The sequence below is a fragment of the Aethalodelphis obliquidens genome, unplaced genomic scaffold (genome assembly GCF_003676395.1).
Source record: "Aethalodelphis obliquidens isolate GAN/ISIS:26980383/991018 unplaced genomic scaffold, ASM367639v1 scaffold11, whole genome shotgun sequence".
NCBI lineage: Eukaryota > Metazoa > Chordata > Mammalia > Artiodactyla > Delphinidae > Aethalodelphis > Aethalodelphis obliquidens.
This window is the reverse complement of record NW_020837955.1, coordinates 36,902,722-37,046,779: the sequence shown is the minus strand read 5'-3', so window position 1 is coordinate 37,046,779 and position 144,058 is coordinate 36,902,722. Positions and strand designations below refer to the sequence as shown.

The following is a 144,058-nucleotide window of genomic DNA, read 5'->3' as shown; positions in this document are numbered from 1 at the left end:
GGCAGGCGGACTCTCAACCACTGCGCCACCAGGGAAGGGAAGGGAAGCCCCTCGTTTGTTATTCTTAACAAACCCCTTTCAAACCCACCTGAGCTTACGTTAATGAGGTGATTTTCTGAAAGCCCCTAGATAACCACCAGATAGTGGCTTGTCGCCAGAGGAACTATCCATGTGACTAGAGCACTGGAACTTTCAGCTTCACCCCAACCTCTGGACATTGAATTGGACCCAATGGCCAATCATGCCTACAAAATGAAGCCTCCATTAAAAATCTCTAAAAGTACTGGGTTTGGTGAGCTTTTTGGTTGGTGAACACATGGAGGTGCTAGGGGTGGGGGGGCCGGTGGCATGCCTGTGTGAAGAGGACATGGAGGACTTCCCTGGTGGCGCAGTGGGTAAGGCTCCGCACTCCCAATGCAGGGGGCCCGGGTTCGATCCCTGGTCAGGGAACTAGATCCCTCATGCATGCTGCAACTAAGAGTTCGCATGCCGCGACGAAGATCCCGTGTGCCGCTACTAAAAGCCAGTGCAGCCTAAATGAATAAATATTTTTAAAAAGAGGACATGGAATCTCCACACCCCTTCCCCCATATCTTGCCCTATGCATCTCGTTCATTTGGGTATGCCTGAATTGCATCCTTTACAATAAACAGATAAACATAAATGTTTCCCTGAGTTCTATGAACCATTCTAGTAAATACTGAACATGAGGAGGGGTGATGGGAACCTCCAACTTATAGTCAATCAGAAGCACAGGTGACAACCTGGACTCGCAATTGCTGTCTGAAGTGGGAGAAGAGAGGGTCTTGTGGGATTGAGCCCCTGGGAGATCTGATGCTATCTCCAGGTAGATAGTGTCAGAATTGAATTAAATTGTAGGACACTCCAATGGTGTCCACAGAGAATTGGAGAATTGCTCGATGTGGGAAAAACTCACACATTTGCCGTCCAGAAGTGAAGTATTGAGAGCAGAGTGGTGAGCACAACAGAGAAAAGGAGATTTTTCCCTTCAGGTAGGAAATATACAAGATGAGTCTGGGACACTTTGTTGTGCCAGAAATAAAAGAAGTGACAAAAGACTACCGAAGCTGCGTCAAAGAACAGAAGAACTAACTCAAGGAGCTATAAAAAAAAAAAAGACTGCTACAAAACCCAAAACCTCATTGGTCACCTTTGTGGGATACTGGTACATCAAACCACTATTCTGAAAATTGGTATGTAAAAAGAAAATATTAGAAAATCACCATTGTGTGACCTAAAATGAAATACAGGCACACCTCAGAGATATTGCAAGTTTAGTTCCAGACCACCACAATAAAGCAAATATTCCAATAAAGTGAGTCACATGAATTTTTTGGTTTCCCAGTACATGTAAAAGTTATGTTTACTGTTGCCTATTAAGTGTGCAACAGTATTATATCTAAAAAACAATGTACATACTTTAATTAAATTACAAAACAACAAAAAATTACAAGAGTAACATCAAAGATCACTGATCACAGATCACCATAACAAATGTGATAACAATGAAAGAGTTGCAAATATCGTGAAAATTACCAAAATGTGACACAGAGACTCAAAGTGAGCAAATGCTGTTTGAAAAATGGCACCAGTAGACTTGTTCAATGCAGGGTTGCCCAAAACTTCAATTTGTAAATATGCAATATCTGCAAAGCATAATAAAGCCAAGCACAGGAAAACGAGCTATGCCTATGATGGATCTAGACAAATATCATCGGTGAATAATAAAAGCATTAAGTGAGTGCACCCATGTTCATAGCAGCAGTATTCACAATAGCCAAAATCAACCCAAGTGTCCATAAACAGGTGAACGGATAGACAAAACGTGGCCATCTATACAATGGAATAGTGTTCAGCCATACAAAGGAATGAAATTCTGACACATGCTACAACACAGATGAACCTTGGGGACATTATGGTAAGGGAAATAAGCCAGCCACAAAAGGACAAATCCTGTATGATTCCACTTATATGAGGTACCTAGAAGAGGGAAATTCACAGAGACAGAAAGGAGAATGGTAGTTGCCAGGAGCCGGAGAGGAGGAGAAATGGGGAGTTAGTGTTTAATGAGTAAAGAGTTTCAGTTTCAGATGATGAAAAAGTTCTGGAAATGGATAGTGGCGATCGTTATATAACATTGTGGATCTGCTTAATGCCGCAGAACGATGCACTTTAAAATAGTTAAAATGACAGGTTTTATGTTATATATATTTAACAATTTTTTAAAAAAGCATTACGGGGACTTCCCTGGTGGCACAGTGGTTAAGAATCCTCCTGCCAATGCAGAGGACAGGGGTTCGAACCCTGGTCTAGGAAGATCCCACATGCCACGGAGCAACTAAGCCCATGTGCCACAACTACTGATCCCACGTGCTGCAACTACTGAGCCCGCATGCTGCAACTACTGAAGCCTGCTCACCTAGAGCCCGTGCTCTGCAACAAGAGAAGCCACCACAATGAGAAGAACCCGCACCACAACGAACAGCAGCCTTCACTCACCGCCACTAGAGAAAGCCCGTGCACAGCAGTGAAGACGAAATGCAGCCAAAAATTTAAATTTAAATTTAAAAATTTAAAAAAACTTTAAAAAGTTAGAAATAATTAAAAGCATTATGTGCAAAGTTTTATGGAGAACTTCATAATGAGAGACTTAGCTGCTACCACCTGAACCCTGATCAATCTTAGTATCAATAAAACCATGGGACATCAGATATTTCTGTGCCTCTTGATGTGATGCAATCAGTACACAGAAACATCTCTGAAGTGTTACTACACAAAAAGTCCTGAATTTCAAATAGTCACTGAATTTAAACACAAGTTTATAATACCTCAGGGAATAAAAGAACAAATTATAGGACACCAAGTAAAAGCAACATGCAAAATCCAGGCCATAGGGCATTTTATGTTTTCTTCAAAATGTAACTGTGATATGCAAACCACATTTGGCCACTTATTCAAACAAACCATCTGTAAAAAGATTTTGGGGACAACTGGGGAAATTTAAGTATGGAAGGGATATGTGATCATATTAAGAAATTATTGCTCATTTTGTTTGCTGCTAATGGCATAGTGGTTATATTAAGGGGAAAATTTTCTTGTCAGCTAAGTATTTCTAAGTGGTGAGACATGACATCTGGGATTTTCTATAAAATATTCCATAATAATAATAACAATAGTAATAATAGTAATAATGAGAGGGTTAGATGAAATAACATTGCCAAAATGTTATTGTTACTGCTGGCTATGTGTAATGTTTTAATGATCTCATAGTTTAAAAGAAGGATAAAATACTGAGAAACTTTGTTATTTGTTAATAGAAGTATGCATGTTAAAATGTTAAAGGTAGCCACTAAACAAACAGAAATAACCCATATCACTTCCAAATCTTGATTAATCCAATGAGGGGTAGTTAGGGGAAGTATTCAGAAGTAAACCCAGGTAAACCAAAATCTCAGGGAACTGGGAAGGGATGGTTCTATGTACAAAGTGCGATAAAATTATCATTCCACAAGTCAAGAAATAATTCACAAAGAACTGAGCAGGCCCTTTCTCTGATGGTGACTCTCTAGCCGTGGGTCATGAGGGGCCCCTGAAATCGTGGATTAGAAGTTTGTGCTTACACTAAAATCAGCATGTCCCAATCAGTCACTAATGGACCCCTGCCTGCCAGAGACAGCCCAGAGCTCCCAGCTGGACTTGGCCAAATCATGGTCAGGCATGTTCTGACACCCAAAGTACTTCTCCCTTATGGGTTGTACATATGGTGACCCATATGGCAACTCTACAGCTTCAGTCTTACTATCTTAACTTCACAGAGGAGAAAACTGAGGCATAATGTGGGACAGCGTTTGTCCACGGTGACACAGCTAGGAGGTGGTGAAGTTAGAATTCATCTGATGGAACAGTCAAAAGAGTACGAATGGATGTTGAGAAGCCCAGGTCTGTCCAATAAACCCAACCCTGAAAGTGAGAGCTTAATAATGAGAAAGAAAACGGAGTGACGAGACTGTAAGGGCTTCTATATTTGGGCCGCACGAGCCTGTGTGGAATAGGAATGGTGCTTTGCTGGTGCAAATTACAAAATAAGAACTGGGCGATAGGAACTGGTCCTGCCGCGGTTTTTCAGCACATCTGGGTCTGGCCCAGAGGCGCTAAGATATACAGAAAAATGGAGTATATGACAGAACCCGTGAAGCACACACCTGGACACATCTTGTGCTGCGACCGTGGTGCCCCGATTAGTCCAAATCCTGCCAGTATTTGTGTGGCTTGCCTGCGAAGCAAAGTAGATATCAGCCAAGGCATTCCGAAACAAGTCTCTCTATCTTTCAGCAAACAATGTCAAAGATATTTCCAGCCACCAGGAACTTGGGCACAACGTGCCTTAGAATCCAAGGAACTTCTTGCTTTGTGTTTGAAAATATTCAAAGCCCCTCTGAGTAACGTACGTCTTGTAGATGCAAGCTTTGTTTGGACTGAGCCCCGTTCTAAGAGACTTAAAGTTAAACTAACTCTTCAGAAAGAGGTGATGAATGGTGCTATCCTTCAGCAAGTGTTTGTGGCGGATTATGTTGTTCAGGCCCAGATGTGTGGAGACTGCCATAGAGTGGAAGCTAAGGATTTCTGGAAGGCTGTGGTTCAAGTCAGGCAAAAGACTTTGCACAAAAGAACTTTCTACTATCTAGAACAGCTGATTTTGAAATGTGGCATGCACCGGAATATACTTCGTATCAAAGAGATTCATGATGGGCTGGATTTCTATTATTCCTCAAAACAACATGCTCAGAAGATGGTAGAATTTCTTCAGTGTACTGTTCCCACTAGATACAAAGCCTCACAGAGACTGATCTCTCAGGATATCCATAGTAACACATACAATTACAAAAGCACCTTTTCTGTGGAAATTGTTCCAATATGCAAGGATAATGTTGTTTGTCTGTCTGCAAGACTGGCACAAATCCTGGGAAACATGAACCAGATTTGTGTGTGTATTCGAGTAACCAGCGTCATCCATCTCATAGATCCAAATACCCTACAAGTTGCAGATATTGATGGGAACGCTTTCTGGAGTCACCCTTTCAATAGTTTATGCCACATCCCAAACAGCTAGAGGAGTTTATTGTTATGGAATGCAGCATAGTCCGAGATCTAAAACGCAGTGCAGGTGCTGGAATGGTATCATAAAAGCATATCCTCGGGGAAGTCTGGGTACAGAAAACATCTGAAATGAGTACAGATAAACAGTATTTTTGTCGTACTCATTTGGGACATCTTCTGAATCCTGGAGACCTGGTGTTGGGGTTTGATCTGGCCAACTGTAACTTAAATGATGAGCATATCAACAAAATGAAATCAGATAGAGTCCTAGATGTGGTGCTAGTCAAGAAGAGCTATGACCGTACCAAACGTCAGTGTCTTAGAAACCGGAAACTGAAAGAGCTTGCAAGAGATAGAGAAAACATGGATACAGATGATGAAAGGCAATACCCAGATTTCCTTGAAGATCTGGAAGAAGATGAGGCAATTAGAAAAAGTGTGAATATTTATAGAGATTCAACGATTCCTGTGGAAAGTGACACAGATGATGAAGGAGCACCTCGAATTAGTCTGGCTGAGATGCTTGAAGACCTTCACATTTCCCCAAGATGCTACTGGTGAAGAAGGTGAATCGATGATGACCTAATGAGATCATGTTGTAGATGGTTTCCACATCCATAGGCTCAGAATGTTGGACAAAATAATTTTACTGTCTATTCTGTCTAGGCCTTCATATTGAGAGAAGAGAAATGTAGTTTTAAACCTGAATAAATACGACTATTTTGATTGCTCACTCGAAGCACTGAAAAAGGTTGATGGTTTGGAAGTTTTAGATTAAAAAATATTATGCAGAATGTAATTATTACTGATATTTATTTACATATGGAATTTTATCAGCTTGCTTTTTTATGAGGCACTAGTATTTTCACATCCTATAGCTCTGGGTTTAAAAGCTCACAAGTTGTGATTCCTGGGAGGTTACCTAACTCTTCAAGCAGAAAACAAGCCTTTAGATTCTTTTTATATTGATAGCTTTAGCAGAAGAGCATACGAAGAATCATTTTTCATATGAACTTGCCGTGCACTTAGTCCAATTTAGATCATTTTTATGTCCTTGGGATAAAAACCTTAGGGTTCAGTTTATCATTGGATATTCACTAGGAAAGTTATCTTTTTTATTCGTAATATTTGCATCTTCAAAAGCTGTTAAGCTGGGGATTGTCTTAATTTTCACTGCAGAAGAAAGTATATTTAAAATATCTGTAGATTTGTAGCAAACAGTATTTAAAGGTTAAATAACAATTTGTACCTTTGTCGTTTAGGCTTTTGCCAGCAGCTTAGTGAAGTAGCTGTTTATGTCATAAAAATGTCTTCCTATCACTTCAGGGATTTTGCTTTTAAATTTTTGGTTTACAAATTGAGAAGGAATTCTCTCTTTATAAGTTTCTATCACTGAACACATCACCATCAAAAAGAATATTAGAATCCAGCATATAGATGATGAAGTAATAAAAGTGATCTTCATGCTTTATAAAACCATGAATCAGATTTGAATGAGGAATGCCTTCCGCATCCTTGAAGGAAAAGCATTGGCTTGGGTTTTAAACTGTTCTGAAAATGAAGTATTAAGAACCTATTTCTGTAAGCAAGATCAGACTTACTAAGCATGCCAGAACTAAGAGCTAATTCATAAATCCTATATATACCACTAAATAAGGAAATTAAGTAAGTACTGAATGGAACATTTTCCTTTTTTTAAGATCAGACTCCCTAATTCTGAAGTTTCGAATAAAGGCCTGTGCTTTCTAAAGTGAAGAAAATGAACCAAGAGGCATGGTGTAGGCATGGTGTAGGTGGTGCAATTTGAGTTTATAATATCAAACTGTAGAGTATTTTGTTGTTTCACAAGTTCTCACTGACCACGTAGAGATGGGGAAACTTCAATACCCAGACATGTGCTGGATGCCTACATAGTTGCTTCAATTCATTCTCAGAAGAAGATGGGATAAAAGTTATGAACTATATATATATATATATATATATATATATATATATATATATATACTTTATATATATATAAAACACTATTCTGGATAATCATCTGATTAAGAAGCTGTAGGCAAAATTCTTACATTGGAAGGGAGAGTAATTTTTAGGCACTGATGCCAGGAAATATCTGGGAGTTGGGACTTTTTAATGGGACCAACCATCCCAATTTGCCTGAGAGTCAGTGGGTTCCAGGCAATTGAGGACGAACTGGTTGCCCTACTGGTGGCCTTGACTTCAAACGCATAATACAACTGACTCTGTCAGACAATATTTGATGTGAATACAACCCAAACTTAGGAATGAAACTAAAACCCGTTTCCACCAAACACACGTGCCCACCTCTGCAGAGAGAATTCTGGGATGAATGATATTTTAAAAGTATAACGAATGAGTCACTCTTGAAATTGAGGTCTTCCCCAAACACTGTGGGTTGGAGCCTCCCAGCGTCCCCAAGGACTATTTTCAATGGAAGAAAACTTCCGGAATTTAAAGTCAGGCTTAACGTACCACTTTCACTTTGCTTCCCTGATCATGCTTATAATTGAGAAAAACTTTACAGAAGGATTGGCAATTTAAATCCCTATACTCACTGGTCCTTCCCATGAATTAAGACCAAGCCTTAGCAAATGTGCTGAGTGAGGAGGAACAATTACCAAGTTCATGGCTCCAGGTTCTGCTCGCTCTGATATTGTCCAGGATAATCATTTATTTCCTGCTGCCTCTAAGTTTTATGAAGCTGTTCAGAAAAGTTTCAGCCATGCTTTATGGCTGTGTGAACTGCCGGTGTATCCATTTCACAACTTGATTCATTCTGATTAAATTGTTCGACTGTTAATGAGTTTTAGATTGCAGGATGGAGAGGCAAACAATTCAGAACATTAAGGCAGTAAAATATCTTAATATTTCACAAGTTCGCTCTGAAAACATAAAACAGAAGGCTCATTTCTGGAAGGAGAGACTGTAATAATTACCCTCTGTAAAAATAAATGTGCTGGCTCCCTATACATTATCCAGGCATCTGTGTAGGCACACTCACATGTAGGGAGCCAGATGGTACATGGAAATCTCACAAATATTCATAGAAATTCTGATATTTTCAAGCCAATTGCAACAGACGAGATAACCATTTGGACATATTATTCCAAAGAATTTCTGGGGCTAGACAAAAAATTGATTCCTACTCAGCTCACTTCACAGTCCGATGAGTTTTGCGATCTGAAGGCAATGATGCGGGGTGAGGTGCTGAAGGGTCTCAGGTACCAAGGGCTTCGGAGACGGATGGGAATTATGAATCTGGTGACCAAATATTGCTCTTCAAGCAGTTCAATACCCCTCCCTCTCCCTCCTCGCACCTCCTGTGGGTTCCTGGCCCACCATCTGCTTCTCCTGTGATGCGGTATTGGTTTTGACGGTAACTGAGTAAAGATGCATGCACTGGCCTCCCCCTTTGAACATTTTTCCTTGGAACTGCCCCCTTCTGGTGACGGTCCCCTTCTGGTGACTGCCTCCGACACCCCACCGGGAGAATAAACGTATAGCCAGTAGAGGCTACCAAAATGCTGAGGGTAGTGAGGCCTTGCCTTGGTTGCTTAAGCTCCGGAAAATTCAATTGTTTCATTTGTGAAATGGAAATTAAAACATATTATCAGCCTAAAGGCAAAAGCTCAAATGGATTTCTTCACTCCTTCCAGCCCAGAAGCCACACCTGTAATATACACAAGACATCATTTCAAACCAACTTTTGAGTGGAGCAGCTCTTCAAACTCAGGAAGAGAAGAGGAATTTGCATTTGGCCATGAAGACTCAAAAGGTCTTTGCACACATTTCTTAAGGGAAGGACATTTAGGAATCTGGAAAAGCTTATGCCATATAATCGCAGAATGTGAGGAGGAGGGCATCTCTGAGGCTGGCAAGGCCAAGGATACCATTTTGCAGATGAGAAAACTGAGGCCAGAGACATCAAATGAGTCACCTGAATCTGGGACTAGCCAAGACAGATGCACCATTAAAGAACAGCTGTTGAGAGATGCAGCTTATAGCCAGATGCTCAGCCAGAGTGTTCCAGCTTCATGCAGTCCCCGCTGATCAGGTGGGCATTATTAAGAGCATTTGACATGTGAGGAATATTAATGGCTTACTTCCTTTAAGCCACAATCCTAGGAAAGGGCAGAAGTGAGACTAGAACTCAGGTTTTCTGGCCTCAGAGACAATGCTTACTCTGCTCTGCGTCATCTTATGGAGAGAAAACTGTGAATGAATTTGTGCAAAGGAGGGTGTGAAGTGAAGAATATGCAGACGAAGACACCTCGGTGCATTCAGGTTTTGTTTCCATCACCACAGTCATTTGGGGCTGGTGGGACTCTACCCCTGTATTTCCCCTTCTTAAGACTCCCCCTATTCCATCCCCCAAAGAAAAAAACCCTAATTGACATGAGTTTTTAAATTAAATTAATATAAATCAATGTTGTGTTAAGAATTTGAAAGGTCTGTAAACTTAAAGTTAAATAAATTATAGTTAAAACAAAGCTTAAAAAAGAAAAAGAATTTGAAAGGTCTGGAAGCACCCTGAGTTTGCCCAAACCAGCTTTGGAAGTGGTGATATACAGCAGTGAAAGGCAGAGCAACTATTGGGTGAACTGCCATGGAGTCAGCAGCCAGGCCCCCAAATCCGAATTGGGACCCGAGTTACTGGGGTCTGCCCGCCAGCCTCCCGCATGCCGCAAAATGGCAACTGTGCACCTTGCTATGTTCTCTACCGCCTCTCCATCAGCTGCAGCCTTAGATGTGCACCAACTGCATTTCATCCGTCACAAGTCCTCTTTGAGATATTTTCCTTGTCTCTAGAAGGGACCTCAAATGCTTTTTAAAATCATGCTAACTGCCCAGCACTCCGTAATGCATAATATTGCACTACCTTGCGTTACATCAAATCTATAACATCACAACCTTTGTCGGCATCTGTCCTGCCCTGAATTCTCAAGCATTCTTGGCCTTTGGGTTCAAAGTCATCTGACCCATGGTGGCCTACAGCTCCCGGCATGCCATGCCCAACCACAGAATTCTCCCCCTGGCGGCATCCAAGATGGCAGACCGGGCAGCTTCAGAGATGTCTCAGGGACTGGGCTTTCAAAGGGACATCTCAGTTAAGAAAATACGAATAACAACAAACCAAGCCAAGGGCTGTATGTAATTGTAGGTGCCCATCTCACCATAAATAAACAGTAAAATAAAGAAGTAAAATGGTTATGAGATACGTTCCCTTCATGCAGCGCCTGTGTGCTCCTGGAAATCTTTTTTTTTTTTCTTATTCCAGTAAAGTACAAGATATCTCAATAGCAACATAAACACCGTATTATCTACTAGTTACTATAGCAACTGCTATTCATGTAACTTGCTCATGCCTAAATTAAAGCTGCCTAGGGTAGCTTTAACTTGCATCTCTCACATATGACTTTTTTGTCAGTGTTTTTCTTTAATGAGAATTGTGTCTCGCAAATTGTAGGCAGCATGCTGTACCACTCTACCTTACTTGGAGCTGACTTTTGCCATTACCTGACTTTGTTTCTCCTATTACTTTTAGGTATTCATCAAAGAGAGAACATGCTCTCTTAATGGTATATATATTCCGTGAGAGTGGAGGAGGGGGTATGTAGGAGAAACAAGTTTTTCATCCGAAAAGAACATAAGCATCTGCCCCGCAATGAACTTCACTGCTCTTGAACTCGTCAATTCTTTTCTACCTCTTCATTCAACACGATGCTAAAGGCATAACCTGAAAAAGGTGTGATGAGAAGAGGTACTGAGATCCACTAAAGGAAAAAGCACAATAGTTAATCATCTCTTCTCTGGCATCCTGCCTACAAAATAAACAAGTTGAGAAGTTCTTCAATTTTTGTGACTGTAAGCAATGTGGTGGATTAATGTTCCTAAATGCTAGCACTGAATAAATGAATTCATTGTTAAGAAAGTTCTGGATGAGCCAGTAGCCAAGTACCATTAATTTCATTATTTAGCCTTGTTTGTGTCTGCTCTGGGATACAGTTGGGAGAGGAGCATTGCCATGAAGAAACCCATTAAATACACCTACCTTTGTAAAATAATGCATTTCAAACTAAAGATTGACTATGCTTTTCTTAAAGAACCCAAAATTCTCAGTGGCCCTACCGAGATATACAATAACTTTCTCAGAAATCACATTGGCACATAGCTGCTAAAAACTCTTCAGTGAATGTTTAAAGAAGATACATCCACCTGGATGGATTCCTTAGAAGAGCCATTGGGATCACTGTCCGCCATGGTCACCCTCAGGACAGACAGACAGTGAAAGTCTCTAAATGTCCCTTTGCAGGGCTTCAAAGAGCTCTGGATTCAGGTGCAGGAAACCTGTCTTTAATATTTTCATTACTGCTCCCGATGCATTTCCAGTGTGGTTAATTCACACGCAGCATTTCACTCAACGGTATCCTCTTTGCAAATACTGTTTCCTATTCTTTCTTTCTTTCTTCCTGTCAATCTTCATCTAAATCTGAGCGCATTTTGTGCTGGTTATTCGCAGCAGTGTGGAAGCTTGGAAACATGGTCACAAAAGTACCACGTGCCTCTGGTCTGCAGCAAGCCTTTCTATTTGCTGGTTTAATCCTCCAGACTTCAGCCATTTCCCATTTGGTCCTTCACATCATCTCGGGCTAATCCGTCAAGCATTTTAGACAGCCAAGCCAATCTCCAGTTGCTGAGGACTTTCCCACAAGCACCGTGTCTGTTAATAAGATTTTCATTTGGAAAGATGCCAGGGCGTCCATGTTTTTTATTGTAAATAAATACTATGATTTAATAGCTTCAGGTTTTGTTTAATGTTAACGCCAACTATTTAAGAAAAAAAAAAAAAGATCCTCAAATGCCTGGCCCGACAGTGAAATGCCCCACTGACAGCTATTTGCAAGGGTAATGTTGTGGAAAACAACATCCATCTTGGAAACAGGTTCATTAGCCCCATCTAGCTGACCTCTCCACATAATGTTGTCAAATGTGACGGGCTTCAGATTATTGGGAATATGGAGATCAATAAATATGCAACACCGGCGCTTAGAATGCTTCTGGCATTGGAGCCATACAAATGCCATCTAACATAGCTCAGAGTCGCTGTCATCTGTCACACCAGCTAGTAAATAGACAAGCTTAAGGGGAAGGCTGTCCGTAATGGTAAAATATATGGGTGAAGATGAATTAGACAGGCAGTGTGTAGTCAGAGTTCTGATGCATGAAGGTTCCAAGTGAAAAACCCTAGGCAAACACTCTGGAGCAGGCTGCCTTCTTAGGGGAATCGATGCAAATGCTTGCCGCATGGTCAAAAGCTGCTCCATGGTCCTGCTTCTGTGTTTTTTATGTCAGCCGCCAAGGGAGTTTTCTCTGCATCTGGGATGCTTGCTAGAAACGTGGAGTATCCTGAGTGCATTTCTGTACCCCATGAGGGAGCCAGATCACCCATTCCCCCCAAATACCTGTGCGTGTGAACCACACGATGTCCTTCTGTGTGATAGCAGCCCAAGGCCAAAGAAAGGGCCTGCATTGTCCAATTACTTCAGCCACAAATGCCTACAACTTTGGGTCTACAAGAAACAACCTGGTTGAACTGCTAAAGGAAACTTCCACCCCAGCTGGTGGACATCAAATTGCCCAGATAATCAGACCTTTGGGAACCACTTCTGTTGACGACGTCTCCATCAAGCCACCCCCTTCTAAGATCCCTACCTGCCGCCTGCCCAGTCGGCCGGAAGCCGACTGACACTGCCCAACATTTGTACCTATCACTACCTGAAGATCCCTTGCTCTGTCCTCAGTAGTGTTTTCCAGATTCCCCAGAACAGGCATCCCTGTTCATAAACCCTCTTCCCACTCCAAAAAGTGCTTGAGTCCAGCCACGTCCATCATTAAATTAAAGCAACTTAAAGAAAAGCAAATTCTTGAAACAGCAAGCACAGAGGATGTAAGGCACACGTATGCATATATCCAGACACCCAGCGCCGGAACAAACACGTTCCTCAAACCCGAGTAATGTCGATGACCAATGATGACCAGCATGCTTCCACCCCTCTATGTTTTAAGAAATGTCACTCTTCTCTATGGAAAGGAGAACAAACAAGAAGCATAAAGGTATTTTTGAAGTACACTGTTAGGAGGTACTTGGCGAGTAATTTGCAGCCTAGGTACACACCATACCTTTTAGCACGGCTATTTATCTCTCAGGGAGAATGCTGCCATACTTACGATAAAGGCTCTGTTGGACCTCTTCATCAATAGCAAACCTTTAAGCACAGCACATCTCATAAATAGGAGTTCCACTAACACAGACTTCAAAAGGATAGAACTTGATAATTCAAAAAGAGCTATATTAAGTGTTCCAGCAGTCCCTCCATAAAAGCTGTTGTATATTCCAAACGCCAGAGTCCTTCAAGCAACATGACAGGTCTATTAGAATAATGGCAGGGGAAAGCATAATTAGAAGTAATCATTGGCTGGAAAGGAGCTAGTTGTTTTTGTAGAGCAAAATGCCGCTCTGAGCCCCGTGGAAAATGCAGCCAGAGCAGCGGCAGCGAGAGCAGATAACCATCGAAAATAACCATGGCGCAAACCCTGCACTATTTATTTCTATTTATTAAGAACTCTTTGTATACCTTAATGTTTTCCTGGTGAAATCATCTTAATTTGAGCCCACATTTTCTTTGGATAAGATTATCATGTAATTGCTACTTACTGGCCACTGTTTTCTATACATTTGTTGGTCAAACAGTTAGGGTGTCTGTCTTTTCCAGCCTGACAGAGATCGTTCCGTCAAGCAGGGGCTCCTGGTTGGCTCCATGGAGCCATATTGAATATACACCATATCCCAAAAGATGAAGAACGTTTGGCTAAGCGTTAACTTTTTAATCCATAGATTAGTGACTCCAACTGTCAAAGGACTGGGCCATTTCCCCCTTAGAGGTGGCAAAGGAGGAGGCATCTGGGGGCTATTTCCCTACGGAAGGGACTGCATCCCACACCAGGAACCCCATTCACCTGGTGCCTTTTTTTAATCCTCCTCCTTAACTTTAAAATTTAGAATTTCCAAAATGCAGGGAGAATACCACACCCCAGCTGAGCCTTGTCAACAAGCCCAGGAGGGAGTCAGGGCAGGAGTCATTAGCTCTACTTTGCAGACATGCAAATTGAGGCTCAGGAAGGGAAGGGGCTCCCCGGAGGTCCCACAGTGGACTTTCTCCGCATGCCATCGTCCTGCCCTGACAGAATGCTTGCTTTGCCCCTGGTTCTCCATCTCACTTACCCTGTGGGACGCGCCCATGAAGATAAAAGCCACATACCTGGTGCTGTTGTCCAGGCGCCAGCCGAGTCTCAGGACGGAAACAGGCCACCCGCTCAGCCTTCAGACCGCAGGGAGGACGGGGCAGAGGTTCACACCCAACGTGGAAGGCAGCCTCGCTCTCTGCATAAAGAGAAGTACAATCAAGTCAGATTCACCCGGGTCTTGGCATCATTCACTTACCTAACATTTATTGATCTATAGGCAGGGTACCAGGAGTGAAGGGAGGTGGCAGAGGAAGGGAGTAGAGAATGGGAGAAATAGAATGAAATCTAATATTTAGCCCAGATATGAGAAAAATGCACCTCTGACAACTCAACCTCAAAATAGTAGGTAGAGTCGACTTGGAGCACCCAGGACAGACAGGCAGCCAGTGAACCAGTGTTTCCAGGAAACACTGGAACTCCAGCACCTGCACCGACTTTCTAGCCTCCTGAATCTGAGCCACTGACTTAACCTCACTGAGCCTCAGTGTCTTCATCTGGAAAATGGGAGTAACAATACTGCCTGCCTCCAAGCGCTGTTGTAAAAGTAGATGATACGCGTGACACCCCCAGTACAGTGCATGGCACACAGGAAACGCTGATACTCCATAGGAAGCCAGAGGAGGGAGGGACCCATGGACTCTGACTCTTAGGAAAGACCCCCTGGAGGTGGTAGGCGGCCAGCTGGCCCTCAAAGGGTAGAGGGCAGTTCTCCACAAAGCAGCACCCCAGGCCTTGTCATGGTGGTCCAAAAACTCAACGGGCCTCCTGCCAGGGGCTCATTTCTAACAAAAGCCTGATAGAGACCCTCAGGTTTGCTGATATGTTTGCTTCTCATTTAGACTCCTAGCAACACTGTGTGAGTCGGGACTTTAACATCGTTTGGATTTCAACAGCATATCCCTGTCGGTTACAAAGTTGTAATTCACAACCCGGTTCCTCACCCACACTCAAAATATTCAAGCTTAAAATTAATTTGGTTTTGAGATACGACACCAGGATATCATCAAAACAAGGTTAGAAATCCCAGTCCAGTGACTATATTTAGAATTTAGGCTATAAAGGGATTTCAGCTGGACGAGAGCTGGATCTTCCCATCTTGTGCAATAAATTTCCAAAAATGCTTAGCAAGACTGTATCATACATCCAATGCACACGCCGCAGAGATAAGGCACGAAGAAAGAGGATGGTGATGATGGTGGTGGTGGTGGTGATACGATGGTGACCATGGTGACCACGCAAGAGGAGGAAAGGGCAGGCTCAGGGTTGGTTTTGAGAAAGGGATCCAGGTAGGCAAAGAACGCTGATCCATCAGCTCACATCAGGGTGAGTCATGAACGTGGGCCTGAGACCTGAGACAATGCGCTTTCCCAGCTTGTTCAGATTGAGGGGTTCAGGCTAGGCAAGCTGTGGATCTCCAAACCCAGAGATCTGTCAAAAGGATTTACCCTGGAGAAGATCATCGACCCCACCATAACAATTTTAGGCATATCTTGAGCTTGGAAAAGGTTCAAACAGTAGTTAATCCAAATAAGCAAGAATCTGTAACAACATTATAAATCCACACACCTCCTGTTTGACCGAACGCCACACGTGTCCCTGCCACTCGCTCCCTAGAAACTGGCACGGCACGTGTCCTGGCCCTCCCTTCCTTGGCCTCACAGTCAGGTTCGCAGGATGATTTCCGAAATCACCTCTTGAAGAAAAGTCTCATTACCCAGTGACATGTTGTAATCCCAACCAATGCTTCCAGAAAAGTTTCAATATCCATTACATTAGCTAACCTTAAAATTGAATACAAATCCATTTTAATCAATATGTTGTAATAAATAGATATTAAGGCACATGGCACTAATGTACAGGTAGACTAATTAAAGCGCCAGCATTTGCAGCACTCACATACCTCAATTTTCTCTACAAAATCCTTATTGAACCACTACCTTAAAAAAAAATAATTGCATTTGCAATTAGAAACACTGAAGTTACATTATCGATTTTCTGCTAAAAACCTTTTTAGTAAACAAGCACAAACTACATTCATTAAATGTAAGTGCTTGGAGCTATGGTGTGAAATTCAATTCAGCCATTATCATGAATTACACTGATTATTGCTGTAATTATTTTCTCTTGGATACAACCGCATTTCTGTCCCTTGCTAGTTCTGTTGGACATATAACCATGTTCATTTTATAGCTAATAATACTCATCTGTAGTCCCAGCAATTACTATCACTTATACAAATCATCAAGTTAAGCTCCGGGTACCTAGTAAGATTCAAAGAAATTAAGTAAAACATCCTTTTTTTTTACCCTTTAAATAACTAATAGCATTAGAGAACAAGGGAAATTACAGATGTTAACTGATTTACATTGCAAGCTTTAATCTCCTGTACTTGACTCGTCAGAAATTTCTGCTGTCCTAAGCACACATTTTGAGAAGAAATCCACCAACAGACTTTTTTTTTTTTAGAAATGAACAGTCGATGGATTGGATTACGGGTCTGAAGCATTCTCAGGAAGGAAAAAAGCCATGATCATTTGGTGTGTTCAAGAAAATAGATTCTGTATTTTAATCAGAGCAAAAAAAATGGCCTTGCATTGTATGTGTTTGTTTGTTTAGGTGTCTTATTAACTAATCAGATTTTTAAGAGAGAACACTCCACTTTAATTTTTCCTCCAGAGGCAGCTGTAGCTTTCCACAGTTTTTAAAGTGAATCCTCTAGGCGAAATAGATGTTTTCAAAGACCTCCTTTTCTCCCCTGGGGTGAGGGCACTGCACAGACAGGGCCAGGGTAAATGCATCTGGGCATATTCCCTCAAAGTGAATATGATCTCTGGGGCTTCTGGTGGGGAACCACCTGCATGGGAAAACTGGTGGGGAAGAAAGAGGGAAGTCAGAGAGTGTAATTTTTAAAAATGTGTACGTGCATCTGTATATAGCGATGGAAACGGCATATTTCATCGCAAGAGGATTTGCAGACTATGATCTCCGGGCTGGGGACAGAACCCTCACCCACCAACCCAAAAAGCTCCTGTCCCACGTGCCAAGACCACGCTCCAGGGCCCTGACTTGAAGACCTCATTCACAAACAGCAGAATCGCTTCTTCCCGTTAAGTTTAAGAGCGCTTTGGGAAGTGGGCTTCCTGGGCCTCCTTGCTAAGCACTCCTTAGCCAACCTGTCATCCTGGATTTATCTTTGTACTGCCCTCCCCACTGGGCACTGGAGGGCCCAGCTCTGGGTGAGACCCTGGGGTGAGATGTAAATGAAGCAGAGACACCCAGGTGGGAAACCTCAACCCCAGCAGAAAAAAGGGAGACACCTTCATTAGGGGCCTCACCATTTTCTCAATAAGCAATGTTTTTGATTCATATTTTATATACCTCACTTTATTTTTTTAGAGGTGGAGGAGGGAGCTTATAGAAATTCACAAACAAAATTTTATCAATTAAGAGAGAAAAAGTTAAGTGGGGCTAGGTTCCTACACCCCTCCAAATTGCTAGAAGCTGGCCGCAACTTTGGCTCAGAGCTTCCTGGTGGCCAAAGCAAGATGGAAAACACAATCTTATGGATATAAGATTCACTGTTAGCAAAAGAAGAAATGTAAATTTAAAAATAAGTAAAAATCTTTTAGTGTGAAAAGAAAAATATAAGCAAAATCTGATGTTAAGATTCAGAAACCAAGAATTAAAGGCACCTTTTTAAAAAATCAGATATTACTTCTTTCCTAGATTTTTTGGGTTTTTATGTAATATAAAACTCTGAAGAGCATCCGTTGAAATTCTGATGCTAATCTTCACTGTATGGAGAATAAAAAAGCAAGAAAACAGGACAAAATCATATTGTCAACACATCTTAAAAGCTGAACAGGACTTCCCTGGTGGCGCAGTGGTTAAGAATCCGCCTCCTGGGCTTCCCTGGCGGCGCAGTGGTTGACAGTCCGCCTGCCGATGCAGGTGACACGGGTTCGTGCCCCGGTCCGGGAAGATCCCACATGCGGTGGAGCGGCTAGGCCCGTGAGCCATGGCCGCTGAGCCTGCGCGTCCGGAGCCTGTGCTCCGCAACGGCAGAGGCCACAACAGTGAGAGGCCGGTGTACCGCAAAAAAAAAAAAAAAAAAAGAACCCGCCTCCTGATGCAGGGCACACGGGTTCGACCCCTGGTCTGGGAAGATCCCACATGCCGTGGAACAACTAAGGCCGTGGGTCACAAGTGCTGAGCCTGCACTCTAGAGCCTGCGTGCCACAACTACTGAGCCCACGTGCCACAACTACTGAAGCCCGCGTGCCCTAGAGCCCATGCTCCGCAAAAAGAGGAGCCATAGCAATGAGAAGCCCGCGCACCGCAATGAAGAGTAGCCTCCGCTCGCCACAACTAGAGAAAGCCCGCCTGCAGCAATGAAGACCCAATGCAGCAAAAATAAACAAATAAATAAATTTATTTTTAAAAAAAAAAAGTTGAACAGCTGTAAGACAGTATGTTTAACCACATTTAAAAACTCTAGGGCTTCCCTGGTGGCGCAGCGGTTGAAAGTCCGCCTGCCGATGCAGGGGACACGGGTTCGTGCCCCGGTCCAGGAAGATCCCACATGCCGTGGAGCGGCTAGGCCTGTGAGCCGTGGCCGCTGAGCCTGCGCGTCCGGAGCCTGTGCTCCACAACGGGAGAGGCCACAACGGTGAGAGGCCCACGTACCGCAAAAAAAAAAAAACCCTCTAAATTAGCTGATTTACGTCATCATTTTGAGATCATCAGAATTTTCCCAAAGGTGCTAAATGAATTTTCTGACCATCGTTGGCCATTTAAAGTATTAAATGATATCATGCATTCAGTGTAAAGAAGTCACTTTGCTGTTCTAAAAGAAATATTTAAGGATCTTTTTTTAAGGAATAACTTTTGCTTCTTCTACTATCTGCGAAATTACCAGCAATAATTGAATATAGTTTTGAAATGTTCAGAACTTAGAATTCTCAGCACCCTCCTTGTATCTATTTTAAATAAATAGGCTTTGCTTTTTTTTTTTTTAACCAATGTGATTGGGAGTTATGATATACAAATATCAAAGGAACCAGTAAAAAGAAGAGACAAGTGCCACTCTAAAAACAAGCAGAAGCATGTACTCTTGACTTGCACCCCCAGGGAAGAAAAGATTTTTAAAATGTTAACAATTTGGCTATATCTGGCTGTCTGTCTGGCTTGGGTGCTTCCTGCGGAATCACATTAAAGAATTCAATAGGCAGGCTTGAAAATTCAGAAAAGGGAAAATTAAATTCCTAGAGATAGTCAAGAATATCGTATTCATAAAGAGCCTTTTCCGCAGGAGCTTGGAAACATGTAATATAACCTTCAAAGTAAAAACGGTTTGTTGCATTAGTTCTGCTTAGCTGACCATGAATACTAATTGCAGGAAGAATTAACTGTGCCCAGTACCTGGGGGCAGGAACACACAAAAGTGACCGGGGAAGGCAAACAATGGAAAAGGTAAAAATGAACATCCACACCCCCATGCAACTCAACATGATCTGCAGCAAAACCCTAAATTACAATGAAGCCAGTATCTGCCTCTTGCCCCTCAGAGATTAGAAGAAAAAAGAGAGGCGGCTGCAGAGAGATTGGGTTTTGGGGGTAAAAATAATCCATGCTTTTGCTCTCATTTCTCTTATTCAACCTTTCTTTGCCCAGTTGTGGCAATTCCTCCACAGGGTCAGGAACTTTATTCTCTGGGTCAAGTGTCCCATTTTGCAGGGTATCACCACGTGAGAAACAACTGGTTGGTGGAAAGAAGGCTTTGGGGTAAGGATGGGCTTGAATATGAATTTCAGCTCTGTAATTTACTAGGTGTGTGAACTTAAGCAAGTCACTAAACCTCTCTGGGCCTCAGTTTCCTCATCTGTAAAATGGGAACAATAGTGCCCAGATCACAGAATTCTGAAGATAAAATGAGAAAATATTTGTCAAGTGTCTGGTACATGAGAAATCCTGAATGCTACCCTCTGAATATTTCCCACAGACACAGAAGCTGCTAGAAATTCTTGCAACACACTCAGTATCCCTGCCCCTTCCTGGAAAGAAGAGCCTCTACCCCACCCCCAACCAGAGCTGATTGGCCAAATAAGAGCACCTGACATAGGCTCAACCAACCAGATCCTCTCTCCCTGGAATGTGAAATTGGGCCTGAGGTTGTTAGGGGCGGGAGCTGTGTGGTGGGCACTGGTGCTTTATGTCATGCACTAAAGTGAGAAAAAGTCAGTGTGTCCTCATATATATCAGATCCAAGAGCTGATTATTAAATCATAGGGAGTTTTTCAAGCCAAAATTGTTAATACAACCATTATTAAAAATTAAATTATATAAACTTATGTGTAAATAAATTATGTTAACTACAAAGGTAATGAATATTCATACTTCCTAATTATTTCCTATTATTTTATATTATTATGATGAATTTACATTTTATTTTATCTATGCTCTTGAGATTACTTACATCCATGTATCTTTACAGTGGAAACATTATACAATGGTGTGCTCCTGGGCACCTCTGCCCAGCTCCACCTTCATGTCAGCAGATTTGAATCAGCCACAATGGGACTATTTACACCATGGAGGTTGGAAAACACTCCAAATCAAGGCGTTTTTCCCTCCAGAAAAGCTAGTTGTTAGACATTTACCAGAACAGCTATGGAGACAACTTCTAAGTAGACGGCCAAAAAGTGAGGCAGTGGCTACAGGGAGCAGAGACAGAAGATGTGGAGAGAGTACAGCAAGTTTTCCGATTCCCAAGCCCACTCCTTTCCAGAGGTCGAGCTGCACTGATCTCAGGTTCCAACAAAACACCCCCCCACACACACACACAGACCCATAGCCTTATGGTAAATTCCTTTGTTAGGCTGAAACTAGCCCATGTTGGTTTCTGCATTCCAGTCTTAACCAATGAACGGGACATAAAATCATTGAGAACATTGCACTCTCTCTTTTGGGGTCATTTTAATCTATTCTTAGCTAAGCATAATAATAAAGCCCCTATCACTGGTCAGCCATTGTTGAGATTTTTTTTCAAATCTCTGTATAACATGCCATGTATCCTGGAGATATTCCTGCTACTTCTTGCTCATCACCAAGAGCAATGGTGCATGAGTCTCAACTGGATCCCACAGGCCCTCTCGGACTCCCCAGCAGTGCTTGGTGCTGCTCAGACTGACTTTTATGTAACTCCTCCAAGCTGTGCGTTAACTACTGTGACACCGCACCAATGATCCAATTAGGCCTTAAATGTTTACTTAAGAAAAGGCTCTGTTCATCAAAAAGACAGGGTGGCTGGTGGGCAACTAGAACATTTGGTGTACTAAGTGATCCGCGAGCTGGCTTTTCACATAGCAGACAGGCCAATTAGATTTTCCAGGAAGATAAAATTGCTTTTAATCTTGAAATTTCCTTCAAAGAAGCAGAAACTCCAACTGCTTGCTTGTTTTCCCCTTTTCTGCCTCCCTCCCAGTTCCTCCACACCTCTCTTTGATAAATTTTCTTTCTTTTTAATAATGGTTTCCTGTCCAGTGAAGTCTGCATCCTCTTCAAATCTGTTGGTGTTCGAGGTATTGAAATGGCAGATGCTCCCTAAACGGAAAAGAAAGGGTAATGACAGAAACGCATTCAGAGTGGTTCTCTGCACTGCGTTTAGCAGGTGAGATATCCTGGTGTCTGCACAGAAAAGTAAACTTGAACACAAACAGCCCATGAAGTACATGTGGTGATTTAAAAATTTATTGCCAGCTCTCACACATCTCCCACCATTAACTAACGCCTTCTGAGGATCAAGGTGATGGCTAAAATGTTCATCTCAGCAGCTGTCTAACAGATTCAAGTTCAGCTTCCTATCTCACCAAAATCCTAAACATATTCAAATTGCCATTTGCATATATGCCTGAATCAGGGCTTGGAAAACAAGTTATTTAACCTGCCATCTAATCTATCCAATAATCTGAAAACAGGTTGGTCCACATGGAAATTGTACATAAATATTTGAATTCATAGATGACAGTCCATTTCTCAAGAGTCATGAGGAGGACCACAGTTAAAAGCATCTATTCAAAAGCTCACTTCTTCCCTTCAAGGCTTATCATTACTCACATATGTTTTCTATCCCGCTGTAATTTAGGTTTTCCTTTATGACAAGGGTCAGCAAACCAGCCATAGCGTGAATCTGGCCTGTCACCTATTTTTGTCTGTCCTGAGAGCTCAGAATGGTTTTCAGTTTTACATTTTTTAAAGCTTTTTAAAAATCAAAAGAGAGTTTATCACATATGAAAATGTTATGAAATTCGAATGGGACGCCAGGGGACCCATTAACATTTGGTGAACAAACGCATGGATTATCAGGAAATGTGTGTTGACGGCAATTGAGCTGGAGTAGATTTGTCTCCACCAGTAAGCCACCGGGTAATACGTATGACCTTCCTGTGCCCAAGCAGAAAAGCAAGAGAGCCTGGCCCCACCCTCAAGGTGCAGAGATCAACACACTCGAAAAAAATCAGTAAAGAGTAAAAGTAAATGACGTAAAGAATTCCTTACCACTCCCTACGTATGACCCCTCTGTTCCTTGTATGTCCACCCATCACAGCTCCTGTTGCTGTGGGGAGGCATTTATCTGTCTCCTGGGCTGGAAATAGTCATTCCTTTAGAGACCACTAGCTAGGAAACAGTGCCAAACACTTCACACACAACACTTCTTCTAATCCTCACAGAGAACCTGTGAGGTAAGAGCTTTCATTATCCCTGTTTTGAGGATAAGGAAACTGAAGCACAGAGAGGTTCAGTAACTTGCCTAAGGTCACAAAGTAAGAAGCAGAGGCAGGATTCAGACTTTCTGAAAGAGTCAGGCTTCAGAGCCTGAGACCTGGAATGTTACATTATAATGTAGCCATTTATATGGCGAGTGCTTTTGAAGCTGGTTCATGTCTTGGTCACCTTTGTATCATCAGAGCCTGGAAAATACCAGCATTCCTCATAGACGTTGCAGGTTTGGTTCCCGACCACCGCAATAAAGCAAATATCACAATAAAGTGAGTCACACAACTTTTTTGGTTTCCCGGTGCACAAAAGTTATGTTTACATATTAAATGTGCAACAGCATTATGTCTAAAAAAGCAATGTACGTATCTTCATTAAAAAAATACTTTATTGCTGAATAATGCAAACCATCATCTGAGCCTTCAGTGAGTCGTAAACTTTCTGCTGGTAGAGGGTCTTACCTCGATGCTGACGGCTGCTGACTGACCAGCGTGGTGGCCACTGAAGGCTGGGGGGGGGGCTGTGACAGTTTCTTAAACTAAGACAACAGTGAGGTTTGCTGCATCTCTTGACGCGTCCTTTCACGAACGATTTCTCCGTAGCCTGCAAAGCCGTTTGATAGCATTTTACCCATGGTAGAATTTCTTTCAAAATTGGAGTCAGTCCTCTCAAAACCTTCCACAGCTTTATGATCTAAATTTACGTAATATTCTAAATCCTTTGTTGTCATTGCAACAATCTTCACAGCATCTTCACCAGGAGTAGATTCCACCTCAAGAAACCACTTCCTTTGCTCATACATGAGAAGCAACCCTCATCCGTTAAAGTTTAATCATGAGGTTGCAGCATTCAGTCACATCTTCAGGCTCCACTTCTAACTCTGGTTCTCTAGCTGTTTCCACCACGTCTGCAGTTCCTTCCTCCACTGAAGTCCTGAACCCCTCAGAGTCAGCCATGAGGGTTGGAATCAACTTCTTCCAAACTCCTGTTAATGTTGCTGTTTGACCTCTTCCCATGAATCATGAATGTTCTTAATGGCATCTAGAATGGTGAATCCTTTCCAGAAGGCTTTCAATTTACTTTACTCAGGTCCATCAGAAGAATCACTATCTACGGCAGCTGTAGCTTTATGAAATGTATTTCTTAAATAATAAGCCTTGAAAGTCAAAATTACTCCTTGATCCTTGGGCTGCAGAATGGATGTTGTGTTAGCACGCACGAAAACACCATGAATCTCTTCGTATATCTCCATCAGAGCTCTTGAGGTGCATGCACCAGGTGCATTGTCAATGAGCAGTAACATTTTGAAAGGAACCTTTTTTTCTGAGCAGTAGGTCTCAACAGTGGACTTAAGCTATTCAGTTGTAAACAGATGTGCAATCATCCAGGCTTTGTTGTTCCATTTGTGAACACAGGCAGAGTAGATTTAGCATAGGTCTGAAGGGCCCTAGGATTTTCAGAATGGTAAATGAGCATTGGCTTCAACCTCAAGTTACCAGCTGTATTAGCCCTTAACAAGAGAGTCAGCCTGTCCTTTGAAGCTTTGAAGCCAGGCATTGACTTCTCCTCTCTAGCTATGAGAGTCCCAGATGGCATCCTCTTCCAATAGAAGGTTATTTCTTCTACATTGAAAATATGCTGCTTAGTGCAGCCACCTTCATTAATTATCTCAGCTGGATCTTCTGGATAACTTGCTGCAGCTTCTACATCAGCACTTGCTGCTTCACCTTGCACTTTGATGTTATGGAGACGGCTTCTTTCCTTAAACCTCATGAATCAACCTCTGCTAGCTTGAAATTTCTCTTCTGCAGCTTCCTCACCTCTCTCAGCCTTCACAGAATTGAAGTATATACACTATTACGTATAAAATAGATAACTAATGAGAACCTACTGTATAGCACAGGGAACTCTACGCAATACTCTGTGGTGACCTAAATGGGAAAGAAATCCAAAAACTAGGGGATATATGTACATGTATAGCTGATTCACTTTGCTGTACAGCAGAAACTAACACAACAGAGAAAAGCAACTATACACCAATTTAAAAAAAGAAAGAAACAAAGGGAGGAAGAAAGAAAGAAAGAAGAGAGTTAGGGCCTTGCTCTGGATTAGGCTTTGACTTAAGGGAATGTTGTGGCTGCTTAGTCTTCTATCCAGACCACTCAGACTTTCTCCATAGCAGCAATAAGGCTGTTTTGCTTTCCTCTCATTCGTGTGCTCACTGGAGTCACACTTTTAATTTCCTTCAAGAACCTTTCCTTTGCATCCACAACTTGGCTACTATTCGGCACAAGAAGCCTCACTTTGGGCCTGTCTTGGCTTTCAATTTGCTTCCTCAGCAAGCTTAGTCATTTGTAGTTTGTTTGTTTGTTTGTTTGTTTGTTTTTTTGTGGTACGCGGGCCTCTCACTGTTGTGGCCTCTCCCGTTGAGGAGCACAGGCTCCGGACGCGCAGGCTCAGCGGTCATGGCTCACGGGCCCAGCTGCTCCGCGGTATGTGGGATCCTCCCGGACCGGGGCACGAACCCATGTCCCCTGCATCGGCACCACTGCGCCACCAGGGAAGCCCAGCCCTGTAGCTTTTGATTTAAAGTGAGAGAAGTGCTTCCTTTCACTTGAACACTTAGAGGCCACTGTAGGGTATTAATGGGCCTACTTTCAATATTGTTGTGTCTCAGGGAACAGGGAGGCCCGAGGAGAGGGAGAGATGGGGGAATGGCAGGTCAGTGGAGCAGTCAGAACACACACATCTATTGATTAAGTCTCATGGGCAAAGTTGGTGGTATCCCAAAACAACTACAATAGTAGCATCAAAGATCACTGCTCGGGACTTCCCTGGTGGAGCAGTGGTTAAGAATCCGCCTGTCAGTGCAGGGGACACGGGTTCGAGCCCTGGTCCAGAAAGATCCCACATGCCACGGAGCAACTAAGCTCGTGCGCCACAACTACTGAGACTGCGCTCTAGAAATGAGAAGCCCGCGCACCACAACGAAGAGTAGCCCCCGCTCACCGCAACTAGAGAAAGCCTGCGCGCAGCAACGAAGACCCAGCACAGCCCAAAAAAATTATTATTTTTTTTTAAAAAGATCACAGATCACCATAGCAAATACAATAATAATGAAAAAGTTTGGGATATTTAGAGAATTACCAAAATGTGACACACAGACACGAAGTGAGCACATGCTGTTAGAAGAATGGCACCGATAGACTTGCCTCACAAAGGGTTGCCACAAACCTTCAATTTGTAAAAAACGCAATTATCTTCGAAGCACAATAAAGCGAGGTTTCCCTGTAGTAGGTTCTCAACAAATATTGGTTGAGGAAGCAGGATCAGACTACACTCACCTTCAGCTGAAAACGGTGTCCATGTTCCACCTCCGTGCCCAGCTGCTGCCCGCCACACCAGCCCCAGGTTCATATGAGCAAGTCATCCCCCGCTCCCCTCTGGTTCCAACACTAACCATGTGTTTTCTGATACCTCAGCAAGTTTCTCTGTAAACAATTCGGCACAATAACGTGGCCATCCTGCGCGGATGGGAGGTTGCAGGCATATCTGTCACCAATGAAAAGGCTGTATTTATATCTTGGCAAAATCCATTCATCCATTTAAGTGCCCAGAATCCTCCACGGAACATCACAAAACCACCTAATGTGCCTGGTTCTCAGCTTTGTATCTGAGTCTCTGCTTTAGCTGACAGATGTTTAAACTCCCAGGAGGTCCACACAGCCAGACAAATCCCAAGTAGTCCATCCAGAGGCCCAAGGGTGTAAGTTCCATCAGCTGAGGGCAATGGAACTCAGACTCACAAGTTGCCTCTGGAGATCCTGTCTCTGGCCTTGGAAGGTAATCATGGAGACAAAGGTGCAGAAATGTGAGGGTTCACAGCTTCACCTCCCGGGCATCTCGCGGAAGAGAGCACCTTTCTTAGATATCTGTTCATATCGTAGATTGATAGTCACCTCCTATGAGAAGTCCTCCTTGATTCCCAGAAACCTCGATGGAATTACTTCCTCAGAGCATTGAGTGTAAACCTCTGTTACAGCAAATGTCAGTTCGCTTTGTAATTACTTATTTACCTGCCCCTTCTCTCGGTACCTAACCCCTGGAGCCCACTCTGAGCCTGGCACATGGGAGACATTCAACAAATACGTGCTGAGTGAGTTAAAATCCACAGCCTCCCTGAATTTCAGTTACGTGTGGCTCCTTTATAAGCACTGCTACCCTCTTAAATAGCAGATGCTCATGTGTGCTGCCCATTGGGCTGGACCACAAGTTCCTCCGAGAAAGGATTATGTCTTATTCAATTGTATCCACTGCCCCTATTACAATGTCTGGCACAGAGTATATGCCCAATAAATATGCAGCTCTATGCCAATTCTAGAGTCTTTAAACCAAGATTTTAAGTTGTTGAAGCAAATAAACTGAACTTATTTTTCTATTTTTACCAAGCTAGTAAGTTTGCTCCTTAAATTGTCCTTAGATTTGCCGAGGATGGAAGCTGGTCCCCGGAAGCAAGAATGCACAAAGCACTCACCCTCGTCACTCAAGAAGTCAATGATGAAACATAACCAAAAATTAGAAACAGAACAATTTTCCAAGGTTATTTTTTACCCACTCAATTAACGCTGCCTTTTGAGAAAGCATTGGTCCTGGATTGCCTGTTTAATTAATACCCTTTGTGTTAACTCCCTTTGTTTCTACTCAAACTGCTGACCCCTGAGGGATGGAAAAATGTTCACTCTAAATTGTCTCCTTTGGGGAAAAAAAGGACACATTTCTTTGGAAATGTGTCTCCTTTGGAGTACTGGACCATGATAATGGCAACTGGCATGCAGCACTCTAACAGATAAAGTTAGGAAGGACGCCAGAATATGATACTTTGTCAGAAATTCCTTCCAGGTCTTTAGAATCAGGAGGAGGAAAAGCGTCGCCTTTCAACTTTGGTCAAGTAGCAAGGAGAGAGCCCCCTAAGCACCCGCATCGTGCTGTGTGTGAGCCCTGGGCGGAGGCTGAGTTGAGGGCAGGTGGACGGCAGGGGCTGCCCCAAGGCTCTGCCAAGTTAGAGAGGGAAGGGGGTGAGTAAGCAGGCAGCTGTGCCCAGTGATGTGCTGGGAAACTGGCTCTCTGGGAACAAACAAACAAACAAAAATGCCGTGATTTGTAGCATTTACAGTAAATATTTCCACTGTGCCGATTTCAAGCTGTCCGTATGAGAGCACTGGACTTGGAGCTGGGGAGAGATGCCTGGTGTTGGTTCTCAGAAGCCAGCATGAGTCAGGATGAGCTGGTACCAGCCGGGGCGAGCAGATGTGAGTTCGCATCAGCACACACTGAACGTACACTGCGGCCTGCGGGGGGCTTTGAGCACGACAGAGGGCCCTTGGGGAAAGCACCAAAGCCAGACCTGGAGCAGGGACCTGCAAGAGGCCTCTCAGAGGAAACTGAGACTTGAAGGTCAAACGAGAGGTAACCAAGGAAGAAAAAGGAAAGGAGGTGAGGACGGGCGTTCCAGGCAAAGGGAAGAGCCTAGGCAAAGGCCAGTGTACTGAGGCCATGGAGAGCAGGGCTTGCTTATGGCACGTGTCTGGTGGCTCCAGCAGGGTGGGAGGAAGAAGCGGGAAGGGACCCCAGAGCTGCGTCTCCGTCAATCATGAGGGGCCCTGTGGATTCTCTGGGTGGTAAGGATTTTAAGCCGTGGAGGGACGTCATGCCTTACTTTGGAAGAGCCCCTCTGGCTCGTGGATGGATGGGGTGAGAATAACCTGGAAAGCCCAGGGCTATTGAGAAGGTCCAGTGGTGGCGGTGCTCTGACCAGAGTCAGCAGTGAAGTTCAGTGACGTCAGAGGTGGACGCTCTTGAGAGATAACGGGGGGTGGGGAGGAGATCGGCCAAACATGGTGAATGATGTCATGGGCAAGGTGAAGAGTGAGCGAGAGGTGGGGGCAAGGACTTGCCAGGTCCCACCTAGAGCAACTAGGTGGACGGCAATGCCAATCAGCGTGGTGTGCACAGGAAGATGAGAGGAGAAGGAGCTGCCAGTGAAGATGAGGCCCCTTCACCTGGGGACATGTTGGGGCAGTGGTGCTACCCACACAGTGGACATGTGCAGAAAGCATCTGGGTCTACAGGTGGTGAACTCAGGAGGTGGAGGCGGACTTCCCTGGTGGCGCAGTGGTTAAGAATCTGCCTGCCAAGGCAGGGGACACGGGTTCGAGCTCTGGGCCGGGAAGCTCCCACATGCCGCGGAGCAGCTAAGCCCGTGCGCCACAACTACTGAAGCCTTCGTGCTCTAGAGCCCGCGAGCCGCAACTACTGAAGCCCGCGTGCCACAACTACTGAAGCCTCCACACCTAGAGCCGGTGCTCCACAACAAGAGAAGCCACTGCAGTGAGAAGTCCGCACACCGCAACGAAGAGTAGTCCCCGCTCACTGCAACTAGAGAAAGCCCGCGCGCAGCAACGAAGACCCAACACAGCCAAAAAATAAATAAATAAAATGAAAATAAATACAGTTTTTAAAAAATAGATGGGTGCGAGTTTAACTTAAGTCATAGTATAATTTAAGTGTAACCTTAGTATAACTTAAGTCATGGAGGAGAACCAAGGTGCCCAGGGCAGGTATGGAAGTGAGAAGCAAAGAACCGAAGACAATACCCTGCAGAGCACCAGCCTCCAAGGGATGGAAGAGGAACACGCTTTTGGTTACAAGTGACAGAATGGTCAACTCAAACAATAAAATAAATTCACGAAATTGGAAAGTCCGGAGGGAATCTCTGGCCTGGGCCAAGGCCTGATCCAAGGACACAGCCGGGTCTGCAGGGACCCATTTTCCTTCCATCTCTCTGCTCAGCTTCTGCCAGTGTTGTCTTCATCCTAAGGCTGGTGCCCAGAGCTATACCTTCCCTCAAAAAAGAGAGAGCGTCTCCACCCCAGCACAAGTCCTGAGCTTCCTTCCAGGTGGACTGGCCCAGATGGATGCCTGCTTATGAATCAGTCTCCCTGGCCAGGGGCATGGAATGTGCTGATTGGCTTAACCCAGGTCACGGGCTCTACCCTTAGAACCTAGGGTGGCATCAGCTTTCCCAAACCACAAGAATCAATGAAGTTAGAACTGGGAGAGAGAGAAAGGGCCTACCAACAAATGTCCATTGTCAGTGAACTCTCAGAAAGGAGGCTGAGGTGGACCACCCTAGGGCTAGGAAGAAAACCAGCAGACAATGATGGTTCAGAAACCAGGGAGGAATGAGTTTCATAAAAGAAGTTGTTACAAGTGCTCAGTGCCATGGAGTGGTCAAATAAAGATGGGGATTAGAGGGTACCGTGGGTCTTATGACGAGGAAGGTAAGAACCTGCTTATCAATCAGTAAATACTTATCAAGACCCCAAGCCATGTCAGGCCAGGTATTGGATCCTGGCATAGAGTGGCAACCAGGCTGGGCTAGAGGCTCGAGTCTAGTGGGACAGGCGACAGCTAAGTAGGCACATATGTAAGTATGATAATAAAGGAGACGTGGGAACGAGCAGCAGGGACACTAACACAGACTTGAGGACTCAGAGGACGTTCCCCAGAGAAAGTAGCACGTAACCTGACGTTGGAAGGAGGGGCGGGAGTTGGGCAGGCAGCTAGAGGGGTGGAAGGAGGGTCGCGTTCCAGGCAGAGGAAGAGCACGTGCAAAGCTCAGAGATGCGAGGAGCTGCATGAAGCTAGGTGTGGCTGGGGCACAGAGGCCGGCTCCACTGTGCCCTCATCCAGTGCCCTGAACAAAACAGGTCAGAGCCCTTGGCACACCTCCAGAGGCCTTGCCCCGCCCCCCAGGCCATGAATCGCTGCTCTTCAAGCAGGGTTATAAGTCAACCCGTGGTGTCTCCATCTTGCCTTAAGGATCCCAAGGGAGGCCTGATCTAACATCTTCCTGAAGGAAGGATATGAAACACATTTGACTGGAAGCTCTGGGAGGACAGCGGTTGTCACTGCCATTTCCCAGGTCTGAGACATGGTAGGCTCTCAATGAATAACTGTGGAATGAATAAAGGAAGCAAGCAAGGAGGAAGGATACCACTGACCTCCCTGCCTGAGTCACCTTTCTGGTCACCCCATCAAAAATAACAAATAACACAGGTTAGTAAACACACCTGGTACTTACATTATTCCTAAAAGGTCACAAGGTACCTTTAAAACCACCTGTCTGAGAATCAATGTCAAAGCTTTGGGGAGTCTTTCCCTTTGTTGTAAGCGTGCCTCCATTCATAATTCAGCCTCAGAGGAGGCAGGTGATGGGGATGGGAGAGGACAAAGGTCTCATCTCTAAGTGTCATCTGATGCCTACTATTTCCACGTGCTTTTTTCTACCTAATAGGTATATTGTATCTTGAAATGGAGCTGGTCAGGATCTCTCCACCTTCCATTTCAATGAGGCTGTAGTTTAATTGGAAGTAGAATAACATTTACATATATAATCATCACACCTCAACAAGAGGTAACTAAAAGCTTCTTACGAATGCATATCCTGCCACCTTGGTGTGGGTTTCATGAGACATCCTTAACGCTGGCTAATTTTCTGTATGGGTGACATCGATAGGCATCAATGAAAATCTTTGTTAAATTAGAATATGTGTCCGGGGCTTAAAAGAGATCCTGTTATAAAGTGTCAGTTTCTCGTATTTAGAATGAAGCTGCTCGTGATCCTATGCATAATAATAATTTGTGTACAAACATTTAGTGCTTTTCAGGCTCCTTCAAATAGTACTCTCTTGTTTGAACCCTGGAACACTCTGCCAGGTACATAGGGGGAGACATCACCCCTCATTTATCAGAGAGGAAAACAGAGGCCCTGTAAGGTGAGGTGACCTATCCAAGGTTAACGGAGTGACCAATGCCAGTTCTTAATCCCATACTCTTTCTACCATTTCATGTGATGAGGCAATACATCCTATGGTTTTCTAGAATTATTGTTTGCCAAAAGTTTGTATCACTTAGATGCAGAGTGACATTCTTAGCAAAGAAACCATAAGAGATGCGTAGAAGATATTCGTTGCAAGACTTCATGAGAGAGAGAATGCTAGAAGGACCATGGCTCAGAGAAGGGCCTCTTAAGATTGGCTGCCTGGGTTCAGATTCAGGATCTGTCACTAACACCTGAATGAACCATGGACCAGTTCCTTCATGGCCCCGTCCCTGATGGACATGTGGGGTCATCTCCATTCTCCCAGGCTTCCATTTAGGGGTCCTCATGGGTATAAGAACTCCGACTCTAATGACAGCTCCCAGGGGAACAAAAGTGATCTAAGCTAAGCCAATCAATTCATTCCATCCTTCAGGCCATGTCATTGATTCAGCCATGCCCATGTCACCCCAGCTAGTCCAATCAGAGGGAGCCCCAGGACTCTTGCAGGGAATGCTGGGACAAAAACCTCCCACTGGTGTGAACCAGGAAGCACAGAGTCCTGGCAGCTGCAGCAGCCACCTTGGATCCACAAAGGGGATCAGCCTTAGGAAGAAGGTGACAATCTGGAAGGCCGAGCAGACACGTGGAAAGAAACTGGGTCCCCGATAACGCTGCTGAAACTCCGACTCAAACCTGCCCTTAACTCCGGATCTTTCAGTTTCTTGAAATAATATATTTTAAGCCAATTTGAGTGGGTTTCCCAGTGCAACCAAAAACATCCTAACTGATTTGCCCAGTCTCCTCAACTGCAGAATAGCAATAAATAATAACAATCACCTTCCTAAGTCTGTTGTGAGGCTCAGAGGAGGTACCACACAAGAACTCTTGGCACCATCCCGTTCCTGACAAGCCCGCTACTCCACCTACGGACAGGTGGGAACATCTCATCTTTTTCTCACTGTAACGTCTGGGTCTTTGTGCCAAAAAAGCCAAGTCTTTCAAAGATAAATATCACATTTAGCCTGAGGGCCCCAGACAAACCACACTTACCCACCGTTTTATGCACGGGCTCAGTTAGAATGTGCTACTTTGAAATTGTGCTGTATTAGAAACTGCTGCAGCAGGAGGGCAGAGCGATTTTGTCATCATCATATTGCTCGTCACTTCCAGGCGTTTGGTGATTTTACTACCTTTTTCCCAGTATCCCCTGGGTGGGTGTCCTTAACCTATTATGTAATGATATTTCAGGGTCTGGGAGATAAATTGCTCTCTGTGTAAAATATGGCAGTGGATCTATACTCCTAAGCTCCGATAATTAGTTTTTAATGTAACTACAATTCTTTCGAGGAGATGTTTTTGCGCTCTAAAATCTTCTTAAAAGCATCCCCTAGGCTGAAATTAAGTTGGAAGGAGTGTCATGGAGGGCTGTGGTGAGGGGCCAGTTGGGCTCAGGTTACCAGGCAGCCCTCCGTGATTCATGGGCCTCGGGCAGGGGGAGGCAGGCCCTCCTCTCACCTCTGTGGCCAGGCCTGCTCTGGCTCGCAGCTGCCAAAGCATCACCCAGCATGACTGCCAAGTACTGGTTACAAATGAGGAGGGCGGGGACTCAGAGAGGGGGAAGAGAATGGGGGGTGGGGCACCTCCCAGGGCCTCCCTTTTCACCATATCAAGGAGTTTTCTCTATCCCAACAATTGTGGATTTCTTTTCTGTTAGGTCCAAAGCACCTATTTCGGTTAAGGCATTTAAGATTCATAAGGGACCACAGCCAGCCAATCTGCTCCATCAGATTTCTTCTGGAAATGCTTCCCAGCTATGGATTCCCAGCATCCTCCATGTCCTTCCCCACCCTGCACGCATGAGCACCCTCCCCCTTCATTCTGGTATTCTCAGAATTAGCGCTGTGTGTGCTCTGCAAAGACACACCAGCTACCCTCTCCCGAGTAGCTGGGCCATCTGGAGTGATAGTGCTACCAGCCTCTAGGCATTTAACCCTTCGTATGCTTAACTGGTTACATAAGGAACAGCAAATGGGAACCAGCATAAACATGAAGACCCAGAGAGCACAGGATACCATAAAATGCGAACGTCTCTGCCAATTCCAAAGAAATTCCAAGTCCCCAGATGTCTAGCAGATCTATAAAAACATTTCCTTTCCCTTGGCCTCGAGGTAACCTTAGAAAACATTTTAAGTGGTTTAAAAATAATACAAGTGGGTGATTTACTTTGATCACTGGATACACACGGAGGCCCTTTCCCTCCATGTGTCAGGGGATGGGCAGTCCTGACAGCTCCCGTCAAGGTGTGCTCTGGCTGTCAGGTCAGGGAGCCCACCTGGCGTGTGAGCCAAGGCTCAAGCACTGAAGGCTTGGTCCCTCCTCGTGGTGGGAGGTCTCATGGTCTTGGAAAGATTTCTGGAGGAACTGGAATTCCTTGTCTCCCCATTTCCTTGTCATTTTCTTCAGTGCCTTGGGCTGAAGGCCATCGCTGGGGGTGAGCACTGAGGCTCAGGGGCCGCTCCTCGGCTCCCCTCCACCTCAGCTGGGCCGGGCTTGCAACTCTGCCCCTTCTCCCCTGGGCTGCTCAGCGCAGCCAGGCTCCCCTCCGCCAGGAGAAGCCAGACAGGAGCTCCATCTCTGGTCCACAGTCAAGTCCCTCTCACCTCCCCCAAAGGAAGTAAAGCAGCCGCGAAGACCATTGGAGGAAAACATTTCAAAAATGGTAACATCCGGGCTTCCCTGGTGGCACAGTGGTGCCGATGCAGGGGACACGGGTTCATGCCCCGGTCCGGGAAGATCCCACATGGCGCGGAGCGGCTGGGCCCGTGAGCCATGGCCGCTGCGCCTGCGCGTCCGGAGCCTGTGCTCCGCAACGGGAGAGGCCACAACAGTGACAGGCCCGCGTACTGCAAAAAAAAAAAAAAAGGGAACATCCAGTATCATCAAAGAAGGAAGGTGGGGATGAGCCCTCTCACATGCACGGATGTGGGGGGCGGGCGGCACGGCAGGCGGAATTTTTTGGAACTGGAGGCTGACAGAACGGCGCAGACCCTGGCTCCACCACTTACTAGCTGTGTGACCTCATGCGAATGACTTGACCCTCCCAACCTCAGTTTCCTTCTCAATGGAATGGGAAGTGGTGACAGAGTCACTCCGTCTACTGTTGGGAGACTCGGAAGAGGGCCTGACCGAGTAGCTGAATCTCTTCTTACTTCTGGAGAGCAGTTAGTGATGTTCACCACTCTGACCCAGTCATTCCACTTCTAGGACTGTTTCCCAAGGAAATGACCAGAAATGTCACATAAAGACTCATGCACAAGTATACTCACCTAAGCATTATTTAAAGCAGGAATAACTGGAAATGGACTGAACAGCCAGGAATCACGACTGGCTAAATAATTATAGTACATCCATGTGTCAGGACACTGTGCAGCATGGTGTCCCCAGAACACCAAGTGTAACCAACAAAGGAAAGAGTCAACTTGCACTCAAAGTATTATGGGATATCTCTGCACATACAACCAAGGCAATATTTCAAAAGGTAAAACGTCTGTTCATCATAATTATTAATAATAAGTCAGTATTAATAACAATAAAATTTATTAGTAACAATAAACTTGGATAAAAAACAAATTTATTTTCTCACAGTTCAGGAGGCTAGAAGTCCAAGACCAAGGTGCCGGTGGGCTTTGCTTCTTCTGAGGCCTCCTTGGCTTGCTGTGTCCTCACGCGGCCGTCCCTCTATACACATGTGCCCCTGTGCACCTTGATCTGCTGACTACCTACCTCTGTGTTTGAGATAAGAAAGCTCTACACTCGACCTCATTTTACCCTCACAAGAGGTGGGCACCATTATTCCTTCTCACATTTTCCACAAGGAAACTGAGACTCAGTGAAACTGAGCAACTTGCCCAGCATCATACAGCCAGCCAGCGGCAGAGCCAGGATTAGAGCCCAGGTCTGAACGATCCCCAGGTCACTCTGCAATTCAGTTCCCTAATTGGATTGCTTGGCCAGCTCACCAGCTGAGAGGCTTCCCAAATCAGAACTTCAGAGAAGAATAGGGCCTCCAGGCGACAGGATCCTATCGTCTCCAGGGAAAGAAGAGTCTAGAAGAGCTATTTTCTCATCTAATTCCACCCAGTAGCCCTTACGTAGTTTTGCCAATGTGATGATGGAATTGCTTTAGTCAATTCTGAAAGTAAAGTAGAAAATCTCTCACTGTGAATTATGCCACAGATGACACCGACACGTGAGAAGGCCAGTATAGATTCTGTACAGAGAAGACAGGAGTGCTAGACAGCATCAGAAAACGTCCTGAAGACCAGTGTCCCCATCTGTCTCACAGCACCCACACTGACACGCACAACGTTCCCATGGGCGTTCTCCATTTGCAACAAGGGAGAAGACAGAGTCCAGAGTGTAGCCAAATCCCAGAGGACCAGCCGTCCCACCATCTTTTCTCAGAGCTGATGGCTGTCCACCAGTCACATGACACTCAGTTCAGAATCATGACCCTGGAGTCCTAGACCAGTGGTTCATAAGCCTGGGTACACCTTAGAATCACCTGAGGAACCTTTAAAATACAGCGCCCAGGCCACACCCCAAACCTCTGTGGATAGAGCCAAGGCACTGAGAATTACTTCATTATGATCCAACTGATAGCCCAAATTGAGAACCACTAAAACTTATTAAAGTAGAATTCAAAAAGTTCTCAGAAAAGATGAGTTTGACAATCAGTTCAGGAAATATGAGAGGCCCCGAAGAAGTCAGTCCTATTTATGCAATCAAATTGTTCCCAAAGGGGAATTCCCTGGCGGCCCAGTGGTTAGGACTCAGCACTTTCACTGCCGAGGACCCAGCGTCAATCAGCGTCAATCCCTGGTTGGCGAACAAAGATCCTGCAAGCTGTGCGACGTGATCAAAAAAAAAAGAAAAAAAAATTGTTCCCAAAGAGAAAGGGAGAAAAAATGTAACCAAAACCAAACCAAAACAATGTATTGTAGTCCCACAGGAGGCTGTGAAACTAAAACTTAGAAAAAGCCCTGCAACAAAAAGAGGTACAGAGCAAAGGAGAAAAACATGCACATAAAGTATGTCCTAAACTTATAAGAAAGGCTCACTGTTGGTCACGAAACATAAAATGGGTGATGCTTATAAAGCTGTGAGGACAGAGGCTTGGACCTTTTGTTGACTCCTAGAGTTGGACAGCAACATGGAATTCATCCAGCCTCTGTCAATGAGGCCCATTCTCATATTCCCCCATCCATGGAAAGAATTCCCCTCAAAAGAAAAAGATAACCTTGTGTGTTTTTAGCTCTACTTGGAACCTAAGGGAGGAAACGAACATAGTCACATCACTTGGGTAAGATGGATAATAGGACTCTTTTCCATCTTAGAAGAAAAAACTGACCTTCAAAAAAGAAAACAGTAAATTATTCATGGTTAACAAGTAACTGAGGCCCAACATAGGTGAGAAGATTGTATGAAAGCTCAGGATCATTCAAATTGGCTCAAGACTCTAGGCCCAAATAAATACATTCAGAGATAAAAGAAGAATTTGTGGATTTAATCTAAGGACAAGTGTCAGCATTCACTGGAAAACAGGCTAAAACTGGAAACCTAGAGAGGGACAAATACCACTGCCATTTTCAAATAAAGTTGTATCCTAGAAATTTGGGGTTGATGAACTTTAATTTACACCTTCACAAAATTCTTACATGAATTAATAAACAGATGGCTGGTCCGAATTGAGGAAAGGAAGGAAGGAATGAATGAAGGAAGGAAGGAAGGAAGGAAGAGAGAGAAGGAAGGAGGGAGGGAGGGAGGGAGGGAGGGAGGAAGCATTCATTACCAGCAATCAACATGAACTTACTCAAGAATTTACTCCAAACAAACACAGGGTAGCTAGACAGGTAGATCAGGAAGAAACACAGAAATGGTACTATGATATCACTATTCTTCCTTGGTAGCCTTATGATGAGGACACACATCTTGAGCCTTGATGATAGTAGATGGTGAGGTGAACACCCAAAGCCAGAATCCTGGTCTCTCTGTCATTCCCAGCCTTGAAAGTTCCTGGTGGTGAATGCGGGAAGGTTCAACCACCTGGGCCCACCCTCGTCACAATGACATCATCTTTTTTTCTTTTTTTTGCCATGCTTCGTGGCTTGCAGGATCTTAGCTCCCTGACCAGGGATCGAACCCATGCCCACTGCAGTGGAAGCACTGAGTCCTAACCACTGGACTGCCAGGGAACTCCCACAGTGGCATCATCTTTTTTAAATTTGACATCTGTCTGTCTGTCTACCTATTTATCTGAGGCAACTTTAGAAGGTATGCAGAATAGGTTATTAAAAATAGAATCAGGTCTAAAAATCTTATATGTTCTGGTATAAGTCATAATTTTAGTTATTACTTTAAAATGTATATCTCAGAAATTAAAAAAAAAAAATAGAATCAGGGATTTCCCTGGAAGTCCAGTGGTTAAGAGTTTGAGCTTCCACTGCAAGGGGCTCAGGTTCGATCCCTGGTTGGGGAAATAAGATCCTGCATACCAGGCAGCACGGCCAAATAAAAAAAAAAATAGAATCAGAAAACCAAAACCATGAAAAGGAAGAAGAGATGTACATTCTAACCAGAAATGTTTCCAAGAGTGAGCATTACATTTGACTCTGAGCTTCTCAGCAGCTGAAGCAAGAAGGGAAGCATGACTGGTCTCATTTCTATTCATAGAAAGACAATGCAGTTTTATCTTGGTACCAGATCAAGAGAGGAATCTATCAGCTGGGACCTCACACAGGGTACACACAGCAAGCACATCACAGCAACGTCTTCAGTGAGGGTACCAGCAGGAAACATTCGGCACACTCAGTTTGGGATAATTTGCAGAGAGTTTAATAAAGGGACTCCTTCCAAATGTATAAGCTGGGTGCAGGAAGCCACAGGAGCAGTGCAATATACCCTGGGGGGCGGCTGCTAGCGCTGGGGCTATTACACCCCAGGCTGGCAGAGACTACAGAGGGATGCAGTCAACCCAAGGCAACCTTGCAAAAATGGAGCTCTCCTCCCACCTTCCAATCTCCTGCCAAGTCTCCTCACCGAGCTCAACAAGAAGTCAGAAGGAGCCCCTTGGATGCAGTCCACACAGGGCGGCCTCCTGGGGCACAAGGCAGCGGGGAGAAAGTCAAGGAGTGGATCTGGAGGGGTAAAGAGCAGAGAACTGGCATAAGTGGTTTCACAGAAAGTATAAACAATATTTGATAATATTGCTTTTCATATAAAAGAGAGAGAAATGAATATTCAGCATAATTCAGAAAGGACATTCTACAAAGCATATGCTGATATGATTTGGCATGTCACTTTATGACGATGTGACTTGATACGAAAAGTAGAATTTAGAACTCCCAGAAGATTAGATGGACTGTGTGTCCTTTATGTTTTATTCTAAAATTGATACTTCCCTTTTTGTGGGGGCGTCATTAAAGAGCACCTAGTATGCTGATGTGTTCTTTTGGTGGCTGAAGAAAGATCTGTAAGCTTTAAATCCCAAAGGGACAAGTGGGAGGATGGGGAGAACAGTCTGTCCTGACCAGTGTTTTGCCCAGATCAAAGACCAAGGATCTCAGAACCATTCATCTGAGGAGTCGTGAAGGGAAACAGGAGTTGTATCTAGAGAAGACAATTCATGGGAACATAATAACTGCCTTCAATATATGAAAGACTGTCTTTCAGATAAGAGAATGTCCAGATCTCTGTGTCATTCCAGAGGGCAGAGCCAGGACCAATGGTAGAAAGAGATCAATTGCAGCTCCATAAAGGAAGAACTTTCAAAGACTTCAGGCTACCAAACTAAGGAATAAGCTTCTACAAAATAGGAGATGGCCTCATATTCCTGCAGCAGAGGCTGCAGGTAGATGACAAACGGATGAAGACAGGGGCCTGTGCTTGTGCTTTACTTTCTTCCAAGCTCTTTGCTGTGTGCTTGACAGGCATAGATGCATTCACTCTACTAAGGATGTACTGGTATCATCTCCAATTTCAAAAGAGAAGACCAGGGGCTTCCCTGGTGGCTCAGTGGTTAAGAATCTGCCTGCCAATGCAGGGGACACAGGTTCAAGCCCTGGTCCGGGAAGATCCCACATGCCGCGGAGTAACTAAGCCCGTGTGCCACAACTGCTAAGCCTGCGCTCTAGAGCCCGCAAGCCACAACTGCTGCGCCCACATGACACATCTACTGAAGCCCACACGCCTAGAGCCCGTGCTCCACAACAAAGAGAGGCCACAGCAATGAGAAGCCCACGCACCACAACGAAGAGTAGCCCCTACTCGCCGCAACTAGAGAATGCCCGCGCACAGCAATGAAGACCCAACGCAGCCAAAAGTAAATAACAATTAATTAATTAATTTTTAAAAAGAGAGAGAGAAAAACAAGGATATGCTTGGTAACTAACAAAGCCCAGATTCAGTACTGCCCATCCAACTCCAGAGCACATGTGTTTAAGTAGGCTGCCCATCCCCTTCTGCCCTAGAAGGGATTCCTACTTTCAGTGGAGGGTTAAACTCAGTATGCAGCCTCTAAATTTCTCCTTACTCCCCAACTGAATATAATTATGCTAAAATCCAGGGACCCTCTTGAAGGAATTATAAAAGGTGAGATCCTTGTGGCCTGGGGTGGCAGGAAAGACCTTCAGTCTTGTGGGAGGGGCTGATGTGAATGCAGGTAAGAGGGGGAGGACATTCCAGGTGAGGGCATTGGGGAGAGGAAAGAGGCAGAACCAGAACAAGAACTGGAGAGGAATCTGCAGTGGCTAGAAGACCAATCTTGAGTTGGAGCCATACATTTAGAGCAGTTGGCTGGGCCAGACTACAGAAAGCATTGAATGCCAGGACAGGATTTTACATCTTATTGGTAGATAAACGGAAATCATTGAAAGTGTTAGGGCAGGAGAGTGACACAATAAAATCACCATTTTAGAAAGATTAGCCTGGCAGTGAGGTAGAGGATAGATTACAGCAAAGACACACTGGAAGTGGGAGGCCATTTAGGAAGTAATGGAACAAAGTTCAAAGGGCTAGGCAAGACAAAGGAGGAGTCAACCTAAGTAACTCAGTGTCATTTCAAGGGTGCGTTTCAAGGTGGGGATTTGCCTTCTGAGCTAAGAACAAGACTGCAGATCAGTGCTGGTCTCCACGGTCAACGAGGTTGGCTAAATGTGATGTGTTTAGTATACGTACACCTTCTTGCAACAGCTAATTAAATATGTAAAGTTGATCTGATCGTTTTCTCTGATAGAACTCTTGGGTCTTCCTGGAAATCTCCCGTGAACCACACCTCCGGGGAGCCATGCCTTTGTGGACTCGCCTCCCCTCATATCTGGGCTGAGCTTGCCACTGCTCTAACCTATAGAATGCAGTGGAAGTGACATCGTGCCTGTTCTGAGCCTAAGCCTGAAAGTTTGGAAGCTTCTTCTTTTAATCTCTTAGGAGTCATGTAAGAAGTCCAGCTACCCTGCTGGAGACACCACATGGCGAGACCACACGGAGGGCATTACAGGGAGAGAAAAGCCCTGAGACCCCCTGGGGGAGGAATGAACCCAGCCGCCGGTGAGCCCCAGACACGTGACCCCAGTGGAGCTGCTGCAGGCCCAAGCCCCAGAGCCTTTCTAGCTGAGCCACCAGACACAGGAGTAAAGAAGCCACATGGCTGTTCCAGCCCCAGCAGACATCAAGTGGAAGAGAGGCAGACTGATCCCACTGCGCCCTGTCCAAATTCTCAACCCACAGAATCACGAAAAATAATTAAGTGGCTGTAGTTTTAAGCTACTAAATTTGAGGGTAGTTTCCTATACAGCAATAGATACCTGAAAGAGAGATCTCCCAGATGCACTAAAAAACCCTTTCTGTGAAAGCAACTTCTCCCAACCCAAGGAAGGGGCCCCAACAGCCTTGCCGGGAGTACTTAACTCCATCCCAACCACGCACTACTGGCCTGGGGATACAGTCTAGAATCGAAGCTGGGATGTGTTAGCCTTGGTCCCCGAGACTGGCAACAGTGTTGACCTGGCAACTCTCAGGGTTACAGGAGAGCTATCCCCAGCCACAAGGTGAGAGGGAAGGAAAAGAGGACGAGATGGCGGCCTCGGGACACGACACTGTCCAGTTCCTGCTTCTCCTTCCCCGGGAGGTCCCACAGTAATTTGTGTGACTGTGAATTACTTACACTTCCCCTGTGCACTTGGTAGCAAAGCAGATGGTATCAACATACCTTTCTCCCTGCCTGTCCTATGAGCTGGTCATCCTGGAAGAGGGAGCTGTTGTGTGGCTGTTTCTAAGGCTGGAAACGTGCATTTGGCTGGCTATTAAAAGACCTGCACAGGGTTTCCCTGGTGGCACGGTGGTTAAGAACCCGCCTGCCAGTGCAGGGGACACAGGTTCGAGCCCTGGTCTGGGAAGATCACACATGCCGCAGGGCAACTAAACCCGTGCGCCACAACTACTGAGCCTGCGCTCTAAATCCTGCGAGCCACAACTACTAAGCCCACACTCCTAGAGCCCGTTTCCCACGACAAGAGAAGCCACCACAATGAGAAGCCCGTGCACCACAACAAAGAGTAGCCCCCGCTTGCCGCAACTAGAGAAAGCCCGCACGCAGCCACGAAGACCCAATGCAGCCAAAAATAAATTAAATTTTTTTTTTAATTTTTAAAAGAAGACCTGCATGATGTTAAGGCAGCCCTGAGTCTCTCAACAGAACACCTCCTCCCTACAGCTACTGTGTGTATAGAGACCCACAATCACCAAAGCACTTTCACTTATAATTGATTTTGATAATATGATGATGAGAGCTAATATTTATACAGCAGACACTCTAACAAATGCTTTATATCCCTTGGGGCATTTCAGCCTTCCTGCAGCTGTATTAGGTAAGGATGTGATTCTCCCAGTTTACAGATGAGGAAACTAAGGCTCAGAGGGGAAGCCGCTTGCCTCAAGTCACTTTCCGTACACCTAGGAAACGGCAGAGGCAGCATTCGCCCACAGGTTGCCCACCCTCAAGGTCTCTTCTTGAGCTATTCTCTCTTTACAGATGGACACTCCAGCTGAAGGACCACAGGGAGGCCTCTGTCCTCTCTGATGGTGACCCGGGAACTTCTCTGAACTTTTCTGCAGCTTCATTCCACAGCACTTGCCCCATCACTGGCCTATGTTGGCGGACTGGCAGGAAGAGAATGGGGTGGCGGGCAGCAGTGGATGGTCAGGAAGGAGGGAGAAGAAGGGGGACACAAGCCACATCCCCATCCTGCTCCTCACCCAGGGGCACCCCCAACACACAACAACTTGGGCCCAATGGGAGAAGAACGTCCAGCCTAAGGCAAGGAAAAGTAGGGTGAGTTCCAAGTCACCCAGATTACCACTAGTCTGTCTGGATCCACTCCAGCTACTCAGAAACACACTCTTTCACCCAATGCCTGCATCTCTAAAAATCCAGCTTATGTATCCCACTCATCATTAAAAAAATACGTGAGAATCACCAACAGATGCAAAAACTATTGGGTGAAAGTTTGGTGGGGAACAGGATATTTACAAGACTCATTATTTATTAATTACAAAGGAAAAAACAGTAACTTAACTGTGGCAGACACCCTCTTACTAAGTAATCCAAGTCAACATCTCTGTATGGTACCAACAGGTGAATCTAGGTGACTCACACTTACGAGTTCTTTCTATAAGTTTGCAATTATTTCCAAATAAAAAGTTCAAAAATTATGCACAGGGCTTCCCTGGTGGTACAGTGGTTAAGAATCCGCCTGCCAATGCAGGGGACACGGGTTCGAGCCCTGGCCCGGGAAGATCTCACATGCCACAGAGCAAGAAAGCCCATGCGCCACAACTACTAAGCCTGCGCTCCAGAGGCCGCGAGCCACAACTACTGAAGCCCATGTGCCACAACTACTGAAGCTCGTGCGCCACAACTACTGAGTCTGTGCTCTGGAGCCCGCGAGCCACAACTACTGAAGCCTGCATGCCTGGAGCCCGTGCTCTACAACAAGAGAAGCCACCGCAATGAGAAGCCCACACACCGCAACAGAGAGTAATCCCCGCTCGCCTCAACTAGAGAAAGCTCACGCACAGCAACGAAGACCCAACGCAGCCAAAAATAAATTAATTAATTAAAAATGTATCTATTAAAATTTTTTTTTAAATTATGCACAAGTACATTTGTAAGCTGGGAGGAAAGATAATTTAAGGACAGGCTTTGAGCTGTGGTGTCTTGCAGCCAGTCCCCAGAAAAATCCTTCTTTGGATTTCCTCAAGGTCTCTAAATGCATGGTCCCGCTCTTTGCACTCCCCACATTGGAAGAAGCACCCCCATCCTCAGAACTGCAGCTCACTGGCCCAAAGCTACAATGGCTGAAGGAGGTGCAGAGAAGGGCAGGGGGAGCCTGTGAAGCCCCTGAGACAGTGAGAAGCAGCCCTCCTCCTCCACGGCAATTTGATCAAAATGGTCCCAGGGACACTCTAGCCCACCTCTTCTCACTGTGGCTCGATGACCCTCTTTGGCTCAAGCCAGCTCATTGATTTTGCTCATTTCTTTTCCTGTTGAACTCTTTGGTCCACAGTGGAGATCATCTGCAAATAAAGCCCAGGGTTTCAAGGGGTTTCTGAGGCAATCAACCAGGCAGGAATATAATCTCCCATGTCAAATCCGCCTCTGACCATCCTTTATTATCATTTTTTTAAATATCACTCATTTTTTTCTCTGTTAAAGTTGTTCCTATTCATCTCACTTTGGCATTGCCCAGACAAATCTTCCTAAATTAGCGGAGTCCTACAGCACCCTGCCTGGTTAAGGAAAGGGGAAAAAGAAAAAAAAAGACAGACAGACTGTCTGCGGGAAAACTATTTAATTTGAGCTGGTCGCCCCTCTGAAAAATGATGTCCACATCAGATAAGGAGACGGACGGTTTAAATTGTTCTATCAGAACCGAGTTGCCTGGTTTTGAAGCTTCATTCCACACAATTGGAAACTGTTCTCTTCTCCTTTTTTTATAAGGCAATTGCCCAACTTGAAGGCTGTTTGTGATTGAAGTAGAGGCCACAATAATTTATACGGGAAAAGCCTCTAGATCAAATTGTATATCTTCTAGGTAAGCATGCTGGGTAAATATTCCCTCAGTTTTATCTTTAATGCAATATCTGCACTTTATGCATTCTGTCAAGCTAACACTCCCTGGGGAATATTTTACACACTGATATACAGGCAACTTGCCACTCATTACATTTAACGTGGTTTGTCTTTTCAAAGATGAGAATATTAAGTGTTATATCCTCCTTCTATAGAACCAGTTTGCCCTATGAATGTGCATTTGTTGCCCTAATGGGTCTCTTCCTGTTCTAATTAATATGACAACATAGCATTGTCATCAACCAATATTTATGGAGCAGCCCTCTGAGGCTTGTGTCTGTGCTGGGGGCTTTAATTGAAAGTCCTATCTTATTCTAGGGATCTATGCAACAGAGATACTCACACAGCTGTGCAAGGGCAGCTGTCCAAGTAGCTGGCAGCAGCATCGTTTGCTATGGCAAAACAATGGCATTAGCTAAATAGATTATTATACTGCCATTAATGAACTAGATCAATGTATTGTAACTGACATGTTATCATACCATGATATATTGGGGGAAATCAAAACAAATGAACTGTAAAACACTACTGATGGAATGATTCCATTTTCAGGGGGAAAAAATCTCAGCATATGCAATGTGTGTGTGTGTGTGTGTGTGTGTGTGTGTGTGTACATGTAGACATGTATGAAGCTTAACAACAGTAACCCTTGAGGAGTGGGACTAGAGCAGAAGGCAAGAAGACACTCATACTTTATTTCAGATGCTTATATATTATTTGAATTTTCTACAAAATAATATGCTACTTTTGTAAAAAAAAAAAAGAAGAAAAAGAAAAATTAAAGAATTTTAGAAGACAATGTTCATTCAGTAATCATGTATTGCTAGGCACTGTGCTCTCTTTATAACCATGTGAACAAGCAGCCGAGAGCAAAAGAATTAAATAAGCAGAAAACTTAATCTTCACAAACAAAAACTCTTTAAGCTAGGCTTTTTGCCTTAGGATAACTTCTATCAACATTAGCTAACAAAAATCTAAGAACTGAGATACACTGGCATTTCTCTAAAACAGGACACACTGTAGGGCCCCCTGAACATTCAGGATGAGGCGACTGCAATCACTTGCTGATTGATTAAAACAGTGAAGCAATGACACCTCCATGTGCCTGGGGGGCACTGTTATTGCCAATTCTTCAGTGGAGACACACAGCAAAGACACCTCCAGGGCTTCATGAGAGGCTCAGAGCAGCAGAGGGTCCTAACAATAGGCAGTGGAAGAGAAATCTGGAGAAATAATAATAATAATGCAATTCTCTTAAAGGATTTAGGACTTGAAGGTCTCAGTTACATGCCAGATATAGAATTCAGGACCCAATATATTCTGAAAATGCTGTCCTATTGAGACCATAAAAGTCACCAAATTTCTGGGAATTGACAGCAACTGTGTGGAGTGGAGGAGAAAAAAGGCAAAAAGCTCAATCCCAACGTTGAGCCGCGAACAGGTGTCTACCTGGATGTGTGCCAGAGAGCCCCCAAATCATGTGAGATCACCAAGCCCTCCACCTAGAAATAACAGTGGAAACACAAGACCCTCTCGGGGTTTTATATTTGGGTTTGTTTTTTTTTTGAAAGGGGAAATTAAAGGCACACATGTCTGATGTCCATAAAATAATGAGTAGTAAAAAGTGAATACGGTGGAATCTAATTATACGCAAATTTAACTTGGGAGCCTACTTTAGAACCTACACCTCAGGGAAGATTTAATTCTCCAAGGCATCCTGAGACCAGTGACAAAGGTCATGAGAGGGATGGCATTTTCTGTTCTGGTTCCGCCGATCAGCCAACTTGGAAAGGCAAGAAGCAAGCAGCCATGATCTTCTCTACAACATTTTAAAGAATGACTGTGGACAGAATTGATCAAGCAAGTTTTAGATTCAAAACAAGCAATTTTTGAGCATGTGCTATGTGCTGGATACTGTGCATGGTGTTTTCATATTTATCACCTCCTGAGTCCTCAAAACTCACTGATGCTTTAAAGTATATAGAGGTGATGACTAGACGGTGATGTTGAGTTAAAATCAGGTTCAATCCTGCAGATTATCAAGAGCCCTTAAATACCCAGTTCCCATTCACCACCGGGAATTTCAGGTTATCTGAAATGCAGAATATTGTGATGACCCAAACAACTACATATGCATTTCCTTTTCATTCCTTCCTTTGGTCCACTCAGAGTTCTCAGTCTTTAACGAGTATAAGTACCAGGGTATTCTCAAGGACACTCATCCTTTTTCGTGGAGGAGGAGGGAGGGGAAGTGAACTGTCTAGCATACAGCCTCCTCCCAGTCTTGGAAAGCAGTATAACCCCTGCTACCACTAAAGGTAAGGGAATCAGAGGCTCCATCTCCCCACTCCCAGGCAGCCTGCTCAGCCAATCAGACACCTTCACCGGGGACTGTGCACATAGAGCAAATGAGGAAATACAAGAGAAAGTTAGAATTCAAATGCAGTGGTGGTATCTAGCAGAAGCAGCAGTGTCCTGGACAGACTATTATACTTAAAACATAGTTGATCTATACCCCAACTCATTAGGCTAGCATAAGATTGACATGAAAACCTGATAGAGACAGTACAATGAAGGAAAAATACATCAATCTCTCTCAAGAGTTCATATAGATGTAAAAATCCTAAACAATATTAACATGCTAAATCCAGCAATATAGGAAAGGAATATTATATTATAGCCAAGTTGAGTTTATACCAGGAATTCAAGGTTGGTTTAACATTAGAAAATCAGTGAATGTATTTTACCACCTTCACAGATTAAAAAAGAAAAATTAAGTGATTTTTTTCATAGATACGTAAGAAGCGTTTGATAAAATTCATTGTCCCTACATGATGGAAAAATAGAGTTGTAGTAAGCCAGAAATACCAGAAGTAGAGGGAAACTTCCTTAAACTGATAAAGGATATACACTCTCACCAAACATTATACTAATTGGGGAAATGATGAGAGTTTTAAGATCACAAAGAAGACAATAATGTCTACTATCACCATTTCTATTCAACATTTTAATAGAGGTCCTAGGCAGAGCAATAAAGCCAAAAAACAAATAAATAGTGTAAGGATCAGAAAGGAAAACACCAAACTGTCATTATTTGTGGAAGCTATTATTGTTTACATTTTAAAAATCTAAAAGAATTCTTAGATAAATTATTGTAATTAATAAGGGAAACTGACAGGGTTACACAATTTTTAAAAATCAGTACAAAAACTAATTGTATTTCTATATACAACACAGATAAATTTTTTAATGATACAATTTTCAATAGCATCAAAAATAGCAAGTACTGGGACTTCCCTGGCGATCCAGCAGTTAAGACTCCACGCTTCCACTGCAGGCGGTGGGGGTTCCATCCCCAGTCGGGAACTAAGACCCCCCCATGCCACGCGGTGCAGCCAAAAAAAAGAAAAAATAGCAAGTACTTATAAATATAGCTAGCAAAAGATACTGACGTCATAGAGAAAACCACGTACCTATGAAAAAAGTAAAGAAACCTAAGTAAACAGAGAGATATATCGTGCTAATGGATTGGAAGACTCAATATGGCAAAAATACTAATTCTCCTCTAAAAGTATCTATAGATTCAAGGCAACCCCAAAGAAAACTCTCAACAGATATTCTGTGTAAATTGAAAGATGATTCCAAAATTTATATAGAAAAGCAAAGAGCCAAGATTAGCTACGGAACTCCTGAGAAGAACAAGAGGGAGAGCTTGTCCTGCCAGATATTGAGAGCAGAAAATAAAACTTATGATGAAACTGGTACTGCAGTATGGCGCTGGCTTTAGGAGACAGAAATAGACCAATGGAACAGAATATAAAACCAAGATACAAATTCATGCATATATGGACATGTGGTTTATTGTAAAGGTAGCACTGTAAAGCAATGAAAAAGGATAATAAATAGAGCTGGGACAGCTTGGTATCCATACGGAAAAAATTTAATTGGACCTTTACCTCATACTACACTCAAAAATCATCTAGGAAGATTATGGACCTAAATGTAAAAGGCAAAATTACATAGAAGACTATCTTTGTGGGAAAAATTATAAAACAAGACAGAAAATATTAACCATAAGGGAAAGTCCTGATAGAATCGACTACACTAAAATTTTAAGATTTCTGTTTATCAAAATATACCATTAAGAGAGGAAAGAAAGGAAGCCACAGAGCAGAGCAGAAAAAAATGTGCAATCCTTAAAACCAACAAAGGCTCGGATCCAGGACATATAGAGAAGTCTCAGAAATCAGTTTGATTAAACTCGAACAATCCAATATTTTTTAAAGGGCAAAGGACTTAAAGAGACATTTCACATAGAGGAAATCCAAATGCCAATAAACATATAAGAAGGTAATCAACCTCTCTTGTAATCAAGAAATTCAAATTAAAGCCACAGTGAGCTATCCCTACACACCTACTACACAGGCCCAGGCTGCTAAAAGCGTCCTTCTGATTTATCATAAGGGAGGGGGCTTGGGTTCCAGGCAAGGGGGCCCCCTCATCCCTCACTGCCAGTTCTGGTAGTGATTGTCTCCCCATGACTTAGAAGAGTGTCATTTTAGAAATGAGAAATTCGCTCTGACTATAAACAATCCTCCAAGCCGTTTTTGGTGGGCATTCTGTTAAAGCTGGTGTCCTACTCTATGTCACAAAGTCTCAGGATGGGAAATGCCATTCATAAAAGTCTCTCTGTTTTTTCTAATTCTTCTTTGAAGCAACCCACCCCACCACCCTGGCCCCCTCAAACCTGTCTTTCCCTCCTATTCTTGGGCTTTGTTCAGGCTACTGCAAAACTGCACCTTTCAAACTTTGATTGTAAATGTCATTTGCTACAAGTACTAAGTCACTTTGTGGTTTGGTCCAATGTACACAGCATCTGTTTTGTTTTTTTAAGGTTTTAAAAAAATTTTATTGAAATACAGTTGATTTACAATGCCGTGTTGCTTTCAGGTGTACAGCAAAGTGATTCAGTTACATATATATGTTCTTTTTTAGATTCTTTTCCATTATCGGTTATTACAAGATATTGAGTGTAGTTTCCTGTGCTATACAGTAAGTAGTCCTTGTTAGTCATCTATTTTATACGTAGTAGTGTTTATATTTTAACCCCAAACTCCTAGTTTATCGCTCCCCCACCCTTTCCCCTTTGGTAACCATGTCTGTTTTCTATGTCTGTGAGACTATTTCTCCTTTATAAATAAGTTCATTTGTATCATTTTTTATAGATTCCACATATAAACAATATCACATGATATCTGTCTTTCTCTGTCTGACTTACTTCATTCAGTATGATAATCTCTAGGTCCACAGTGTCTTAAAGCACATTTTCCATCAGAGCCTCCACCCGTCAGAGCCATAAGACAGGGTCGCTGATGACCCTGTCTTATCCCTCGAACTTGGTCCAGGGACCAAGGTAGATATGTGGCCTCGGGAACGGGATGCAGCCTGGCCGCCCCTCCTCACACCAATGGCTTTCTTTTTCTTCCTTTTCTGTGCACTTGTGTTTCAGATAAAGTGCCCATCTCCCACGGCCAAGAAGAGGTCAAATTAAGAATGGTGCTTTTTAGCAACTACAAAAAGTTCTCATTTTCTCATCCAGTAAAATTCCCTAATGGCTGATATATGAGCCCAGTCTCTAAACGGTCCTGAATTGTGCCATTTCCCTCTCAGTGGCTCGGGCTCCCCGTGGGGCAGACTGCCACAGGCAACGCGGGTGCTGGGAGGAACCAGCTGGAATCATCATTTTCTCCCTTCCAGGCTTCTTGCCTTTGGTGCTTTAATTCATTCCAAAGTCCTAAACCTTAGAAGCGAACTGAGGAATCACAAGGGTCCTTAAACCGCCCCCATCTGAATCGGATGCAGCAGCCCGTGTTTATTTAAAGAAAACCAGTTCCTCCTTCCCAGGCTGGGCTCGAGAAGACACAGGGTAAAACTGGATGGGAGGGGGAAGGCCTCAAGCTGTATAAATGACCTAAAAAATTACTGTCCATGAGGCTCTTAAATCAGAGCCTCTGTATTTATGGCATTTAAAGACCCTGGAAATCTACCCCACCCAAGCAACAGCCTTTGTACTGAGATGGATTCTGTCTCTGGACAAAGAAGTCCCCAAAATGAGGTTTCTGGGCTTCCCACCCTGGCCCCATGCATGCCATGCCGGCCTGTGTCGTCTCCTGCTTAGTCTAGAGCCATGAGACACATGACCCAAGAGCCTGCGTTCTCTATGCAGTAGCTCAAGGCATCTGGAACATAAGAAACCTTAATAGAACTTTAATTTAGGGTATTAAGGCAGTTGTATCTTAAATCCAAGTCTAAGGACTTGGCTCTTAAATCTAAGGACTCTCTTGGCTACAGCCAACGCTGTCACTGCTGGCCTGGCATCGGTACCTGAAGCCCACTGTGCACAGGCAGTAGAGGAAGCAGATGCCCTGGGACCCTCTTGTCTACGGCTGCAGACACTCCCCTTCTGCGGAAGGGCCCTGGGTTGGCTTCTGTCAAGGAAAGGTTCACCCTGTCCCTGTGTTCCAGAGGGTTTTCTACCACTGCTAAAGAAGGGAGTTGCATCGCTAAAGTGGTCCCTCTTTCTCCACAGCCAGCCTCGAAAGCCTTCAGACTCCTGGAGATATCTGAAGTTGATGAGCTCTGATGTAAGTGAACCACATTGGACTCAGTTCACTTGTCTGTCACTTTGAACTGGAAACAACAGATGTCACGTTTTGAAGAACTTCTGTGCAGCAAGCACCTGCTACATGTTTCACATAAGTGATTTTATCCTTTTCCTTGTGTTAAAAATGAGAAACCCAAGGCTCAGAAAGGTTAAGTGACTTGCCTGAGGTCACACAGCTGTCTGACACCTGACTCCAAGACCGCTCCAGTCCCTGGATGCTGAGTTTCCTTGCACTGGGCATGCACTTTGCCATGTCCTTCTGCAGTGGGAATCAGAATTCTCTGAGGTCATCCACTCTCCCCACCAGGAACCCCTTGTGGCCGCAGCAGAAGTCTGAACCTCACAGGAAGAGAGGAGAGAGAGGAGCCATCATTTTTTCCCCCCCTGTGAGCCAGGCTGGGGCCCCTTCAGACCCGCACCACTCCTACTCCAGCCACTTCTGCCCTCGCATCTCCTTCACGGCAAGTGGCGCTGGTGTCTCATTTTCTGCAAATTTCCTTTTTCAGAGGAAAGCTGTTGAGCATGAAGAAAACGTGACTGAAAGCAAAAACATGAAGGGACATGGCTTGCGGGCGAGGCTGCCAGCTCCTCCGCGGTGGGTGGGTCAGGGTCCCCGGGCAGGGGCATTCGGCGGCGTTGGACGGGACTCTGCCCAGTGCCACACACCCAGCTCAGCAGACTCTGACCTGACTCTCATCTACTCAGCAACCTTCTGTGGCTCCCTGTCTCCCACACCAAGGAACATCTATGCCTCTCAGCTGCGGTCCCCTAAACTTCCTCCTGGCACCTCATGGTCTAGGAGCACAGACCTGTGTCAGCCCCCGCACACCATGCTCTCTCTCACCTCCATGCCTGGGCTTGTGCCACTCCTTCCACCAGACTCTGGCTATTCCCGCAACTCCTGACTAATACTCAGGTGAACCCTCCTCCAGGAAGCCTTCTCTGATTCCTCCCACCAGATGCTTGCCTCCCTACCAAAGTCTATATCCCCTGTCCAGTAGCAATCTGGCTGTGTGTGTCCCACCCAGCAGCATCCAGAGTATGGGGACTGCATCTGGTCACAACTTTGTCCCCATTGGGGCCTTCAGCTGATGTAGGGGGGTCCAAACCTGCTCTGGGATTGCCTGGCTTCCTAGCCTGGAGAGGGCACTGGCCCAAACATGGCCGCAAGCGTCAGCCCCAGTGAGGCCCCAAGTTTCCGCCCTTGGAGCTGCAGACAAAGGCCATGCTCACAAAAGGCACAGCGCGGTCACCTCTCCTGGAACAAAGAGACGGCACGTGGGCATCACCCTCGGTGGCGACGGACACTCCGAGCCTAGCTACCCGCACCACGCTGGTTGCCATGGCATGTTTTAATTAAGTGTAAGGATTTTGTGTCTTGATAACAGCAAAAACGACTCCCTTTTGTTTGTCTCCGCTCCCTCTGGGAACAGAGATAGGGTGTGGAGCTCAGAGCTGGTTCTCAGGGGAGGGATGGGGAGGGAGGCCCCTGCGGAGGGGCCCTGGGGAGGTGGGCTGCCCCTCTGACATGTCCCTGCTCCACTGCCCTGGGACCAGTTTCCCCTGTCAGGAGGCACCTCCTCAAGCTGTCGCCCATGATGGGATAAGGGCATGGGACAGTACTGGCAGGCTGATCTGTTCTCACTCCCTGGTAGGTAGCCTCCGCTTCCATCAGGGATCAAGACAAGGCCACAGAGGGACACAGAAGCAGAACAGGAAAATCAGAAAATCCAAAGCTGCTTCTGCCAACGGCCACCATGTGGCTGGTGGTACAGGTACAGGCCTGCCCATGTCTCAGCTCACATGCTGCCACTCCTTAGCCTAGTCCCCAGTGAGCCCCTTAGCTGCTTCTAGCCTGAGGCCAGCGTGCATTTATACGAAGAACCTGCATAATGAACCCTCCCATTAGTCCAAGGTCCCACCTCGTTTGCATTTTCATCTGAATTGAGCAAAATGAGCTGAGCAGAGACTGGGGGAGGCATTCTACGGGTGTAGAATCTCTGATCATACAGGTTAGGGACCTTGGAAATGGAGCCAGGATTCGAATCCAGGTGTGTCTGATGCCAAAGATCTTGGTATTCCCTCTCCCCAGCTGCCTATTCAACATTCCTTGGATGTGTACTGTGCTCAGAGCACTCACTCAGCCATGCACTGAGCCCTCTGGAACTTCTGGGGGGAGATAGATGAGGACTCCAATCCCGGGCTCATGGCCCAGGCCAGCGCTATCTGATGAAATAAAATGCCAGCCACATCCGTCATTTTAAATTTTCTAGTAGCCACCTTAACAAATGAAAAGAAACAAGTGAAATTGATTTTAATAAAAAATGTCTTTAGCACACTATCCAAAATATCATTTCAACATTTAATGAGATCATTTACATTCTCTTTTTCATATTAAGTCCTAGAAATCTCAAGTGTGTTTTACCCTTACAGCACCTCTCATTTCAGACGCCTCATCCTGTCGTGCCCCAAGCCTGAGCTCCTAACCATGACAGCACGTCCCACCCCTCTGCTTCTCTGAGCTCTTTCCCACACAAGATCTCCTTTTCTTTTTTTGGCTGCTTTGGGTCTTCATTACTGCGCACCAGCATTTCTCTAGTTGCAGCAAGCGTGGGCTACTCTTTGTTGCAGTGCACAGGCTTCTCATTGCAGTGGGTTCCCTTGTGGTGGAGCATGGGCTCTAGGTGAGCAGGCTTCAGTAGTTGTGGCATACGGGCTCAGTAGTTGTGGCTCGTGGGCTCAACAGCACAGTCTCAGTAGTTGTGCCACACAGGCTTAGTTGCTCCGCGGCATGTAGGGTCTTCCCGGACCAGGGCTCGAACCCATGTCCCCTGCATTTGCAGGCGGATTCTTAACCACTGCACCCCCAGGGAAGTCCAAGATCTCCTTTTATCCCCACATCAAAGCAGCGGGCACACACAGTTGCTCTCTTACGGGTGGGGTTGCCAGCCTCCAGATGGTCCCCAGTGATCCTTGCGTCTGAGTATTTACGTCCCCGTGTGGTCCCCTCCATACGAAAGAGGGCTGCCCTGTGAAACCAACAGTACATTGCAAAATGGCAGAGCGTGACTCTGAGGTTGGTCCTGAAATTCACTGCTTTCACCTTTGGATGCTCATTCTCAGGGAAGCTGGCCACCCTGTTGTGAGGACACTCAAGCAGCCCGACGGAGAGGTCCACGCGGCAAGGAACTGAGGCCTCCTGCCGACAGCCAGCGCTAACTTGCCAGGCAGGCAAGTGAGCTCTCTTGGAGGTGAATTCACCAGCCCCAGTTGAGCTTTGAGATGCCTGGAGCCCCACCCACCAAGAGCTTGACTGCAGCCTCCTGAGAGGCCCTGTGCCAGGGCCCAAATAAGTCACTCGTGGATTTCTGTCCCATGGGCTGTTTGAAATCCTAATTTTTTGTTTGAAGCCACTAAGGTTTGGGTAGCGATAGATAATTAATACACCAGGACAGACTTGGACACCTACCCAGGCTGACTCATCTCACAAGCCACAAGGCTGAGCAAACACAGCTCAGTCCTGGAGAATCCCAGCTCTGATATGGGCCCCAGGGACCCCAGTCAGGTGGCCCCCGCACCACGTGAGCCCCCCCACCGACCCCTCTGTCTCTAGCTGCCACTCCTCCTTCAGACACTTGGCACCAAATTGCTTTGTGACGCATTCATTCTCTCCATCACCCTCAAGGAATTATGACTGGCTCATCTCAAATCACAGGTCAGGCTAGATGGAGTGGCAGAGGCTGCAGCGGAGCAGGCAGGAAGGGTGCATCTCACTGCCCAGGCCTCCAAGTTATAAAAGAGTAACCCTTCACCCTGGCAAGCTCCTGCTCTCTCGCCAATCTCTCTCCTGCTGATGTCTTTTCCCAGATTGCTGCCGGAAAAGCCAAGGCTCCCTCTTAAACTCATTCACCCGGCCCACCTCCAGTTCTGAGGCAGCGAGTGTAAGAAATGGCCCCATTAAGAGCACACCACGGGGGACTTCCCCTGGTGGCGCAGTGGTTAAGAATCCGCCTGCCAATGCGGGACACAGGTTTGATCCCTGGTCTGGGAGGATCCCACATGCCACGGAGCAATTAAGCCCATGCGCCACAACTACTGAGCCTGTGCTCTAGAGCCCGCGAACCACAACTACTGAGTCCACGTGCCACAACTACTGAAGCCCGTGCACCTAGAGCCCCGTGCTCCACAAGAAAAGCCACCGCAGTGAGAGACCCGTGCACCGCAATGAAGAGTAGCTCCCGCTCGCCACAACTGGAGAAAGCCCATACTCAGCAACAAGGACCCAACGCAGCCAAAAAAAAAAAAAAAAAAGAGCACACCACGGAAGTTCCAGGGAGAGGGGCACATGTGCATGACATGGGAAGGAACCCACCCCCGCCCTCCCCCACGCCCACCCTCAAGTCTCCTCTGTTTTGAGGGACCCTTAGTCTTTAATTGTACAGGCTCAGGGGAGGGATAAATCAGGAACTTGAGATTAACATACACACAGTACTATATATAAGATGGATAACCAATAAGGACCTACGATACAGCACAGGGAACTCTGCTCAGTATTCTGTGATAACCTACATGAGAAAAGAATCTGAAAAAGAATGGATATATGTATATGTATAACTGAATCGGTTTGCTATACACCTGAAACTAACACAACATTGTAAATCAACCATGCACCAATAAAATTTTTTTTAATTAAAAAATTATTTTAAATAAAATATCTTTAAAAAAAAAACCACCTTACAGGTTTGATATTAACTCCCCACTCTCCTTCCTTCACGGTCTCCCCGAAGGATGGAGACAGGTGTGCAGGGGTGGTTTTAAGTTACCTTCCCCTTGGACTTCTCAGTACTAAGCAGTTACTTTCTCATTCCTACCCTCAGCACCTCCTACTTCCACTGCCCAGCCCCTCAGGGACCAACCTACCAGCCCCCAAGCTTGGAGGTATGAGGGGGGAGTCAGTACCCTGGAAACAGGCACCCTCAGAAATCCTCTCACCTCACGGAGTGTGGACTCAGATGTCACAGCCTGGCTGGCAGGATGGCACCATCACTCATGTGTCCATTTATCCAGCAGGCATGTCTTTTTTTTTTTTTAAACATCTTTATTGGAGTATAATTGCTTTACAATGGTGTGTTAGTTTCTGCTTTATAACAAAGTGAATCAGCTATACATAAACATATATCCCCACATCTCCTCCCTCCTGCATCTCCCTCCCACCCTCCCTATCCCGCCCCTCTGGGTGGTCACAAAGCACCGAGCTGATCTCCCTGTGCTATGCGGCTGCTTCCCACTAGCTATCTGTTTTACATTTAGTAGTGTATATAAGTCCACAGCAGGCATGTCTTGAGGGCCCAGGAAGTCAGCTCAGGTGCTGAGCCAACTGTGTGGGCACAGAAACGAGAGGCTCGGGGACGTCCTCCATCTGGCCGTATGCCCAAGTGTGCTGTGATGACGCTGTGCACGTGCCATGCACACGTGCGGGTGATTGGGTGGGGGCATTTCTTTTTTTTTAATAAATTTATTTATTTTATTTGTTTATTTTTGGCTGTGTTGGGTCTTTGTTGCTGCAGGTGGGCTTTCTCTAGTTGCGGCGAGCGAGGGCTACTCTTCGTTGCGCTGTGCGGGCTTCTCATTGTGGTGGCTTCTCTTGTTGCAGAGCACAGGCTCTAGGCACACGGGCTTCAGTAGTTGTGGCACGCAGGCTCAGTAGTTGTGGCTCGTGGGCTCTAGAGTGCAGGCTCCGTAGTTGTGGCGCATGGGCTTAGTTGCTCCACAGCACGTGGGATCTTCCTGGACCAGGGCTGGAACCCGTGTCCCCTGCATTGGCAGGCGGATTCTTAACCACTGCGCCACCAGGGAAGTCCTGGTGGGAGCATTTCTTGACTTTGTTAGTCTAGTTAATGAATCAGCTATTTAAGATTTTACTCAACTGGTATGTTCTTTGTTTTTTGTCACTTTGAATGGTTTTGCTCCAAGCGGATTCTCCACACTGAAGCTAGAGTGAACTTTTCAGAGCCCAAATTTGATCTGTATCGTTCTCCTGGTGAAAACCCTCAGAAAGCTTCCCACTGCTCTCAGGATAAGGACAAAACCCCGTAACATGGCCTTGACCCCCTTCCCCCACCATATATTGTCCCACCCTCGCTCCCTGCTCTCAGCTCCAACGCCACAGTCCCTTGCAGCTGCCCCAGGGCCTTTGCTCAGGCCTCCCTCCCTCTTTATCTTCCTTTCTAGAAGGCGGAAGCTGCCCAACAGCCTTTTCCAGGCCCTCCTTACATCACGTGTCTGCCGTTTGCAGATGCCTGCATCCTTTACAACAGCACAGCTCATTTGTGTGGTTAGTTACTTGCTCTGCCTCCTCCATAGCCCAGAAGCTCCATGAGAGCTGCAACTGTATCTGGTTTTGCTCACCATGGTGCCCAAAACACCCAGACTAGTCCCTGGTACATAATATCTGCTCAATAAACATTTGTTAAATAAATGAATGAATTATGAACTCCAGACCCCAGCTTCTGAAATTAAATGTCCTCAGCCCCTACTGCCTAGCATTTCTCCAGGTATCGGGTCCTCTCTCCAACCTCAGTCTCCCCATCTTTTAAAGGGGTTATTAATTCTTTCCTGGCCTCCAGAACAGGGTGGTTTTGAGACTCACAAAAGCTAGCAGGGGCCCTGCAGTGTGGTGCTTAAAAACATGGGCTTTGGTCTCTGAAGGACCAGAGTGCGGATCCCTGTTCAGCCCCCACTGGCTGGGCAGTGGTTATCCTGCTGGTATTGCTTATAATTGCACGCGATTCCATCAACATTTGCACCTGAACATGTAAGATATTCTAAGTTCTCATTATTCGTTCATATATCTCCTAACATCTTCATAACTTTGTGATACAGTGATTTTTGTACCCCATATAGCACCAACATGTAAAACAGGTTTTCTCCTTTACAGACAGGGTTTTCACATTTATTCTCCTCATGAAGACTATTATCCCCACTTCTAGATGATGAAACTAAGGCTCAGAGAGGTCCACTGACTTCCCAAAGCCACGCAACTGGGAAATACAGTGACAACCCAAGTCATGCTGCAAAGTGGAGCCAGGAATCCCCACCATAGGGTGGTGGGTGAGGGCTCGGCCCAGGACGCGGCACCGTGCCACACACACAGCACTCAACAAGCGCAGGCACCACTCGCTGCCCAAGCAACAGCCCAGGAAGGCAAGTGCCCAGGAAGGCAGGACAGTGGTTCTGTGCCCACCACCCCTCCACTGGCGCTGAGCCTGGAGTGTTCAGGAATTACTGGTCGTTGATATGCACTCTCTCTCTCTCCATTTGCCTTCACTTAAGGACCATCCCCTGTCCCTGTCAGTCCTGTGCCACAGGTCAGCATGCCTGCATGCAGGTCCTGCCCTGCAGATGGACCCTTGTGGCACCCAGAGACTCCTGCCAGCCTCAACCCTTCACCAGGGAAGAAGGCCAGCTACACCAATGAAGACGAGCCCCCTCCCGGTGCCTTGGTCACTGCAGGGACAGGTCAGAATCTCTAACAGATCCAGGGGTTCTCAGTCCAGAGAACCCGGGACCCTCATCCTCCCTCCAGGCCATTTGCCTTCTGCTGCAGAGAGAGGGCCTGGTGGGCTGAGATGCTGTGTTTTTGGAATCCCAGGACACCATTTCCATAGAGCAGCCCCAATTGACACCCACTGGGGTCCCACGTGAAGGGCGGAGCGGGGGGTGTTTGATGGCTCGGTGTGCTCATGAGGCTCGTGGATCACGAAAACGATTAGAGTTACAGTCCAAACGCCCGGCTCCAGCACAAAGCGCCTGGCCTATTCATCCTGCCCCTCAGTGGGCCCGGCCGCCACACCCCACCCATACCTCTGCCCAGAAAAGAGAGGTTCATTACTTGCTGCAGTGGGTCATATGGACACAAATTTCACTGCACATTCTTTAGACAGAATTAACCAAGAACGGCAGCAGAGGCCACCGCTTTCCCCCCACTATGCCCTCCATTTCCCTGACGCTCTTGTCCCCGGAAAAGCAGAGAGGAGTGTGGGCACTCAACTGCCCCAGCCACAGAGATTACCCCGTCCGTTTACTAAGGAGCAGGGCTGGCCTCAGCATCGTGTAGCAAAGGTTAATGACCACGTCTCTCCCAGACTGTCTCCTTTCCTTAACTGGTTCTTGCCAGCTTAGAATGGAAGCCTGCTTTCAGCAAAGATGCCTATATATTTACAGGAAGAACAAGGAGATGGTTTGCCTCGGGGCTAAAAGTACTTACCTAAAATAACAAGTGTAGGCAAAGATGTATAGAAACTGAGCCCTCATCCATTGCTAGGGGGAATGTAAAATGGTGCAGCTGCATGGAAAAGTTTGACAGTTCTTCCAAAAACAAAAAACACAGAATCATCATATGACCTAGTAATTCCATTCCTAGGTATATATCCAGAAGAACTGAAAGCAGGGACTCAAAGATACTTACACATCATGTTCACAGCAGCACTATTCAAAATAGCCAAAGGTAGGCAAAACCCAAGCAACCCCATCTGTCCATTGATTGATAAATGGGTAAACCAAATGTGGTCTATCCAAGCAGTGGAATATTATTCAGCCTTAAAAAGGAATGAAATTCTGATACATGTTACAGCATGGATGAAACTTGAAAACATGCTATGTGAAAGCAGCTAGATACAAAAGGACAAATGTTGTGTGACTCCAATTACACATGTCTATTCATTTGTCCAATTACATTTGTCTATTCTGAGGCACCCAGAATAGACAAATCCATAGAGACAGAAAGAAGGATGGTGGTGGCCAGGGGCTGGGGGAAGGGAGAATGCAGAGTCATTGTTTAATTAGTACAGAGCTTCAGAGTCAGATGATGAAAGAGCTCTGGAAATGGAAAGTGGCAATGGTTGCACAACATCGTGGATGTGCTTAATGCCACTGAATTGTATGCTTAAAATTGATAAAATGGCAAAAGAGAAAAAAGTGCTGTCTATAAGCAGAAGGTCCTTTCCTTTCAAGGTTCAGTTTCATTCTTCACTCAACCGTAGTTCACTGCGAGTCAGCCTCAAGGAAGAATGGAATAAAGTGTTCTGTATCCATAAGGAGCTCCCTATGAGTGGGTTCTGGGTGCAGACACTTAGATCACAGTCCTAGTACAGGGAGATCATAAAGATACTGTCCAGCGAGTAAAGCTCAAGGTTCAAGGAAGAAGCCCGCAGTATGGTAGCCCAGCTCCCACCTGAAACCTCTCCGCAGGTTTTGGGGCTTGGAGGCAGCAAAGGTGACAAGTCACCCCCCAGTGTATTCATGGGGGAGGAACAGAGGGAGAAATGGGGGAGGCGGGGCAGCCAGGGGGGTTCAGCAGGCCTAGAGTGCCACCTCTGCCCTCAGTTTAACCCTTCATCTACCCTGCCAAAGAGAGCTGAGAGGTCTGCTAGCCCCACAAGTGTTATCAATTAATAATAATCAGAAGACGAAGGCAAAGACAATCTAACTCTCACTGAGTGCTTCCTGTATACAGGCCAAGCACTGTGCCAAGAGCTCCACCTGCATTTCCTTATTTAATGCGCCCCACAACCCCAGGGGGTAACCAACATTATTATCATTTTACAAATGAGAAGACTAACCTGTCCGAGGTCACAGGTAGAAAGACAAACTGTCAGTTGGAAACTCTGCACAAAAAGCATTTTTCTTTTCTTCTCAAAATGAGTAGGGCACATGCCTGAGGGCTAAAAACTCGTACACCGTAGGTGGTTTTTTGAACCCTAAACTTCCCCCCATTTGTCTGTCTCCAGAGCTGACCTCCGAAGACACCAGCCAAAAATGTGGGGCAAACTTATCACCCTGAATTATCTGTGGACTTAGGTCTTTGTCGGATTTTTAAGTATCCAGTGGCTCTGACCTGGGACGGGGCTCGGAGGGGCTCAGGAAGAGGCCTGGACTGGACTCAGACTCCCTGCTGCCCTCCTTCTGGAACAAGCTCCAGCGCTTGCTCACTCAGTGAGGCCTGAAAGATGTTGATGCTGGAAGACAGTCTCTAATACAGATGCCCGGCATTGGCCGTGGGTTGCATTCATGGGCATGCTCTCACTTAACCCCTTGAGAACTCTGTGGAGTAAAACATCCTATCTTCGTTTCTCAGATAAAGAGCTGAGGCTCAGAGGGGCAAGACGACTTGTCTCCGAGTTCCAGAGGGAGCGCGGAACCAGCTACATAATTTTCAAGGCCAGTGCTAAATGAAAACGTGGGGTCTGCTGTTTAAAAGTGATTCAGAATCTCAGGATGCTGACAATAGGAAACCAGATGCAGGGGCCCTTCTGAGTGTGGGAACAGGTTGCAGGCCTGTGAAGTCAGCCCAGGGAGTTAGAAATGAGCCAGGATCTCCGGGCACATGTTCCAGAACGCAACAGCTGCCTCTTCTGCCCCCTAAACACAGCTGCCCTGGGGCCCCGGGGCTGCAGCCCGCAGAGTGGGGAAGGGGCCTGTGAAGTGAGACAGTGACTAAAGGCCTCGACAGAGCCAGGTCACAGACTCCAGCTCCTATGTCATTGATCGCATTAGCTCAATTCAATTGTGATTCTCTCTAATTACAATCCTTTTCTAGGAACAAGAGGGCCAAACTGAATTAGGAGGGGGAAACAGCCCATACTTTCATTCAGAAAAAAAAAAAAAATTGGAATAAAAGCAAAATTAGATTTCACTCTGTGGGTCCTGGATTGAGGAGCTAGAGGACCCGGGCTGAGGCTTGCCTCTGCCACTTGACCTTGCACGGCTACCGAGAACCAAGGCTTCTCCACTCATAGCCTAGTTTCCTTACCTGTGAAATGGGAATAAAATAGCTATTTTTGGAATTTTTATGAAGATTAAGATAGACAGTGCAGCGGTAAGTACTTTATCTTTGGAGGATGCTCGTAAAAATTACATTCTCCTATTTAATTTCAGGAGTGTCATGGTGCGCTGAGGTACAGTCACAGTATCCCTGGAAGTGCCTGGAAGTCAAGTTAAGAACTGCTAAAATAAGGAATGTAAAGGCACAATGCAACCAAATATTTATGGTTATTTTGTGGGATTTCAAGCCACTGTAATATGAATACACTGAATTCGAAAAGCTTTGTTGAAATATTCAGCCTTTTAAACAAATAAGCCAGAGGACCTATGCATTATTTTATTCTGCTCTAGCATGAATATTTCATAAATTACATGCAATTATTAACAACATCAACACTAGCAAATTAATTACTGTCAATTCATATTAATAAAATTGCATTTTGTAATAAATAAAGTTAGTTTACCGTGCCCCATCAGTCTCAGAGGTATTCACATTTGTCAATTGTCCTCTACTTCAGGCTAAAACAAAAGTAATCAAATAACTAATTATTGTACTAAATGTAGCACTGCTTTCCCGTCAATGAAAACTCACATTATTTATAACCCTTAGGACTGAATATTCAAATCTGTGTTGATTCCTACGCTACGAGGAACTGCCAGCCCTCCCCCTTTTCACCTGCTCCCTCAGCCTCCACCCTCGGCCACCCAAGGAACAACATGAGGGTCACCTGGACATTGGTGAAGATGTCTCAGCAAGTGGTCAGTGGTCATTGCAGTGAACAAGAACTCAAGCAAAGGTTGCCAAATCTGCTGGAAGCATCCCCAATGCCAGTGGCCAGGTGTCCCATTTCTTGAATTCAGCGCGACACAGGTTTCCTCTACCATTGTTCATTCTTACAAATAAAAATTCCTTCTCCAGAGTTGTAACTTGAGATTACAACACCGATTCGTCTCCAGGTATCCATTTCAAAGCCTGGGGGTCGGCTTACCAACATGAAATCAAAATAACAACAATGACAATTATCTACCGCGCTCACTGCAGAGTTAAATCACATGTTCTTGATTTCACCTGACGCTCACTCACAATTTAGTGCGTTAGTAGTTCCATTTTACAGGTGGAAAGACTAAAGTCAGGAAGGACGAAGGGCAGCCAAGCCTGCCCTGCTGACCTCACCTCCCCTGAGATGTCCACTGAACACCCCCAAGGTTCCCTCAAAGTAGCAACAAACAACTGGAAGCTTGTGTTAGGCCAGGCCAGGGGTTGGCTTCCTCCCTGGGGATGCTCAGGCCTGGACAAGCAGACAAAACATTTGGCCAATCCCACATGGGCCAGTGGCATCTTACACCCTCCGTATTTAACCACCAGTTAAAATATGTGTCAATACAAATGGCCAACAGGTACATGAAAAGATGCTCAGCATCACTATTAATAAGGAAAATGTAAACAAAAACCACAAGGGAGACAACACCTCACACCTATTAGAATGACTCATCAAAAAACCGAGAGAAAGCAAGTGTTGCCGAGGATGTGGAGAAAAGATCAAACTTGTGCACTGTTGGTGGGAGTATAAATTGGTTCAACCATATGGAAAACAGTATGGAGGCTCCTCAAAAAATTTAAAATGTTGCAGCAATCCCGCTTCTGGGTATATATCCAAAGGAAACGAAGTCAGGATCTTGAAGAGATATATGCAGTCCCAGGTTCGCTTCAGCATTATTCACAAGTCAAGACATGGAAACAACCTAAGTGACCGTCAGCTAATGAGTGGGTAAAGAAGATGTGGTACAAATACACAATGGGGTATCATTCAGCCATGAGAACGAAAGAAATCCTGCCATTTGTGACTACACAGATGGACCTTATGGGCATTACGCTAAGTGAAAGAAGCCAAAGCCAAAGACAAATACTGTATGGTATCCCTTATGTGTGAAATCTAAAAAGAGCCAAAGTCATAGAAACAGAGTAGAATGGTTATTACCAGGGTTTGAGGTTTGGGGAAAATGGAGAGATGTTGGTCAAAGGGGAGAAACTTTTCAGTCATAGGAATGAATATGTTTGGGGATCTAATGTACAGCATAGTGATTATTATACTGTACTATATACTTGAAAGTTGCTAAGAGAGTAGATCTTCAAGGTTCTCATCACAAAAAAAGAAATGGCTGTTATGTGGGGTGACAGAGGTGTTAGCTAATGACACAGCGGTAATCATTTCACTGTATATAAGTGTATCAAATCAACATGTTGTACACCTTAAACTTACACCATGTTATATGTCAATTATATCTCAGTAAAGCTGGAAAAATTAAAAATACAGATCCATTTTCCCCCAAGGGGGAAATTCTTTTCTGAGATCTGTATAGATGTTTATAAGTGACAGAAATATGTCAAACTAATCACACACAAAAAAGGTTTCATCAGCAGTTTCTACCTAGATGCAGAATTATCAGAATGTGCCTTAGAGCCTGTATTAGTTTTCTATCGCTGCTGTAACAAATTACCCTGAACTTGGTGACTTCAAACAACAGAGATTTACTCTCAGTTCTGGAGTCCAGAAGTCTACAATCAAGGTGTTGGCAGGGTGTGCTCCCTCCAAAGCCTCTAGTGGACACTTGCCTCTTCCAGCTTCTGGTCCCCCCAGTGTCCCTTGCCTTGTAAATGCATCACTCCAATCTCTGCCTCCACCTTCCTTCTGTGTGTCTGCGCAAATGTCCCTCTTCTTATACGGACAGTAGTCACATTGGATTTAGGGCCCACCCTAATTGCATGTGCATGTGCATGGCCACATCTTACCTGGACTGCATTTGCAAAGACCCTATTTCCAAACAAGGTCACATTCATGGGTTCTGGATGGACATGAATTTTGTGTGGACACTATCCAACCCAGTGTAGAGTGTACTTCTTACTGTGACACAGGGGTACTTAGGCCACAGGTGCTGGCCTGTGCCAGGTCCCCAGGTTGGACACCAGAGTCATCGAACGCACAGGAGACAAACACATTCCATCAGGAAGCAGCAGATGAATCTCGGTGATCCCAAGGGGAAAAATGAAGTAAGTAACACAAATACCCTAAAACAGAATTACCCCGAACAGCAGTTTCTTAAAATAAAAACTCCAGATGGGAGGTTTTTTTTTTTTTTTTTTTTTTTTTTTTGTGGTACGCGGGCCTCTCACTGTTGTGGCCTCTCCCGTTGTGGAGCACAGGCTCCGGACGCGCAGGCTCAGCGGCCATGGTTCACGGGCCCAGCCGCTCCGCGGCATGTGGGATCTTCCCGGACCGGGGCACGAACCCACGTCCCCTGCATCGGCAGGCGGACTCTCAACCACTGCGCCACCAGGGAAGCCCAGATGGGAGGTTTTTATTGCAGGTTGATGACACACGTGAGTGAGTAAGGCTCATCATTTCAGTGAACATTCCCCATTCCCGAAACATGGAGAAATCAACCCACATCAAACAGGTGTTTTCCATTTATACGAAAAGGACAAACAGAAAGAGTCTTCAGTCATCCTCAAGAAAAAGAAAATATTGGGACATCGATTAGAAGCCACAGGTATATGTTCCACTAAAGTAATGCAACACACAAACCTCAAACCTAGGCTGCTTTGGAATGACCCCAATACATGATCCTTTCACTAATTAAAATGGAGACCTTTCAGGTTCCTAAACTCTTACAGCTCTTCTGCTGGAACCCGTGCATTTTCCAGAGGAGGAAACTGAGGCTCGAAAAGGTTGTCACGCCCAAACCACACAGCCAGGTGAGGCAGAGCCTAAAACTCTAGCGCCTGACTCCCAGTTCTCGGCTCTCTTTTTCTCTTTCCATCCCATTCTGCTACCTAAGAAATGTTTCTTCTTCAGAAACAAAGACCAAAAAAGCAGAAGCAGACACACACACACACAACACACACATGCATGGACACACATGCACACACACATACTATTCTAAAATCAGTAAAAATATGACATGACATTGTCCTTAATTAATTATGTTCTCTTCATATTTTTCTCTCTTCAAATTTGCTTTTTAACAACAGCAAGAGTTAGGGAGAGTGACTATATTAACTCTGAATTTCTTGCCTTTTAATAGTTGGTGTCACCACTTTCATGTGATACAAATTTAGTTGCCTTGCATCTAATTGAAGCACTGCACAAAAAAAAGGTAATTTGACATCCAAAGGAGGAGTGAGGGGAGAGCAGAGAAAGAAGGGACATATTACTTAACTTTGTGATGATAATTATTCGAACACAAAGACGCTTACAAGAACATTCTACGTTGGATATCAGCCAGAAAAATTAAACCTATGTTGCTGCTTCAATACATCTGAATACTAGGAATTGGCAGAAAAACATCTATTCTATGAATAATAGCCTCTACAATCCCAGAGGACAGCAGTACATGAATTTAAAAAAAAAAAAAAGAAAAGAAAAGAAAAAAGAAAGAAAGAAAGAAAAGAAAAAAATAGTCTGGAGCTTTTTCCAAAATGGTGCTAATGCACCACTGAAACTTAATTTTATAATTTACTGGCAGTCAAGATGGCAGGAAATAAAATAATTTGCTATATTCTGTGCAACAAACCCTGCTTTTCCTGGGAAGGGGTAATTATCCCCATGGAAAAAAAAAAAAAGAAAAAAATACGCCATCTCATATTAGGCTAAAGTCTCATCAAGAAGAGAAAAAGTGCCTCATTACACGTAATTACCAGGGAATTAGAAACATCATTTAACTAAATGAGCGAATAATGCTCAGGATATTGAAGAAACTTGCCTGCACTTCTGCAAAGCACTCTAAGTCCCATTACAAAAATTGCCCCTCTTTAATGGAATAATTTTAGGCCTTGTCTGCCTTGCTTTAAAAATAAAGAGCCTCCGAGAGGCAGAAAGAGGCTGAAACTGCCATAAACAACTGTTGAAAGGGACTGAAGAGAAGGCGCTGTCTCTCTTGGAGACCGAGACGCAGAATGCCTCATAATCTACCGTAATCATGAAAATTAAACCTGAGGACTTGAAAAAAGGATTACGCCTTTTAATTGTACTTCCCCAAGACTGCGATGTACTTGTGAGTATGTATTAGGGCTAACAGATGAAAGGTTTTCAGATTTGGGTCCAGCTTTCCTACTCCAATACAAAAGCAGTTACAGGTAGAAATGTTCTCTAAAAAACATAAAACTATAACATACCTGCAGACTGATGTTTATTATGGCTTAATGCAATGATTTTTCTAGCCACTCAAAAGCTTCCTGGCTTGGGTTGGGATCCCCTCCCCGTACACTCTTCACTTTTAATATTTGTCAAGATTCAGCATCAAAGCAGTGAATAAAATATGACTGTCCCACCTTCTTGCAACGATAACCTTCATTCATATGGGGAACCAAGAGAAGAAAATGCACCGATCCTGGTCGCTTCATCTGAGTTGATTTGGCTTTAGAGCAAGTTAAATTCAGAAAGGAACTGGTATTGGTCAGATTCTTAGAAAATGGCCAAAGAAGGAACTGAAGAGGCCACTTTAAAGAAGACACCAGAGTCAGGGGTACTGCAGAATCATCCTGAGGACCCTGCCCCAGGACCCCTCAAGGAGCTTCCCTGCAGTGAGGACCAGCCCCCTTCCCCAGGACAGGCACAACCAGAGCAATAAAAAATGCCATTCCCTGTGCTGTGGACTTTGAGCCGCATCCACAACTGCAACATCCCCATGTTAGCGGTGAGGAAGCCCAAACCAGCCCAAGGCCACAGAGCTCCCCGCTCAGGTTCCTTGTGGCCAAGTCCATATTCTTACATGTAAATCACGGTTGCCTCTCAGCAGGGCAGGAATGATGTTCCTACTTACACACCACGTCTGAATCCTCTGTCGTTTTGGAGGTTCCATGGTCCACATGCATTCCTTCCTGGTGCAGCTCTCATGAATGACAGTAAGAAGAGAAAAGGACAGACAGCCCGCACCGTGGGTGTGCTCATCACAAGCACCTGTCCTCAGGAAGCGTGGAGGTGGTGGGCAAGGAGGACAGGGTGCTGGGTAGGAAACCAGCACCCTGAGCCTGATCTGCCTCCCTGGGCCCCTTGGACATGTCCCTCCGAACCTCTTCCAAGTCCTAGGGCCCTGTAGCCAAGGAATCAAACAACAATGAAATGCAATTGGTTAGTTTTCTCAGGGATGAGAATGGCTTCATATAGATAAAGCTCTGGAAAGAGAAACCACTTTGGGGGTTGATAAAGGGCAAAGTGCCTGGGCTTCTCAAGTCCCCTATTTAACTCTGAGATGGAAATTGGCCCTACTGAAGTTTCCAGATGAGACAAAGGAAAGTTGACCTCTGATCCTAAGCTAACAGAACAAAGTAAAAGGACTGAGGAGTGACAGCTACTGTCTATCTCTTCTAAAGAAGATGAGTCAGGTTAACTGATCTACCCACTAAGATCACACAACTAGTAAGAACGTAGATCCACCTGCTTCCAAAACCGTTTTCCCGGACCACACAACACTACTCTCTCCAATGAGAATTAACAAGGAGTATTAATAACAATACCACTCACTGTGGCCTAGCTCTTCAAAATGTTTTTCAAAGTGTTTTCACAGCTGTTATTTCCAATGATGTAAATCAGGATGGCACAATCTCCATTTCACACCGAAACATGAAATGATCTGGACAAGATCATCCTGCCATTAGCCAACCAAGACAAGTGGCACTTCCTCCTGACCTGGTGGTCATAACAGTAGTGGTAGTAGAATAAAATCCGAGAGAGGATCCACCTGGCCTAAGATTTGCAAAAACAACCCCTTGGTTCATTTCATCAACCAAAATTTATTTTCAGTGTAGGCAATACCAGGAGACTCTAAATATTTGAACCACTACTTTTGTTTTCTAACTCTTTCCAGTCAGATCATCCATCTTATGCCATTTGTAAAGCAAAAATGTTTAAAACACATGAGCTAGCTAGTCAAGACCACACACTAAGCTCACATTTTGATCACCCCTCTGCTCCAGACACCACAGCAATGACAGCCAAATTGTAAGGGAAAACAAAAAGCGACAGATTCAGACTCCAAAACAAAAAATAAACATTCCTATGGACTTGAGTAGCTGATCTCTGGGACTGGAAGCAGGAAGCAGCAGCAGGGAGTTTAATTTCTGCTGGGTAGAAGGGACTACTAGACAGGAAGAGGGAAGTATAAAGAGAGAAAAATCAACATCAACAACGAAGGACCAAAAGTTAAAACCCCTATTCAAAACTCGGTGGGGGAATCCTGTCACAATGTATACGTATATCAAATCATCACACTGTATGTTTTAAATATCTTATAATTTTATTTGTCAATTAACCTCAGTAAAGCTGGAGGGTAGGGGAAAAAAGGCCTAAAAAAACAAAATTACAAGTCAGCCACCAAAATCAAAATTGAAACATGTATTAAACTCCAGATGAAACTGATTTTACAGCTCCGTCAACCAAAGATTTTATTTATGTTCAAAATATTCAAAGAGGTAAATGAAGGCATAAATTCATTTAAAGCAATTCAAGGAATTATACAATTGACCCTTGGACAACATAGGTTTGAACTGTGTGGGTCCACTTATACGTGGATTTTTTTTTTCAATAAATATGTACTACAGTACCACACAAGCCACTGTTGGTTGAAGCCACAGAGGTGGAACTGTGGATACAGAGGGCTGACTATAAAGTTATACACAGATTTTCAACTGCAAAGGGGTCAGTGCCCCTAACCCCCACATTGTTCAACGGTCAACTGTATATCAAAAATAGGCAAGTGGGGCTTCCCTGGTGGCGCAGTGGTTGAGAGTCCACCTGCCGATGCAGGGGACACGGGTTCGTGCCCTGGTCCAGGAAGATCCCACATGCCGCGGAGCAGCTGGGCCCGTGAGCCACGGCCGCTGAGCCTGCGCATCCGGAGCCTGTGCTCCGCAACGGGAGAGGCCACAACAGTGAGAGGCCCGCATACCGCAAAAAAAAAAAAAAAATAGGCAAGTGTAAAGCAAGAAGAGGTAGATATGAAAAGAACTGAAACCCTAGAAATGAGAAAAACTTACTAGGTGGAATAAATTCTGGACTAGATACAAAGAGAGAACTAGTAAATTGGAAGACCATTCTGAGGAACTCACCCAGAACACAGCATGGAGAGAAAATAAAATTAAAATATAAAAGAGCAATTAAGAGACATGGAGGAAGAATTATAAGATTCCAACATTCATCAAGCAGGAGCCAGAACAAGAGAATACAGGGAATACTGGACAAGCAATATTCAAAGATATAAATGCTGAAAATCTTCCAGAATTGAAGATTTGTACTATATTTTGAGTATCAAGCAGGGATATAAATAAATCCACACCTAGAAACACCACAGTGAAAGCACAGAATATAAAGGATACAAAGACAATTTTGCAGAGTGTGATGGTTAATTTTATGTGCAACTCGGCTGAGCCATTATGCCCAGATACTTGGTCAAACATTATTCTGGATGTTTCTGTGAGGGTGTTTGGGATGAGATTTATACTTAAATCAGTAGACACTGAGTAAAGCAGATTGCCCTCCATAATGTGGGTGGGCCCCATCCAATCAACGGAAGGCCTGAATAGAACAAAAGGTTGACCTTCCCCAAGCAGGAGAGGTTCTGCCACAGACTGCCTTCAGATTTCATGTGCAACACTGGCTCATTCTACTTCACCAGCAAGCTGCCTTTGGATTTGAACTGCAACTCTTTCCTCAGTCTCCGGCCTGCAGCCTATTCTATCAGATTTTGGACTCACCAAGCCACCAAAATTGCATGAGCCAATTCCTTAAAACAAGTATCCACACACAAACATACACACACACACACACACCCCTTATTGGTTCTCTCTGGAGAATCCTGACTAATACACAGAGGGGGAAAAAAGACAGATGTTCTGTAAAGGGACAATAGTCTCACAACAGACCTGTCAACAGGAAATACAGATGATTTTAAAAAAAAAAGGATGCTGAGGAGAAAGTAACTTTCAAGTTAGAATTTTATATCTAGCTAAACTATCCTTCAAGAGTGAGGACAAAATAAAGGCATTATCTGGAATACAGACATATACTCAGGTTCTTACTAGGAAAAAAAAAAAAAAACTACTAAAGGATATATTTCAGCAAGAAGAAAAATTAACCAAAGGGAACAAACAACTATGGGCAAAGATAAAAAATATATATGTTAACACATTTAATTAACTGCTAGATTATACAAAAAAAAACTTTGATAATTTAAAATTGGGTAAAACTAAAACTATAAACATCAATTAAAGGATAGTGGAATAGAGTGTTCAGTGAGTAGGTAACATATGAGAGACCACTGTGGTTGATGGGAAGAGGCTAGAATTACTGAATAATTATAGAGTATGACAGAAAATTTTACAGTTAATTATGAGTGTTAACATTTTAAGGGTAACTACCAACTTATAGTTTCCAAACCAGAAGTGAGGTGGAAGAATAGGGAGGAACATGAAAAACTCTATCAATCCAATAGAGAGCAGAGAAAGAGGAAAGAGAAAACAAAAGCATAGTAAACAAAAATGTGCAATAAGACAGTAGAAACTGTAGAAATAAACTCATGTTCAGTGATCACACACACACACACAAAATCTAAATGGATTAAATTCATCAGTTAAAAAACTGATATTATTAGATTGCTTTTGCATTTTTAATCCAGGTATGAGATACTTAAAATAGATATACGTGGGCTTCCCTGGTGGCGCAGTGGTTGAGAGTCCGCCTGCCGATGCAGGGGACACGGGTTCGTGCCCCGGTCCGGGAAGATCCCACATGCCGCAGAGCGGCTGGGCCCGTGAGCCATGGCCGCTGAGCCTGCGCATCCGGAGCCTGTGCTCCGCAACGCGAGAGGCCACAACAGTGAGAGGCCCGCGTACCGCAAAAAAAAAAAAAAAAAAAAAAAAAAAATAGATATACATGAAATCCCCAAGGCTGAAAACATACATATATATAAATATACATGACATGCAAATGTTAACCAAAATAAAGCTCACAGGGTAATATTACATCAGATAATACTTAAAGCAAAAGGTATTCATAGGGATGAAGAGGCATACTTTGTAATAATTAAAGGAAAAAATCCACCTAGAAGTTATAATAATCATAAACTTGTATATATCTGATAACATAGCCTCAAAATATTGTAATTCATAAAATATATAAACATACATAAAGCAAAAGGCAAAAAAATACACAAAGAAAAATCAGAATTACAAGCAGAAACTGACAAATCAACATAGTGAGAGAGCTTAACACATCAGAAAACTGACAGATGATATAGTTCAAAATTAATAAGAACATAACAGGACTTCCTTGGTGGCAGAGTGGCTAAGAATCCTCCTACCAATGCACGGGACACGGGTTCGAGCCCTGGTCCAGGAAGATCCCACATGCCACGAAGCAACTAAGCCTGTGTACCATAACTACTGAGCCTGTGTGTCACAACTACTGAAGCCCCCGTGCCTAGAGCCTGTGCTCTGCAACAAGAGAAGCCCGCGCACCACAACAAAGAGTAGCCCCGTTCGCCGCAACTAGAGAAAACCCACGCGCAGCAACAAAGACCCAACGCAGCCAAAAATAAATAAATAAATGTATTAAACAAACTAAAAAGCAATTTAAAGATTGGGTCTATTTAAAGAAAAAAAAAAAGAACATAACAGATCTGAACAACAAAATCAGCAATCTAATAAATATAAAAACTGAACCATGCACCTGACAAGTAGAGAAAAAAAATCTTTGTAGATGTATAAAAACCTACTTGTGTCACAATGGAAAACTTAAATCACAAAAATTGGTATCATTCAAAGGGTAAGCTGTGACGAAGTGAGAGTGGCATGGACATATATACACTACCAAACGTAAGGTGGATAGCTAGTAGGAAGCAGCCGCATGACACAGGGAGATCAGCTAGGTGGTCTGTGACCACCTAGAGGGGTGGGGTAGGGAGGGTGGGAGGGAGGGAGATGCAAGAGGGAAGAGATATGGGAACATATGTATAACTGATTCACTTTGTTGTAAAGCAGAAACTAACACACCATTGTAAAGCAATTATACTCCAATAAAGATGTTAAAAAAAAAATTGGTATCATTCAGACCACTCTTTCTGACTACACTGTCATTAAGCTATAAATCAATTAAAAAATAGCCCACATGTTTGGAATTTTAAATGTACATCTCAATAATTCATGGGTAAACGAGGAAAACTCAGTGGAAATAATTATTAAGTATGTGGAACCAAACAACTATGAAATAACTCATATCAAAACTGGTGAGATACAATGAAGAATGTACTTAAAAGTAAATATATAGCTTTATATACATTTATTTTAAAATAAGACTGAGAATTAGTGAGTTTTGTGTTCCAGTAAAGAAGCATGAAAGAGAACCAAAGAGCCAGACTGATCTATAAAAGTCACAAATAATCAATATCAGGAATAGTAAAGTAAACAGTAAAGATTTTTTAAATCAAAAGAATACTAGGAACAATAAATTTGAAAATTTACATGAAATAAATAGGTTTTTAAAATATATATGTTCAAATTACTAAAATCGACTCAAAAGAATTTGCCTAAATAAATCAAATTGAACTGCTAATGTAGAGTCTCTACCACCCCTAACACTTAAAGCCTACAAGGTCCAGATGATTTTCTACACAGCTTTTACCAAACTTTCAAGGAATTTATAATCATTGTTTTAAATCATTTCAGAGACTAGAAAAATTAAGGAAGCTACCCAATTTATTTTATAAGGTGAACATAAACTTGATACAACTGGACAAGGTCCGTACAAGAAAGAATAAATGGACCTATAGAACTGCATCTCAGAGACTCCAAGAAATGCAAGTAAGGCAAGAAATACAAAAGAAGACACAGCCTACATACCACTGCAAAAAATAGCCCCAGACCAAATATGTCGGTGGAAGCAAGATCTCCATTTCTCAGGGGCCCCAAGGTCTCTGCTCCTCGGTGCACACCTCTGTTCCCTTCTCCTTAACTTACCTGCTTGCACGTGGGCCAGAAGTGGCTTCCCCAGCCCCTAAATATGTAGGACCCACCATTCAGTTGTGGAACCCACCACCATTGCCTCAGTCTCTTTAGTGCCCTAGGAGGGAATTCTATTTGATCCAACTCATCTTTCTTCAGCAAGACAACAAAAGTCCAAGGTCACTACTCCAGGTCCAACCAGAAAGTCAGCTGCCCTTGAGTCAAGTATTACCTTAAGTCCATTTAAATGTGCTGGAGAGGGGTGAGCTGAGGTTATATACACAGTCCTGTGGCTTTGTGTCCATCCCATGGAGCCTTGGTCCAGGACTGAAAGTACAATTGTGCAGAAGATATGTTGGGGGGTGGTAATTTGAGAGACTTTTTTTTTCTAACAATGATTATTATCATGATATGTAATATATTTACATTTGGTATGTATCCACATAATGTTCATTCACTACACCTCCAATATCTCTAGGCTTAAGAGAAAAATATCTAATTCTTATCTCCTTCCTCTCAGCCTCAGGCCACTTCGCTGGCTTATGTGCCTGCCCGACCCAGTAAACTGTAAGCTTCTTGAAGACAAAAGCAAAAATTCATCTTTGATTAATTATAACAACAATCATACATCAATTATATCTCAATAAAGTTGGGGACAATAATAACATCACCAATTAACATTTTGTAATGGTAACAGACCATATATCAGTGTTAATCACTTTATACCCATTATCTCATCTAATCCTTATAACCACCCTATGAAATAGGCACCACATTATTACCACCACATAAAAGACCAAGGACATGGGGCTCAGAAATTAAATAACAACCGCAAATTCCATAGTTAGCTAGTAACAGCAACTACACTCAAACCCAACATGTCAGCTACAGACCCCACCATCCTGAACCCAATGCTGTGTCCAAGTCAGGTCATTTAGAAGTGTAGGTGGGTGGATGGATGGATGGATGGATGGATGGATGGATGGATGGACAAACGGATGGACGGACAGATGGATAGATGGGTGAATGGATGGATGGATGGGTAAATGGGTGGATGGAGGAAGGGAGGAATGGATTGATGGATGGGTGGGTAGATGGTGGATGAATGAAAATGTTAGGAAAACAAAAAGTGACCCACAAAGGGAATACTTTGGTGGCCAGTGAGCTTAGTGGCATTAAGGCACGTTCCTGAGTAAGGTTAAGGGCATGGATTTGTTATATTCCTACTCTAGGTAAAACCTGGACCCCTAATAAAAAATCCCTACCACTGGTCCTAAAAGCGTAAGGGTCTTGTGTGTGTGTGTGTGTGTGTGTGTGTGTGTGTAAGAGAAAGGGGGGGGGAAGGGATGAGGGACAGAAATAAACACACGGTGTCAATTCTCTTTTAGGAGCTTTCACAAATCTGAGTTTGTCTGGATCAGCACAAACCCACCCTCACAAATGCTAGTGGGTCAGAAGGGTCATCTTCTCATGAAAGACATCTTATTATGCTCTAGAGACCACGGAAGCAAGTCAGAAAGGTTTTAGCACCTTTGTTCACCTCTAAACATTTGCCTTTTATAACAACGTTAAAAGCAAAAGGCTCTGAAAGAATGAAATGCCTTTTGAAAAAAGACTTCACACTTCCTTCTAATTCTCCTACTTGTGTCAGTTAGGTTCAGTCAGGGGAGCAGAGACACCACGAGGTCATGGAATAGGGCTTTATTATAGGAATCTGACCATATATAGTTGTGGGAAAAGCTGAGGGAGGGGCGTAAAGGTCTGGAAGGGATGCTGGAGGATCAGCAGTCACCAAGCTGTCTATCAGAGAGGGCAGGCATGTCCAGACACCAAAAGGACTGCAAAGGGAAGCTGGGGCAAGGCCTCTGCACAGCTGCAGTCCTGTCATTCTGCAGCCACCCATCTGGTGGTGGGCCTCAGGGCCAAGAGTCAGAAAGAAATGCTAGATGCAGATCAGAAGAAAGCGAGGAACCCATCAGACACCTCTGCTGCCATCCATCACTGCACCTGACATCCAACAAACCTCGGAGAGTAATGGCCATCCCAGTCTGTGTATGTTCCTCTTTGGGCCAACTCTAACCCGGAAACAGGCAGGCAAGGGGATGCTGGGAAACGTAGTTCTCAGCTTAACCAAAGCAACCCAGCACAGTCCACCAGACTCCTTTAATTAAATATAGAATACTTAACGTTATTACTCACATCTTTGGGGAGACTGTGCGTTTTAATCATAATTACATGATAAATATTTCATGGTATATATCTTTGTCATATAATTAGGAATAAAAAATGTAATCTCAAAAAGATGCTAAATAATTCAAATGGCTGAGGATGTGATTAAAGCCTTGACTGAAATATGGTCAGAAGGTAACTCAAGGTCTTCAAGCATGATCTCCCAAGAAACATGCCACAATCAGGTATTTTTAAAAGTGCATTGAAATGGAAACACCCCAAAAGAAAAAAAAATTATGTGGCTTTAAGTATGGGGTGAAAACCTAAAGAATATATCCACCTCAAGCTACAATCTGGCAAAAGATATTTTAGCCAGTTTATGAAATCAATATCCTTTCTTCTCTGGCCACTGCTAGGACAATGGCATTCATCTCACTCATTCATTTTGAAAATATCTTCATTTTTTCAAACCCCTGAGGTTAGGGACTATGCTATGTTACTTCTAAAGGCCCTCACAGCACCTAATACAAGGACATAAGCACTTGGGGAAAAATCTCTGGACAAATTTCAATCTAGTTCCATATTTACTGCATTCACTTCATACAACGCACTGTTTGGTGCTAGGGAGCTGTGAACAAAGGGGTTCCTGACCTCTAGGGGCTCATAAACCAGTAAGAAACTACTCATGCACAAAATTTACTCTGAAAATAGAAATAGATGGGGCTTTGATAAGTGCTGTAGCTGAAATACAAGAAAGTATGCTTTGGGAAACATAGGAAGAGGTGAGATTAATGTGATAGAGGGAATGTAGGAAGGTGTCTTGCAGGAGGTGGGAACAGGCCTTGAAGAGTAATCCTTCAAAAGGATTCTGTGTGTGGATTTTGTACATGTGCGTGTGTGTGCGTGAGAGAGAAAGAGAGGAGCTAAGCACGGAGGAGGGAAGAGTACAGCTGAAGATAAATTGAGGAACTTGTTGGGGATAAATTAGGCGTGACTTCCCAATGGATCAACTTAAATATTCTCCATGCTTCTCCCTCAACCTACGGCAAAGTCAGTGCCCATGGCTTCCATCGTTACATCCTCAAACTCAGTAAGAAACACTTCTATCAAGAGTTACATCCTAGGTCTGAAGAATTCACATCCTGTGAAGGAAACTGGAAACTCTTAGATGGGTCAAGCAAACTCTTGTATCCACGAACTACACTCCCCCCCACCTCTGGCTGTCATTCATGTAGCATACATACATTTATTATGGTTTCCCCACCTGTAAAATAACATCACTCTCATTTGTTTGTTGTGAGAGGGAAGACTATTGAAGGCAATAGTGGGAAAAAACTATGGAAACAATAGTGTCCTTTAGAAGCGATGATTATCAAGTCATTTAAGGACTCTAAGCAGGAAGAGGTAAAGCATTTCAGTTTTTATTTCAAAACTTCATCCACTGAAATACTTAATATAACAAGTCCATACTTGCAGAAGCTGAGAACCTTTGCCTTTCGAAAGGAAAGAGACATCAGGTCAGGCCATGTCAGCATGGGGATGAGCCTCAGAGAGCCTCTCAGGAAGAGCTGGAGCCTCAAGTCCCTCACGCACCCCAGGACACCCAGCTAACTGGGCCAGACCTCGGTTTCCTGACGTCTAGCCCAACGCTGTTAACCCTACTCCACATTTTCCCAAGAAGTTGTATTTCAGGGTAGAAATTTTGCTTCAATATTTTCCCAACATGTTCCTCTTCAAAGTTACTAGACTTGAAAAATCTATACACCATCCAAATAATCAGCTTACTAAGACGCATGTTTTACAATCCAGTGGTGCCCACAAACACCTACTGTTTTTCTGAATCTCCAGAGGTATGTTCTGCTTAAATGTGAGCTGGGCCCAAAGTGAGGACAAGGGCATCTCCTAAGCTACTGCCTGGCACAGTGCATGTGTTTTTGTTTTAATTACTGGAAGTAAAATGTGCTATTTCACTGTGCCCTCAAAAGGCCCAATTATTATGGCATAACGCAGGCCACGTCAGAGCCAATGCTTGGTCTTCAGGCATGGAACGGGCTGATTTATCCATTGCCACCCCCATCGCCTGGACCAATGGCACAATGGCGCCCCAAGCATCTACTTCAAAAACCCACCAATGGCCTCATTTTCCTAAGTCAACTTTTGCACAAACGGCTTTCATTATCTGCCTATTGATTGAAGGAAAGGAGAGAGGGCAAGAGGAAGAAGGAAGTGAGAGAGGATCAAAGGAACAACAAAAAAAAGTGAAGGACTATATGGTCTGAATTACAGATCCGCATGATTAGCTATAAGCAGTGGCCAACAGAAGACCCTGAAAGGGTGTGCCATTGTAACCTTCAGCCTGGCACAGGCTTCTGATCCCTGAGGGCTATGAGGTTGTTGTGAGAGATCCCTGGTATTTTTTCCAGCAAGCAATTGGCAGTGATGGAAGATTACATTAGAAGAACAGCCATGATGCCATGTTTTCTATGAGGCCCTCAACATTATGAAGCTTTCAGATCTCAGTTCTCTAGGTGTCCAAGGAGTTGGGATACCCATCATTCAGTAAGTTCCCACATATGTCAGACAAGGCTCGTTTCAAACTGGTTTCTTCAGTTTCCAGTTCCTGAACTTTATTTCTGGAGAGCCAATAAAAACAAAGATGAATCCCCTTCTCCCAAAAGTAATGACAACTCCACCCACATATATTATAGGCTTAGCCTCTAGCACAGCTGCCACTCCCTCCAACATGTCCACTTCCCTCTCCTGCCAGGTTCTTCTCTGGAGTTACCAAAAAAGCAGAACCTTTCACAGGCATTTTTGTCCCTTTAACTGCAAATCTACAATTAGCTGCTCAAGGCAACAAGTATTAAAAATAACTTTCCCTACTCTTATTTTTCTTCTCATCCACTCCACAAGAAGCTCTAATCAGGGAGAAACCAGTCCAGATTAAAAAGATGAAATCAATCAGAAAGGTTGGCAAAACAGGTCTAAACATTGGCCAAAAGAGGAAACAGGAATAATCCCCTCTTCTGGGCTCTATTCATTTTGGATCGATAATGAATAAGAAAACCTTTTCTGAAATTTGGACTCTAGCCAAATTAAAATTTTGCCTTGATAGCCCAATTTAAATTTCAGCTTAGTCCTACTATTTCCCAAGTAATCCCAAGAGGCTAGTTTTTCTGTTTCCACAGGCTTGTCCCCAAACTGTTTTCACTATTTTCAGCCAAAAAGTGCTTCTTTATAAATATTGAATGTGCCCAACCCCAGTTATGCAGATGGTTATTCTACTGCTTCCAGGCAGAAGTCCTGTTCAAAGTACAGACCAAATATTACTACTATTATTAGCAATATTACTACTATTATATGCTAATTTCCATAAAGGAGTCTCCCTTCAAGAATTAAATGTATTCCCTCTGATCTCATTTGCTTTTCCTCCTAAGACAAGTCAATTTATCGCAAATTCTGATAGTGAAGTCCAAATAAATGAGATTTCTCTTTCTCTTCAATAGCTTCAGATTTGAGTCCAAAACGAAACTCTGGATAATGCCTGGCAGGCACAAGCACAGGATGTTTTGAAATGGCACAAATGGTAGGTCTTATTGCAAAGTAAAGGTGAAGCCCAACATTTAACAAAGCACATTCCGTTAACATAAGTACAGTAAGCAAGGAAGTACCAAGCTCTGAATAAACAGTGCCCATTCTAACTTGTGCTGGTAACTGAAGTCCATGTTCACCTGATGAACAACAGCAACTAAGGGCAACGATCATGGTCACAGCCTAATGGGTAACATCCTTGCCCTCCATTCCACGACCCCCTTCACGTTAGTCACATACGGAAAGCTGTGCTTCTCCACAGTATCACCAGTGATCTTGATGAACTAACAGTGAACCCAGCCGGAGGGCTGCTTCTACACCCAAAGCTTGAAGGCAAACGCTGCCATTGTTCCCAACAAGGGCATTTCTTTAAATGGAGAATGCTAATAACTGACTGCCATGTTAAGCTGTGAAATAATGAAAAAAACTGAAGGATTTCTGTCTGGCAATTCAGTAAGAATGTTAGGGCTTACAGGCTGAGGACATATGGGTAATGTAACACTAAAGACAAATCATCTGGGCTCTTTAAGAATACATGGCTGATGCTAAGAAAATCTTCAAGAGCCAAGTATTTTGAGAATTATGAAGTGATGTTATAACAAGGTCAGGAGTCTAGGTACATAGGTTTTAAATTACTGCAATAGTCTATAACAGAGTCCTATAAAGGGATGAAAGGTACTTCGTTACCACATTGGAAAAGCAAACTTAGGTGCTTCTGAGACCAGTAGGCATAATTCGTACGGCTTCCTCAGGTTTGTGTTAACTGCACAAAGTTAGCTAGGATGGTCAGAGGTGAAAGAATATTTCTTGGGAAATTAGTTAATGAAATAAACCACTGGAAATGAGCCTTCAATTACTTCAATCTGACACCCTGCTCAGTAAAGCAAAGCATTTCTTTTTCCATTTCTCTATTCAAGTGAGGTGACTGGAAAAGTCATCCCACCAGTGGTGTATTCAAACAAAGCAAAACAAAATACCACCAATTGCTTTTCATTTAAAGTAAGTTCTGAAAGCTGGTTGCCAAATCCTGAGTTATACTAAACAAGCAGGCTAACTCATGCGTGTTCCCCCAATTATAGCTCTCTATAAATCACAGTAGAGTCCAGTTTTTACGTTCAGATTTCTTTACATCAGGACACAAAATAATTCCCAACTAAGAAGCCAATGCCCCACGACAACTCCGTAAGTTCTGTGGGTATCCGTCAAAATGAAAGCATTGTTGCAACACACCACTGATCAAGGGCAAAGCGCCTTTGTACATAATGGTCCAGTCAGTATTTGTGGCCACCAGGCTCAGCAGCTCTCATTTCTCTTAGCACTAGTCCCAAAGCAACGTAGCCAGGTGCCACTTTGAAAGGAAAACTGCTACAACTAGTCCTAACAGCTTAAATCAGTATTTTCCCAAGTGAAAGATGGGCTACCCAGAGATATTTCAAAGACTGAGGAGGGGAAGTCACAGGAGAGAAGAACCATGAAACCAGAGCTATGGTTTCCTTCCTAGATGGCAACAAGGATGTTTTATTTTTAATACACCTAACGTATTGGGTACTATTAACACACTCATCTATTTTCTTGGGGAAAGAAGAACCACTGTTAGATTATGCAGTTTTCACCCTTGAAGACCCAACACATCAGAGAACTGGTATTCCTTTTGTCATAGTGACTGATCTCATAGTTCAAGAAAGGGGGGCACTCAGGGGGACTTTCCTGACAGTCCAGTGGTTAAGACTCCACACTTCCACTGTAGGGGGCACGGGTTTGATCCCTGGTCAAGGAACTATGATCCTGCATGCAGCCCACAGCATAGCCTAAAAACAAAAAAACCCTTTCCTTCTACATCTTATTACCACCACCTGATGCCAAATAGGGGTCGGTTCATTCCAGAAAACAGTATACCATTTATGCAATTTTTTTTAAACATATACAGGCAGACCTCGTTTTATCACGCTTCACTTTATTGTACTTGGCAGATGTTGCGGTTTTTTTCTTTTACAATTTGAAGTTTTGTGGCAACCCTATCTGTGCCATTTTTCCAACAGCAGTTGCTTACTTCATGTCTGTGTCACATTTTGGTAATTCTCACAATATTCCAAACTTTTTCATTATTACTATGTTTGTTATGGTGATCTATAATCAGTGATCTTTGATAATACTCTTGCAAAAAGATTACAGCTCACTGAAGGCTCAAATGACGGCTAGCATTTTTCAGCAATAAAGTAATTAAGGTATGTACATCGTATTTTTAGACATAATGCTATTGCACACTTAACAGACTACAGTCTAAACATAACTTTTATATTCACTGCAACACCAGACACCTTGTGTGCGTCCTTCACTGCTGTAATACTCACTTCATCGCGGCGGTGTGTACCGAACCAACAATACCTCCCAGGTCTGCCTGTATATGGATACTTCACGAGCATAAAGGCATAAGTGAGTACAATACTTAAGAATGGAAAGTGGAAATGTGGTGAGACGGGGTACCAATGAGGCTTCAAACATGTGCAGTGTTTTATTTTAAAACAAAGGGAAGTAAATATGACAAAATATTAACATTTTAAAATCTGGATGGTGGGTTTATAGATGTGATTCTGAGTTTTTCTGAATGTTTAAAACAGCTGATACATGTTTTTAAAAAGATGAATATACTGACAAATTTAAGAACCTGGAATCCCACAGATATCTAAGAACATTAATTTATGGAAAAGAACAGAACCTGAAAAGACAGCTAATAACTGAGAGCAATGGATTGAATATTTTTTCATCCTAAGAAAGCGATGACTGTGTCAGGCATGCCCTAGTCAACAATTTATATATTCATTTATAACTCCATGAGTTAGGGATTACTTTCATTTCACAGATGAGGAAACTGCTACTCAGAAATTAACTTGGCCAGTGATGCAATGAATTAAACAGCAAAGTTGGGATTCAAAGCCAGGTTCAAAAGCTGGACTCCAAGATTCAGGCTGTCTCATATGGAACAAAGGAGTTCCCCCAACTAACATACCTTTAAGTTTTTACACGGTGGAACTCAGACCAGATATTGCAGCCACCAGAACATTCCCACCTACCTGTCAGAATTCCCAGTGAAGGCCAGCTCCACCCCCATTCTTCTAAGAGTACCTTGACAGTCTGCAGTCCCTTCCTGGTGATCTGCAGGCCTTGGAAGCATAGAGTCTTTCAAAGTGAATGAAGGGGAACGGGGGCGCTGGAGGGTCTCAAGCCCAGCATGATAAAAAAGAGCAAGAGTTTTAAAAGTTTTGTGTGGTACAGAGCTGTTTTTCAAATTAGAGGTGGTAAGGCATTTGTTATAAAATCCGTTCAGGGGGCCATAACGAGAATTTCCTAAAAAGGAAGGAAGGAAGGGAACTGATGTATCACATGTACAAAGGGCAAGTGATGCTTTACACGACTGTCACCACTATACATACTGTACTGACCTCTGTGTGTTCTGGACCGTGGTTTAAATGTATTTCTTACTTGGGTCACAACCGAAAGGTTTGAAAGTCACTGCTCTAGAAGACAGAGCATTTAGGGCCCAGACTGGAGGCTGCTGCATTCCGCTAGATGGGCAGAGGGGACCCTTTAAGGTGGTGGGATAGTAGCAGTAGAAAGAAAAGAAAGATAAACAGAAGAGACACTTAAAAACAGAGAAGAGAATCTGGGTAAGGGAAACCAACGAAAATGCTAAGGTGTTACACCTGGGTCATTTGAGGGGCAAGGTGGCAATAATCATAAACAGGCCATCTGTGAAGAAGAGCTGGTGAAGACGTCCACAGAAGAGGCAGCAGACACCTTTAAGGTGAAATACATTGGTTTCAAGAGACAAGAAGACATCGCGATAGAAAGACAAAAAAAGTTCTGCCACGCCATGCCCTCAAAACCAGGTCCCCCACATTGCTTTAATTTAGTCACCTTTTACAATACTATATTAATTCTCTTTCAGCTAAACAATGTTTTAAATTTATGCTCTGTCCTCAACCAAGTGGTTATGACTTTAAAAAGCACATAATCACACTAAAGAACCAATACCATCAGTTAGTGTCTGGCTATTACATTATTTACCATCCCAAGGGCTTCACTTTGATTTAGCATTTGATGGATAAGTACAGACGGGTCTGTCACTTGGCTGCAAGTGCGCCTGCTGGCTGCATCAGCACCGGGCTGGGCGAGCTGCAGGAGCGCGGCTGCACCAGCTACCGGGAGAGAGTCATGCCAAAAGGCGCCCGGCAGCTGCCATGCAGTCTGTGCCCATCCCGTGAAGCTGCACAGTTGGCTCGAGGGCCCTGCTGATCCAGCGAGAGGGCACGAGGGAAATGGCAGAACTCCAACAGATCACTTTATCCAAGACTGAATCCCCAAAGTACATCAGAATAGACATAATTAAATGAGGCAGTGTGGACCTAAAGGTACAATGTCATCCCCACCAGGCCCTCGATGAAGGGAGTTTTGCTTTACAGAAGCCTTTTTATGAAGTAAATTACATTAATTACCAACATTTAAAAACATCCAACATTTAAGGGTTCTGAATCTCTGATTTATTAGACAGCATGGAATTAACAGGTTTAGGTTATTTTACAAAAAGAGCTCAAGCTGCTCATACACAGCAACTGGGCTTGCTGGGGGAAAACAGTTCTTCAGACTACTGCAAAAGGACACAAAGACTCCTCATCCTACACACAGTCAGTATGAAAGGGCACACAGACAAGTTTTTTGCAAGACAGAAAACAGAGAAATCCACATACTAAATAACGCGTCCACAATGACTATAACACATCCCTTAGGGGATAAGCATGTAACTGTAGGAAGCAAAACAAAGCTTTCCATAGAGAAACCACTTTCACGAGATGATTAGGTGGACCTGCAATGAAGAAAATACATTTCAAAAGATGGGTTCAGACTTACACTAAGTTTTCACTGAAATACTTACAAATAAGACCTTTCTCTGTATCAGAAGAATTTTTTTTAAATACATCATGGATAAAATAAATTTCAGTAAAGGTCCAAGTACCATTCAGAAACATACATTTGCAAATAATATAAATAAAAAACAAAAAGTGTGACAACAAAAATACTATTTGGTACTACCCAGAATAGGCCAAGCTAAGTTCATGTTCTGCTTCAGGGCATTATATTGAAATGAATCTCATTCTCACTATAATTTTTTTCTTTTTAACCTTAATCACCAGTGGCTGGGTAACTGAAATGGACATGAGAACTATATAAATGTCAGAGAAATATGTAAACCTCATTAATGTTTCCAAAAATTCATTTAGAGATAGAAACAGGTCCAAATAGATGCCTGTCTAAATGTACTGCAATTACGTTACAATTATTTTTCCAAATACACAGATATGCTCTGTCTTTTCTCAGCTCATTACTGACTCAAACAATTTGCTCTTCTGGGATCAATTGTTTGCTAATAAATAATTGTTTACAGTCACAAAATGATGTTAGGAGGTTTTCTTATTAGTTTTCCTTCTGCACCCTAATAAGATTGAAAACGAGCTGATTCCCCAGAGTCTAACCTTAACCTCGCTTTGTTTCACAGCCCAGGAAATGATGACCCATCTGCTTCAGAAAATAATGGACGGCCGAGAGGAAATATTGTTTAATTGTAGATTAACCTCCTCATGAGGCAGTCTGAAGCAGCTTTAGAATTAGCAACTATAACCAGCAAGAGAAACAAATGGCTCAAGAGCCTTTTTCTCTACCATTTAAGGTCCACAAAGAATGCAAAGGGGGTTTTACTACCTACATTTATTCACAAACATTTATTTCCACAATAGAAACAAACACCATCAAGGTCAAAACTGATTCTCAAAAGTGCTGTCGCTGCCCTCAAATTCTGTTTGTCCGAATACCTTTAAATGCAGCAAACCATCAAACCATCTCATGCACTAAAGAAAGTGTTTGTTTTAAAAAAAGCAATAAAAACCTCTTTTCCAATATTTTCAGGTTCTTATAATATTAAAATTAAATTTTTTCCCTGGTTTCTTTGTTAAAAGTAATAAATCCACCATTGGGGAGTACGAATTGTTTTATTATCATCAACATGGCACTTAAGTAAATGAAATCTTGTCAAGTACATGGTGACCTACAAGTTCAAAAGAAAAAAGAACAGCATGAGATCAAAATGGCCAGCCAGGACAAGAGATACAAAAGTGAGAGATTAAATGCAAACACAGCCCTTTATCCAACAGGCTTCACATGCTAAGTCTGTTCTAAAGTCAAACCTGTAAAAACACACGATATTGAGTATTTAATACTCTGCCCCCTTCTCAGGGACTCAACCAATTTAGCAAGGGGACTCTATACCATTCTAACTCAGAGAGGTACAGGAATCCTGAAAAGTCAGTTATTCCATAAATATTTACTGAGGACTTCCTTCCAGGGCCTGAGTAGACAGGGCCAAGGAACAGGACAAAGACTCTTGGAGGTTGGTATTTCATGGTTAAACAAGTGCCTAAGTATCAGGTTTCCCTAAAGCCTGGAAGCCTGGTGCAGGTAATTAAGTAAAAAGCTTTGCCCTAGGTACCAAAAAATGGAAATGGTTCCTCTCTGTCAGCAGTTACAACCAAGAGCCAAAGACATCTATGAAAATTTCGAAACTAAGGAAATCTGCTATCGCAGGCAAGGCCATATTACTCTGAATTTCCAGTAAGACCTGAAGGTCATTCATTTTGTGTAAATATTAAAGAAACAACCTCTGTGGAGAGGGAAGATTTTTGGTAGTTCAAATTCTTAAATATCTTAAATAGAATTTGCTAAAATAAATTATTCTTGAATTCCTCAACTTAATTTTGAAGCAATGAGCTAGTAATAACTCCAGAGATTCAAATAATAGTGCCTATTCAAGAAGAATGAGAGTTTGACATTCTTCTCTACAAAACAACTAGGCACAATTTTATCCATCAGACGTCTATCAACCTACGGATATTGAAAGCTTGGGAGAACAAGATAAAATCAACTCCAACCCTAGAGTCAGCTGTAATATCGAGCAGGCATCAACAATGCTATTCATGAATTTAGAAAAATTAATAAATCCTGGGTTGAATGCAAGAAAAGGCTCAAATACAGGTGAAGCATACTCACTTGGGTTTTGTTTCTGCATCTGTCACTTGGCGAATGAAGATACCATCTTCGGGATGTTCCGTGTCATCCATTTCATACATATACGATGATGCTATTGCAAGTGTAGTCCCATCATTACTGAAGGCGAGTGACGCAATGCTGGTGGGGTACCGATGGAACTGGCACAGCCGCTTTTTGTTAAATGGATCCCAAATATTTACAAATCCATCAGAACCACCTGCAAGTAATTTCAAGAGTTACAACAGTCCTTAAAAGCAGATACAAAAATAACCATTATTTTAACCATTTTTAAGGTCACAGAAGTTACATTTTCCCCAGGGAGTATTATACCAGATTTTCTTCCCTTTAAATATCATAAAAAGCAAGCACAATTTTTTAAAACTGCCCAAGTACAAACGTGCATTGTTCAATTAATAGCAAAATGATGTTATCTTAACAACTAGATACAGGTTAGCATACCTGTGGCAAAGGTATTGTGGATGTTGTGAAACGAAATGGCGTTGACTGGGTAAATTTGCTCAATATTATTTTCTTTCAGTCTGTGACACTTGAAGGCATACTTCTTCTTCTGTACCTCAGGGCTTGGGTCCAAGTACTCAACTGCCACTCGGCCTTCAATAGAGCTTAATACATAACCCTGACAAGAGGAAATCAGAGGACAAAAATGGTGAATCCAGCTTCCAAAACTAGGCCTGGATTCCCAAACTCAACCCAATTCCAAAATTCAGCCCACAGTAAAGAAAGATGATTATTTTTAAAATGAAAAGAGAATACGGCCAGGTTTTAACCACGTGTTTAAGCTGTACTAACATAGTTAAGGTCACTCCAAAGTTTAAGAACACTTATATCTGTTTTATTACAAGTAAATAAATAAAAGGCCACCACCACTTGCCTTCTTCATTCTACCAGTACCCTGCACACTTCAATCAAAAATGTTGAGTTATTCCGTCAAACCTCAACAGGAATTTTAAAGTGTTTCAGTATCATTTATTTGTTGTCCTGTCCAGAAGGGGACTAGAATTCATTCCATCAGCTGGAATATGTTTTTCTTTGCTCTACGCCTCCTCACCTCTAACAACTCTAAGAGAATTGTGTCTCCTTCACTGAGGGTACCAATAATCCAAACCAAGTGGAAAACCAGCCTTCCATCTTGGTCATCCTGCCTCTCGCATTTAACTACACCAAGTCAAGCATACACACAAACCACACAGATTTTCAGTGATGTTCAAACATGGCTTATAATTTCAAACCTTTCCTCACTTTGCCTCGAAATAGTATGTCAAAGAAAGTAAAAGATGAAGATAAATATGAAATCTATATTTTTAATTCTTCAAGGTATGAAAAAGATTTACTCCTAAAAAACTACTTATGGAGAGAAAAAAAAATCAATAAAATGTTACTGTTAAACTTCCATTATAAACTGGAAATAAACTCTGACGGAAAATTTTAGATAGAAGACATAATAACATTCATAAATGCAAGCATATTTTAATCATGCACTTAAATCTCTAAAGTTTCACATAACTGCAATTCCTTATCTTCAATGGAAATTTACAATATCCTGAGAAGAACTGTGATCACCATTTGAGGTACTAGCCTTCTGATAAGCACTAAGGATAGCCATTAGATTCCAAAGACACCCACTGTTTTTAATGACTTTTCCTCTTGTAAAATTCCTACAGCAGCTGACCCCACCACCAACTTCCCTTTGAACTTTAAGGATTTGGGGACATAAGGGCAGATTAATAGTGTCACCTCATCTAGTAATGATGATGGGAAAGGTGACCTACCCTGTTCGTCATTATATGAGGGACAACGCCTCTCTACCCTCAATGGCATTCTTTTAGAAAAGAAAAATCCAGGTCTGCTAGCAGACTGACTAAACTCTATTAGCATTAAGGTAAAAAGAGGTGCAAAAAAAAAAAAAGAAAGAGAGAGAGAACAGCAAATTCCATAATCCTAAATTTCCAGATTTAAATTTGAATTCACTGTTTTGTAAATTAAAATACCTGCAAAACTCTGATTACTGTATACCTGTCAAGCATCCTGGACTAGCATCACCAAGGAATCTGAAAACCTCTACTCTAGCCACTGGCAGATTACTTATCCTCTCTGAACATCAAAGCTTTCTCTAAAATTGAGTTAACATACCACCTTTTAACAAAAGGCTGTCAAAAATTTACAACAAATTCTAAATCACTACTCAAAAACAAAAGCAAAGCTTTAAAAGGCAGTGACCAAATCATTATCATATAAGATCCTCTTATTTTCAAATTCCCCGGGCACAGGGAGGAGAGGTCAGTACCTGCTTGTTTGGAAATGCTCGTATGCAGCGAGTCTGGTACTTGAGGCTGGACTCCCGGCGCTGCTGCACGTAGCCCATGTTCCGTAAGTCCCACACCAACACTCTGCGGCCTGCGGTGCCCACAATCAGCCGGTCTCCAGACACTGAGAGGGTATACACCTTTCAAGAAAGACCAAAACTTGCTGAAAATCATCTGCTTGCCTGCAAATGGCATTTCGCACCAAGATAAAGTCCACTAATCATAAAACCATAAAAAAGTTAGCTGATCAGGTTCACAAACACAGGTACGAAATTTTAAATGCTACAGTTACACAATCCAATTGGCACAAAATAATAAACACAAGATATTCTTAATACTTAACCAAGTATCACATAATGCACATTCTAATTAACTCTCCGAAAGCATCTCTGAAACAATTCTCTTCGTTACTAAAACAAGTTAAATTATTAAACAGTTTTTACAGCCCTCTTGTTTCATTCAGTGACAATATAAAATTGTAGAAAATACTCAAAAAGGAGATAATAAAGCCATAAAAACTCAAGATAGCTTTCAATGGGCTTCTGGCTTTTCATAAAACCATCATTTTCAAAGTTATTTTTCTATGACCACCTTTTGGAAGGATATTTCATGTTGTAACTCTAAAAATCTTGACTCTCCCAGCTGTCACACTGAATAAATAGGCCTTCCCAGGAAGAGTGAGAGAGCTATCATTAATTAGCTTCTTAGTTGCTTTTGGTGGCATACGAACTCAAAATTAAAAGACAAGGATAGTGGTCTGGCATATGACAAGGCAAATTCTTATACCCTGACGTCATACTGAACACTCAGGACAGAGTTATCTTCAGGGAAAATTTAAAAAGCATTTTATTCCCTAAAAGCATCTATTTTTTTCCCCTCAAAACTCCTTTTCTTCAATATCAAAACAACTTCCACAAAAACAAATCACATTCCTTTAAAACAAATCACAAAATTTCCTGCCAATAAGCATTTAAAGTTACTTATTTTCAAATATGTTATCTGGGGACTAAACAGAGATAGCAAATTCATGAAAATGGTGGCAAAACGTATGTTCCTGATCAGGTTAAACCATTTTTTTAAAGTCTAGACTTCAGGTATATAACTATGCCCTGATCATTACTTTCAATTAATAAGCAACTCATCTAATATTTTAAAACCTGAAAATTCATTATAAAAAATGAAGAGGCCTCATGACATGGTAAGATATCTCTTTAACATTCAGTAATTAAACCTTATGGTTAGTAATCACTAATACGTTAACCACATACCACCAGCCTGGAGGAAAAAAACAAATTGGGTTTCACAATGTAACGAGTGGACAGTCTCTACAATCTGGCCTTTAAATTCAACAGCTAATTTGACCAAGGGAAAAACAAGAAATTTAAAAGATTCAAAACAGTAGATTTAACACAAGAATATTTCAATAACAGATATATTAAGATTTACCGCTGTTTATTCAGAAAACATGTTTGCAGAAAAACAGAAATTAACCTAAGATATATGAAACACCAAATTTTAAGAAACACAGAAAGAGATCAGTTGATAACAGTACAATCAGAATGGGAATTTTATCTTAAATCTTTACTATACAGGTGACACACAAGCTTCTAAAAGTGCTTTCTATCCCCACGAATCATAAATCAAGTAAAAACACTGTCATGCTACTGACTAGGTATATACATTTATCAAAAACAATATTAAAAAAAGTGACATAATGAACCTTCCTAAACCAATAAGCAGCTTGATTCAGTGTGGCTGTCCATTATATGATATTCTGTCAGCAATTTATCACAGCTCTTAACACGTTACATACAACCATAAATCAAAACCAGAAACAATGCAATTATTTTATTCTGAACAAAGGTCTTGCCAGGAGTAGATTCGAATGTGATGTGACAAAAATAATGGCTCTTTGGATGCACTACGGTATATAATGACAGCTAACAGGAACTGAATAGTATATTTACACTGAGGAAATAGACTCAAGTGAAGGATACCTTTAAATTGCTAAAACAATCAATCTTTAAAATTAACTACCACCTGATAAAGTCTGATAAAGGATACAGCAAGAATGCTCAATTACATTTCCACTGTACAGATAAAAAGATTACAATAATATACACAAAGTTTCAGTTTTAAGAAGCTTCCTTCACTACAGCCTTCAAACTACATCTGTTAGTATTAAAAATAAATAAATGGTAAAAGCCAGGGAATATAGGACATCTTTTTCACTAAACTTCAAATGATAACCCATTTCACCCTCTTAGTCAACGCAAGAGAAACCTCAGGTCATAAGTGAAAATGAGTGATGCTCCATCCCACTTCCTGGTTTGGGGCCGTCAGACCCAAATGAAGGCAATGGAACAGTCTTTGCTAAATGACTTCTCTGAAAAGTTGCTTCTCAGCCCTAGGACTGAAAGCGTTAATACATGGAAGTGGGTTTAGGACTAGTGCTATCCAGTACAAATACGACAACTGACAGAAAATGTTGACCAAAATACCAAAATTAGTTTTCCTTCACATATTTAGCTGAGTTTGTAAAACAGACTCATCAACTCTTAACCTCTAAATTGAACATCATATTCATCAAACATTTATCAAGTCAAACCACCCCAAGGACCATAATTCCTGTTACGAATATAAAGAGCCTACCTTTTCAGGCTGAGAGAAGGTCCCAGCGTTACAAGGGGTTCTGGGATCCCACAATTTAACTGTCTGATCCCAACTCCCAGTAACCATCACATTCACTTCTGGACAATATTCAACACATCTGATAGGGGCATCATGGGTTCCAACAAGATTTTCTGTAGGAAAAAACAAACCAACAAACCACACCTAGCTTTACTAAACAAAGATTCCTCAAGTGAACAATAGAAGGAAACATTCATCGCACTGTAACCACTGTAACAAACCCGCTTCCACCCACTCAATGGAACTACTACACACAGAAAAATTTCTCCGCGACTACGAAAGTCATCCTTTCATCTCTATTCACCTGACAGTGCATAGCTTGATTCACTGGCATGGTAATACCAAAAGCTGACTTCAGTTTCAGATTACATTAAAATGGTGGCATATTTGTTATTTTCCTCACTTGATTCTAGATTCCTTCAAATCAGGAACCTTGTTTAACTCTATAGTTCTGACTATCTAGTACAGGTTCTTAAACACGGTAGGTGCTCAAGAAATACCTGATGAAATGAACCAACGAGTGGAGAACTCTGGTCAAAAGTATCTGGATAAAACTTACCAAGTTAAGCTGATGTTTCAAAGAAACTTATTTAAGTGGTAACAGGATTATCTGAGAGCTGGGGATGAGGAAGGCAGGGAGTCTTATGATTAACCCACTTGGTTTTCATGGTGGGTCAAATTTCTAATATACAATTTCTTTCCTCTCAGTTTCAACTCTTCACCCTATCTGATTCATTCATTCAACTAACATCTACTAAATGTCTACTATGTGCCAGAATCTATACCACATGCTAAGGATACAACAAAGAACAAACAATATGTGGCCCTGATCCTCAAAGAGGAAAACTACCTGTTTAAATACATACTTTTTTTTCTTGTTTAAATGGTATCTCGTGAAGTTCAGCAATGACCTTCTGAGAATAAACAGCTAATTCCCTTAATTATGGCCTATAACTTCAAAAACTTTTGTTTCCTTTTCAGTGCTTTTTTTCTCCTGAGTTTTCAAACAAATAGAACCTAAACCTGCAAGCTAACTTCCTATCTAGAATAAGCTGCTAGCAAACAAAACCAAACGCCTGCAGTTGTAAGTTACATGACAAAACGGCTTTCATGCAAAAGCCTCTTCTGACTGGATCCTTCTTTATTTTTTTTTTGGATAAGATATAGTGCCCATCCTCTATCCATCCCACTGTCCAACTCATCCTCGTTAGTCGTATCTCTGTGCCTTGCCATGTCCTTCAAGTACATCTATGTCTAACGTACGCATATACCAAAAAAAAAAACCTCCACTAGAGAGCTCTGTGTATTCGGGTTCCATTCCAATCTCTACTCTGCTCCAAAGTCACCACAAAAATGTGGGTAAGTTATTTCATATCTCTTAGAAATTAACTAAAAGAAAATGTGTCATCTTGTTCTTCATTCAATAAACGCAACTGAAGCATATTCTATGCTAAACAATTATACAAGCGGGGTTAACATGGTATCTGGACAGGGTTGGCTATTTTATAATGTTAAATTTTTTAAAACATATCTTCCTTCAGTCTAAACTAAATTAGTTTCTGAAAAGAGAACGCTGAAACATCAGCACTGTCCTGGAAAAATCCTACTGAAAGGTAGTCCACTGCGGGACCCAGTCCCCTTCTGAGGGCAAGGGAAAGGGCAAATACTTATGTGCCACTTCATGTAAACACTGTGGATGGAGATCATGAGTTTCACTGATAAAATACATGCATAATATTTTGTGATTGTAATTTAATGGTTATCATTTAAACGAAAAAGTCCTAAATTCAAGCCATTTTTACTTGTATCTAAGCAACTTAGGAACTAAGCAATTCAGGAACTACTCTTCATGAATAAACATTTACAAGTAAGCACTAACTAAGAAAACACTAAACTGGTAAAAATGTGGCTATGTTACCTTGATCAGTGTTCAAATCATGCATTTTCAATTGATGGTCTAATCCCCCACTCCAGGCATGTGTTGGATCCTACAAAATAAAGTTGCAAGTCATTTAAAACTTACAGAGCTTTAAAAAGCATTTTAAAATTCCTGTTTCTACAGCCAACTATCCAGTTTATGCTCAGGACGAGAGGTACACTGGGCTCAGCTACTCACTGTGAACAAACAAAAAAACAGTACAAAAAATAAAGCAAATTAAGGAGCTGAGAAAACTACTACGCCAGCAAATTAAGGAAGAACTGTTCACCACACTGGCTGACAGTCAACAGGCATTCCCATGTACTCGCAAACAGACCTTTCTTTTAACAAGACAGCCAAATGTTACTGTCTTGTTGTGAGTTTCAAACACATTACGTCCAAAAGGTTTGCAAAGTTGCGCCATTAGAACACAAGGGGAGACCGAGTTCTTGACGTCTGCAAGTCCCCAGCGCCAAAAAAAAAAAAAAACCCCCCCACACACAAAAAAAACAGAAACAAACAAAAAAACAGTACCTGGGGCTCAAGGTAAGTGCTGGGGGAAGAGAGGGGAGCTATCCAAATGACCCCACCGACAAAAGCCTCGGCCCAACAACGGAAAACGGATACCGTTGACCAGGAACACCATACCGAGACTATTAAAGGGGGGCAGAAGCGGAAGCGGAGGACACCTACGTAGAAAGCGCAGTCCAGGACGGCGCCGGTGTGCTGGTACTTGAGCCGCATGGAATTGGCCGGCACATCGTAAAGGCGCACGGACGTGTCCCAGGAGGAGACCAACAGGAACTGGGAGGTGTTCGGGCTGAACTTCACCGAGGAGATGCCGTCCTCGGGTGGCTGGTTCAGCTTGAACTCGTTAGAACCGGTCATCTACAGAACAAGCGCCTAGTTAGAGTCCCCAGGGGTCCGGGGGCTGGACTCGCCGACGGCGCGGCAGCGAGGGGGCCCCACGGGGGCCGGGCCTAGGGAAGGCCGCCGACACGGCCTCTGCGCCTCTGCGCCTGCGCGGAACCGCCGCGCCCGCCGCGGTCCGGCCTCATCTTCCCCCATCCCACCCCACGCCGCCCCTTCTAAGCGCCCCAGCCGGCCGCGTCGCCGCCACCGCACCCCTAACTCCAGCCTCCAGCGTGGCCCGCCGCGGGCTCCTGCACCCCGGCCTCCCCCACTGGGCCTGCCGCCCCGCCTGCTCCTGAAATAAAAGAAAACCTGTGGAAGAGGAACCGGTTCCCAGAGGACGGCTCCGCCAGCTCCGGGCCCGGGGGGCGGGGGGTGGTGGAGGGGTTCCCAGAGAATTCGCTACTGCGCCCGGCCGCCTCTCCCCGTTACCTTAGCTCCTTCTGAAGCAACTTCGCCGCTACTCGCCGCCGCCTAGCTTCCCTCGTAGCTCTCGCAGGCCGGACGAAAGGGGCGGAGAGGAAGTTCCAGCCAATGCCTGCCATTGGCTGATTTCAAACGCCAACGTCTCGCTCTAGGCAGCCGATTGGTCCGCCGGGCGTCAGTCAACCCAGGCAACCTTTTCCGGCACAAAGGCGAGTGACGGCTTTTCCGGTCACGTGGCCTCTTTTCACCACCAGGCTGAGGCGCCAGCGCAAGTGCCGGACGAGTGAAAACTACAACTCCCAAAGAGCACCGCGCCAAGGCTGCGCTCACGCCCTCGCCCCTCCGTGTGCGGCACGCTGGGAGATGTAGTCTCCCTGGGGCCGACGCCTGGCCTGTCCTCTGAATAGTAGGCGGGAAAGATACTCTTCCCAGTTGACTCTTGGGGCCCTCCCCATCTCAGTTAATCTCTCAGACACAAAAACCTTATTTTGGTCAGTACTTTTATAGAGCTAAATTAGTTTCCCTTCCACTGCACATGCATATGCCTATGAAGTTGACCAAAATTGGAATGGAGAAAAAACTATTTGCTCAAATGAAGTGTATATTTTGCCCTACTTTTTTCTCATTTTCCTGGACATTCCACCTATGAACCAGGCTCTCACATTTCCCACTGTCGAAGATCTACTGACCTTAAAGATACTCATCCTTATTTATACTCTGCTTATCTCTTCATTCCATTTTCCTGCAAACATTTATTGAGCACCCAGCGCATGCCAGGCCTGGTGAGAAAACCGGGAAGATGCATTAATCAGACCGATTCTTGCTCTTGAGGAACTCTTTGTCCAGAAGGTTGGACAGACTGAGAAACAAATGATTACTCTGCAGTGTGTTAAAGCTCAAAAGCCTCTTTGAGACATATGTTCAAGTAGGGCCCTAAAATGACACCTACAAGCTTCTCTCCATCCACCCCCTCCCACCCCAAGAACTCGCCAGACTTGCAGGCTCGGTTTGCTGGATTTTCTGTTTCTAGAATCCTCCAGAAATAGGAGAATCAAGAACGTTGCTCCTGTAATGAGAAATAATTTGGTCTCCATGAAAGAAAAGCAATACTTAATTTATAACTAGAATGCTGTGACTCAGTTACTCTTGAATATCAAAAGTACACTGAAAATTTTCAATTTAATCCATGCTATAACCTCTTTTTCACAGGCTTTTGTAAAAAAAAATCTTATTATTAAATGATCTTGTATGAAGTGGGAGGAAACTGCTGAGGTTAAAGTGTTTAATTTCTACCTTGATAGAGAAAAAGTGTTGTTGGTCCTTATGCATGCATATATGCTGACTCAGGTGCACTTTTTTATGAATGGTGACACAGTAAACACACAACAACCACCCTTCTGCCCGGTGTATTGATGATATTCCTGTCAAAAGGACAGATTCTTGCCCTGTCTCCTCACCAGTCCTCATACTTGGTTCTCTCTCCTCTTTCAACAACTTAATGGCTAGGTTAAGAATTTTAAAGTGCAGTGCCTTGCCTCCATTCTAATTTTGGCTAAATAATTTTATCTCCAAATAATTTTATTTGGTTCCGTCTCCCAGTTGTTTATTTAATTCTACTAGTGTTTCGAGATTCTGAGCATGAATTACCCACTAATAAAATCTAAGCGTATTTCATTAACCAGTGTGTGTATGATTCAGGTCCCTCTGGGCAGGCAGTTGCAGCCGGACTCGATTTGAGTTTTAAGAAACGTCAATCTTTTAAATCCAGTTTAGAGCCTGAAAGGAGACTGATGATTTTGCTGCTTATTCAAATGAATTGATAGTCTTGAGATAGGAAACCTGGCCACAATGGAGTCTTGAACATTTCAAATCCACATGCAAAGCCATGTGTGTGTGTGTGTGTGTACTTAGTTACCTATAAGAAAGAGGAATTCCTAGAAACTAATCACACTGTTGGATCACCTTTGACTACTAATTTCTGGATTAGTAAAAAAAGTGAAGTACCCGCTATATGACAAACTGGAAAATGATCATCCCTAAAATCTTAAGGGCAAAAACCACTCTGCCATTAACTGCCTACAGGAAACAACTTCCTATGAAGGAAGTAAGCCCAAGAAGGATATAGTGACCCAATACTGTAATGTAATCTATTGAAGTGCAGACAAAAATGATATGGGTGAAATATTCCTATTCAAGTAGTTCCTTGAAGGCAGTTCCGTTATTTCTGCATGGAATATTCAAATAGCAGCTTGAGAGGAAAGAAAAATTTAAAGCAGGTTTCTGGAAAGAGAAAACTTCATTGAAATATGCGTACCAAATAAATCAGAAAAAAACAGATCCAGTGTCAGTTCTGTTTTCTCTCTCTGACTAGCCAATATCTAGCATAGTTTTCAGCAAGTACTAGGGCTCAGTAAATATTTATTGAATTGAACTCAGTTGAAATGAAATAAATGCAATTGACCTCACAGCACTGGCACATGTGTTCTTGAATTTTATGAAATCTAACAAAAAAATATGACCTCACAAATGGACAAGACACCAGGCATTTAAGACATGACACTGCGGGTCACATAGACGGGTAACAGATATCCTGCATACTTTCATAAAATGCAGATAATTTCGATGCCTCTCGGCTCAAACAGACAGGTCTATCACGCAAATATTCCCCCTCTAGAGGATGGGATCCGGGCTCCGCGCTGCCGACTCCCGACACCTTTGCAGCGGCTAAGGAGTAGCCCGGGGCTGGAGGCAGGAGGACCCGGGAGCTCGCCCCACGTGACACCGAACCATCAGCATCCTCAAAGCTCAGGCAATTTTTTTTTCTGACGTTTTACAAGGAACAGGTGGCTGCGATCTAACACTGCGAGACTGCGATTTGCATGACACTCGGCACGCGTCTGTCCTCTTGGTGCCGCGCCCGCCCAGCCAGGGTGAGGCAGCAGGTGCTGGGGCGCCGAGGTCCGTGGGCGCGCAAACCGCGCACCAAGTTTCCATTCAGTGCCCGCTGCCACGTACTCGCCCGCGACCCGGCCCCTTAGCCACGCACAAGGCAAACTATAAACAACAACAAAACAGTGTGGGGAGGAGCCTTTGCCTCCCGCGCTTTCTTTGCCTAGTCTCGCGCCTCATCCCTCTTCAGCCGAAGTGCTGCCTTTCCGCGACCTGTTCCCGCACCGCGCGGCTCGGAAACTGTGAGCGCGCCAGTCTGGGGGACGAGCAAACCGGGCTCTATACCTGATCCAGGCAGCGCCGCCCCACCTGCCCTGTGCCCTCGGAGAGGAGGCTCCTGTCACAGGTTGGACCACGACGCACGACGCCCTGCTGCCGTCAACCCCGGGGCGCTCCCAGAGCTGGAAAGAAGCTCGTTCCGGGAGGCAACTGCTTCGGCAGTGAAGCCTGCCGCCCCCCTCTCCGCGCGGGCTCCAGAGTTGGGTTCCCGCCGAGGTGAGACTCCGCCGCGCGGAGACTACGGGCACCAGCTAGTGGAAAGGGGTGCGCCTCCAGCCCACGTGCCGCCTCGGCGGGGCCAAGGTCCCAACCTTTAACCTCTGACCCCCGCCCCACCTTCCACGGGGCTCGAGCCAGACCTCTTCTGACGCCCGCCTGCAAGCTCTTCCATGGAAAAGCGAGAACACCTGCGCGTTAGTACGCCGGACAATCAATTCCACCAAAGTTAGCAACGATGCTTAGAATGTTTTATTTTTTTCTTTTTAAAAATATTTACAGATCTGAAATCTCCCCCCCCCTTCTCCCCTACCCATCCTCGAGACAAGGGAAACGAAAAGAGGAGTCGAGATCATTGTTCGAAGCCCCCAAGGGCTGGCTTGGCCAGCCGTGTGTGCGTGTACATATATACAGGTGTATATATGGGGGAGAAGAATGTACCTGGTCTGGTGTTTTACTGCTTTTTTTTTTCCTACCGATCAATGTCGATCTGGCCGAAACTCCCTTTCCCACCACCACCGTAGAACATCCCCTAGAACATGGTTTTCAAAACGTATTGGTTTGTTTGGGGTAGAAAGCAGATGATCTAGCTGGAGGAATGCCGATAAATACGAGAAACAAAACAAAAAGTAGGGCAGAGGCCATAAATAAGAGGTAACGAATACACATGGTGTATCTCGTAATATTTCTGGAAACGCGCAGCCCTGGCTCCGGAGTGGGGGCAGCCCGCGCCAGGCTGGCGGGGAGCGGGCGGGCGGCGCGGGGCCGGCGGGCCGCTCAGTAGTCGAGCTTGCTGTAGAGGTTGTAGAGAGGTAAGGCCGAGAGGTTGCTGCCCGGGTAGTAGAGCGGCGCGGGGAAGGCGAGCGAGCGTGGCACCGGCACGCGCAGCAGCGAGCTGTCCCGGAACACCAGCGGCATTCCCACCAGAGTCTGCGCCGACGCGTGCGCCATGTTGGCCGCCTCCAGCTCCGCGGAGAGCTGCCGCTTCCACTTGTTGCGGCGGTTCTGGAACCAAGTCTTGACCTGGGTCTCGGTGAGCTGCAGGCTGGAGGCAAGGCAGGCGCGCTCCGAGCTGCTCAGGTAGCGCTTCATGTCGAAGGTGGACTCGAGCTGGTACACCTGGCTGCGCGAGAAGACCGTGCGCGTCTTCTTCTTGGCCGCGCCCGCCTGCTTCTCGGCGCCGCCGCCGTCCCGCGGTCGCTCGGGCCCCGGCGACGGCGAGCCCGCGGGCAAGAGCCTCTCTTTCTCTTCCTTAAAGTCTGGGTGCGAAGAAGAAAGGAAAGGCGTGCGCTCCGAGCTCGCCGGCCCCGCGCCTCCGCTGCCCTTGGGGGTACCTGGGGAGTGAGAACAAAGAGGAAGGCCATGGACTTGGGAAGCCTCAAAGACCCCCAGCTCTCGCCGGAACCAGGGAGTTGGCAGGCGCCTGCAGCCTTGGTCCCATCTTCCTTGGTCCCCACCCCCATCCTCTTCTCTCCCTCTCGCTGAAACCCAAAGCCCGGCACCCGCCTTTTGAAAAGCAACAGGACAGGGATCCAGCTACTTCGAGTCTGGGGTCTCTGTGCTCCCAGCTTCGTGAAAGGACGTGTGGCAACAGGGGGAGGAGATCTGGAGGGGGGACATTAGCATCATTTTAAAAGATGATTTTGCCTTGTAACTGAACTGGAAGAGTTCCCTGAGCTTTATAGTGTGGCATCATTTCACAGGCCGTTTGTTCTGAAATCACGCTAAGGACTAACACGGGGCTCCCCTTGGTCAGATGTTGTAAAGAGGAACCATCTACGAAAGGCACCATTGTCAATCATCTTGGAGTGCTAATCATTCCGAGGAGGAGGAGGGGAGAGAGAGAGAGAGAGAGAGAGAGGCAGAGGTCGAGAGAGCGGAAGAGAGAGAGAAGAAAAAGACGCTGAAAGAGATTGCGGTAGAGAAGGACCGACCGCTCAGATCCGACTTCCAGACCTCGTGTGCAGAAAGTATACGATGTGCAAAGGGGATATTGAGGGCACAGCCATGCGTGCGGCAGGCCCTGTGCCCAACCCACTATGGTACACTCTCCCTCCAACCCAACCTTCCCCAAAACCGCGCCGCGCCACATCTGTGCTCCCGGTTTCTTCCCGAGCGCCCGCCGGGCGGAGGAGTCAGCACAGAGCGCGCGTCTCCTCCCCTCGGCGCTGCACCCCGCGCGGCCGCGGCTCTGGCCAGGCGAGGGCGGGGGGGACGCGAGAGCCCCCGCACAGCTTCCCTCCCCTAGAGCTTGCTCGCTGCTGACCCGGGGGCGTGCGATCCTTACCCAGGCAAGGAAAGGGGATGGGGGGGTGGTGCTTGGGGCCGGGCTCCTTGGGGCCGTGCGGGTCTGGGCAGAAGCAGGCGGGTGCCTTCCAGCCTTCGTCCGGCTCCTCCTCCTCCGAGGACACGGACAGGCTGCGCTTCCTGGCCGGCCAGCCGGCGGGCTCCCGTGGCGCCTCCGAGGGGCCCCCGCCCAGGATGGACTGAATGGTGAAGCTGGAGACGCCGCCGGCCGCCGGACACCCCTTGCCCGCATCTTCCTTGCTTCCCATCCTGGGTTCATAAGAAATCGGAGGAAACCAAGAACTCCCTTTAGAGATGATCTGGGTGGAAGGTGGTGCAGGCAGGCAGGCAGGCAGGCAGGCAGGCGGAGGGGGTGGGGGAGGGGGGAGGGGAGCCGGGGGAGGGGGGAGGGGAGCCAGGGGGAGGGGGCGGCGAAGCTGGCGAGGCGTCCCCTACGCGCGGGGGACACGCGGGCACCGGACGGCTGCGCTGGGGTCCGTGCCCGCCCGGCTTTAGGTGCGGCCGCCCAGCCCCGGCGCGAATGCCCCTTCCTTGCCCGCCAGCTCGCCGAGTCCCCGGCGGCGCAGAGGTGGCGCGGCCTCATTTGCATAGAGGTTACTCAGACGCGGCCAATCGCAGCGCCGCCGAGCGGCCCCGGAAAATTTCAAAAAAGCCCAGGCCCCGCATGCAGCGCCTGTGCTCCCAGGAGCGCGCAAAGAGCCAGCCTGGACCGAAAGCAACATAGATTCCAGCCCAAGTTCCTACCCTGTGTGGCGACACTGATCGCTCGGACCCCTGCCCTCTCGAGAGGTAGGGGCAGTTCGGGGCTCAGCTGGAGTGACCCGACGCCTCCCATAGGCGACGGGTCCTCGAACCCTCAGAGGGGCTCACAGGCTGTTCCACGACCCTCCCCAAACTCACTCCTTCTCGCCTGGGCAGGCCAGCAGGGCTGGCACCCCGCAGACCGCTGCGCCCGGCGCAGGAGGCCGGGGGGCGGGGGATTTAGGAGCGTGCGCATAGGAACTGATGCTCTTTCCGGGAGCTTACCGGGGAGGCCTGGGAGCAGACAACTTGGGCCCTTCCCCGCCTACAGACCCCACCCCTGTCACAGGCCCAACGGGGCTGCAAGATCGTTGGGGGTGCGGGAGGGAAGCCCTAGATCTTGTTTCAAGAGATTCGGGTTCAAGTCCCAGCACCCTCATTTCCATGCTGCGTGAACTTGGACAAGTGAAATCCCAGTCAGAGCCTCACTGCCCTCCTAGGTGATATGAACTTCTCATTAATATCTCCCCTTCACCTGTTTCGAGGATGGCTTTAGGTAGGAATGAAAAAGCACTGGAAAGCCTAGAATCACTAGGAGCTCATTGTAGGTCCTCTGTAAACCTTTGTAAACAGCCCAAAGCTCGGCCTCCTCTTCCATAAGTGACTCTCACTTTTAGGCAAATATTGGAGGTGAGGGAATTGCTGCAAAAAGAGAAGCGCTTTGCTCCAGGAAAGGAGAGAAGGAGGTGAGGATAGCGACATGGTTTTAGAATTAGACAAAGTGTATTCAAATGGCTAGGTGACCTTGGACAGGATACTTAAACTTTCTGAGCCTCGGTTTCCTCATTCCTAAAATTGGGGGGAGAAGCAACGATTACCTCGCAGAAGCTGTATGAGGTCAAAGTGCGTAACTCTGAGCACAGCTTGCGGTGGGCGCTCAATTAACCATATTTCCCTACCTCATCCTCACGGCCCCCTCAAAGCCCTGACTCTTGTTCTTTTAATTCCCAGATCAGCTGGTACTGGATGTGGAACCAGTCCGGCGCAGGCAAAATGTTTCGGGGGCACAGCTGTCTACACAAGCGTCGAAGAACCGAAGGTGGAAGCAAGGCTCCAGGGCGCTCAGGCAACCCCACCCCCTGGGTCTGAGGCCTCGAGACCGCTCGACCAAATGATCCCTGGAGCCCTGACCCTAGGGTGCCCCCCAAATGCAGCCAAGGGTTAGAGGAGACTCTGGAATCAGTCCCTACAAATATCCAGACTCTGCATCATGACGGTGCAGTTCCCTCCTCGCCCGCGCCGCGCCCGGGTTATTGAGCAAAGCGCTTATAATATCATTAGCCGCGGTGAGTTACCGACTGCAGCCTTACCCGTGGCAGAACCTCTCCCTACTTAACTCCTCCAAGGGCTCGTTAATGGGCTAATTGATTAGGAGTCGGCGGCGCAACCGGGGCAGAGGCAGGCAAGGGGGCGGGGCGGGGGGGCAGAGGCTGTGCGCCACGGCCCGGGAGGCCCGCGAGGGGCAGGTGCCGGCCTCCGTCACCGCATTAACCTCTTCAGGGCTCGGCGGCGGGGTCGAGACACATTACAAATGGTCAGCTTTAATCATGGTGTCAGCTCATTAACCCGGAAGGACCCGGTGCTGAAATACAATTTGTGCGTCCCCCTCTGCGGGGCCGCGGCGCAGGCTCCCGGGCCACGTCACAGCCCGTCCCGCGCGCTCCCGCACGGTTGGGGGGTAGAAGGGAGCATCCTGAAAACAAACACCCGACTTTCACCCGCCTGCGACCTCTTCGCCTCCCGCAAGCACCCTGAGTGGGAAATGTCTCCCGGCCCGCGCTGAAGCCACCCGGCGGGAGATTGGCGGACCGGACGAGCTGAGCCTGTCCTCCACTGGGGACGAAAGAGGATTTGGGGTAAGGGGAGGGCATTGATTGAACCCTTCTGAGCTAGCAAATACTTGGTGCCGGCAACCTGGAATATTCTGAGAGCATCCTAACATTCTTCACTTTAATCCTCACGGCAAACCTGTGGTGCAGATCTGTACCCCCCCCAATCTACAGGTGGAGAAACTGAGGCTCAGAAAGAAAAAAAAAAGCCCAAGCAGGGTAAGAAAGATTGAAGCCCGAGGTTGTTCCACTGCCAATACAGGACTCTTTGGAAGGGGCGAGGGGCGGGGCGTGCATTGGCCTTGAGCTTGGGAGTGGCTGCGGGGTAGACTGTGAGGACCCCCGCCATCTCGGGACCGCGGGGCACATGTTTGGGTGGAGTCAAGGGCCCACAGGGTTGGCCTCAGCCAGAGCAGTGACCAAGTGAGGCAGCAGCTGGGCCTCCGGGATGGGCCTCGGAGAAGCAGCTCCCAGACCCGGGAACGGCGAGGGACTGGGGAGCTGACCTGTGCGGCCTCCTCCACCCCGGCACCCTGTGCACCTTTAGATGCGAACGCCTGAAGCCTCACGCACGCGCTTGCATAAACACTTCCACAGTCACACACAGTCAGCAAACGTTCACTGAACTCCGACTAGTGTGTGTCTCACACTGACACACTGTAAACTGAGCCGGGGAAGTGGTGCTGCTGGCGCAGGACGGAGGCAGGGAGGCTGTGGCGGAGACCAGGCAGACTCCCCTCTCCTCCAGTCTCTTCAACTGGGCACCTGCAGGATCTCCCCCACCTCGGGCAGACAGCAGTCCCAGGGCAGGGGCCAGAGAGCCAAGACACGATCTTCCCGCCGTCCCTTCAGGGCATTTGGGGGGGGTCCCTAAGACTTCACGGCGAGTGCAGAGGCCCACACGCCCTCTCCTGGGCTCAACGCAGCTGCCAAACGCACTCCCAGGAACCTTAAGCTTCAGGAACCACCACCCACAGACACCCCATCTCTCTGCCCTCAAGTGTGGCAATTCTTCAACTCAGTCTCACCTCCCACCCCAACCTCCAAGCCTCCGGATAGCTGCGCCCCGCCCTACTCCAGTCAGATCAACAACCCCTACCCAGGAGGAAGGCCCCTCATCATCTTTGGGATGCTCCCCACCCTTCCTAGGAATTAGGCATAAACGGGTTCCAAGAAATGATAAACTTTCCGAGACTGAAAAGACGCTTAAAGTTTAGGTCCCGAGATTATGCCACTGCTCGATATTAAAGTGGCCCAGAGCAAACTTGCCGAGGAGCGTAATAAAAATTGATCCTCTCTTCTCTGCGGCAGTTGGGAAATAGGCTGGCTGAGCCGGGTAATAGTAGAAGAAGGCTCCCTCCGAAATGACAGATGAAGTCATAAACAAGTTTGATCTTGGAATCAAGCTTCGATAAATATTAAACACAGGCTGACCCCCCCTTTACGCGAGTGGATTATGATATATGGCGCGTCCAAACTTTAAAATAAGGAAATACCAGAGAAAATGATCTCAATAAATTTTCTAAGTATAAACGTTGATTATGTTTCGATTTTCATTCAAGGGCCTCTGCTGTTCGTTCTTTGGTGCAAATGACATCTCGCAATAGGCTTTTGGGGAAAAGGGCTCCCTATTTGAAAAAGAGAGCCCCAGAGGTGTACAATTTATGTAATCTGCGGCTGGAAAATGAATTGTGTAATTTATTGGAAAACAGAAAGTCGTGAAGATTGGATCAGCATAGCCGAGTCCCAACACCCCCCTCCCCACATCCATCAAGTTCCAATTAACAGCCTAACCAGAGAGCTTTAATGGGTTTCCAATCTAGTGGCCTGATAGACTCATCAATTCCTCTGGGAGAAATTAAGAAAATCGACCGCCCCTTGGCGACGCAGTGTCATTCCTTTCTGCAACTATATGTCAAATTAAAAACACAATTAAAATTTAAACTGTTTCAATCAAAGGGTGCCCTGCAACCTATGTTTCACTTAATAGAACTTTGATGAAAATCTGATGCGTGCACTCCATCACCAAGGGGGGCGAGGGCGGCGAAGGAGCTCACGAGAGAAGGGGATTCTTTCTATTTCTTTAAGACTTTAGCGCTCCGGTGAGGCACACCAGGTGACTCCACCTCGTCGCTCCTGACTAAATGATGGGCGCAACTCTCTGTCGGCGTGCTCTCGCTCGCTCGCGCTACACCTCTCCCCCAACTCTTTTTCCTCTCCGTCCACTGCAACCAGAAGGGATCCTTTTGGAACCCGGGCGACAGAGATTTGGGCCAGTTTCGCCGCGAAGACGCATCGGCTGGAGCAGCAGCCAAGAAGCGACCTGGGCGAGTACAAGGGCTCATCTCCTGGGAACTGTCCGAGGATGCACGCTGCTTCCAGAGATCTCTTGTCTCTTGTCTCGGGAATTGCCCGGACACACGGTTGAAGTGCTACGGGATCCTGGAGGCAGAATGGTGGGGGGAAAGCCCTGGCGGATAACTGGACCCCAGCTGCGCTGCTGTCTGAGATCGGATTCCTCAGAAGCTGTGGCTCCCCACCCGATAAGCCTCCAGGGTACTTCCGCAGGAGAAGCAAGCTCGGGAACAGGCGCGTCCGAAATCTCAACTCAAGATCCGGGTCCGAGTAACTAGGCAGGGCTCCAAAGGATAGCAGGCCCACTTATCTTTACAGCCCTTTTCTCCCTTCCGCCATCCACCCACAGCACCCCTCCCCGACTATCTGTGAGGTCAAAGGGTAAACATTCGCCCTGCACAGCCAGACGGGCGCACGTGCACACAAAGGCGTGCACACCGCGATTTGCGTACGCCCAGACGCGCGGATCGCTCGCACCCACAAGGCAGAGACTGCCTGCAGGCTGGGCGGGAGGGGATGGGCAGAGAGTGGGCGGCAAGCTGCGAGGAGGGGCGGAGGAGTGCCTCTGCCTGGCCCGGTGTAAGTGCCTGGGCGGGCGACGTCCCAGGGGCTTCCCCGGCTGTGCTCTGGACCCCGAGTGGGGATTTCTATGGGGCTTATGGTTTTTGCACCCTGACCCCGTCGCGGTGACCCAGTAGAGTGGTCTTTTCCTAGCCGCTTTGCGTTCTAAGTTTGGATCGCTGAGGGGAAGAAGCCTCCTGGATGGGTCACAGGACTCGGGGCGTGGACAAGCGCGAGGGGTGGGGCAAAATGGAGCCTTGGAGGCGGGCAGGGCGGTGCTCAGCAACGTCTCCGGTCCCCGCAGGGCCTTTCCAGGGAAGTCCAGGTGCCCCGCGCGCGCAGAGGAGTAGAAGCTGGAGTGCTTGGCCCGGGCCCAGGCAGCCCTACGACGCCAGCTCTCGCCAAAGCTCCCGAAAGTCGAAGGCTGTGCAGCCCTCTAGGCCCCCACTGCTCTGACCCCAGCTCCCATCGCCCGGGCTGCGGCTGACCCAGCGTGCTCTTGCAGACGAGAAAGCGAACCCCACCGACCTTCGTACCTCCCCCTCCTTCTCCCCGCCCCACCCTCCAGCGCGCACTCTGGGGCTCTGGCGTGCCAGGGGACGTCCTGGCTCAGAATGAAGGCCCAGTGGCGGGGGTGGGGCCGTTTATATCTGTCTTGCTCTTGTTTGATGTACACACACCCGCTCTATTTACTACCAAATAAAAGAAATACATCTGTGTTGCCAACAGAAACAGCTCAAGCGAGAGCTGGCTCTCTGGTCTCCCAGGGCCCGGAGACGCTCCCGGGCACTCAGAGCCGCAAAGCCCAGCACCGTGAGGACCCCGGCTCCGAGTGAGGCCCCGACCCATAGGTATATGGGGGTCTGAAGTGGGATGATGGCGGCTCCCATAGTTTGTCCCAGGTGGCTTGTGACGAGGGAACATGAGGCATCTCTGCCCAGAGGATTTCCAGCTTCACGCCCCAGAAGTAGGAGCACCACCTCGCTCCCTGCCCAATCCTTTCTACAAGGTTCTTCCCAGCTTGCCTTAGCCTGGGGCCATCAGAGAAAACCAGCTGCCCAGGGTCACCCAGAACAAAGTGTGCCTGACCGTGCTGTTGTGATGCTATGTGATCACAATGTATATGTGATGCTAAACACATATACAGGTTGGGCCCTGGGAGCCCCTGGATGTGGTGTCTGTTAGGAGGTCTAACAGAAGTGTGGGGGGGGACAGTGAGTGTTTCATGGCACCCTGAGGGTGAGTGTATCCTGTACGTTGTCTGCATGCGTGTCTGGATAATGCAGAGAGGATTAAGCCAGGAAGCCGATGCCATTGCACTGGCTTGACTAATTGGGAGTGCCAATAGGAAAGGATCTGAAGTTAGGATAGGAGAGAAGGCTGGGTTCCACAATCTGAAGGGAGGGGAAGATGAAAGGATGAAATCGGGGATGTTGGCTCAGTGTCCTAGGGATTTCTTGGAGGAGTTGAGTGGAGGTACACTCACTCCGCCACAGAGCCCCTTCTGCTGAGCGGTTCCAGCAGTTCCTGGCAATCCTTACAGAGGCATCGCCTAGAGAAGCACTCTGTGTGGGGGAAGACGGCCCCGGGCTAGCTCTCGAGATGCGACAGTTCCATCAAAGTGCTGTCTTGGCCTCTCCCGACACGAAAGCTTGCGGTAGAGCCTAGGATGCTTCGCGCTCGGGGAGCAGCTTCCGTGCTCTCTGTCTCTTGCATTGTGAGAAATACCACGACCCCCAGCCGACGGGAGCAAAGCAGATGTTTCCTGCCTGGGCGGGCTTCTAGGTTCATATCACTGCCAGTCCCAGGCGACGGCCGAGCCACATTCCTCCCCCAGGGCTTCGCCTTGGCTCCTGGGAGGGACTCACCGGCCTAGGGCAACGGGGTCCTCAAAGGGAGGGAAAGGGAGGCTGCAGGAGCAGGACAAAGAACAAACTGTGCGTGTGGAGAACCAGTTATTTCTCGACTTTGTAAAGACCAGGTCAGTCAAGAACCATTTTCTAGAATCCAAACACAAATAAAGGAGTATTTTCTTGGCGCTTGATAGCATCGTGTTCTGGCTGTAAAATCTAGGAACGTGTTTGCTATTGCAACATTATTTTTAATGAGCTGTTATTGGCCTGTCCCGCAGTTAGTATTGCCGACAGTAAAAGGCATCACTGTGTTTGCAGGTAACACAAGGAACGACATATTTGGACCCCGAATTTCTGTTTATTTTTCATTTGTGACACATGCCCTCGTTTTTATCCCAAACCAGAGGAAAATAAAGGGAGATCCATCTTCACTGAGGTCCAGGCTAAATTTTGCCATAACTACACATGCCAGTTTATTCGGAGGCAGTTTCCCATCCATAGGAAACGATACTTGACGTTTCAGCCACAGAAGAATCAATCGTGTGGATTGGGTTTGAGCAACTGCAACTGTAAAGCTCTGGGAGAGGGAATGAGAGCGCGTGCAGGCGCTCCCCAGCGGACGCGCCCGCGGTGTGCTCACAGGGATCTTCACCGTCTCCCCTTTCTCGGCTCCCCAGCTTCAAACGCGCCCTGCCAGGAGCTGGGCGTGCAGACCCCAAGCCCTAAGGCAGGCAGTCGCGCCGCGTTGGCAAGGGGCGCCCAAGCACCTGCTTCCGCCCACCGGGCCCGCGCTCTCGAGCAGCTCCGGGAGCGCCGCGCTCGGCAGGCCGCCCACCCGGTGCGCGGAGGCCCGGCGCCCGGCAGGAGCTTGGGAACCGCTAGCGCTGCACTTCCCGGCGGCTGCCGGGATCGGGGTACAGGGCCCAGAGAAACCCTGCGCCCGTGAGCCTTTGGGCGCGGTGCACAGAAAAGGATCTGCCCGGGAGGAGGCAAAGTCCTCTCGGTTGTCGCCGCCGCAGTCGGGTGGTCTCTGCTCCCCGGCACTGGACTCACCATGACCGCGCCCACACCCTAGCCGCCCCGGGAGCCACAGTTGCTCCAGGCTTGCGGAGGCCTCCCTGTCCCGGAGCTGGGAGCCGCCGTCCCTAGGCCTGTTTGGCCTCCCTGGGGTCGCCCGCTCGCAGCCTGGCCTCTCCCAGCTGGACATCGCGATCTGCCTCGGGCCGCAGCTAAACTCCAAGTTCACTCCCTTCTTCCCTCCCCCGACCCTGGAGGCAGCCGGAGCCGACCCCGCTCCGGCCCAGTGAGTGCTCAGGGATGTTCTGCCCAAAAGCTCGCGGCTCCCAAAGGACCCCGCGGTCTGGGAACGGAATGCGAGGCTGCTGCCCTGCGATCGGAAATACCAGCGGTCTCTGAGCTTGCGGCTGTCGCTGCGCTCAATTCCGCAAACTAGATAAGCCCAGGTCCTCACCCGTTCCGCCCTGCATTCTTCCCTTGCTCACAGGGCGTTTCAAGAGGCGTACGGTACGGAGAGAGCGGATCTGGTCGCGAACAAAGCCGCCTCTGTCTCCGCCGCCTCCTGGATTATAGGGATGTGCGTCCAGGTCGGACTCGGCCATTGCAGAGGCAGCCAGAGAGCGAGGCAGAAGAGAGTTCGCAGATACCTGCTCTGGGGAAAATCGTCCAAAGTTACACACTCTGGCAACAGGAAATGCCTCGCTTTTCTTTTCTTTTTAATAATTCCATTTCACGACAACATTAAGTGTAACAATATTTTGTGATTTTTTCCCCTCTTTTTCTTAAAAAGCGACTGAATCCGGGCAGAGGTGAGGGAGATGGGTGGGAGGGACACACTATCGCAGAACAACAGGTGTAGCCGACAGAAAGAAAACGGATTGGGTGGCAGAGCAAGGAGCCCTGAGGAGTTGAGGGTGAACTTTACAAGAAATCTGTACATTTATCAAATAAGTTAAAATTCTCCTAAATTGATTGTCTTTCACTTAAAGCGCTCCGGTATGCCTATCTTACTCCTTTGAGCATTGCTACCTATCCTTGTTTCCTTCCTTCCCCCCTTTCCCCTTCTTAATTTCTTCCTCATAAACGAATGACCGGAATTATGCATTGAAGACATCTGCTTCTCTCCGTGGAGGAAGAAGCAGGCTCTCAGGAAATTTTGTTCAATATTGCACAGGTCAAAAGTACAACAGTTACTGCAGAACAAAACGGTAGGTGGAGAGGATAAAAGATAAGGTTTTTTTAATATTGAAATATTCTCTCAAAATAGGGAACAAAGTAATAAAGGTAACATTAATAATAATTTACCAACAAATGAAATTCCCCAAATATAGCCTGCTAATAAATAAGACCGTCCACACCAGGCCAGATGTGGAGTTGTTTCAATAATCAGAAGTCTGATTTGGGGCTGCCTCGTCTTTTCCCTTTAAACACTTAGAGAATTCATCGGTCCCAAAAAGGACAGATGAAGAGGTCAATTGCGACAGACCTCTGCCGGGGAGAGAAAAGTGGCCTGAGTCGGGGTTCTTATGAGAGGCTGCTCAGGTTCTGAAAACTGGGGAATATCTGATTGGGAGTGGAGAGGAAGAACCACACCCAGAAATTCAGAAATAAAAGTACTACAACGTGAATTTCTCCCTCTCTCCCTCTCTCTCTCTCTCTCTCTCGACTTCTGAAAATAGTTCTATAGAAAATGAATCAATTAGAGGGGTTCAGGATTTGCGCTTACTTTCCTTCCATAAAAATAAAACCCAAAAAGCCACCGCGCAAGGCAAACTGGGGGCGGGGGTTGGGGAGGGCGGCACATTTTGCAAAAGCTTTTTCAGCCGAAATATTTGACCTGGAAATTTTGTCTTTTTCCTGCTTTCTCTTAATATAAACCAAAACCAAAAGTAAGAGGGGAAGCGCCTCAAATCCATTAGGGGTGAATTGCACGAAAATGCATTGCAAATACTTACAAAAACGCTACCGATTGGGGGAGGGGAGGCCGGAGCCGCGCGCCGAAGCCCCGGTTCCCGAAGGCCGCTGGACGTCTCTGCGCCCTCGGCCCGGCCCAGTCTCCTCTGGGGTCTGGGAAGGGGGCCGGGTGCTCCCTCCTCCTCCCCTCTCGGGCCTCAGACGGGCCGGAGCAGCGGCACGGACGAGACCACCGGGTGAGAGTAATACACGGGGTGCGGGAAGGTGAGCAGCGGCTGGCTGACTGGCACCGGGGCCCCCGCGGCCGCGGCCGCGGCGCCCTCGGCCGCCGAGTTCTCGTGATAGAGGATGGGCACCCGTACGATGCGCTGCGCCGCGGCGTGGCTCAGGTTGGCCGCCTCCAGCTCGGCTGCCAGCTGCCGCTTCCACTTGTTGCGGCGGTTCTGGAACCAGATCTTGACCTGCGTCTCGGTGAGGTGCAGCGACGCGGCCAGGCCGGCGCGCTCCGAGCTGCTCAGGTAGCGCTTCATGTCGAAGGTGGACTCGAGCTGGAAGACCTGGCTGCGCGAGAAGACCGTGCGCGTCTTCTTCTTGCGGCACGCGGGCTTCTTCTCCGGGCTCTCCGCGCCCTTCTTCCAGTCCTCGGCGCCCGGCGTCGCCGCCGCCGCTCCCACGCTCGCCCCGGCCGCGCCCGGCGCCGCCTCGCCCTCCTTCTTGCCTTCCTCCGAGTCGCTCTCCTCCAGAATGATCTCGTCCGGGCTCTTGGAGTCCAGCTCCTTGTGGTCCGGGTCGGCTTTAAGCAGCGGCTCCGGGGAGTCGCGGTCGGTGCCCGAGGCGGGGGAGGAGTCTCGTAGCAGGGCCTTCTCCGAGGCTGGAGAGAGACAGACAGACGGACGCACACACACGCACACGGACACAGCCTTCAGCGAGGCCTGGCGCCTGGGAGCGGCAGGCTCAACCCGCGCCGGCCTCTGGGCCCCAGGCCTCGAGACCTCACCATTCCCGCGGGCCTCCTCCTTCCCGGCTGGGCCAGAAGAGGGGTGCCACATCCTGGCATCCAACCTTCTCCCGAGGAGAGGCTAGGGAGACCCGGAGTGGGCAGCACGGCCGGTTCCTTTCTTTCCCTCAGTTCCCTCGCCGGGGGCCCGCGGAGATTCACTCCCTCCATCCAGGCCAGGTCCCCAGTCCCAGCCACCTGAAGCCTCCCCATTCATGCCCGAGGCCACTTTCCCGGGAAGCGCCGCGCCCCGGACTCCAACTCCATTTCTTTTCTCACCAAGTGGGATTGGATTCTCTAGCAGCGCAACAGAGCGCGCGGGCAGGAGTTGCAAGCCAGGGGACGGAGGAAGCCGGCCAAACAGCGCGTTTGAGGGTGCGGGGGTCCCAGGGCTGCGGTGGAAGGCAGCGCGGACCGGACTGGGACAGGCGCGCAGGGAGGACAACGAAAGTTCAAAGAGAGGTCGGTACCTTCAGGTCGTGGGAGGTGGCCGCCGGCGGGGGTCAGGGTGTAGGGGTACCACCAGGCCGGGGAGCGCTCCAGGTAGTGCGCGGGCAGGGCAAACCTCTGCGCCGGGATCTCAAAGCGGGGGAAAGCCAGGTCGCCCACCTGCGAGAGCGCGAAGCCCGCGGCGCCCTCCAGGGCCCCCTTGGCCGCAGCGGCAGCGGCGGCGGCGGCGGCGGCGGCGGCCGAGGCCGGAGCGAAGAGCGTCCGTGGGGGCGGCTGCGGCTTAGGGGGCGGCCGGTGGTGGTCTCCGTTGAGCAGGTTCTTGATGGAGAATGGGGACTCCTTGGGCGCGGGAGGCGGGGGCGGCGGCGGCGGGGGCTGCGCGCTAGCGGTGCCGGGGGCGTCCGGCCCGGGCTCCGGCATTGTCCCCTCTCCTCCGGGTCCCCGGGAGGGAGGGAACGGGACAGGCAGGCGGCCGGGCGAGCAGACGGGCGCCGGAAATCAGACCATAAACGGAACTCAACTACGGGGCGCAAAGTCGGGGGCCGCCCCGGGCGCAAATCCAACGGCAGGAGGGCGGGGTGAGGACACGGCCGGGGCTGGCTCGCATGGGGGAGGGGTGCTGAGGGGCGGGGAGCGGCCCCGTAGCGGCACCGAGGGAGCGAGGCGGCAAGGCGGCGGCTGCAGCTCCCGGGGAGGAGGCGGCTAGAGCAGTCCCCGGCTTGGGGCTGCGTCAATCCGGCGCCGGATGCTAATGATGAAATCAAAATGTCATCCAAGTTAAATGCGGGGAGTATACGGCGATTGGGCGCGTACAATGGCAAATGGGATTAGGCAGGCGAAGGCGCAGCCGAGCCCGGGTCCCGCAGCCGCCTCCGCCACTGCCCCCTCCTCGCCTTCCCTCGGATTTTGGCGCTTTGGCTTCGGGCTACAAGAGCCCGCCTATTATTGGCTTTATATAGTCCAATTAGGCAGCAAATGAGGACAAGCCTATTAGCACAAAAGGATATTGGCTCCTGCTAAAGAGGCACTCGGAGCGCTCCGGCGAGCGCAGGAGGCGAGCTAGGGACGCTGAGCCGGCGGCGCCCCCGGCCGGAGCGCACTGACAGCCGCGGCTACCGGAGCCCGCGCCTCCCTCTCCCCCCTGCAGCTCGGGGACCCGCTTCCAGCTGCATGGCCCGCGGGAGGGGGAAGGGGCGGTCCAGGCCCGCCCGGGTCACCTCGGGGTTATCCGTGCTCGCAGCTGCCTCTTCCCCGCCCCCAGGGGTTTGGCAGGGGCCCTCCGCCCCGACTCAGCTGGAGAGCCACGCAGCGCCGACCCAGGAGGCAGGACTCGGCCTCCGGCCCGCGGTGAACTCAGCACTTTCCTACCCTTTGGGGGTCCAGCGACCTCAGCATTTTCCCTAAAGCTTGCTAAAGGCGCGGCCAGGAAGAGGGGGATTTGGGTTCCCCACCCACCATCTAGTCGATAGGAAGGGAATCGGGGTGTAAGTCCTTGCACTGCGTCAGCCGTCTCAGAAATCCGCATGGCCTTGGCCTTTGGCCTTGGGAAACCGAAGAGTGAGCCTTCCCCGGAGAGCGTGAGCGGTTGTGCCTCTCTGCGCACCCAGGTGTGCGCGCAGAACAGGCTGACGCCCGCGCGTCACTTGGTGGGGCGGTGGGGCAGCGGCATCTCGGCACCGACGGCTACGCTCTGCAGGGCATTCTTTTCCTCTGGTCGCCGGGACCCAAACCTTGACGAGCAACTCTGAGCCCGCTGCCCCGAAGACTGCATTTTCTCCCGGGAAGTCTCTCTGGCCAGCCTTTGGAGCTGCCTAACGCTTTAAGAGGAGCAGTGCGAACCGAAGGCACAATGGCGTACCTTCCTCTGTGGCGGCTTTGGCAGCGACACCGCAGCACGTCCCGCCTGCCGTCAAGTCCCTAGAGAACCCTGCTGGACCTGTGAGCTGTGCGGACGGTTACTCTACTCCATGGACTTTAAAAACGACTCCCCAAATTGCACAAGAAAGCCGGAAAACAGGCATCTAAGACTCTAAACTTAAGCATCAAATAAACCAGAATTACTTGTGGGGTCCCTTCCCAAGAACAGCTCCCTGGTCAGAGAAAGGTGGAAAAGTGGCCGTCACTCCCCTCCACCCATTGTGAGCTTCCATATACCCGAGGTCTTTTTGTGGCCCCTTCCTTTACCATCGCCTTTTTTTTGTTAGATCAAGCCCTCACCTAACTCAAGGCTGCCTTGCATTGGCAGGCGCGACCGCTTTGGTTACCCAGTTGAGAAGTGGGTATGTTTTATTTTCCGATCTGGGGCTTCAGACCCTCCCCCACCAAACCTCGAATGGCACATTTAACACTTCTTTCACCAAACATTCACCTACAGTAGTGAGCCCTATATTGATTTGCTTTGGGAACCTGGAAGCATTGTAAATGGTACTTCCATAAACAATTATTATTCTCATTCTCATTACTCCCTTGAGTTTGTACAGGGCTTTACTGGAATATAAAACCCTATTCCATCCAAAAATCTGATTGGAGCCAGTTACAGCCCTGAGATTCGAACAGAGTGGATCTCACACTCAGGTTTTACAGATAGAAACAGGCTCCCAGAGAGGAGGAGACCGGGCCAAGGTCACCCAACACTGGGTGCTGGACACCCAGAAGTCATTTTCTCTCCAACTGCAGAAATAGCTCGAGGGGCCTATGTCCAAACCCGTTCAGTGGGCAGTGCCCACACCTGCCGGCCAAGCGGCAGAGGTTGTGACGAAGAGGCCCGTGCGTGTCTGTGTGTGCGCGCTTGCGTTTTGGGAGCTCTTGCCGTTCGAGGCAGAGGTGTGCAAACTTGGCCAAAGTTCTGACGCATGGAGCCGCCTTTAAGCTGAAACAAGCAGAAAAGCTGCTGGCCTCCCAGGAAAAATAAGCGTTCAGCAGACGTCGCCGAAAAATTCTGGCTGAGGAAGTGGTCTCTTGGCTGATTGCAACTGGGGACCAGACCCAGATGGGGAGGGGTGCAGGCGAGTGGGGGAAGAGTCCTCTGGGACAGCAGCCCCTGCACCTGTGGCGCCGCTACCGGAGCCTCACTGTCTCTTGACCCAAGTTCTCCCAGTGTCCTGCCTCCCAGGGCGCGCAGGTACGCTGGCTTTTGTGTGTGCGTTTTGACCAGGGAGAGAGGAGATGCTCAGGTGTCAGCACCCCCAGCCCGTCCTCCAAGTTTCAGGGATGCTGGGTTTGAACAGCCAGAAACACAGATTAAATCTTTTTTCCCCTCCCACTTCCAGAAAGCTCGTGGACCTAAGGCCCCAAGCGCGGACACAGCCCTTCACTCGCCCTCTGGCGAGTGGTGTTGCCTCGGTTCACTTGCGCCCGCAACTGCAGTCAAAGTCAGGCAAACAGCGCCCTCTATGGGACATCCTCTAAACCAAACCTGTTGGCTGCGCGGGAGAAACCACCGTCCAGGCACAAAGCATTTAAAACCCCGGCGGTCTTACCCTTCCCGGCTTTGGCTTGAGAACAAAAGCAGAAAGAGAGAAACAGAGAGTGAAACACCTGCAGATCTCTGCTGATCTTTACCTGGCCACCACAGGAAATGGTCCTGTCTCTCACCCTCCCTCCCTCCTTTCCTGACCCTGTTTTAGGGCACATTTTATGTTCCCGCTTGTAACCGATCCCTTAGGCTCCCATCCTGACTGCAGGCTAGATGTGAGCTGCTGGAAGGGCGGTGGGCCTGTCTAATTCCTCTTCCCAGGACTCAGAGCACAGATGGCCAACCAGTGGTACTCAGTAACCGCTTGTTAATGCCTGAATGCTTGAGTGAATGAAGGAGTGAATGAATGAACGGACTCACAGTTTCCATGGCAGAGGATTTGCCTAGCTGATTAGGGTCCTTCAGGTAGCCTGTTCATACCCAAAAGCAGTTTTTAAAAGGTTTAATGAGAACTTGAGGTCTTTGGTGACACATTTTACAAAACCTAAAGGAGCTCCAGCAGCAGGACCCCTGGAGGGCCCCCTCACAGGCTGATCCAAGGCAGGTGGGCTGTGCAGAGCAGGGCCTCTGCGGCACTGTGCAGGGGGGACAAGCAGCTAAGAGGGCAGAGGGGGCCTGGAGATGCTAGTGACTAACACCCGACTTTTCCCAAAAGAATGAGGTCTGGCAAAGGGTGCTTAGGATGGCACCTGACTCATCATCCCCACCACACGTGCACAGCACATACACACACATGCACACATCCCACCACACATGCACAGCACATATACACACACACACTCATCCCACCACACATGCACAGCACATATATACACATGCACACATCCCACCACACATGCACAGCACATATATACACACACACTCATCCCCACCACACAGCACATATACACACATGCACACATCCCACCACACATGCACAGCACATATATACACACGCACACATCCCCACCACACAGCACATATACACACATGCACACATCCCCACCACACATGCACAGCACATATATACACATGCACACATACAGGTCAGCAAGTGTGAGCTCCTGGGGAGGGAGTATTTCCATATTCTCTAAAACTTCTGCTTCCTTCCATAGGGTCCTTCTTCTTGGGACAGCTTCCTGGGTTAGTCCAGCTGCTTATCTGTGGAATGGGAAGGACTGTTTAGGCTTCTAGCCAAGACTACAAAGCCCCAGGCATGGAGGCTCCCCACAATTAACATAGCCAGGGTTTGCATTGGTCCTGAGGGTGACAACTCTCCTGACCTACAGGTCCTGTAGGCAGAAGGGACAAAAGCCTGCAGTTGTGGTCCTGAGGAAACTGCCTCAGGCTGCCTGTGCTCTGGCCCTCTTTCCTGGTAAGTTCTCTCCCATCTGGTTCCAGTGCTGCCAGGAATTCCACCAAAGACCCCTCCCTTAGGCCAATGACTGTGACTCTGAGAAAATGCACAGCCCTCGGAGATGGGCCACAGCCATGCTGTCCTCAATCATATAAAATGATACACAATGTCCTTAGAGTGGCTGCATGTCTAGCCCTTCCCTGAGAGGAAAATCCAATCATTTTTGGATTTGTCAAGTTCCAGAGGGATTCTTATCCTGAAAAGTCCACATCCCAGGAATGAATAGAGAAAATCGGGTTATACCCATACAATGGAATATCACTCCGCAGTGAAACGAAATAGTGATATATGCTACAATATGGGTGAACCTTTGAAAGCATTATGCTAAGTGAAAGAAGCCAGACATAAAAGGAACACATATCGTATGGTTACATTTACATGAAATTTTGCCCCAATAGGCAACTTCATAGAGACAACAAGTGAAAAAGTGGTTGCCTAGGGCTGGGGGATTGAGGGCAAATGGGGAGTGACCGCTAGTGGGTACCAGGTCTCTTTGGGGCATGATGAAAATGGCCTAAAATTGATTGTGATGATGGTTGCCCAGTTCTGTGACTATACTAAGTCCTGTTGAAGTGTGTGGTTTAAATGGGGAGATTGTGTGATCCATAAATAGTATCTCAATCAAGTTGTTATTTAAAAATCCACCTCCCAGCAACAGGCACAGGCACAGTCTTTCCAAAGCCTCTTGTCTTGTGAGCCCCATGGAGCCGGCCCAGTGACCCACTTGGGGCTCCCTCACCTCTTCCCACTCAGTTCCTGTTTCTGCTGGTGAAGGCAGGGAGCAAGGGACACAGGAACCACAGGCTCAGATTCCTGTGTGTGAGCAACTCTCTCTCCACACCAGAGGGGGGAGCTTTTCCCTCTCAGCCCTCGGTGGAGCCATCTGAGCTGAGCCCCTTCACCACGCCCGTGGTCCACATAGGCTTGTTGTCCTGGATGCCTCCCTTTCAGCTCCGACATTCTTTGCATCTGTGCTCCTTGTTTCAGTGCCTGGGGAACGACCCATTCTCCCTGAATCATCAATTCTCTTCTGCCACATGAAGGTGGCACAGTCATTACCATCGAAATCAGTGGAAGGGTTTTCAACAGGAAGCAAGAGGATCTGATCAGATTTAAGTTCTGGAAAGGTCACTTGAATAAGTTGAAGGGTTTGTCAGAGAAGGAAGGGATAGAAAGCTGGAAAGTCCAATATCAAGGTGCTGGCAGATATGGTGTCTGATGAGGGCCCTCTTCCTGGTTTGCAGACAGTCACCTCCTTGCTGTATGTATCCTCATGTGGCAGAGAGAGGTCTCATGTCTCATCTTATAAGGGCACTAATCCCTTCTTGCGGGCTCCACTCTCAGGACCTAATTACCTCCCCAAAGCCCCGTCTTGAAATATGATTGCTTTGGGGATTGGGCTTCAACATATGAATTTGGTGGGGTCAGGAGGACACAGTTCAGTCCATTGCAATAAGGAAGTGAGGATCCGGATAGGGTCAGAGCTGAGGGTCCCACAGGAGATCCCGTGCACCCAGAACTGCCCAGGTCATCCCAACCAGGCCTTAAATGTGTGCTGCACTTTGGAAAGCGCTTTCACACCTAACCTCCCCACCTTCCTCATGAGGCTATGATCAGGAATATTTAGGGACTTCCCTGGCGATCCAGTAGCTACGACTTCACCTTCCAATGCAGGGGGTACGGGTTCGATCTCTGGTCGGGGAGCTAAGATCCCACATGCCTCATGGCCAAAACAAACCAAAGCATAAAAGAGAAGCAATATTGTAACAAATTCAATAAAGACTTTAAAACTGGTCCACATCAGAAAAATCTTTTTTTTTTAAAAAAAGGAATATTTATTATTCCTTTTCAGAAAATAAACAAAAGTATGAAGTCTCAAAAAAATTGAGCAACTTGCCTTCCTCTTCCTCACCCAGTCTGCCAAGCCTTTACCTTCCCTGAAAACTCGGCTCAAGTCCATTTATTAGAAATTAGTACGAGGCCCTCAAATGCTGAGTCAGGCCAGATTGAGCTGAAGTCTTTACACAGGACTCATGTTTCTTCCGGGAGGTCATGAAAGAAAACTCTCTCCTTTTGTTGTAGGTTATAATGGGCTTGAGAGGGAATGGGAATTCAGTTGAAGCATAGAATAATAGATTTAGAATCAGACAGACCTTGCGTTAGATCCCAAATTGGCTGCTCGTGGGCTGTGTGAATTCTGGCAAGTATTTACCCCTAAGTCTTGGTCTCCTCATCTGAACCACAGTGATGATCCTGCCCACTTCTCAGGGCAGTGGTGAGGTCGAGATGAGGTCCTGTGTGAGGAGTGCTCAGCATGGTATATCTGCCTAGTCCACGCTCAGTAAGTGGTAGCTGATCATAGGTTACAGGGTGGACAGAGGGCAGGAGGGAGGTGACAGGGTGTCTTCGTTCAGGCTGTCCTAACAAACATACCATAGTCTGCTGCCTTAATAGCTCACATTACTGGAGGCTGGAAGTCTGGGATCAGGGTTCTAGCAAGACCTTCTTCCTGCTTCTGACGGCCACCTTCTCACTGTATCCTCACTTGGCAGAAGGAGAAACTCTCTGTGTCTCTTAGAAGGGCACTACTTCCATTCAGGAGGGCTCCACCCTCATGACCTAATCACCTCCCAAGGGCCCCACTTCCTAGTTCCATCACATCTGGGGTTACAGCTTTGACACATGAAATTTGAGTGGAGGGGGGACACAAACATTCACTCCATAACCCAGGAAAAGTGCTTGAAGCCTGGATTTGAGTCAATCCTGGTTGTCACTGGCACCTGTGTGGCTTGTCTGAGTCATGTCACCTCCCTAGAGCTCAATTGTCCTTGTTTCCTCATCCATAAAGTGAAGGCTTGCGCTAGACAGATCTAGCTCAAAAGTGCTGTGATTTTGTCGTGCCCTTTTCTCACCTCCCTGAAAAACTCCTGTAGATTAGATAGAATTGAAAGAGGGGCGCATTCTCACACTTGCAGTTCATAAATGACCTTCCATGAGGCTGGTTCTCTCAGGAACGCCAGCCAGAAGGAAATCATCCCAGGACACGAGTGCCCCAGTTTTCTTCCTAAATAGGCGGTCCAAAAGCAACGATATCTCTGAAGATTTCTCTCTGAAAGATGGAAGCGTTTTCTAAAACTCTGAAAGGGCTATAACGATTGATCAGATAAACTGATTACCTGAAGTATGCAGGACCCTGTGATCTGTGTGGTTTACACGCTGACACTCCCTGTGTTATGCTGATTTTCTGCAACACGGGGTGACTAAAATGCTGAACAACTGAATTCAATTTGGCAAACATGTATGGAGCAACTACCATGTGTCAAACCCCCCATAAAGGGGCACAAGCTTGATTGAGATGTGGTCTCTCTTTGGGAGGGCAGGAGTCAGACAAAGGCCACAAATAGCTTAAAGTCAAGTTGGAACAGGATGCGTGCTAGCACAGAGATAGGAAGCACCAGGTGAGATCTGAGAAAGCGGAGGTGAATTCTGAAGAGAGGGCACAGGGGGGAAGGGGAGCAGCAGTCTTGGAAAGTCTCATGGTTGGGGGAGGAGAGGCAGGTGGCATTGAATCCAGGTCTTTAAGATGGAGACGATTTCAACAAGCACAGATGGGAGGGGAGGAGAAGGCATTCCAGGTAGAGGGAACAGCATGTGCAAAGACCCAGAGACTTGCACGTGCAGGATGGGGCTGACCCATTTGATGTGCGTGGACCCGTGTGTCTGTGTGTGAGGAGGGGGGCAGTGGGAGTGAGAGTTAGCTGTAAAGGTGGGTTGGGTCCAAGTCATGAGACTCCTAATGTCAGCCTAGGAAGTTGGGATAGTCTTGTGGCAGTGGGGAGCCAGAGAAGGTTTTGGAGCAAAAGCACTGTAGGATCAGAGCTGTAGTCCATGAAGATAAACCCGCCATCTGAGTGAGGTAGGATGGGAGCAGGGAGAGTCTGGTGCCTGGGAGACCAGGCAGGAGGTTATGGCTACAGTTCAGGGGAGAGGTTATGAGGTCTGAACCAGGAAAATGGCCATGAGAATGGAAGAGAGGAGCTGGATTTGAGATTCACTGAGAAGGCAGAGCCACAGGACCTGGTAACTAATTTGACACAGGAGTCAGGGAGAGAGAAGAGTTGAACATGCTTGAGATTCCAGTATCCTGGAAGATGGTCATAAATTGCTGAATTTCCACCATTCTAAGACAGTATCAATCTTGAAAGGCACCATCAACTTAATAACAGTTTTTAGGCAAAAAAAAAAAAGTAAGAAATCACTACATTAAATGTACACACTAATTGTCATTCATATCCCAATTTCAGAAAAGTTAAATATAAAAGCATACATACCTTAGATTGAGGAAATACAATAATTGGGAGAACATAAGAGGAAAACCTGGTTTGAGGATGTAACAGATTAAATTGCTATTCAAAATAAGTCAGCGTCCATGCGAAGATTTCACTTCCTACCCCATCGATGTGGAGCTTGTCCCCAGACTTGCTTTTGGCCTTAGGCTGGTGGTTGTATTTGGCCGTCCCTTGTCAGGCTTAGCCAAGCCTGATTTGCCTGGGCCAGTGGGATGGTAGCAGGCATGTTCCAAACAGAGGCTTGAAATGTGCTCGTAGAGTGGACCTAGCCCTTTTATGCCATAGAGATGGAGAGAATTCCCCCGGGGGTAACTGCTGTCCTTTCATCTTGGGGCCCAGACTAAACAGACCTGGGCCCAACCCCTAATGAGGAGCGAAGTCCTGCTCGACACTCAGCCTGAAGCAGAGTCACTCAGCTTGAAGTGAGTGACTATACACTTCAACTGTGGGTTTAATTCCCAGATTACCAAACCTAGAGATTAAGCCTAGTGACCAGGGCAAGCCTTTATTGAAAGACTGACATTTTTCTCGTCATCCTTTCATTAAAATGTCCTGGGTGCCTACTCTAGGCCAGGTGCTGTACTAGGCATGTGTTGAATGAATCTTCTTACATTTCTGCAGCACCACACTTGAGAAAGCAGAGGTTGACCAACCTGCCCAAGGACCCAAAGCCAGAAGGGGTGGGACTCTGAGATACGACCTCTGAGTACAGTCAGCCCTCTGCATCTTGGGTTTCTACAGCTCAACCAATCTTGGATAGAAAATATTCAGAAAAAAATTTCGAGAAAGTTCCAAAAAGCAAAGTTTGAAGTTGTCGTTCTCCTGTAACTATTTACATAACAATTATGTTGTATTTACAGCTATTTATATAGCATTTACATTGTACTATGTGTTATAAGTAATCTAGAGATGATTTAAAGTATACAGAGTATGTGCATAAGTTATATGCAAATACTATGCCATTTTATATAAAGGACTTGATCATTCTTAAATTTTGGTATCCAAGGGGGGTCCTGGAACCAATCCCCCATGGATACTGAGGGACGACTGTAGAGCCTTCTTTTCATAAGCCACTGCTTATGCCCACAGCCTTATGCTCTCACTCCCAGCAGGAAATGGACCTCAATTTATTGAGATATCTCCTTGCTGGGAATTGTCCTTCCCTCTCCCTCCCCATCCTCCATTCCCAGGAGCCATGTTTGTAGCACATGACAATGCCCACTGATTGGCAGTGTTTGGACATGTTTTACTAGCCACGGGCACAATGAAGTGGAGGAAGTAGGTCTGGAGAAAGAGAAGCCCAGTAGAGAGGAGATGGCCTGATCCCTGGTGACTCTCTTATCCCTAGAGTCACACTCACCTCCTGAGGCCTGGCTGCATTTCTGTCTCTGGGCTCTGTGTATCCTTACACTAAATTTCCCTTCTCTGCTTAGGCTAGCTTGAAAACTCATTCTCATTTGTCTGTCAATTTTGGAAAGAGTTTGACTGATTCTTTCTGAAGTGTATTCAAAAGAGAACTCCCTAAAATATTTGTAGCACGTGTATTGAAAGACTAGGAGCCAGTCACGATGCTCAGTGTTTCATGTGCCTTATCTGACTTTCAGCCCATGCCCTTAAGTTTTTACTATACCACCATGTCGCTGATAGAGGATACTTACAAGTATGAAGCTATAAGCTTGGGATGTCATACCTCACAGGTAGCCTGGGTTTGGAGGCTCAGGGAGAATGTACGAGATGAACCAGCAAAGAGCTCCCTGGCCCATCAAATCCCCACCATCGCCTTCTCTGTTAACCCAGCTGAGAGGCCTGAGGTTGTACAAATACCTCATGACTGTTTTCTCTCTCAGGAAATCTTGGTTGTGGCGTTAAGATGTAGCCTCGATGCCCTTATTACACAGATGTTTTTAATCTACAGAGGGAGCAGGCCAGCATGACTACTCCAGGAAGCTATGTGTGTGTTGGCGAGGGGTGTTCACCAGCCATGCAGGAGCCTCTTGAGCTGGGAGAAGCTGCAGGATTTGGCTGGAGCAGGCGTCCCACTGCATCTCCCTGCAAGACCATGAGGTCTGCACAGAGGAAGGAGCGATGTGGCAGCACCCATGACCTGGACGATCTCCCCCGTCTCCCCTGGGGACTAAGGTGACACAGAATGCTAGGGCGAGCATCATTTGTCTTGAGGTGACCCCAGGCCCTCTGCTTCACCCACTGCTTCATAACCTTCTCCTTCATCTGCACCATAGCTCTGCTGGGTGGGCTGCCCTGTGCATGAGGGAGGGGCGAAGATGGCGTGCTCTGCCACCAATTGCCTGGGTTTGAATCCTGTCCCTGCCACTTACCAGCCATGTGAATGTCGACAAAGTGCTTAACTGCTCTGTGCTTTAATATCCCCTTCGGTAAAATGGGGATAATATGAGTATCTTCCTTCTGGAGCTGCTGAGAGGATCAGACGAGAAAGCGTGTGGAAGTGTCTGCACAGGAGCTTCCAGACACCCGCTCCACAAGTGCCAGAATTGGGATCGCTGCTACTATTTTTGTAGGTGATGGCTCTGGGGCCAGAGAAGTCAAGAGGCTTGCCAAGGTCACTCAGCTAGACAGCGGTTATCCTTGGATGGGTTCCCCCAAAGCGGACCCTCAGGTAAGGATTTCTTGAGTAAAGCGGTGCTCCCAGGAGACCTGGGAAGAACAAGCAGAAGCAGATGGGAAGGAAGCCTAGCCAGGTGCGATGTCAGGCCAAGTTCCGATCCCTAGTGGGGGCAGCTCCCAAGTGAGAGTTATGCCTCAGAGTGTCCTTGTCAGAGGCAAGGATGCTTGCTGAGCCTGTCATGTTCCTGCACCTCCAGGCAGTCTGGCCAAGGCCGCCATGTGGGGGACACAAACTCCTAGGCTTTTCCAGAAATCTGGCCATTTGGGCAAAGTGGCTCCGGGAGCCCCAAGGCAGTCCGCCGAAAAAGTCACGTGCTTGCAGTTGGAAGCAGAAGCACCCACAGCAGTGCAGGGGTGGCGCAAGGCGGGCCGTGTGTGTGCAGGATCCGGGGGTCTGGCTGGAGCACCATTGCTGTCCCACTAGTGCGTGAAAGCAAGATCCCAATCTACAGCTTCTGGATTTAAGTTCACTCCTCACCAGACCCGCCCATCCCTTAAAGGACCTAATGCAGACAGACACGTTCCTCCCACGTGTGCCCTAGGGGGGCTATCAGCTGCTGCCCTGCTTTGGTGGGAACGCTGAAACACGGGAGGCGTCCCCACTTGGAGGACAAAAGAAGGCCCTCTCCTCAATCTGCTTTTTGTCTTGGGAAATTTGTAGCAACCATTTCAGTTTAAACATATGACAATTAAATCGTTAAGAGTTTCAATGCCAAATTAATTACCCAGTAGAAAAGGGATCAATTGTGTAAATATATCATTTATGTAATGAGTCCTGGCTGTGATTTAGATGTCCAGATTGGTTTTTCTTCCAGCTTCTGTCCTGAAAACAAGTCTAGCCTTTGGGCCCAGGCCAAACAAACAGCCTCTATTAGGTCCGAAGGCAGAGCATTAAGTGGCCCAAACAGGCAGGTTGGGGCAGGTGATACAGGGGGGCCGAGATTGTGGGAAAATTGGAGCAATCTGAGCCAAAATGAGCCAAGTTTGTCCTATTTTTCTTCATGTCTCTGCGGAAAATCGCTCTTCAGAAACAGGGAGTGGAAGTTAAACATCCCCGTAAATGACACTACAGGCACGGCCCGTTCACCCCGGCTCCCACCCCCGGCACCAGACACCACAGTCCACCTGTGACAGCCTTTCCTGAAAAAGGAGCCACCGTCGGGTTCCAGGACATGGCAGAGGCCCCCAAACATTTAACATTCTTGGGATCGTCAGCAGTGGCCATCCAGCCTGTCGCCTGCCCACCCAGCCCAAGGGCAAGGTGGCAGTTTCACCGCGGCAGGTTTCCAGACCAGGCAGTCGGCGAGCTTTTCTGGTGGTGAAGCAATCACCGCTTCAAATTTTAAAAATCCGTTTAACACTCTTTATTGAGTGCCCACTGCGGGTTATTGTGTCAGTCCCTCCCTCCCCGACTCCCCCAGGCTCTCAACACACTGGGTTTATTCATCTTTTGGCACTGAGCACGGCCCCACAGCTGTCCCCAGGATGTCTGAGAGCTGGAACTGCCCTGGGTCATCCAGTCTCCAGGGCCTGCACGGAACCCAGCACCTAGGGGACCCTCAAACGTGTTTGCGGAATGTCACCGACTCAGGGGACTTGGCGTAGAGAGGGGTGTCTGTCTGCACAGTCTTCTCAGCCAGGCGCCCACCACCCCTGGATCTCCCAGGGAGTCCCCCTTCTCTGAGATACAACCCCAGGCATCCCGGGCTTTTTCTAGTTCCTTCCTTTCCTCCTTCCTTCCTTGCTTCCTTCCTCCGTCCCTTCCTTCCTTTCTTCCTTCCCTCTGCATAGGGAATCACCCTGCCTCTACAGTCAAGAATTAGTATGGTGGAAAGCGAGCTGACCTGAGTTCCAGGCTCAGCTCGGATTCCCAGAGGTGAGGGGGAGACCGTGAAGGGGTCATGCAAGGCTATTGCTTCCCTGAGACCTGGTTTCCTGATTTGAATAACAAGGCCGTTAATTCGCTATTACAAGAGCCCCACCAGCCCAGCTGCCTCTGGGTGAACTGTATCCAAGATGCCCATCCTGGGGGGAGAGGGGCGAGAAGCTCCTGCTGGATTTTAGAGGGTGAAACTTGGAACATAAATGGTCCAGGAAGCCTTGGCCTTGAGGAAAATGAGATTGGAGGGGGGCAATTACACATCAAAGGCCATGTATTTGTCAGGAATTCATTGCTTAATTGATGCTTTATTGCTCCCACTGACACGTGTGATTGAAATGAAATTGCATCTACAGGGGAGGAAGTGAAATTTATTTCTGCTTGTATCTTAATAGGGGGAATAAAGTGTCGATTAAACAATGAAGATGACATATATTCGATGTATGATCTGAAGAAGGAATATTACTCACTAAAATGTTATTTTACAATTTACAGTTATAGAGCACCTGGCAGTAAGGAGAGGCACAGTTCACACATTTTCCATTATTTAAAAATAGCAAAAAAGTATCATTATTAAATAATACAAGAAAACTTCACTTCTAATAACATAGTATAAGAATCGTACCAGTAACTCTTCTGTTGAGTTACCCGCTAATTAATAATAGGTATGGGGCAGGGGGACCAGGGAAGTAGAATGAGAAACGATATTGATACATCTCTTCCCTGATCTTGAAAAGAGATGGACATGTAGCTCAGGAAGCCAGAATCATAGTGGGGGCTGCTTACTGAGCTCCTGCGTGCCAGGCTGAACTTGACCTTGATCCTAACCCTCAAAGTAACCCTGCTTTACAGGCAAAGAGACTGAGGCTTGGAGACCTGGCCAAAGGTCACACAGCAGATACGCAGCAAATCCAGGATTTGAACCCCGGTCAATCTGACCAAGCGTCCTCTCCTTCCCGTCTGTCAGAAGTTAGTTAACAGGTGAGAAGCAGAAAGTTTTCCTGAATGCAGGGAAAAGGTGAGGGAGGAAGGAGTTTATGTAGATCAAAGGCCATCAGAAAGGAGGGGAGAGGAAGGAAACTGGAACCACAAGGAAGCACAGCGAAAGTTCTGAAAAAAGGCCACTGTGGACATCTAGCTGAGTTACATGCCTTTCATAAAGATTGCCTTTAGTTTAGAAGTTAGTTCTGTACCTGCACAGTTAAGCCTCTACATGCTTCATGAAAGAGACAGATTCTGTAAATGGAATGTTTGTATAGCAAGTCATTTATTTTAATTTTATTTTGCATTTATTTTTATTATCAGATGAGAAGTTTAGGCCTTTTCAAAAGATATATGGCCTCATTATGCAACCAAAAGATGCCTATGGATACAAAAAAGCAATCAGAAAGATTCTTTGTTGTAAATATGATAGTTAATATTCTTAATGTGTAAAAAGTATTTATGCATCATTACAAAAATATTTAACCAGTACAGAGATCTAGGCAAAGAATGTAAGCCTCAGACATAATGAACTGATTAGGGGTTATTAGGGGTTATGCTCTCTATCAAACAGATAAATGTAAATTAAAACGGCAGTGAAATACTTTATGATTATGAAATTAACAAAACTAAGAGGAAGAGAATATTTAGTGCTGGCGAAGATGTAGAGAAATAGTCTTATATCACAGTTGGGACATAAATCAGTATAAGTTTTCCAGAAAATAATTTGTCAGTATGATTAAGAACTTTTAAAAAGTTTGAACTTGTGCCAATAGGTTCCCTTTAGAATATACCCTAAAGAAATATTATAAGCTTAAACACACACACACACACACACACACACACACACACACACAGAGAGAGAGAGAGATATTTCACTGTTATTTTAATACAATATGATCTAAAAAAGCAAATGCTTAAATAAGTTGGGTACAGGCAAACATACCTATATGTGATGGAATGTCACATAAGCCATCAAAAATGGTGTTTTGGGGGAATTCCCTGGAGGTCCAGTGGTTAGGACTCTGCGCTTTTGCTGCCGAGGGCCTGTGTTCGATCCCTAGTCGGGGAACTAAGATCCCACAAGCTGCGCAGCACGCCCCCCCAAAAAGAAAGAAAAAAATGGTGTTTTTGAAGTCTATTTAATGACAAGGAAGAGTTCTTATGATATAATTTTAATCAAAAATATTATGTTACAAAGCACAATATGGATACAATTTTCAAAAAGCACTGTGTGCGCGCGTGTGTTTGTGTGTGTGTGTAGGAAAAGAAACTAAAAATATAATAAAACTTTCACAGTTCTTTTTTTAATGATGAGATAAAGGGTAGTTTTATTTTAGACTTTGTACTTTTGCATAATTTTCAAATTCTCTACATTAAGCAAATATAATTTTTGTAATCAGAAAAAAAATTTTTTTTAGACAGCAAAGTGCATTTGAAATGAAACATTTAAAGGAAAGTATTTTGAGCATAAAGTATTTATGCTATTTGTAACAAATCACAAAATGAACACAGAAGAGTGAGTGTGGGTTTCTATTAAGCATCAATTTGCTTTGAAATCTAAGGACAAAATGACTGTCAAATAAATTGAAGTAAGTTTATTTGAACAAATAATAGTGAAGCTGATGGCTGAGAATAAGTTAACTGGCTGTGCTCTGACAAGACCAGCCAGCTCAGTCCAGCAGTGCCTGAGTCTACCTCCTGCAGAGTCGTCTGAGGATCAGACTAACCAGAGTGGGTTCGTCTGTGTGCAGAGTATTTACTATTTTCGTAGCATGGTAGTTCCTAGATAAAAATACAATGGGATTTAGGATTTGGCTCATTTTAAAATGAGTGACCCCGGTGGTCTCTCTTTCACTAAGTTTATGTAGATGGAGTTGGAATTTTGGGGGGGTTTTGTTTGTTTTGTTTTTTGGCAGAAGGATGAGCAAGAATTCTGTTTTACTTACCCTGAAGGAATGATGAGAGAAGAGACATTTGTCTGGTGACTGATTTGGGGCCCTGATAAGGAGAGAGACTGGGAACAGAAAGTGAGGCAGCTGTTTTCACAGAGAATTTGAGAGACCCTGGGCTCAGGCACGGGGAGGGAGGCCAGTCTTGTGTCTCATCACAGAGGGGACAGCCAGCACCCCCAAGCACTGTTGGGGCTCAGGGTGGGCCCCAACAGACGTGGTGGTGGGATTTGGCAGAAAGAAATTCTTTGCAAGGACATGGGCCTATTCAAGAAGAGTTGGGAAGGCTGGAGACCTGACTCAGAAAAAAGTGGCAGCCAAGGGAATCTAGACGTGGCGGACACAAAGTCCTGCCAGAACTTGCTAGTTGGAGTGGCTGCTGCCGAAGCGACCAGCATAGGACCTCAACAGCATGGCCACCAGCCTCTGCTGGGAACAGCCAGTTAACTATCCTTCCTCCCAAGATGCACAGTCCTGGCAAGAGCATCAGATTGGTCAAGCCCAGGTCACAAGCCATGTTCCTGCTGCCAGAGGTGGGGAGCTAGGTTTGCTCCACCTCGGTAGCTTCTGAACAGAAGTGAGCCTCTGTCTCCACCTCCAAGATCTGTGCAACGGTGCAAGTTCCCTGTATGAGGCTGGTGTTCCCACGCTCTGTGGCCAAGACACAGCAAACGTCCACTACACAACCTTGAGGTGGTGTGGAGAAGATTAACTGAGAAAATGAGTATGAAGACCTTGGCACAAAGCCTGGAACACAATATGGGCTCATTAATGTGTGCTACGATCATTATTATAATATGTATTATTATTATTGTTGTTGTTGTTGGCCGCAGGATCTTAGTTTCCCGACTAGGGATTGAACCTGGGCACCAGCAGTGAAAGTGCCGAGTGCTAACCACTGGACCACTGGGGGATTCCCTATTTATTATTATTTTAATAATTATTAAACATGAGACCTAGACTTGACCAACTGATGGAACTCTGACTCCTGGGAGAGTAATGCAAGTTTTATACAAAAGCAGTAGTACTATTTAGTGGAAATCTAAAGTGACAGCTTTTGCATAGAAAACATTCCATTCAGAAGGAGGAATAATCAACAATACTGATCAATAAAGATCTCATCAATAACCAATATTGGTAACCATGTGCTCTGAGCTCCACAGAACAGCTTGCGTGGATGTCTTTGCAGAGGCATCCTTTGGATGTCTCAGGTTGTTCAGGAAGATCCTCAGATTGTATTTGGGGCGGAGGCTACTGGACGCATCTCCCAGCATCTTCTCCCCTCCTCCTGGTAAGAGACCCCAGTTTTTAGAGGGCACTTTGCTGCCTGGACTAAAGGACTTCCTTGCAGCCAGGAATGTCCATGCAATCAGATTTTAGCCAAACGGGTGTAAGCAGAAGTGTTGTAAGCATCTCAGGAAATCTGCTTAAGGTCTCTTTCTGTGCAGCCCAATCCTCCCCAGCACAGCCTTAGCATCTTCGTCTCTGTTTGATGGATGGAAAGCTGGGGCACGGAGGGATGAAGCAACACATTCGGATGCCATGAAATTCCAGGGCTAATGAAGTCAGGTCCTCTCACCTGGAGAACTACGTTCTCTTCAATGTACCATTCTATCTTGCCTTTTGAAAAGTCAACATTATTGAGGTACGATTTGCATACCATCAAAATGTAGCAATTTAAAGTGTACAGTTCGATAACTTTTGTCAAATGCATACACCCGTGTATGCCCCACCATGTCAAGAGAGAGCGTTTCCATTTGCCCAGAGAGTTCCCTGCTGCTTCTCTGCAGTTGCCCTCCCGGCCCCAGCCTCAGGCCACCACTGACCTTCTTTCTGTCACTATGGATTAGTTTGCCCGTTCTAGGATTTCATATAAATGGACTCATGCGTTATCTATTCTTTTGTGTCTGGCTTCTTTGGCTCAGCAGAATGTTTTGGACGTTGATTCAAATTGTTGCTGCTATCAGTAGCTCATTTGTTTTTCTTGCCGACTAGTACACCACTGTTTATCTATTCACCTGTTGATTCATATTTGGGTTGCTCCCAGGTTAGGGCTGCTATGAATATTTTTGTGTAAGTCTGTGTGGACATATGTGTTCATTTATCTTGAGTAAGTGCTCAGGAGTGGAGCTGCTGGGTCCACAGGGTAGGATCATGTTTAAGTTTATATGGAAGGTGCCAAACAGTTTTCAGAAGTGTTCCATATGGTATTTTGCCTTTTTTAAAACTGGTTTTGAAACTCTGATTTTTAAACAAGGTAATTTTGAAATACCTGATTTATTTAGATGAGGTTCAACTTATGCCCCTCAGGGTGACCTGCTGTGAGACGCATAGTCCCTTAGATCCCAAAGATCAGGTTTGAAATCTGCCATGGACTGAATGTTTGTGTTCCCCGTTAAATCCGTATGTTGAAGCCCTAAACTTCAATGTGATGGTATTAAGGGGTGGGGCCTTTGGGAGATAATTAGGTTTGGGTAAGGTCAAATCCCATCCCAGTGATGGGATTAGTGCCCTTTTATGGAGAGGAGGAGACCAGAACCCTCTTCCTCTCTCTCTCTCTCTCTCTCTCTCTCTCTCTCCCCTTCGTCCCCATGTGGAGACATGGCTGAGAAGGCAGCTGTCTACAAGCCAGGAAGGGGGCTCTCACCGGAACCCGACCATGCCCTCACCTTGATCTGGGACTTCAAGCCTTCAGAACCGTGAGAAATCGATTTCTGTTGTTTCAGCCACTCAGTGCATGGGCTTTTGTCATAGCAACCCAACCTGACTAAGACAAAAATCCACGTTCAGCCTCTAAATGTGACCTTGAACAAGGTACTTTACCTCAATGAGAATTAGCTTCTTCAGCTATAACGTGGCTAACAGTAATAACATCCACCTCACCTAGTTGTTAGGATTCAGTGAGATACTATTCGTGGAAATGCCTGGCACATCATGGTTGCTTGTAATCTTGACATTAGCTTTATGATAAGGGCTTTTACTGGAGAATAAGGCATCTTTTGTACCCTACAGTTGGAGAGCAATCTATCATCACATTTTATAAGTTGTAGAAATAAGTCCTTTCAAATGGATTTGCTTCAACAGTTCATATTAGAATTGTTGACACTTCTTGGAGTCATCATAGTCTAGATGGCTGTGCGTAACTCAGCAGGTGGGAAGGCTGTTGACAACATTAATTGTTTCATAAATAGTGTCAGGATGGGATTTTTTTCCCCTCTGGCTTAAACCAAGTTACTGAAAAACCAATACTGTGCCATATGTTTATACTTTTCTTGGCACATAAACCAGATATTTTACAGACAGGGATGGGTAATAAAAGGCAAATATTCACTCAAGTCACATGTTTGATTCTCCATCAAAGAAAAACAGCCATAACCATCCTGATTCCACTGGAAGTTTATCAGAATTAGTTGTAAATCTCAGACATTGGAGACAGCACCTTAAGTAGAAATGGCTATAGAACTAAGAAAACCCCCTGACCCATTCTAGGTGGTAATATGTCAAGTAAAATTTGGAATATGTGCCCCTTTTTTCATTGGCTTTCAGTATAGGAAATAAGTTAGGTGAAATAAATTTGACATTTGGAAAACCAAAGAATTGTCACCATTTATTGTAAGGGTAAATCCAGGACCCGTAAGAATTTTTAATAGTTGAATTGTTCCGGGTAGATGACCCCGAGGAGGGCTGACTGGCTTCTCAATGGACCTGTGAATTGCATCACGTATATATATGCAACCTAAGTATATTCCCCCAATAACTGGAGAGTGAGCGAAATTGATTCTGCTGGAGCTCGTGCCCGGGCGGAGTGTGGGATCCAAGACCTGACCCTGTTCTTGCTTCCAAAGCCTTGTTGCTGTGCCCCTCTCCAAGTGAGAATCAGAGCAAAGTCGAGTGTGACTCTAGGATTTCAAGTTTTGTCTTCTTTATACCCCAGCCCCCCCAATGCCAACCTACTGTTTCATGATGGCGCTCTGCCCCAAACGCCAGGAAGACCCTTGTGCCCAAGCTGGGCTTGCTGGGAGATGACATGTCAGTCTCCCGAGTGGCAGATAACCATGGCGTGGATACTACACTTAAGGCTGATTTAAAGAACTTTCCAACCTAGGGGCAGGACAGGAGTAAAGACACAGAGGTAAAGAATGGACTTGAGGACATGGGGAGGGGGAAGGGTTAGCTGGGACGAAATGAGAGAGTGGCATGGACATATATACACTACCAAATGTAAAATAGATAGCTAGTGGGAAGCCGCTGCATTGCACGGGGAGATCAGCTCCGTGCTTTGCGACCACCGTGAGGGGTGGGATAGGGAGGGTGGGAGGGAGTCGCAAGAGGGAGGGGATATGGGGACATGTGTATGCACATAGCTGATTCACTTTGTTATACAGCAGAAACTAACACACCATTGTAAAGCAATTATACTCCAAGAAAGATGTTAAAAAATAATAATAAAATAAAAGTAGTTTTTTAAAAAAAATAAAGAGCTTTCCAGAGCGATTTTGTCACTTGACACCACACTCATTTTGGACTTCTGCCTTCGCTCCTCTGCCTGGAAGGGCTGCTGGCTCTCCCACTAATTCGGAGACACAATCCAAATCCAGCCTCTGTCTGCAGCCCTCCCTCCCACCCCCCACCCCAGTGACCACAGGACACCCCCGTCTCCTCCAGGGGCAGGCTAGGGACCTGTCTGTATTGGGGTGGCATATGTTCTTGGAAGGTGAGCTTTGGAGCTGGAAGGGCCCTCGCACATTATCACCGTGCTGCTCCCCTCAGCCATGAGGCTCCATCTCATAAAGGCAAACACAGACCCACGGCCGATGAAACAGACAGGAGGGGAGCTGCCCCCGGAAGCTGGGGGGCGGTGCGGTTCACACAAACCCACCATTTTACCAATGAGAAAATGTGCCAGCGGTTTCACATTTCCGACATTTTTAAGCAGAATATGGTGCAATTGCAAACGTTTAATTTTTTTCTGGAAGAAATTACTAGAAACTGTTGACAGTGATTCCTTTTGTGGGAGGGGCTGGGGGAGCGGTAGCTTTCGCTTTCTTTTTTTTTTTTTTTTTTTGTGGTACGCGGGCCTCTCACTACTGTGGCCTCTCCCTTCGCGGAGCACAGGCTCCGGACGCGCAGGCTCAGCGGCCATGGCTCACGGGCCCAGCCACTCCGCGGCACGTGGGATTCTCCCAGACCGGGGCACGAACCCGTGTCCCCTGCATCGGCAGGCGGATTCTCAACCACTGCGCCACCAGGGAAGCCCCTTTCGCTTTCTTTTTAATACCTTTTCATTTTAGAGGCAGTAGAACATAACGTTACATTAAAGGGCGCTAGAGATGGGCTGTTGTCTTCAAAACCCGGTGCTGCCCCTTCGTGCCCGGGGAACGTTGGCCTCAATGCTCACGTTCCCTGAGTGTCCATTTCCTTATCCACAAGCAGGGATAATGGCCGTGTCTGCCTGGCACAATTTTTGTATACTGAGAACCACATGAGAGCCCTGTAAGTATTAGCTACTTCTCTCTTCTTCCTGAACTTTCTGAGTATACCTACCCCCTTTATTTTAAAGAGCTCAATATGTATTATCTATTCAATAAGACCATTGAATTTTCTTTATAATGTCCTCTATTTATAAAATCCTAGTAAGTATTTCAGAAAATAAAACATAATTGCCTCAACGTTTGTGCAAGAGATGCCCACACAAGAGGGGGGACTAGAGAATTAGGGAGGGCCAACATCTCTCCGGGGTCACAGGGACAGAAACCAAATAGGAGGTGCTGGGCACCCAGGCTCCCTGGGCCGTGCTGTCTTGCTGCCTCATTTTGGCTGGGCCTCTGCTAGTCTCATCAGCTCCTCTGGAGATGGGCTAGCTGCATGAAGTATCTCTGAGGTCATTAGTCTGGAAAGGATTCTTTCTAGAAGGAATCAGGACCTCTGCCCCCCGCCTCTGACAAGGCTGCTGAAACTTATTTTTCTTTAACTTACATTTTAATTAAGAAAGTCACTCTTTGGTGAAAATTGCAAGATTCTTGTACTTAAGAATCAATAAAATGTGCACAGTCTAAAAGGAGATTAATAACGGCCAAACTCTCTATTTTGGGTGCAATTATTTATTCATCAAAGAAAACCAGCTGCTTAAAACCATAGTCCATCATGAACGCCTAAGACACTTCCACTTCAATTCTGTTGTTAAAATTCCCTTCTATTGCTCCATCTGGTGTTAAATATAAAAAGCAGGAAGGCTCATTCTCTACCTGCATACATTTTAAATAAGAATTTCAACATTATCTTGTCCATTTAAAATAATTGTATGAAAATGTGAAGAAATATGATCTTGTAAAAGCTGCAGTCTGACGCACCCAGGGAGTGAGCGACAAAGAGCAAAGCCGCTATTATTTAAAATTCATGGAGACCATGGCAAGATTGATCGCCAGAAATTCCTTCCCAAGACAGGGCAGGCAGGAGGCTGAGGCCTGGCCAGGGGCTCGGCCAAGACCCCAGACCCTGAAAGGGCCCAAGGGCATTCACTGCCTCGGCCTAAACAGACAGGACCTGGGCGCTTGCACAGCGCGGATCCCCATCAGGCCGGCCTTGGAGAAGAAGGACAGAACCAACATCTCTGGGGTCTGGGCAGGGTGGAGCCTCGTTTTGTAGGCGGGGGGGCAGGTGGAGGCTGGCTTGTGGGGCAGGAAGCTCAGGCCAGGGCTGAGGACCGGAAGGGAGGGGACGTAACAACCCCCTGCTCAGGGCTTCAGCTGGAGTTTGAATCATCTACCATCTCTCTGTTGTAATCACTGCTCCCAAAGGGAAAAAGTAGCTGAGATCCCAGTATTTCCTTTCACCTGTGTCTGTACCTCCCAACTGGCCTCTGCAGTGCGGGGTCCTGGACTGAGCCGGGGACTTTGGGCTCAATTCCGCTCTTTTCTTTCTGTGTGATTGCATTCGTTTGTTATGGCTGCTCTTACAAAGCACCCCAATTTAGTGGCTTAAAACAACACAACTTTATTATCTCACAGCTCTGCGGTTCAGAAGTCCAAAGTGAGTCTCATCAGGATAAAATCAAGGTGTCTTCGGGGCTGGATTTCTTCTGGACGCTCTGAGGGGAGCCTGTTTGCAGGCCTTTTCCAGCTCCTAGAAGCTGCTCATAGCCTCGCCTCACCGTTCCTTCCTCCATCTTCAAAGCCAGCAAGGAAGGCATGCGTCCTTCTCTGCCACTCTGCCTCTCCTGTCTCCCTCTTTCTCCTATAGGGACACGTGTCATCACAAGGATGACGCAGGACCCTGTCTCCAGCTCAAAATCCTTAATTTCATCACGTCTGCAAAGTCCCTCTTGCCGTGAAGGTAAAGATTCCCAGGTTTGGGGGATCAGCGTATGCACATCTTGGGGAGCCATGATTCTGCCCACAAGGTTACCTTGGACAAGTCTCTTGGCCTTTCTGGGCCTCAGATTCTTTATTCTAAGGTGGAGCTGTGACTAGCACCTTATGCCGTTTTTGTGAGGGTCCAAGGAGCTACAGCCATCAGTGTGTTTTGTAATCTGTTAAATTCCTTACAGAGAGAAGATCTTTTTGGTGCATTTAAAGAAACTCAGTTAAAAAGTCTTCTGTCAGAGGGGACACGCACAGATGGATTCTGCTGAATTGCATTTAACATTTTTTCCCTCCCTCAATCAGTGCGTGTTTGCAGGCAGCTTGTTTCCTGCCGGGTCCAAAACCTCAGCTTGGGAGTAAACTCGGAATTCTATGGGGTCCTATATGTTCACCTGCAGCCAGCACATTTCCACTCGTACCGTTTGCTTTTTGGTCCCCAGATGGAGCCCAGCACAGAGCTGGCCCCATGCATGTAGAAAGAAGGAAGCCATGTGACCAAGGCTCTGTGGTCGTGATTGGTGAAGCAAGCCCGGGACCCTGCCGATGGGAAGAAGAGGCCTGTGGTGTGCGGGCCAGCTCCGCTGTTTGTGGTTGACCTTGGGCAGGTCACTCATGGGCTGCACCTCCACTTCCCCGTTGGCCACATTATGCTGGGAGGTAGTGGTCCCCACCCCTGGCCACTCATTAGCAGCATCAACACTGTGTTTGGCAGATGAAACCCCCGAGGCCTGAATTTCAACAGGTGCCAGGTTGATCTGGGTGCAGCCTGTGGCTTGATAATCCCCAAAGTCCTGTCATCACCAGTTCCAGGAATCTATATCTAGAACTTGACTCTAATGCACTCACTGATCGAGGGTTTCTCGAAGTGTACCTGTAGATCACCTTAGAGTCACTTTTGGAGGTGGGTAGGAATTTGTTAAAATACAGATTCCCGGGCACCCCGCACAGCTGAGCTGGAGCCCAGGCATCTGCATTTGAACCACAAGCTCCCCAGTGATCCCGCTGCCAAAATTGAGAACCACGGCTCTGAGTACAGGTCCACCTGCGGGAAAATGGGGCTCAGTGCCCTTCTGTCTGAAGCCCCTGCCTTCTCCCTAGCCCACCCAGGGCCTCTTTCTCAGCACTTTGAATTCAGCGTTGACTTTCACAACCCTTCGCAGCCTCAGTCTCCCTAAGGCCATGCATCCCGAAGGCCACACATCCTCCCTAAGGCCACGCATCCAGGAAAGAAATCCCACTTCAGGAAAAGAGCTCTTGGGATAAGGAATTTCCCTATGGGAATGGACAGGAGAAGGGGCCCAGGGGCCGAGACCCCCTCAGCCACTCCCACCCCCATATTTCCTCCCTGTAGGTGAGCCCACACCTGTCTCCAACTCGCCCTTGGCCGCCAGAGAGTGCCTCACCCCCTCCCCACTTTTCCCTTTAAACTCTGTCATTTGTACAGCCTATTAACCTTTAACTTTATGACTACCCAAAGATGAAATACTGGCAGCATTTAAGGCTGAGACTCATCCAGCCCTACCTTCTTAGTTTGCAACAGGGGTGAAGCACTTTCTCTTAAATCAGTCATTTTTAATATCAGTCACAGAGACGTTACCCACGGAGAGTATTTTAGGCTCCACGTAGCCAGCTGATTCATAATAAATGTGGCAGCGCTGGGTCCTACCTCCACACCGCCCCTAGGGGCAGAAGGAGCTCTTCCCATTAGCTCCTGGGATAAAATACTCTGTATTAATAACACCACCACCAACGGAATACCTACCGTGGGCTGTATCGTATGCATGAGGTCAAATCTTCATAAAGGCACTGCTGAAATATGCATATTTACTTTCATTTTCAGATGAGGAAACTGAGGCTCAGAGAGGTTAAGCAATTTGACTAAGGTTACCCTGCTATTGAGTGACTGTGCTGGGATCGGATCCTAGGTGTGTTTGATTCCAGATTCGGTGAGAATAAGACCAAATCATCTAAGTTTGTCTTTGCCAGCCTAGTCATACTAGAACTTTGAGTGACAGCTGCTGCCTCAGATTGCTTTGAGGGTGTACCAAGAGTGCACCAGCTTTAGCTAGAACAGGCCTCCTCAGAGGGGCAGTGGGGAGCCTCAGCCCCACGTGAGTCTGAGATCCAGCTCTGACACTCGCCTGACCAGCCATCCCGATTTGCTTGGGACTGCCCTGGTTTCAGCACTGAAAGTCTCAAGGTGACAGGGACACTTGGTCACCCTACTTACCAGTGACTTGCTGCCTCCGAGCCTTGGGCTCCTGGCTATGAAGTGGGGACAGAGCTTCCTGCCTCACGGTGGGGGGGTGGGGCGTGGTCCTCACACAGAGTGGTGTCTGGCAGCCTGGCCTTGACCCGAATAGGGTGTCATTAGGACCCCAAGGGAGATTGGTTCCCAGGGAAAGCGGGTAGCCAAAGGTAGATCTGAGGCTGGATGGGGCACCTGGGAACCAGCGGAGATCTGGTCTGAACTTGAACCTGTCCCGTCACCCTGCTCTATGGTTCTCTCTAGCACTGACCACCTTCCTGACATGTTGCGGATTCACATAGTGTGTCTGTTTTATTGCCCTGACTAGCAGGTAAGCTCCAGGAGGTAGGGATTTTTGTGTTTGCTCCACTGCTGTACCCCTGGCACCTAGAACAGTGCCCGGTGCTTAAGTAGGCTCTCAGTGCCATTTTGTTGAATGAATACGTGAATGAATGAACAAATGAAGCAGGGACCTGGGGGCTCTCCACCGCTATGGAAGTACCAGATGCGGCCGACAAACACAAGGTGAGCTATAGAGGGACGGCCAAGGGTCACCTCATCCAGGAAGATCACTGCGATCCATCTGCTGCTTTGCTGCTTCTGGAACCCACTCTCCATCAAGGCCACCTGCTGGCCTGGGTTCTTTGTGGCATTTCTCTCCCACAGAACACAAATCCGTGAAGCTGGATCTGGGCTGTGACACTCTCTTGGATCTAAGCAAACTGCCTTCCATCTCTGGCATTTGGTGTGTGGCCAGTTGGGCCTTTTCTATCTGAAGCTATGACGCAGGGTCCTGGCATGAACCTCAGTATGTCTGCACCTGTGTGATAGAGGCTGTGAGAGACTCTGTCACATCTGGACCCCGCATACCGCGCTGACCACCACGCCGCTGCCTGACCTCAGCAGTGAGCTGTAGCAGAGGCCCAGCTCAACAGAACTCAGAGCAAATTAGTGAGGGAGACACGGGCACCAGTCTAATTCATGCTCCGCACCTGTTAACATTTATGTAAGTTTCCCCCTTGCTTTGGTCCCATTGTATGGTTAGTAAAGGCCAGTCTGAAAGATAATATATTGTGACTGTTACTTATTTTCAAGCCAACGTATTGATTATTGAGTGCTGAAAGTGACAAATGGTGTCTGAGCGGGGCACGGTCAGCAGGTTCTATTAAAGAAATGATAGTCCTGCTCACGGATTGTTAAAAGGTTCAGTTTAGGTTCTTTATAGGTTTATAGCCATCACTGTTTAATGACCAAATGATGAGAAATACGAGCCACGGGGACAATTTTTTCTGTTGGAGTTTTCTGTTTTGAAGCAGTTAGCAAAATAAGATCCTCCCTTTCTGTGGGGGAGTGGAGTGGCAGCAAAGGGGGTGCAGTGAGGTTTTATTTCTCCAGATTTAATACACTGTAATAATTAACGTTGCAGACATTTAACCAAGCCAGAGTATGATGAAGAGGAGAGTACTGCCAGGCTGGGAGAGAAGCCACGAGAACTCCCCCACCCGGGGTTCCAGCCAGCGAGGATTCCTCTGGTTTCAGCTTCGGGTGTTAACATCTATTTGTCGTGGTGTTGGTGGTGGGGTTCTGGGGCTCGTGCTAGGGTGAGCCGTCAAACGACAGGCCTCCTGGAGACCGGTCTCTGCTAATGGCTAGAAAGGGCCTGGCGGGAAGAGGAGTCCCCAAGGCAGAGAAGGGACAGCAGATTCTGCACGTAAAGTAGATCGTCCACAAAGGCAGAGGCCCCCAAAGCACCCCGAGGGAGGCCGGCCGTGACTGGACACTCTCCAAGGGGCTCCAGGAAGCTATTGTAGATGACTGGGCATCCTAGTGCCCGGAGGCTCAGCCTTGGCACTTTAGATGCTGAACCAAGGAGCGCAAGAAAAACCCCCACTGTGTGCTGGTGACTCGGGGGCTCCCATCAGCCCGCTGTTGTCTCAGACAGTCCAGGCTCTGCAGGGGAAAGAGTGGAGAGGCCAGCGCTGCCCTGGTTCTAACAGAAACACTCTCGGGAGGCGTGGGGGCAGCAGAGGAGGACCTGTAGCACATGCCTCAGATGTCAAGTCTTCGCAGGGGGCCTCTGTGTGCCAGGCCCTCCCTCCCTCTGCACTAGATAGTGCTCTGAAGAGGGTCCACCACAGGGCTCTCTCTCCTCTACGGACCCTGAGACTGGCTCCAAAGGACCAGTGCTAATGAAGAATGGAGTGTCCAGGCGGGGAGTATGCAGCGAAGCGGGGTAACAAGATTTGAAGATGTTCACTAAGAATGGCAGAAGCTGAGAGCTGCTCACCAAAATCTGATTCTTCTTTTCCTGGGCACTAGCTGAACTACGTTTCCCAGACTCCTTTGCAGACATCTGGGGCCATGTTACCCCTTGATATCTGTGAATCCCAGGCCTTGCCCATGAAGACCCTCCCCCGACACACACACTTGATCTTCAGTGTTCTCTATCCGTTGGCCGATGTTCACGCCCAGGGTGACTTCATAAGTCAAATAATGAAGTTGAGACGGCCTCTGCCCTCTGCCCCAATGATGGCAGGGAAACAAAGCCATAACTATTGGCCACCAACCTGTACTGCCTCAAACTATTTCTATTTACATAAGTGAGAAATAAACTCCTTTGCTGGGGCCATGACTCATTTTGGGGTCTGTCAGCCTGTCTCAGGGGAGTATGCGGTCCAATTCTGTGGAGAATGCCTGTATGAGTTGCACTTCTTTCAGAAAGTCAAACCTCCTCTAGAGAAAAGATAATTGCAGATGGGGGTGGCCTAGGACACAGAGGAGTCCAGGATAAAGGTCTCCACCACCCACCCCGCCCTCTCCCCATGCGGTCCTTGCTCTGGGATCTGCTTTTCTGTCCACGTTGGCAAGAGCCAATTCCCATCCCTCCCCAGTTCCAACCGAAAATTAAAGACTTGTGATTGGCCCAGCCTGGATCATGTGGCCATTCCTGAACCAATCATAGTGGCCAAGTAGATAAGGTCCTCTAACTGGTCAGCCACATACCCGTGGCAGTAGAGAGAGGGGAGGGGACCCCAGGAGGACACAGTCTGAGTAGCCAAAAACAATGGCCACCACACAACAGAATTTTCTCTTGTTCACTGATTTATTCTCATCCTCAGACATCTGTTGAAGTAGAGAGGATGGTTCGCAAACAGGAACCATTTGACTTTCCCTCCTGCAGTGGCGTACCTTACCCCATGAGAAGGAGGCCTGTGCTGGGGTCCTTAGCTGTGCAACCTTGGACAAAGCCCTCAACCTCTCTGTTTCCCCACCAACTTGTTCAGTGGGGCTAATCACATCACTTGAGGAAGTTATAAGGATCAAATTAGAGAGCTATATGGAAGAGCGTGGCATGAGGAAAGAGATGGGCAAGGGAGGAAGGGTATCATTTCCATGCCTCCCCCACCCCCCCAAGGCCCTCCTCCGGGGGCTTCATTGCCAGCTACCCCCTCCCTGAGAGGAGCTACCATCCCCCTCTCCCAGGACTCCACGACTTTTGACAGCGGGTCAGATTTCCTACTCCTCCAGAGTGGCAATGCCCTTAGCATTGGGACTCCAGCCTTACACTCTGAATATGCCACTTTCTCCCTAATTGAAAAGAAATGATTTTTCATAGGGACAAAATGACTTGTTGGAAGTGGTTTGGGCTTTGGAGGAGGTCTGGAATTAGAATCCTAGGTCTGCCCCTTCTCAGCTCTGTGCCCTTTAGTAAATTGTTCACGTTCTCTGAGCCCCCATTTCCTGAACAGTAAAATGGGCACAATAATTCCTACCTCCCAGGGCAGTTGTGAGAATTAAGTGAAATGTGAAAACTCCTGTTACTCTGCCTGCAGAAGTGGGTGCTCACCAAACAGGTTTCTTTCTGTCAAAAGTGTAAATAACGTAAATAGAACAGGCAGGCTCACTTGTTTGTATTTTGATTACACTTACTTCAAAATCGTTTTCCCAAACTATTTCCCAAAACGAAGAGTCAACATCAGCAATTCCTCCTTTGGTGTGAAACTTGGCCATTTTCTCTACTGTCACCTAAAAATGCCAACATTCCAGGGAGGGCCTCAGCCCTTTTCCCAATTGTTATTAGTTTCCCACAGCTGCCATAACGAATTCCCACAAACTGGGGTGGTTAAAACAGTTTATTCTCTCCCAGTTCACAAGGTCAGAAGTCTGGAGTCAAGGCGTCGGCAGGGTCTGCTCCTTCTGGAGGCTCCAGGGGAGAATCTGTTCCTTGCCTCTTTCCCGGCTCCTGGTGGCTGCCAGCAATCCTTCATTCCCTGGCTTACAGTTGCATCTCTCCAATCTGACTCCACGGTCACATGGCCTTCTTTCCTACGTGTCTACATGTCCTCTCCT

The 144,058-nt window shown here is 46.3% G+C and overlaps 3 protein-coding genes and 1 pseudogene across 5 annotated transcripts; 1 reads left to right on the top strand and 3 right to left on the bottom strand.

Moving 5' to 3' along the window:
- The first annotated feature begins 3,890 nt into the window (after positions 1–3,890).
- On the top strand, positions 3,891–5,821 carry LOC113623497 (60S ribosomal export protein NMD3 pseudogene; annotated as a pseudogene).
- A 61,050-nt stretch (positions 5,822–66,871) lies between these two features.
- BUB3 (BUB3 mitotic checkpoint protein) lies at positions 66,872–96,027 on the bottom strand. Of its 3 annotated transcripts, none has more exons than XM_027112856.1 (8): positions 95,903–96,027; positions 95,252–95,446; positions 94,559–94,628; positions 92,602–92,753; positions 89,931–90,089; positions 88,085–88,262; positions 87,626–87,842; positions 66,872–68,868 (listed from the first exon to the last, which is right to left on the bottom strand). In XM_027112856.1, the coding sequence occupies exons 2-8, from the start codon at positions 95,444–95,446 to the stop codon at positions 68,742–68,744; spliced, it is 1,098 nt and encodes a 365-aa protein (XP_026968657.1). In that variant the 5' UTR covers positions 95,903–96,027; the 3' UTR covers positions 66,872–68,741. The 3 variants fall into 3 exon arrangements, with proteins under 3 accessions (XP_026968657.1, XP_026968659.1, XP_026968658.1); XM_027112858.1 differs by lacking the exon at positions 66,872–68,868 and adding an exon at positions 84,403–85,391 and having other exon boundaries at positions 95,903–96,025; XM_027112857.1 differs by lacking the exon at positions 66,872–68,868 and adding an exon at positions 85,041–86,627 and having other exon boundaries at positions 95,903–96,026.
- Positions 96,028–99,599: 3,572 nt separating this feature from the next.
- HMX2 (H6 family homeobox 2) lies at positions 99,600–101,978 on the bottom strand. The gene is made up of 2 exons (XM_027113144.1): positions 101,628–101,978; positions 99,600–100,674 (listed from the first exon to the last, which is right to left on the bottom strand). Exons 1-2 carry the CDS (start codon positions 101,893–101,895, stop codon positions 100,118–100,120), a joined length of 825 nt encoding a protein of 274 aa, XP_026968945.1. The 5' UTR covers positions 101,896–101,978; the 3' UTR covers positions 99,600–100,117.
- A 7,419-nt stretch (positions 101,979–109,397) lies between these two features.
- HMX3 (H6 family homeobox 3) lies at positions 109,398–114,067 on the bottom strand. The gene is made up of 2 exons (XM_027113143.1): positions 113,445–114,067; positions 109,398–112,848 (listed from the first exon to the last, which is right to left on the bottom strand). The coding sequence occupies exons 1-2, from the start codon at positions 113,842–113,844 to the stop codon at positions 112,175–112,177; spliced, it is 1,074 nt and encodes a 357-aa protein (XP_026968944.1). The 5' UTR covers positions 113,845–114,067; the 3' UTR covers positions 109,398–112,174.
- Positions 114,068–144,058: the final 29,991 nt, after the last annotated feature.

Coding starts and splice junctions, on each gene's coding strand:
- BUB3 (XM_027112856.1), bottom strand. CDS start 95,446: ATGACCGGTTCTAACGAGTTCAAGCTGAACCAGCCACCCGAGGACGGC. Junction 94,629..95,251: donor TCCTGGACTGCGCTTTCTAC/GTAGGTGTCCTC, acceptor TTTATTTTGTAG/GATCCAACACATGCCTGGAG. Junction 92,754..94,558: donor TGATTTGAACACTGATCAAG/GTAACATAGCCA, acceptor TTTTTCCTACAG/AAAATCTTGTTGGAACCCAT.
- HMX2 (XM_027113144.1), bottom strand. CDS start 101,895: ATGGGAAGCAAGGAAGATGCGGGCAAGGGGTGTCCGGCGGCCGGCGGC. Junction 100,675..101,627: donor CATCCCCTTTCCTTGCCTGG/GTAAGGATCGCA, acceptor CTCACTCCCCAG/GTACCCCCAAGGGCAGCGGA.
- HMX3 (XM_027113143.1), bottom strand. CDS start 113,844: ATGCCGGAGCCCGGGCCGGACGCCCCCGGCACCGCTAGCGCGCAGCCC. Junction 112,849..113,444: donor CCACCTCCCACGACCTGAAG/GTACCGACCTCT, acceptor GTCTCTCTCCAG/CCTCGGAGAAGGCCCTGCTA.